The sequence below is a fragment of the Lepisma saccharinum genome, chromosome 16 (genome assembly GCF_977018435.1).
Source record: "Lepisma saccharinum chromosome 16, izLepSacc3.1, whole genome shotgun sequence".
Taxonomy (NCBI): domain Eukaryota; kingdom Metazoa; phylum Arthropoda; class Insecta; order Zygentoma; family Lepismatidae; genus Lepisma; species Lepisma saccharinum.
Window position 1 is genome coordinate 10,520,395 of NC_139244.1, and position 144,179 is coordinate 10,664,573.

Consider the following 144,179-nt stretch of genomic DNA (forward strand, 5'->3'; position numbering starts at 1 on the left):
AACGAAATTGAGAGAAAAAGACCATTCACCTTCCGTGGAACTAGGTATGTGATATTTCTGCATGATAACGGCAGGTCACATACGGCTTGGTAGGGAAATGTGCCTCATGCGGCCTATTTACCTGATCTGGTTCCTTCACACTACCACCTGTTCCGGTCTCTACAGCACCATCTAGTGGATTTCCACTTCAGAAACCTTCAAGAGCTGAAAAATGTCATTGCTGAGTTTATAGATTCTACACCACTGTCGATCTATCATCAGGGGATTCATCAGCGTGCAGAAAGGTGGCAAAAATGTATACATTCCAATGCTATAATTCCATTAAGCCTTGTTTCCATGATTATGAAAAACTAAATATGCTGACCAAGGCAGTAATTTATTTTATTAATAACGACGTTGGGATGATGTACGACTTAAGAGAGAGAGAAATGCGATATTTAAACACACGAGAGAAACAGGACATGACATAGAGTGGGATGAGGCTAAGCAGATAGGAAGGGAGAAGAGAATGCTAGTGAGAAAATGGAAGGAGTCCAAGGAAATAGAGAAGAAAGGTGAAGAAGACACAATGAACTAGAATGGGGGACTGAAGTTAAACGAAGAAGGTGTTAGAAAGAGCGGAAAGGACAAGAGAGAAAGAGGAGAGGAGAAGGAAGAAAAATGAAGGAAAAAGAGCGTGAGATATAAAGCCCAACCACATTCTATATGGAAGTAAATGTATTTAGCCTTTTAGGTGAAAGTACAATTGACAAGAGAAAGCCACCTGCTAGAAAGTTCCAGAACAACTTTCTCATAGTCTGGAGGGAGTAATGTTTGTGTGTATATAGTATAATACCCTGTTCTTGTATCTTGTTACTTTTGTACTTCATACAGAGTCTGAAGAAGACCTTGCTAGAAGGTTGAAACGTTACGTTTAGTTTATGTTTTTAATAAAATAAATTACTGCCTTGGTCAGCATATTTAGTTTTTCATTCCAATGCTGAATACAATTTAATACTTTTTTATGAATAAGCATTTAATTTCTTTAAAGCAGGCCAAGAATGAATTTATACACATACTATCTGATCAACAGTAAATGACTTGAACTAAAAATATATTTTTTTATCGGACAAACCAGTTATTTATTACTATTCATTACTACAAAACCTGTTTTGATATCTATATCCTTTTGAGATAAATACAATTACAATAAAAATAACCTGTGTCTAGCTTGTCCTTGAAGATAAGAGGTCAATTTCTTCAAGTGATGTTCTAATAATAGGTACAACGTGGGCGACAATGTACTTGATATTGCCGTAATTTAAATTGATGTGTTTTCTCACACGGCGGAAATTGAGACGCAGTTATCTGAAGTGATGAATCATTATAAGGAATAAATATGCAGATAGAGATTAGAAACACCTGCATTTTGGACGCCAGACTATGAACCTTATGTTGTAATGCATTCGTTAAGATGTTGAACAATGAACATTGTGGGGAACGTCTCTCTTTGGTATGATTAACATTATTCGTTGACACTGTCTCGCAGGAGTGGACACGAGGGAAACCATTGACCTTCCGAGATCCTTATTGACCCAAGTAAATATCTCCAATAGCAAAATCTCCACTTTTCATTTGTATTTCGCCATCTTTTTCGTCTCTGTTTCTTCCAAACGCAGAAACGTTATATTCATTTAACCATTATATGTTTATCTAAAATGTATCTGCCTCCAAATGTATACAATTCGACTTATTCAGTAAAATTCCAATTCTGTATGTGGAAATGTTCTATAGGTATTGAAAGCACACACTACCAATCAATCTCCACGAAACGTTTTATGTTACATAAAGTGAAAGAGGGAGAAGGTGTTTAAGGGATGACTTTCTCTCAATACACCCAAATGTCAACTTCATTTCTACCTTTCTTCTTCAGAATGGTTCAGAACTCAAGCTTTTTCTCTAGTCACGTTAAAATACAAAGGGCGTTCAATAAGTTTTGCACAGATGGTTATAATATGTTTATTAGTTGCAATATGATGATGAAATTTTAGGTGAACATACTTTGATCCTTTGGCTAGAAGACCATGTCACTCAATGTAGCCTCCATCTGCTGTGACGCATCTCATCCAACGTTCTTTCCATGCCTTGAATGCACTTTGGTAAAATTCAGATGGCTGACTTTTACACCATTGTTTCACACAAGAAATGAGGTCCTTGTTATTGTCGAATGTTTTTCCCCGCAGGTGGGCCTTCAGACAACCAAACAGGAAGAAATCCGAAGGAGCCAAGTCCGGACTATAGGAGGCTGAGGGACGACTTTCCATCCCATTTTCATGATTTTTTGCTGTCATCATGGCTGTGTGAGGCTTGGCATTGTCATGATGGAGTTACGACGTGCTCTCCAGACCAAGAGATCGGAGCTGCTATGCGCGACCTTTCTCCACAGATTCCGGGGATAGAGTATAGTTCAGTAAAGAGACAAAATTTGATGTGACGATATTATTGAGCCTACTTTCCCAGACCGGTCATATTTCCACATTGCTGGAAAACCTCTTAGCAATTTTACAAATTATGTCAGTGAAAAATAAATAATTGTATTGATTAATCATATCAATATCTACATATGACTAGCCCACGATTTTTTCCTTCATAATTTCTGTTCTTTGCTGAATAGTGCATTTGTTCAGAAGACCGCAGCTTTGCTAATGTGGCTAGGTAGGTTTTGCTGGCATTGTTCAAGTAAAACTTGTTTGGATGAGATGACAAGAACGAAATGACTCTCATTCCTCACCCGCGCTCAACCAAAACACCTGGAGCACTGCATGCGGTGTTGCCACAATATGAGGGCACAATTTGCCTTCCCAAGGGGCAAAACTTCCCTCTTTGGACCAATTTTTCCTTTCACCTAAGCAAACCATACAATAAAAAAATTATAAGTATTAGTATACCGCGTTTGTTACAACCTGTCTCGGTTCCCGCGCTAGGCGATCGCTGGCTTCTCTCCGTGCTGGGGAAAGTCAAAGCCAGGCAGCCAATTAAAATACGCAACGTCGGAACAGCTCCTACGTAAGCGCCTCTCTTTTGGCTTCCATTCGCTCCTCGCTGCCCAGCAGACGATTTTTTCCTCGTTTCTCATTGGCACCGAAACTGTCGAGCGCTCCCTAGCGCGGGAAACGGGACAGGTTCTACCAAACGGGGTATAGTAGCAGTAGCTGTAATAATAATAATTATTATTAGTGGTGGTAGTAGTGGTGATGGAAGCAGTAGTAGTACTAGTATTTCCGTCCGTGTGAATAAAAAATGTCAAATTTTTCACATACATGTCAGTTTCATCGCTTCCTGACCAGATGTCGCAGGTTTGGATCCTGGTCAGGAATCCATTTAAGCGTTAATCCTCATCGTTACTATTATCCGAAGGTGCAAAAAAGCGGTTGTTTTAACAGAAATATAATTAGATTCAGGCTATATTCGAGGTAGCAGAAAAAGGAACATAAAAAATGAAAATGTGGATATGAAACTGGAACTTAACAAACCGTAATAATGTAGTCAGAGGTCTTAAAATTTCCCTGAAATTGTGGTATTTTTCATCAAAATTCCCTTGTGGCTAAAATTTCGGTCCGAATTTCCCTGCAAAGGTGAAACTTCCCTTCATGTGGCAACACTGACTGCATGGGGGTGAAGCTTCAACCCTGACCCTGTTGTCCTTGAAGACCTTTAATTTCTCAGAAATAGAAACTTTAGAAGTTGACAATGACAGCTGCCATTCTCCAGGCACAATAATTATTTTCGACTTGACAAGAAATTAGAGTGAAGTATCACAATTACAATAATAATTATTATGTGTTTTGTCTGTCAGAAATACACAGGAAACAAATTGGGAGAATAGGTGATAATAAGTAGAATAAAAACTTCTTGCATATAAACTTGAAAAATCTTGCATGTAATTCCAACCACCGTGATTTACCTGAAAAACGTGGTATATAATCTCATGTCTCATGTTTTCCAAATGTATTGGGCTCATTACTTATGTTTGATTACATTTAAAATGTATTAATCGGCTAAATATGTATGCAAAAATACCAGAAAGTACGAATCCTTCCATTTAGTAGCTTCCGAGGTTTTGGCACCACGAGAGTGTTTCGACATAAACTCTTCTCTGAATTGATTTCTACATAAGCAGAGTTAAAGTATATAAATATATAAATATATACAGTAGAATTATAAATAATTTACATTCGTTAGTAGCGGGCAAATTTTATCGTTATTAGAAGGAATTCTACTATTTCTTGACTTATTAATACATTAAAAGAAACTTTGGTTTAAAGTTTGTTTTAAGTGCACTTTTTGCACAGATAGGCTAATCTGATTTGAACCTAGCGTTTAAAGTGTGTCACAAATTACTGTGCAATGTGCCTCCACCGGGAATGGAATCTACAGACCCCTGATTCCAAGGCGAAAGCGTTCTCCGCTTTTAATGAACTTTCCTTTCAATCATCGTGTATGTTTAAGGAAAAGTTGTTTATCGGCCGAGCGTTATTTCCTGAAATTGGTGTTCATTCTTCTATTGATCGATTTGGTTTATTTTACTTCTTCTTTTTCCTGCCAATTTTGGGTAATCGTGAAGATAAGGATAAAAATATATGCAGAAATTGATGAAGAAACATTCACAAAGAACACCCACCCTCAGGCCGGGATTCGAACCAAAGCCCCCCGGGCGTCGTAGTGCGCTGCACTAAAAAATATCCGAGTTTTCGATTAAAACATAAATTTTGCTGTGAATTATTTGAAACTCGTATACTATGTACCTTAAAGAGTGTATTATTCTTTGGAAAAAGGGAGTCAGCAAATAACAGCAATAAAATAAATAACGGACTAACCGAGAAAGAAACTTGAGGCAAAAAGAAGAAAAGACCAAACAGGAAATATCTGAAGAATTATTCTGCAGTCAGAGGCATAAGATGAAGACAGCTTGTGTCTAATGTGCCTCGAAACATTTCCATCTTCTAAGCCTGGTGAAAAGTCCTCCTCCGTAGCCGAACGGGTTAAGGCGTTCACTCGTCTTGAGATCGTTCGCTGCGGGACGGCGTAGGTTCGAATCCAGCTCTGGTCGGAATTTATTCGGCCTACGTATAGGGCCGGTGGCAACCCACCATCGTGAGGAAATTGGGGAGCTCCGAATGAGTGAGCGGTATCCCGGTCGAGAAGACCGAGAAGACCTACTATAACGGCTGGGGATACGTCGGGCTGACCCCCCGACTATTCCACTACTGGTCTATGATCTCCACGCTATACCAGGTGACGGAGGGAGACCAGCAGTCGGTAGGTAAGCCAAGACTCTCAAGGGCTGTCGCGCTATGGGTTATTATTATTAAGCTTGGTGAAAAATAGATACAATGCATTTTTTTTTCAGTACATGGGCTCATTTAAAATGCGGATACGTGTATACCCGTGTTCATTGTAAATCAGATAATCTTCAGACTCTGCACCAAGTACAAATGTAACAAGGTACAAAACAGGACGATATATATACACAAACATTACTCCCATCCAGACTATTTGAAAGTTGTTCTGGAACATTCTAGCAGGTGGCTTTCCCTTGTCAACTGTACTTTCACCTAAAAGGCTAAACATATTTTCTTCCATCTAGAATGTGGTTTGACTCTTTGATCTCTGGTCATTTCCTTGCACCAGCCTGGCACCTGCACTACACCTAGTGTGAAAGAGTGCAGCGAACTAGACGAGGGCTTATATGCCCCCACGTGGCCCCTCTATTCTAACTTGTTAGCTACGGGAGTACAGCTCGTCTTAAACAATTATACTGTTTACGAGCTACTAAAACGCTTCTTGTTAGAAAATTATACCGTTTACCAGCTAGTTATGCAAGCATGTGGCATAACAGAAAGCCCATAAGGCGAGAACCTGCTGCTCAGAAATCAGGGTTGAAATAAGTTTGTCAACCCTCTGACGTCTCGAAACTTGGTTTACATCCCACATCGGTAAAGAGTGGCTTAAGACTGGTGGTTCTACTGAACATTCGTTGACCAACAGTACAGAGGTTTTTAAAAGACATGTTTGGGCATGGGCGTCCGGAAGGGGGGTTAAGGGGGGCAAGGAAGGCCAAGCCCCCCCCCCTGGAAAATGAAGTCAACCAAAAATTATGTATTTCACACATATATTTTCATTTTAGCCACAATAATATGTGTTAATTATTGCATGAACACCATAAATTCAAATTTAAGCAATGTTTTTCTACGGAACAACATTATTTTGGGGGAAAATGTGCCTTGTTTGCCCCCCTGGAAAAATACCTTCCTTACCCCTTCCTGGAAAAAAATCCTGCGGACATCCATGTGTATGGGAGATTAGACTACTTCTCAAGGCCCTGAAATTATTTGTTTATTTATTTATTCAGAATTTCAGATAGTCTTATTTGGCCATTTTACACTGAAACAACACAAAGTAGAAACAAAAGATAAAAACAATAACAAGAAGGGATAGATTTACATGTTCTTGGTCAGTAATAAATAAAAATTACGTTCTCGAAGGAAAATATCTACATCCAGGGAAAGTTTGTTGTAGATTTCTGGCAGCCTGTAAAACAAGGAGCGTTGTAGAAGGGATAGCCTAGTGGTTGGGTTGTGGAAGAGTTGCAGGTTGCGCGTTTGCTTTTGGGGTACCCTAAGTGTGAATTCACTGATTAGGAGATCTGTCCTGATTTTGCCATTTATTACCTTGTATAAACATTTCATGTCAGCTAGATCACGACGAAAGGATGAAGAGTGGATATTCAGAGCAACCTGATTTGGATACATGTCGGAAAGAAGGTATTCTATGGCGAACAATGGCAAGAAAGGGACTGAGAACAGTATCTATTCTGGTAAGATTGGTTTTCGAGGCCATTGCCCAAATTGGGGAGCAGTATTCAAGGATGGGCGAGATGAAAGATTTAAAGAATAAGGCAAGAGATGATGGGTTTTGAACTTCACTAAACCTGTATAGAAGACCAAGAAGGCGTATGGCTTTTTTAGTGGTAGCTATAATATGATAATTAAAAGTGATTTTTTTTATCCATGATAATACCTAGGTCCTCTTGAGTGGAAACTTTTTAGATTGAATTGTTTTCAATAGTCAGGTGTGTCAGTCACAGACACCACTTTCTTCTTTTTAAGGGAAAAAGTAAGGAAAGAGCATTTCTGAGGGTTTAATATCTTGTACGAATATTTTTGTGACATATTAATATGTTACGTTAATTCATCCTTAATTAGCGCTTACGGTTAGGTTAGGTTAATAATACAATATAATGACCTAACCTAACCGAACCTTAATTAGCGCTTATCTTACGACTAAGGCTATTGGCTGTTATAATGCTGACATTTTAGCTCATGTGACTGACACACCTGACTATTTAGTTGATGTGACTGTTCGTAATTAGCATCGACGCATGTTCCGAATTGTTTGGTGTTTACTTTGCACACCGTGACGTCAGAGACCGCCAAAATTTCCATCATTTGCAATGGAGTTCCGACATTTCCGACACCGTCATTTGCGACACTAAGGCAAAAACTGTTGTTTTTTTCAGTCATAAGCGACACTGCTTGGATTTTCCCCTACGATTTCTAATTTGTTTACCAGAATTAGCGACTTTGCGTATGTGCAGCAGCAATAGCGTCTCTGAAGAAAATATTTCCCGAGGCTCAGCTCAGTGGTTGTAATTATCACTTTAACCAATGTTTGTGGCGGAAGGTGCAGGAGTTGGGACTGACAAACGATTACAAAACAGATCCAGACGCGCGGCTGTGTATAAGAATGTGTTCAGCTCTGGCTCACCTCCCTGTGGCTGACGTCGATGATGGATGAACAGTGGATGAACAACTCTGTTTTCGACATTTCCATGTGGAACTGCTTCCAACAGCGGCACAGGACTAACAATGCAGTCGAGGGATGGAACCATACAGTTAATGTATTGACGGAAAAGTCAAGTCCCAACGTGTATCAATTAGTGAAGACTTTAAGATTAGAAGCTGTGTACATCGACTACTTATGTGAGAGGAAAACCTTGAATCTTAAAAGGAATCGTAGACGACGTCAGTACATTACATTAGATGAGAGAATACAAAGATACAAATGCAATATTTCTCTTCCAACCGGTTTAGGCAAAATTGGATTCGGCGAAACGGGATATCCTCTTCGCCTCAAATGGCGGACAACTGCCAGATCTGACTGACGGGTACTGATAAACCATCAGGCGAAATGGAATGTGATCGCTATGAGAAACATCATATATTTTTTTTAATATTTAAGACGAAATATGCAAAACATAAGTAGTGTAAGTTAGTTGTTTCAAAGTAGTACTTAGTAGGTATGGTCTTTTTTTACCAATTGAATATCACTTTTTGACATACTTTGACAATTTTTTGTCGATGTTTTAGCGTTTAGCGATGTTTTAGTACAAATTTTCACTATACTCATTTTTCCCCCACTCGTACTTGGTAGGTATATCATGATGTTACGTGATACAACTTAACCTATCCTTTTTTTACGATTATTTAATTTTTTTACGATCCTAAGTGATATAACTTAACCTATCATTTTTTTTATTTATGCACTGTTTGAACGTTATTATTTGAGGATCATATTTTGTAGGTATTTTTTTTTTATCAATCGAATATAAGTTTTTGACATACTTTGACAATTTTTTGTCGATGTTATAGCGTTTAGCGATGTTTTAGTACAAATTTTCACTGCACTCATTTTTCCCCTACTCGTACTTGGTAGGTATATCACGATGTTACGTGATATAACTTAACCTATTTTTTTTTTACGATTTTTTTAATTTTCTTACGATCCTAAGTGATATAACTTAACCTATCATTTTTTTTATTTACGCACCGAACTAACCTACAAGGGGGACTCCGTTTGTTTTAATATTTCAGTATTATAAGGTTTTCACAAATTTTATATAACCTAAAATGTGTTGGATGTTGATTTTTAGTATGTGGCAATTTTTTATGAATTTTAAAACTGTTCCGTCACCCTCTCGTTCTTCACGTCGTGGACGAAGGACTTCTCTGCAATCAGGATGACGCTGCATAGAGTATCGGCAGGCAGCGCGTCGTGGAACTCGCAGACGATCTTGATGTTGGTGCGATCGTTGACCACAACCTTCTTCCTCTTAGATGTGTTGATGACGGTCATGGGTCTCCGGGCTTTGAATTCGCTGGGCGTGTAGTACATGTCCACGCTTCCCTCGGTCACGCGTTTGTAAGCCGTGTAAGCTTCGTAAAGTTTGAGGTAATCGTTTTTGGTCACGTCGAGGTTGTAATTCTCGCGCGGGAACACTTCGTTGCGTCCATTCTTCAGATAAACGTTCTTGATCTTGCAGTCGTCGAACTTGCTGGAATCTTTTTCCTGATTCTTGTCCCTCCCGGTCTGAAAAAGCACTACGACGAAATCTGGCATGTCGAACTGTATGTTGTTGAACTGCGTCGTTACGTCGAATTCCATGTGACTTCCCGACGCCATCTTCTGCACGCACTGGTAACCGTGAAAGTGAATCGACACCTGCGGACTTTTCAAGATCTCCGCTTTGTACTTGAGGGCGTAGTTCGTTTCGTATTCCACCACCGGCATTCTCAATTCCATGCTCCGGATGACGCATTTCGCTGCTTCGGGTAAAGTGTTGGCTATCGGCGTGGTGCCGTCCGGACCCAAAGTAGCGTATCGCATCAGTGCGTCGTTGTCGTTGGCTGCTCTTCGAAACGTAATCCTCAGTCCTCCCTTCCACATGATCTCCTTGTAATCCGAGAAGAAACCAGGCAGCAGACGCATGGGAAAGAGCACCGTGTGACTTTTCGTCGATATTTTGGTTCCGGCTTCGAATCCCCCGGCCTGGTAGTACGCTGCGTCCGTTTTGGATAATTTCAACGTTCCCACTGCCGTCGACGTGATGCCTGGATAATCTATTCTGTCGATGACAGTGTTGTGTTTCCTCACCTCCACCTGCGAGAACAGGTGGGGCACGAAGTTGTCCACGAGTATCAAGTTTGCTGCTGCGGGAAACGCGTCTCCGCTTTCTTTCTTCACCACGTCGAATTGAAGGTAGAGGTCCGCTCTGTGAGGATGAATAAACCCATCGCCTACGTCCACGTCGTATTCGATCTCCCTGTTTGCTTCGTTTAGATTAGCGAACGTGCGACGGTTGGGAGGGAAAGATTGCAATTCGTAACTTTCGATTTGCTCCATTTTACATGTATGGTTATTTATTATACGTTGATCTCCACGATGGCCGTCGTAGTGGCACCTGCGAAATCCACCACGTCTCCTTTCTCGTTCGTCACCACCAACTCTATGTCGTCTATGCGGTTGCGACATACTGGAAAATAGATCGGCGAAGAGGGCGTGTAGATGATCGGTTCCATGAACTCAGAACTTGGTTTGAAAGTGGCTATGATTCCCGTCTGCTTGTGACTTCCCAGTAATCCGTCCGAGGATTTCGTGATCATACCTTCGGCTACGTTGCAGTGTACGTTCAGAGTCTCTATGGCCAAGAATTTAGGAATGTTGGTTGCCACGTGCTTGATGCCGGCTTCGAGTTTGGTGTCGTTCTCGAAACCTAAAAGTTCTCCCATGGTGCCCAGGTCCACGGTCTCCGTCGCGGATAGGATTTCCACTCTGTGCGTGACCGAATTTTGAGAAAGGTATGTGCCTTTGGGTAATTGAGCTTGCAAAGTGGAAAGATTGTATTGTCCTGGCGTGACGACGATGTGTTCGCTTCCGACGCTAATTTTGTTGTTGTGCTGCGTGACGTTAGGTATGAGGTACATGCTGTAGAATGCACGCAGAGCTACGGATTTAGGATAGACGATGTCGTCGTGCAGCGTGAGTTTCAAGATTGAAGATTCGCTCGTGAGATGGAACACGCCCATCCTAGTGATGCTGTTTGAGGTTCCACAATGCTTTCTGGAAATCCTCGATCGTAGGGTTATTTATTTTAGAGAGAAACGCGAGCACGGAGAGGCAGAGATGACCGCAGTTCACGTCTCCGAAATTTTGAATGCGTTCGTCGTTGTAGTATATGGAGGTTTTGTTCGTTTTCAGATAATGAATTAAATTTGTAGGTGGAACACCTCCGAAAGAATCGAAAACGAATGCTTTATCATCATTTTTGTGGTAACATATCCAATGCGTGCCTGGATTTTCTTGACCGTCCAAGTTGACTACTCCGCATTCTCTTCTTTTGACGGTTGAAGGTAACGAGTCGGACATGAAAACTCCTCTGAAGTGTTTGATTTGTAACGGTTCGATCAGAGATTCAATGTCTCGGTTGGTGAGTGCTTCTGTTTCTTTTTTTTAAACTTTCTCATCACGCCCTTCCCTTTCTTCTCCATGGCCAGGTTGTGACGTTTCTGTTCTTCCAATTCCGCCTTGTTCTTCTTCGAGTCGATGACGGTTTTCGCGATGGCGGCACTTCCGCCGGCCAAACTTCCAACGGCCCCCAATGCTGCCAGGATGGCCGGGATGCTGAATATGAAACCTCCGACCTTTTGTTGTTTCCGCGAACGCTGCAATCTTTTCAATTGAGGTGTGCTGAGCAGCAATTTCATTCCATGTCCTTTCGACAAGCAAGAACGTTTCTTCTCACGTTGTTTCTTGGTGAGTAACCCATCGAGGGCACCTAGATTTTTAAGATTGGAGTATGGTATCTGGTACACGACACCCTTGGGCTTCATGTTGATGCTCTATGTGTTATTTTCACGGTATGTTATTTATATATATATTCTGAGATTTTTTTTGTGTAGTTTTTTTACGGTATGTTATTTATATATTTTCAAGGCCTCGCAGTCGTTACACAAATTCTATTACGTGCTTCGTTTTCTTGCCAAGAAGTTCCTTTGTCCCCTTGTATACGATTCGAGTTTTGTTCTCGATTAAAATAGATAGCTTCTCGTCGGATAACATGTTAGCGTATCGATCTGGTAAAAATAGACTGTATTGTGCGTTGAGCAACAGGCGTACCTTGGGACCATACTGGGTAGAAACGATTGAACCGGAAGTTATCGTGTAAGGTTTGTCGACTTCCAATTCCTGAATTTTTACATACTCGACTGACAAATTTAGCATTTGTTTTAATGCTTGGAGATCGCTCATTTTTTCAGTTGTCAGAGTGTTAGAGAGAAATTTAATTGCTTTTTTTTCACTATGTGTGTTATTTATATATACCAAAAATTATTTTTTTACGATGTGTGTTATTTATATATCAAGTTTTTTTTTACGGTATGTTATTTATATACCCCACCCCAATTTTTGTTTCGTGTTCATGGCGATGGTGGTACCCAGTGCGGCGACCCGTTCACCCAGCGATGCGTCTCTGCTCACGAACCTTTCGAAAGCTGCGTGCTCTAACTTTCTGTCTGCTTCGTGACGTGCGTCCAGATCCGTCTGCGTGGTGTTGTAGGCGATGTCGTGATCTTTGCATGCCGCGTCCAACGGATTCACACCCTTGTCTCCTCTCTCCAATCTTTTCTCGAGTTTGGTACCCGGCCCGCAGTACTGGTAGCCAGGTAAATGCATCTCGAAAGGTAACTTGTTGATGATGTCGTTCACGAGTCCCTTTCCTTCGGCCACGTTCCAAAATTTCGGAGGCAGCGTGTTGATGATTTTGATCAGGTAACCTATGCCCTTGTCGTCGTTCACGATGAAGTTGGAAAGTTTCGTGCTGATCATGTCCACGATGCCAACCTTCTCATTGTAGAAATTACGGTTGCCTGCATTCTCTTCGCCGGCTATCACCAACAATCGGTCCACGAGTTTCCTAACGTCGTCCACCCAAACGAATTCTTTGGGTAACGTGTTGTAGCGTTTGACGCCGCTGCCTGTTTTGACCTGGTTCCAAATCGGTTTGATGAGATTCCTGTACTTCTCGCCGCTGCTCGATTTCACCCTATTCTGCGAGGCATCGTTGTTCTGGTACAAGGCATCCGTCATGATCAGAATTTCCTTGTAACTTTGGTAATCTTCGTCGGTGTAATCTTTCGGCTGCTTTTTGGCGACGAGTTCCCACAGTCCCACCGTACCCGGATACCTGTTCCAACTATCCTTGTCGCCTAAATTGACTTTAATGTCGTTGCCTTCGAAGGTCACCTTCGATTTCCCAATCTTCCACACCACACCGCCGCCTTCGCTGGTTTCCATGCTGGGATACAATCCGAACACTTCATCCTTGTCGAATTTCCCCGTGCTCAGGTAGTCTCGTGCCAAAGGTCCCAACTCGATTTTATCCGAAGACGACGACGTGCTACCTATGGCTCGACGTCGTGCCGGTGCATCCTTCAGTTCGAACGGCGTCGAAGGAATGCTCGAAATAGGCGTGGGTACGGCGTAACTTTTAGCTGCGAGCGGTACGAGTTCATTAATCAAATTTTTATTTTGTTCCGTGACACTTTTAATTTCTTTACCTAGACCGCTGATGGCATCGATCACGGGTTGATCCTGACGTTTCTTCTCTTCGTAGAATCCGCGATTCTCGGATTTCCAACCTTTGAAGCGTTTCGCGAGGTATTTTCGCAACTTGAGATTTTCGTCTTCGATTTTTCGTTTCGTCATGACGTTATTTATATACGTCGTTTCTCACAACGTTGCAACGTTTAGAAAGTCGTTGATTTTGTTTCTGTATTTTCCGTCGTTGGGTTTCCTCGTCATGTCGATCGTCGCGAATCCGAAATCGTCACCGTTCCAGCAAGTAGAGCAGCAGCCTTCCGAAAATTGATTGTAGTTCATGTCTCCGCCTACGTAGTCATCGTACGCATGCTTGAGGTTGGTGTGATCTTGACGAAACAAACATATGAAATTGGCGTTGTCGCGCACTAACTGTTTTGGAATTTTGGAAAACGTTTGAGCTAGGTAAAAACAATCCATTCCTTTGTGACGACCTTGCGTGAAAAAGTTGCGAATTTCATTTTGATTTTCCAGGATGGCGTCGTCGAACACAACGACTGAATTTTCACGACAATCGTCGAGTGGTTTTATTTCCGAGGCAAACGTTGCAATGTCCAGACCATCGTACAGTTTCATCAGTTGCTGGTATTTGGATTGCTCCAAACTTTTCGAGAACACGTACAGGTGCCTGTTCTTCCAATCTAACCAATTCGGTGCGAGGAGAAAATTGTCCACGAGCAGTGTCGTTTTCCCACACCCCGAAGGACCTACGATCAGACAGCGGATGCTGTCGGGAAGCAACTCGCCGTTCTTTTTCTTCGTTTGACTTTCCGGATTCGGTAGACGCTTCACCACGTTCCACGTACTCACAAGATCACTTCGTTCGCGTCGATCCAACTCTTTTCCGGAAGTCCCAGCCATTTGACCAAAAGTTTGTCACCTTTCCTACGCAATACTTTCTCGATGAGGTACGTGTCGGGGTGTTTTGTTTTAGAGAGTTCCTCTTCGTAAAATCTTCCTTTCAAAATCTCGCCGCTACTATCTTTTATTATATACGTGTGTCGGTTTCTAGGTAGAACTCGAACCACCGTAAAGAGTTCCGTGCTCCAATTTTTTGTGAACCCCTTCTCGAAGGTGCGTTTGAATTTGCTGATCCTCACCTGGTCTCCAATTTTGTATTTAGCTTTTTTTGTCGTGGGTGTGTATTTTGGACAGTAAACTGTAGAAATTAAACGCTGCTCGTCGGACTTGGCAACGTCAGCTGGCTTCATGCCTATCGTTCTGTGTACCGTTTCATTATAGGTGTCGACGAGTTCCGGCAGGATGTCGACCCATTTGTAATTTCCCCGAAGCGTGAATCGTTTCCACATGTGTGTTTTCAAGGTTCGATTGAATCTTTCCACGATGCTGGCTTTGATGTGACTGAAGCTCGAATAATGTCGAATCTTGTGTTTTTGAATAAACTTTTGGAATACGGCGTTGTAAAATTCTTTACCGTTGTCCGTTTGCAGAAACCGTGGTCGTCTGCCGCCGCTTTCGCGAAAAATTAATTTGAATGCTTCCGTGACGCATGTTCCCGTTTTCGCCTTCAAAGGTAGAGCCCATGCGAATTTCGAAAATGTGTCTATGACGGTGAGGAGGTACTTGTTGCCCTTGTTCAATTTATGTACGTTTTTCAAATTGCCGCTACTCATCTCCACGAGGTCGCTTTGCCAGAGGTCGTCGATGCCCTTGGTTACCACAGCCAAACGTTCGTAGTTACGGCGCGCAGGTTTATGCAATTCTTCGACGATGGCTTGCCTAGACATTTTTTTTTAGAGATTACGTTTCAAGAGAAGCACAAGCGTGATGGGATTCAAAGAGGGTGGCACTTCGCTCGTGTTTTGAATGATCAGCTTATCGCCGGCACTCACGTCGAAAACGGTGAGATCTTCGTCTTCGTGTATTTCATATATGTTGCGCGTTTCGTTCCAACGTGCCAGAGGAATGTTTCCTGCTTTCTGGACACCACGATTCGATATCAAAGTCATGGTGGGAACGCTAGCTTTTCTACCGTGAGACCAGTACGAAAATTCGTTTATCTGAATCGTGCCATCGAGGAGAAACTTGTAGTACGGATGATAAGGATGCAACATGTACAGTTTGTTACCTTCGACGAACGTGGAGATTCTTTGTTGATTGGGTACGCTGTTGATTTCGATGACTTGCAGAGAATGCAGTTTAGCGAATTTAGTGTCGACGCCGAGCAGATTACTGTGAACTTGTCCGAGTTTATTTTCGATGGGCAGCAAATGCTCGACTATGGTATCCGTTACGGCAGAAAACGACGGTTTGATTTTCACTTCCACGTTCAACTGCTTGTAGTTTTCGTTGAGTTCTTGCAACTTGGCACCGAAAGAAGCCAGCGTCGATTCCTGCGTGGATTCCAGCACTCCAACTTGATCTCTGATGTTGACGACAATGTTCTGAAGGTTCTCGACTTGATTCAATTTCGAGCTCTTCTCGGTAAGATCGTTCACGATCCTTCGCATCTCTGTAAACTGCGTGTGAAGGTCGGCGACGCTCTGCGAAGTGGGCAGCGTCGACACCAGCGAACTAATTTCGTCTCGAATCTGTTCCACGTTCGCCGTTTCCGTTTCTAGTCGTTTCAGCATTCGAGATATGTTTCTTTTCAAAGCGTGCAATTCTTTGGAGGTGGGGAGATTGGCCACTTTACTCTCGAGATCGCTCAATGAACTTTTGATGTCGCTCGAATCGGATAGTGCCGTCACCGCCGTTTTCAATTTTTCCAAATCTTCGCTCGAAGGTACGCTCGTCCGTAACGATTCCAAGTCACCCTGTATGTTGTCGAGTACGTGATGAAAATGAGCGAGATTCGTTTCGACGTTCAAATTTTCTAAATATTCGATCTTCTGCTGAACCGCGCTCAACGTGTCTTGAATGCTCGTCAACGCTCTCGCTTCAGCGTGAATATTTTTAATTTCTTCGTTGATCAATTCCAAGGACGCCTGAAGCGTAGCGATGGTGGTTTGAATGTGTTCGAAATCTCGATAGGCCTCCAATTGAATTTTTATGTTCGCGACGCTTTTACCGATGACCTGCAGTTCGTCCGACGATGGTAGGTTCGTCATTGTATCTTCCAAAGTCTGCAACTTGGATTTAATTTCTTCCAACGTGCTGGTGAATTCTTCTTGTAATTTGGAAACGACGACATGCAAGCGTTCTACATCAATATCGTTCACGACGGTTTGAAGTTCAGAGAAATTCTTTTCTATTGCGGAAGTTCGTTCTTCGATTTCGAGTTTCAATTTTTCCAAATCTTCATTGTTCGATTGAAATTGCTGTAATTTGGTCAAATCATTTTGAAGCGAATCCACGCTCAACTGTATATTTTGAACGTTGTCGTAAGAAGGTACGTCGACATAATTTTTTATGAGCGTTTTCAGTTCGGAATCGATTTTCAGAATGGGGTCGAGACATTGCGTTTGGAGCGTAGCGATTTCCGACTCTAAACTTTTGTTTAAGGTCTCCTGCAAAGCGATCAAATCGGTCCTCAACTTCTTAACTCGAATGTCCAACATGAGAATCTCTTCTGCGTGGTCTACACGCTTGGTGTTGCCGAAAATGTCGTTAGGCATTTTTGGTTAACGGTTATTTATAATAGGATAGACGATTCGTAATTCTACGAAGAGAGGAATAAGTTTGTCGTAATCTCCGAGGAGTTCTATGTAAAAATAATCTCCTGCAGACACATCGTACGTAATGTTAGAAAGCATCTTGTCGTGCTTGATTCGAAAAATGTTCTTGCCGGTAGAAATTTTGATTTCGCCTGCGTTTTCCGGATTCACGGTGATTTGAAGTTTCCCGTCGATTGGAATTTCGTAGAAATGTAAATTGTTATTAAAAACATAAAACATCTTGCCCACATCGTCATTCAGTTTCGTCCAAATGCTGTTGAGGTGAATGATCAACAGACCGTTGAGTTTAGGTAACACGGAAGGTAAGACTTCATGATCTGGTATGGTTTCCATAATGATCTGTTTTTTGAAACCGAACAAATTCATAGGCATGCTGGTTATTTAAGGATACGGTCAAAGTTTTATTTTGTAATGAGAGTCAAAGTGTTTTTTTTTACTGAGTAAAAAAATGTTTTTTTTTGAGTTAGTGAAAATTGTTGTGTGTGGTGGTGAGTGCTAATTATTTGCACTGTGCGCAATTCTTATTTATTTCTAAACGACGATGTCCCCAAGGCAATGTGTGAATACCACACTCGAGGACGCACCTCTTATCGTCGTTGGGATCCAGGGCAATTTTTCTAACTTTGTTTGTGCTGATGATATGGTTGACGCTCTGGATTCTTTGTTCTATGCTTAGTATCGTCGATTGTGAGTAAAGGCAATCGATGTAATCGTGGAAGGTGAGTTTGTTCTCCACCGTATTCTTGCCCACACCTTTTGCTTTCTTCGTGACGCTACTCTCTGTTTTTATGGCATACATCTTCGAACGCAAACCCGCGAACTCGACAATAATGTCACCGTTACATTCATCTTTCAGTTTACCTAGGACTTTTTTGTTGAGGGATGGAATTCCAAATCTGTTAGGTTGAGGGTACGCAGAAGTATCGAAATACTCAAGCATGGAAGGATTTTTTATGTCTTCGTATAGGTTAGGTGTTTGTATGCTGTAAATGAAGCTGTCGGTGTCCGTGTACAAAAGTGATATTTTATCATTGTAGAAGGGTTTCATCACGTCGTAATGAAATTCGAACATGTAAAGTTTCGACAAGTCGAGAACCGTTGCGCCAACGTAAATTGGTTTTCTGAATTTCATCAATTTTATATGTAGATTGAAAAGTGCTAAATTCTCGTTGTAAATTTTTCTCGACTTAAATCTAGGATCGGCTATCCACTTCCGACATTTATTCTTATCGGAAATTAATTTCACGTCTACGTGCTTTCTAACATTCTCCATGGTCTTTCCGTACACCGCATTGTTCATTAATTTAAAGAAGTCCTTGTCTAAATCGGAAGTGGCAGCTGTTCTATGTTGTGTGTTAGTTTCTATGTAAGGTCTTAACCACGTGGAATGTTTAAACTTTAGTATTCGTCTAACATTTACTATCTGAACACCCTTCCCAATCAAAAACCGGAGATTCTTGTAGTGGACGACGTATCTCTGTTTAGGGTCCAATGTTAACAAAAGCTTGTCTTGAACCGAGTCGGGTGGACATTTGATTTCGGGAGTCGGAGGCAAATCCGAAAACGTGTCGTGCAGGTGGTCGGAGAATTGGAGATCTACCTCTGCGAAGAAACCACACTCGCTATCGTCGAAATGAATAATGTCTATCGAAGTGGGATCTAACCATTCGAATCCCCCGTAAGGAAGTTTCTGAACCATGGCATGTCCGTAGAGATTATTAACGTCAGCGTAGAAGATGTAATTCGATGCTCGATTTGAATCGTAATCTTCTTTCATGTGTACGTTATTAGCTTTTGCATGTCTCTGTACGCATTGCACCATTCCACCTCGTATCCCTCTTTCGATGAAAAGTAACATGTCAACGTCCGATATCAGTTCCAGCTTGACCTTTGTCTGGAATAACATTGCCGACCACGCTAATCCCGGTAGACTGTAGAAATACGCTGGATCTAATTTATAAATATTCGTTGCCGTTTTCCTGAACGCTTGAAAAACATCCGCGAGTATCGTCACGTCCAGTTTTAAGTATGCGTCGTGGTAGTCTCCGAGTGTCCTACATTCTAATTTCTCCCACATGAGTTGCGCGTGTTGGTATTCTTCTTCCGCGATTCCTTTCTCTCTGAGTCTGCTGTAAAATTCTCTTGGAAGTGGAAGAGCGTCGTCGTTAAATTTAGAACCATCACTAACATATTCGTAAGGATAAACTCCTTTACGTCTAACGAGTTCTATGTCTACGTTGGGAAAACTAGCTCTAGTTATTTTAAATTGATCGTCGGTGAGTTTGTTCGCTAAAGCATCCAGACTTGCAGAGAGAAATCTATACGAATCCAGAAAGCGCATCTCGATTGTATTTTTCGTTCCCGGAATCGACACTTGCTTGCTGAGACTAATGTAGCGTTCTTCATTCTCGGCCAAGACACCTATACGTTTCGGATCGTAGCCAAGATGTCTCACCAGGTGGTGAAAATCATATCCGCTTCCGTTGTGAAAGAATATGGGGATGAATTTAGGTTTCTGGATTTTAAGATTGCACGTGTTGCAAATTCCACCTATGTAGTTTCCTCTGAAATGATCGTGGTGGAATATTTTTTTGTTCTCATCAGTGAAACTTTGATCACATACCGGACACACCTCAGTGGAATTGTAATTTTGAAGTTCATTTTCAGTTAAAGGTGCCATCGGTTTTGATGTAAGCAGTACGCTACCAATTACCTCAACCTCCTCCACCATTTTTTCCAGGAAGTGTTCGATTACATTTGGCCCGCGGTATATATATGCTTCATTTATTTTATCACGTCGCACAACAACATAGCCGAAACTATTAGGTTGATGAAGCTGGTACGGCGTTGTGGAGGAAATTTCAGGATCCGGTTCGCAGTAGGAGAGTGGTTTCAGGAAAGACTCAAAATCTGCGACGATGATTGCGGGATGTTCCAACAATGCCTTGTGCATTTTGAATTCTTCGACTTCGTTTGTTTCGGGCATCAACATTCTAGCCGGTCTGTTGTCGCCGCAATAAATTTTATGTTCGGCAAGTTTCTCCAGAGCAATTTGACGTCCGGTGTATTTTCGATAATCGAGTTGTTTTTGATCGTCGAACGTGGTTAGGCATCTCGGGCAAACTTCGATGTTGTTTGCATGCTTGGTTGATTGACTTCTGACCAAACGTGATAGTGAACGAATTAGCGTATAGTGATGAACATCCTCGTTGGAAATTAGAAGGAGATTTATTACACAGGCATCGTCATCGTCGATATCGCTTATCCTGACGGGATGCACGAGATATTTATCTGACGTGAAGGAATATACATTAATAGCGATGCGTTTTCCTGTACAATTTTCGAACTTTGTTATATCCGACAATGTCACCGGGTATTCGATGCCAGACATTACACTTTGAAAGTCGGTCTCGTATTGTTTGTAATGAGAAACCTGTTCTGGATTATTTGACCAATGAACAGGATGCAGTGCGGCCAATATACACCAAAGGAAACACTTTTTATCGCTGTTCTGTATATTTAACACAGCCCTCTTGTGTTGAATGTTCGGTGGAAGAGGAACGTAGCTGGATGCGTGAAGAGGCGAGAATCGGTTCACGTAAACGCTTAACGTGTGAGGACTTCCACACAGAGACCATCCCGACCCTTTAGCCTCGAAATCGTCGTGTTTCTTAACCAGCTTGTTGGAAAGATCAGAATAAAATTCGTCCAAATTATCGACGTCCGCCAAATGAAGAGCCTGGTTTTTTGTTCGATGATAAAAAATACTTGTTGTACCATCGACTTTTTCGTATTCGGAAAATAGATCAACGTATACTTTTATGGAATTATTTTCCAATTTATTTTTTAGAATATTTATCACGGATGTTTTTGTTTCACGCAAGAAACTAAGAATATCCCGGCCTGGTTCCGAAGTAAAAAAGAAATCCTGGAGTTGGTCGTTGAATGCAGATCTAATTGGTTTGCGTTCATCAGATAATTTAACTTGTTTGGAAGTGGAAGCTTCCGTTTCTGAATTATCGATTTTCCTTTTCGATGTTCCTTGTTCGGTCGATGGTTTGCAAATTTTGAGATGTTTACTTAAATTTGTAATGCTGATCATTTTTCCGCATCGAGCACAGGGCTTAGAAGGTAACGAACGATTAATTCTCGAACCTGTTTCGCTACATCTTGCCCTGTGTACTGATAAATTGTTCCTTGAGATTAGCTTCCCACAAGTAACACATTCAGTTTTGTCATTTTTACGATTGAAACTGGTGGTGGATGCCATTGCTTTCTCCAAAATCACAGAAATCAAAAAGTCTAGTATATAGCGACACAATTTTCAGGTATGTTATTTTATATAGAATTTCTTGGAGTGATTACAAAACTCAAAAATTCAATCTACTGTAAATAGAATTTCAGGTATGTTATTTATATAGAATTTCTTGTGTGCGAATACAAAAACTCAAGAATTCAATCTACTGTAAATACAATTTTCAGGTATGTTATTTTATATAGAATTTCTTGGGGTAATTACAAAACTCAAAAAATGAATCTAGTGTGAATATAATTTTCAGGTATGTTATTTTATATATAATTTTCACGGGGCGTACAATATTGTCAACGGTATTATATTTGAGCACGTCGCTTGTCGCCTAAACACTACAGCTCACAGGTCGGGAAAATCTGGCATGAAAGCAGATAATACGCTTATGCCTTATTTATATAGAATTTTCTCGGGGGCGTACAATATTGTCAACGGTATCATATTTGAACACGTCGCTTGTCGCCTAAACACTACAGCTCACAGGTCGGGAAAATCTGACATGAAAGCAGATAATACGCTTATGCCTTATTTATATTGAATTTTCACGGGGCGTTCAATATTGTCAACGGTATCATATTAGAGCACATCGCTTGTCGCCTAAACACTACAGCTCACAGGTCGGGAAAATCTGACATGAAAGTAGATAATACGCTTATGCCTTATTTATATATAATTTTCTCGGGGCGTTCAATATTGTCAACGGTATCATATTTGAGCGCGTCGCTTGTCGCCTAAACACTACAGCTCACAGGTCGGGAAAATCTGGCATGAAAGCAGATAATACGCTTATGCCTTATTTATATAGAATTTTCACGGGGCGTACAATATTGTCAACGGTATTATATTAGAGCACGTCGCTTGTCGCCTAAACACTACAGCTCACAGGTCGGGAAAATCTGACATGAAAGCAGATAATACGCTTATGCCTTATTTATATAGAATTTTCTCGGGAGCGTACAATATTGTCAACGGTATCATATTTGAGCGCGTCGCTTGTCGCCTAAACACTACAGCTCACAGGTCGGGAAAATCTGACATGAAAGCAGATAATACGCTTATGCCTTATTTATATAGAATTTTCACGGGGCGTACAATATTGTCAACGGTATTATATTAGAGCACGTCGCTTGTCGCCTAAACACTACAGCTCACAGGTCGGGAAAATCTGACATGAAAGCAGATAATACGCTTATGCCTTATTTATATAGAATTTTCTCGGGGGCGTACAATATTGTCAACGGTATCATATTTGAACACGTCGCTTGTCGCCTAAACACTACAGCTCACAGGTCGGGAAAATCTGACATGAAAGCAGATAATACGCTTATGCCTTATTTATATAGAATTTTCACGGGGCGTTCAATATTGTCAACGGTATCATATTAGAGCACATCGCTTGTCGCCTAAACACTACAGCTCACAGGTCGGGAAAATCTGACATGAAAGTAGATAATACGCTTATGCCTTATTTATATATAATTTTCTCGGGGCGTTCAATATTGTCAACGGTATCATATTTGGGCGCGTCGCTTGTCGCCTAAACACTACAGCTCACAGGTCGGGAAAATCTGGCATGAAAGCAGATAATACGCTTATGCCTTATTTATATAGAATTTTCACGGGGCGTTCAATATTGTCAACGGTATCATATTAGAGCACATCGCTTGTCGCCTAAACACTACAGCTCACAGGTCGGGAAAATCTGACATGAAAGTAGATAATACGCTTATGCCTTATTTATATATAATTTTCTCGGGGCGTTCAATATTGTCAACGGTATCATATTTGAGCGCGTCGCTTGTCGCCTAAACACTACAGCTCACAGGTCGGGAAAATCTGACATGAAAGCAGATAATACGTTTATGCCTTATTTATATATAATTTTCATGGGGCGTTCAATATTTGTCAACGGTATTATATTTGAGCGCGTCGCTTGTCACCTAAACACTACAGCTCACAGGTCGGGAAAATCTGACATGAAAGCAGATAATACGTTTATGCCTTATTTATATATAATTTTCACGGGGGCGTTCAATATTGTTAAGAGCGTTAGTTTTTGTAGAGCTCTCTTTTTCCATCTTTCCTCTATACAGTAAAGTTGTAGAAGACACAATTAGCTAACCTAGCATACAACATACCTTCCTAATTAATATGGATATTGTCACACATTCCTCTTATTTTATACTGTTGTAAATGGAAAAGATTATGTACGGTAAATGTTTTGTACATTATAGGGAAAAAATGCAAAATATCCCCCAATTTTAATTCGATCCACCTCTGAATCGAATTTTTACATATTCTCACGCCACCACATATTGTCCTATTTGCTTCTTTTACTTGCCTTGCTTAATTAACTCTCGCTAATTAGCATTTTTTTGGAAGAAGTCAACTAGAACAACATATGGCGGTATGAGAAATATGCAAATCAAAGAACATTTTAGCAATATATGGGCCCTAGCAATTAGCTTCGTCGACTAAGAGTACTCCTTCAAACATCTTCAGCTAGATCGTATTACTACGCGAGGACGTTTAAAATTTTTGGGTGTTGAAAAAGTTTGACGCTACTTTTTATTTCTATTGTTTGCTAATAGATGGCGCTAATAGTACCCCCTCCCCTGCCCTCTCCCCTCTTCTCCTCTGCTGTATGACAAATAGCACAAACATAAAAATCAAGATTTTGGAGAGCAAAACATAAAATTTGCATGCATCTGATGTCGAACCAGGAACTTTTATCTTTCGGGGAGTTAACATTATTTTTTACTCAGTCGTCATATAACATGAACACACGCCAAGATTCACATGTGCTTTTATTATTTTGTGTTCGGTAAGTACAAGTATATTCTTACATAAATTATTGTTTAATTTAATAAATTGTAAACTCAAAACCTGCTAAACTAACACTCCTTCTGTGTTTCATTAAACTATTGAAAGCGAATGTTGCGTGCGCGCGGAAATAACACAGAAAAAAAAAACCGGATGGAAGCAATTTAAAATCACTGGGGCAAGGTCAGTATTACGAGAGCGTAAAAAACACGTGCTTCCATTCAACTTCGAAAAATAAGAATGAATGTGTAATAACACTGGTATTATTTGTAATCACAGTGCTTACTCATGTATTTTGTTTAATATTTTATTTCAAATTCACTGTCAGAAACTAGTGTTGTTAGTTTCTGCATGTAGGTTTATTTACTCTGTTGGTTGTCACTGTCAAGTTTTTAGTATTCGTACAGCATAAAAAGCTATAACCCCCCTCTCAAAATATATACATTGTATACGCCAAGATGCGCAATAGCCTGGCAACACATCATGAAAAAACATGCCAAGAAGACCCAGTGGGTTTATAAGTCAGTGCTGCCAATTCCTATTTGTAGGTTAGCTTAGCCAGTGAAAGATCATATAGTAGAATTTTTGTAGAGTGGGTGTTTGCGAGTTCCACAACGCGCTGCCTGCCGATACTCTATGCAGCGTCATCCTGATTGCAGAGAAGTCCTTCGTCCACGACGTGAAGAACGAGAGGGTGACGGAACAGTTTTAAAATTCATAAAAAATTGCCACATACTAAAAATCAACATCCAACACATTTTAGGTTATATAAAATTTGTGAAAACCTTATAATACTGAAATATTAAAACAAACAGAGTCCCCCTTGTAGGTTAGTTCGGTGCGTAAATAAAAAAAATGATAGGTTAAGTTATATCACTTAGGATCGTAAGAAAATTAAAAAAATCGTAAAAAAAAATAGGTTAAGTTATATCACGTAACATCGTGATATACCTACCAAGTACGAGTAGGGGAAAAATGAGTGCAGTGAAAATTTGTACTAAAACATCGCTAAACGCTATAACATCGACAAAAAATTGTCAAAGTATGTCAAAAACTTATATTCGATTGATAAAAAAAAAATACCTACAAAATATGATCCTCAAATAATAACGTTCAAACAGTGCATAAATAAAAAAAATGATAGGTTAAGTTATATCACTTAGGATCGTAAAAAAATTAAATAATCGTAAAAAAAGGATAGGTTAAGTTGTATCACGTAACATCATGATATACCTACCAAGTACGAGTGGGGGAAAAATGAGTATAGTGAAAATTTGTACTAAAACATCGCTAAACGCTAAAACATCGACAAAAAATTGTCAAAGTATGTCAAAAAGTGATATTCAATTGGTAAAAAAAGACCATACCTACTAAGTACTACTTTGAAACAACTAACTTACACTACTAACATACTTCCATAGTGTGTCTGGCCAACCCTTGGATCTGTGACAGGAACACACTGTTCGAAATTAATAGAAAAATTTTCAAGTGTGATCGAAATCGGAAAGTTTTGTTTTTACACGGAATATATTAATATCATGTTGACAGCAGATCAGAAAAGAAGAAAGAGAGGTTTCATTTACATGATAAGACAACGAAACAAAGGATGAAGAAGAAAATATGTGCAACCTGTGAGAAGCAATTTTGCAAGCAGCGGGAAAACAACCAGCGTATTGTCTAACAAACAAAGGAATCTATAATTTAATGAAGTAATTTTAACATATAAAGGTGCTGATGTGTCTTTTACCTTGAACTGAGCCATGTAAGAAACAACGAAAGACAACTAAAACAACTGTTTGACACGGAACTTGTTTCCCAGACTTGTTGAATCTTAGTTAAGTGACCTTGTGAATCGAGGAAAACAATGTTTCCTTATCTTTTCAACTTTTCTCGACGATCGTGATAAAAAAAATGGCGTGAGAATAGAAAATAGAAAATAAAATAAACTCCACCACTAGAAATACCTGACGCCTGACGCTATGAAACCTGGCACAATAACATAAATAAATAAATGAATAAATTCATTTGTTACTTCGCGTTTCTGCCACTTTTGGCCACTTGCGAAGATAACATAAATAAAGGAACAATGACAAACACAGAAACACATATGGACAGCACACAACACAACTCCCATAGAGGATTATATTGGCCATGGGTCCACACGCCAGACCCTCGTTAGTCTGCAAAATGCAGTCCAGGGTGTACTAAGTGAAAGTGAGGCTGACATTGCGCTTGTCCCATCATCATTCATTTTCATAGTTGCGAGTTAGCAATGCAAAAATAGCCGAAATGGAAAGAAAATAAATGCAAAATTGATAAACTGTTCTACACATCACACCTTATTCCTAGGGCAGAATTTTCCCAACAATATTCCTGAATAAAGTAACACTGGCCTTCACCCAACCCCTCATAAATAGAAGTTCATTTTCTCAGGCTTCTCTTTACTTAAAAAGTGTTTTGATGACTTCAGAAGTGATACAATCTATATGGTGACTGAAGGTGAGTTTGCTGTCTAAAATGAAAGAACGAACTTCTTACCTGAACCGGATAATCTGGTTGCATAGCATAGGACTGTCAAATTTGATTTCGGAGTAAATCTAATAACAACAGACTTTTTGGAATGCAACGCAACAAGTTATTTTGATTTTTTGCCTGCGTGATTTCGAGATTAATTCGTCGTATGAGAATCAGAGGAACGTAACTCGAAAAATATGGTTCCGAGTTTGTTTAAATAAACGTCTCCGAAGAACTCTATTTGGAATCAGATCGACTTATCTCCACTGCATATCCTTAGCAGTAAGGTGGAGTCACCTATCTCCAATTTAGTGACTCAGAGTCAGGCATATTCATAAGTAGGGAGCGGAAGTTAATGAAATGTCATATTTTTTCTGACATATCGGACACGATGCCCATTAAATATACACAATATTACACTTCGTCTAGAACCCAAAAAAGGTAATTTAAAAGTGCATTTTTTTTGTATTTTTTGCCTATTTTCAGGTACTATGTCATTTTCCACGATTTTCGGCATTTTCCCGTCATTTTTCTCAATATTCGGTGTATTGTCTTGTCAAATTTTGTCACTTTTTTCATTTTAGTAATATTCTTGAGTCTCTTCACCAAGTTGAACAGCTATATACGTATATCTCGCAGGATTGCAATTTACGAGCAAAAGAAATGCTGAACTGGGGACAGTCTTTGTTGTGTAAGGGGAAAGCACCAGGTGCCCGTCTGGGGCAAACTCAGATTTAAGATCAGATAAGGAGAGGCTGGAAATGCCCTGGCCAGACTGGCCTATTTTTTATACAATTTGTTAAATTTTTAAACAAAAATTGTCTTACGTGGATCGTGATAATTTCTTTCTCTTCACAGTGACACAGAAACACACCACACTACATCACCAGGCAAAGATGCGGGAAATTAAAGCATTTTACACCAATTCATTCAGTGTGTACGAATTTTTCATTAAAATGTTTTAAAATTATTCTGTTGTTTCCATTGGAAATCCGCGTTGCATATTTTAATTAAATGTGCATGTGGTATCATTTCGTGCCCTTTTTTTGAAAGCAAGATTGCATTCTGATTAATTTCCTTTTCATTTCAATTTTTAACCTGAAACTAACAAATTTAATGGTCATTTTTTGAATTTTTACGTCATTTTTTCCCATTTTTTAGGATATTCTATACGTCACTATATTTTTTAAGTCATCAACTTCCGCTCCCTATTCATAAGAATACTTTATTTCCTCTCTCCTATAAGGTTGATAAATTGTAGTTACGTCATTCTGGTTCTCATATGACAAAACTGTACACACGTTTCTAAACTTTAAGCCAATGTAGAAAAGGGATTGTTGATAATCGTTAATTTCTCTGTGAAGGTTACTTGGATTAACACACCGTGACGTATTGCAAATTTATCGAATCGCGTGGAATATTTCGTGACTTCATAGATTAATCGATCATGTCACTTCAGCCGAAAGACACGTTGAAACCAAGTGAAAGAGTGGAGGGAAACAAGTATATATCCATAGTCTCCTGTCGTGAGTCACTGCTCAAAGATTGGAAGAAGTGATTTTTGAAGGTCAAGGCGAACGTGAAATCTGCTTCACGACATCTGCTCATGGTTTAATGAAGAAAATACACCGATTGCGGCGAAATTCAAATTATACTGTTGACAATAATGACAAAATGTGGTTAGTACGCAACGTCAATTCTACATGTGGCCTCCCGGAGTGGTAATGATTCGCCCTGTAATAAAGAGGTCCCAGGTTCGATACCCGGTGGAGGCACATAGAGGTTCGAATCCGAATTTGGACAGTAAAACCAGTCCGGATTGGCCTACCTGTGCATAAAGTGAGCTTGAAACTCAACTTAGTGGTAACGGGTCGCGGGTTTGATCCCCGGCAGAGGCACGTGGATGACATATGCATTTATACAGGATGTTTTCTAGCATATAATTGAGTGATTGAATCAGGTTATCTTACGTTGCTTTGCTGGCTTTTTTGGCTAATCGCGACGATAAGGATGAGTGACGATGTGATGAAATTGATGAAGAGACACTCACAAAGAATTCCGAGGCCTGAATTCGAACTCGGGACCATTGGCATCGCAGCGCGCTGTGCTAACCACTCCGTTTTGAGACATATGCTCATCAGTGGGACCTATGCGTAATACACTTTGAAACTTGAAAGTTTGGGATAATTATTGCGATTTGTAATCTTGATAATAAATGTAATAAAACATGAAATATTGAAATGTACGAGGGGAAGTAAAAAAATATCCGCACTTTCACCATAACTGTCTTTAAGTTGGCCACACTGCAAGTGGAGCGGCCATGTTTACTCTACAACAACAACAACAAAAAATGGATCGATTAAAATAAAACCTCGACCACTTAATCACAAGAGTACCACCTTTTAGCACGCTAGCGCTGAAGACAGTGTGGCCAACCTAAAGAAAGCTATTTTGAAAGTGCGGATAATTTTTGGCATAGCCTCGTACATTATGCTTCTATTGGAACTGTGAACAAATACGAAGTGGTCACTTGGTGAACTATAGGGGGTGGTGGAACAGAGGAAATGACGTTACCACCAGAGGAGGCACAATATGCAATTAAAAGCTTCCTCACCGAGATATTATCTCTTCAAGAAACACATTGTTACATAACACTGTAATTGTGTACTAGCCTTTGTAATATTCAGTGATATGAAGTAACAAAGCTACAGGTAAACTACACGCTTCCAGTTGCATCAGAGTTCTTGCACAATTGCACAGATAAGTTCTTAATATCTTGGGTTTTCTTTTCTCTGCATGAATTGGTAAATGTTGCACATGATTATCAGTTAGTGGTGTTGGTAAGCTACTGTACTTGTGAATACAGTCTCTCGCAATGCTGACATATTTTGCAATTAAAAGGCCAGTTACGATGAAAACTAAAGCTGTACTTTAACAAGACATTTAGACTTGCTCTAATTATTATTGCATGTAAAAATTAAAGCTTCAGACTCCATTCTGGATGGGGAATGGCTGCATTATTTTATTTAATATTTTTACAAATAATTCTTAAGAAACAAAGTCAACAAATATTATCCACAACTCCATACAATTTTAGATTTCCAAATGTTCAATTTTCTCAAATCTCAGTACGGATATATAACAATGTAAATTCACAATAAAATATTAAATATTCTGGACCACAAGCATAATTTCTTGGCTTTTCCTTAACTTTCTTGACTGGTAGACATTCTGAAACATATTCATAATTGCTGGTAAGAATACCTCGTGCTTATATTTTGTGTACATTTCCTGTTAAGAACTTACATAAATTTAAATAATGTGTAATATTTCAAGGATCTTGGAGTAAGTGCTGACATAGTTAGCTTTATAGAATGCCTACATCATTAGAAGCACAAAAATTTACTTGGTAAATAATAATTGTCAATATGAACAACGTTCACTTACTTTATATGTGTTTTATGAGATTTGTGATATCAATTAAGCAGTTTAGCACTGCAAAACTCGTTAATGTACAAAAGATATTTCTGTCCTATTTAAATTGTTTAGAATCTTTTTATACTTTTAGAAAACTCTTGAAAAAGTGAAACATTTTATGTTAGAAGAGACAGAAATGATCACAAATTGGCCACAAAAATCTTGCCCCGAGATACTCGTATTATTTAAAATCTCCTTGCGAGATACGTCATATCCTTCAAGCATCAAAAGTGTTTCAATAACAACTTCCAAAGAATTTGTTAATGATGTTTTAAACTGCTTTTAGTTGCTGTGCTGTATTTTAATGTATATATTGTGTTGTATTCCATTTTATACTCTTCTGTCATATTTCTATTTTAAATTTGTAATAATTTAATAAAATAGTATATGATAAATAAAGCAATATACTGTGTTGTATTCCATTTTATACTCTTCTGTCATATTTATATTTTAAATTTGTAATAATTTAATAAAATAGTATATGATAAATAAAGCAATATACTGTGTTGTATTCCATTTTATACTCTTCTGTCATATTTATATTTTAAATTTGTAATAATTTAATAAAATAGTATATGATAAATAAAGCAATATACTGTGTTGTATTCCATTTTATACTCTTCTGTCATATTTATATTTTAAATTGTAATAATTTAACAAAATAGTCTATGATAAATAAAGAAATATACTGTGTTGTATTCCTCCTATAATCTATTGTCATATTTGTATTTTAAATTTGTAAATTTAATTTAATAGTACAGTCTATGATTAATAAAGGAAGAATAGACAATACAATCATCTCATAACTTCTAAAATTTGTTAACTATTTTCAAATCGTAACACCTAATTTACAAAATACAGCTAATGTTTTTAGTGTTTGAATTGAAAGAGAATTTCTTTCAGTAGACACTTCTTTCAACAAACAAAGCTTCAGTCAGTGTAGTGTTCCCCACGTCTAAGCGGGATGTAAGAGTGACACTTTCTCAAGAAACCCAAAATGTCAACCTCACTTCCACGTAGTACACCCTGTACTAAATTTTGCAGACTAACGAGGCTCTGGTGTCTGACCCATGGCTAGTATAAGCCTCAATGGGACTTGTGTGCTGTTTGTGTGTGTTCGTGACTGTTCAAAGTAAAATAAATCAAATCATTCATTCATTCCTATGGCTAAGACTTGGCAACACTGCCAAAGCTTGCTAAAACCATCAAACGTTTCACGCAGATACACAGCATTCATACGGAACGAATGGATTGGTATATAGATTAAAAACAACAAAACGAAAACCGGTGAAAAACTTCAGAACATTCAGCTGAAAGAGCTCTTATTCCTTAAACTGAGGAAAATTTGGTTTGATTTAGTTTATTTTGCTTCGCTTTTCTGCCTCTTTTGAAGATGATGATGAATGGCGAGATGGAATGATGAAAGAATTAGTAGCTATTTCTCTCAACAAGACGAAGCTGACTTTTAAATTATTTTCTTCTTTTAAACGATCTTTTCGATAAGCTTCAAGTAAGTGTAGCTAATCTGCCAAGACACGTAACGAAAAATAACAGGAAATCATCTTTCTACCATGTGCTATGACTTTCTGACGTAAAATAAAAGGTTTCACACGTTTCCAATCAGTATGGGAATGACATCACATGCAGTGTGTGCCAAGTCACGGTTCACGTAATCAATTGCGCACTTAGGTAGTTCATTCCGTCTTCTTTCGTATCTTTGTATACGTAGATATGCAACTAATATGTTGTCGATCAAAGAAATTATCCTCAACAAGCTTAAACAGGGAGCAAACTGCGTATATTTGAGGCTAGTTCCCCTGTAGAAAGTATTATAAATCGCTATTTGTCGCGTAGAAAAAGCTTGCTTCTTCTGTTTGTGGATTGGTGAGGGGAACTGGAATGGGTGCAAAATTACAGACTTTAGTTTAAGCCTATTTTATGAACGGATCTGACCCTACAGTTTAATGTTTGATCCGATCCACTGAAGTGTGGAGTTACGGATTACTGCAACAAGTCCTCACCGTGAACCGATAACTTTAATCGCTACGCTATTGGTTGTTCACGCAATACACAAAGCAACTTCGCTAACAACACGACCAGTTAAAACAAAGCACTTAGTTTCCTCTTTCCGGGTCATGTACATTTCAGTCTTATGCCCGGCGTACGGAAGGAAATTTAATTTAAAAAAATACAAATGTTCTACCAGCGTCGAATAACATGGGTACCTGAGGGAAACCCTGGGGGGTAAAGGCGGTCAGGGGCGTGATGCTGATCACATCACCCCCACTCACGACCGGATCAAGAAAGTGTGGGGCGTTACCCCCACAGCCCCTATACGCCTTAATGGCGTGGTGCTATGCACAGGGGAACACTTCTTCTTTACAAATGTTCTACATTTTGAGAGTCACATAATTTGAATTAAGAAAGCAGGTGTTTCAGTCGATCAAAGATAAATCACAGGGAAACATCATGGAAGTTACAAGTTTATGCACTGCACTCCCAAACTCAATAGTGATCTTTTTTAGACATTGCAAAAGAAGTGGGTTGTGCTAGATCAGAGACTGGAGTTAAATATCAGGAAAGTTTTGGGGCCACATTCGCTGATGATACTGTTCAGTGCCTGAAGATAGTTTTTGCTTTTAGGTTTATACCGATGAAAGTAATCACGGGTACTACAAAATGTTCCCCATTTTCATTTAAGATTTTGATTGTAAAGCAGGGGGTATGCAGAATAAAGTTACTGAACTCAAAACAACCCCAAATGAAACTTCTGCATCCATTTCAAGTTATGTTAAGGACATTATATTTCATATTATTTCATGTTACCTTCATTGATGAATATTTGTTTGCCATTCTAGGTTATATAGCAAATACTGAGAGAGTATTTTCATTAATGTCAGCACAATAGGCTGATAAGATAAATAAATTTATCATAGAGTCTATGAAAGCTTTGATTCTGGTTCAGTATAATTTCAAAGAGCTTCAGAGTTTCATGTATATTTTAACTAAACCTGATTTTTTTTTAGAGAGAAATTGGCTAATATGGAATTAAAAAGTTTATTGTTTAATAGTGATTACAAGTTTGAAAATTTTGTATTTGAGAAATCACTAAAAATCATTATTTTGAAACTGAAAATGTCCATTCTTACACTCTTTTCTAACATGTTCTAGTAATGTGTATTATTGTGAATGATTTGTATCCAACATATCTTGTTCTACATGTTGGGACGGCATGTCCTACTTTTCGCTTGTGACCTTACTCCTAGCATTCTAAAACTAACCAAAACCCACAAGCTTCCCACACATGCACATGTGGTATCTCTTGTTTACACGAAGATAGTCTCCAACGTTATCTTCTAGCCCATCAAACTTTCTCTCACAGACAGGTTCCAGGAGCATGCAAAATGCTATCATCAAGGGAGAAGCATTTCTTCACGCCGATCACGTTGTCCCTTATCAGAGCCTTAGTCCCTCCAATGTAAACACGATCCATCAAACCAGGTTCACGGCGACTCAAAGGCACTACTTACTCTTGACATTGACAGAAATGGCTTAATCAATTTAATTAAGAGGTTGTGTGGGAGCCTATCTGTTAATCCCGAGTGAGTGATTTGTCGTAATGCAAAATCATAGATATGTAACTTTTTTTCAATGTTAACAATGCCGCTCTTTGTACTTGGGACGAGATTTTTGTCACAGCTCTCGAATTGTCAAGTGGTTGATTTGAATGACAAGCCTGCGGGCATATAAAAGCTTAAGAGTATCTGGAAGACTCTTACAACTGCATTCTGTTTAGTCAAGTGCCTCCGAGCGTCATGTTTCTCTTGTTTGCTTTCGTCGCCTTTGGCGCCTGCTCATCTGTTCTCGCCATATGCACACCATTCACTCATTGTTCAGGTAAATTCATTAATAACTTTCTCTCCTTATTCCTACATTTGCTGTGTTTGCTCAGACGTTTCGACAAGTTAAAATAACCATAGAGTAAATCTACAGTTAAACTGACCGTCAGCCATGTAATTGATGATTCTGTGCACAGAGCTTCATCCAACGAAGATCAACATAACCTCGTATATATATATATCGGTAAACCCTGTTGTAGGTCATAGGCTAATGTATGCGAGGGGCACAGATTATGCTGCAAGCACATGTTGCATATCGTAGCACTGAAAATATGTGTAGTGAATATTCCCTACAAGTTAACATATCTTCATGAGTGTGTGTGTGTGTGTGTACACGTCAAGACAATGAAGCCTTGTTTCAGGGTCATTAATTTGTGGTCAGACAAACTATACTCTGTCCCGGGTATCTCTGTAGCGAGCGAACGATAACAAGTTTCTGCGCAAGTAGAGACTCGGTAGGGCTCGACCAATGAACTCGTGAGAGGGAACGGGATTGCGAAGTGGGGAAAAGCGACTGCAGCTTCAAGCTGTTTGCATAAGAGTGCACTGCTTCGCTCCGCCCACCTACTTCCTATCCTTCTGCGTGGCCTTACTCCAGAGATTCCCTGGACAGAATATAATCGAGAGTAAACTTCAAAGCGGAATCCGAACCACCTGGTACTGTACAATGTAGGCTCATTCAGGAAACGAACCTAGGACCATTTGATTACAAATATGATAAAATTAGTAATTTATGTTTGCAAAATAGAACTACAGTTCTAAGTTTTATTGAATTGGTGTTTTAAGTCCACTGTATGTACAGTAAGGCTAATCAGGACTGGACCTACAGTTTAAAGTGGGATCCGAACAACTATGTGCCCCCACCGGGTATCGAACTACAGTTTTAAGTTATTTATATTAATGAATATAGAAAGGAATAAGCTCGAGAATTAATTTCCTCAGACGAAACTATCACAAACATGTAGAATATTCGACCTAGAATTCTATGGCTTTGTGCCAATCGGTTAACAGTATTGCCTTGCAATAGACTAAGCAAGCCTCGCATTCGATTCTCGGTGTCGACTTTACATAGTATAAGGACCTAATGAATCTAGTCCCGTGTTTGTTGCAATACAATGCTAGCTGGAGAACTGATATATCATACAACACTAAAAGAACAGTTTTATATCGTTTCACCATATCCGTAGAAATAGCCAACATTACCTTTCCATTCCTATCCATTCTACTGCTATAATGTGTCCCTCTGCACTGTGCAATTTACTTCTGACTTCGTGTACACATATTTTCCACACTTTTCATGATATCCATTGCGCTGATATAAAGTGTTTCTCTCTTTTTCAGATAATTATGAGCTTCACTGTATTAACCTCAACAACTGTACCAAAACGCCATGTCGGATGAATGTAGACAAGCACATTCCATTCTCAGTTGAGTTCACAACAAGTAAGTACAAACTATTTTTTTTTAAAAAAAAACAACTGTTATATCATAGAAAAGTATGTGATAGTAATAAGCAGGGTAACAAAACCGGAATCTAAACAAAAAAATCAGCATATTCGTCTTTAATATAAGCTGAAAATGAAACTTTACTCCAATAAATAAGCATATTTTGATCCCGATTGTATGAATGAAACTTATAAGTTTTCTAACACATGATACTTAACCTATGTTACACATTGGAAACTTTCCAACTAGAAGTACAATAAGTTTGTAAAACAACAGTGAGTTTACTGTAACTAAATTGCTTTAAGAGGCTTCAGGCTAAGATTAAGAATTTTTCCCGCTGAGGGATGAGTACACAGAAATGTCTACAGATTCTCATTCCTTAAGCATTACTTTTATTTAACACCAGTTAAATTTGTTGAGTATAGTTGCAACAATCGGATTATTCTGATGCCAAAACCGACAGTGTGTTTTGTTGAGTTAGGTTTGTGCTTTTTTAACCTTCACTTTATTTTTGGATAGCTGCAGCATGGAAGAGATAACTACATAATGGGATACTTGGAACAGAAATAGGCGAAAGAAGCATTCATGATCTAACCCTAGTGTAACAAAATACTCCTTATGGTGTAAATGCTGAATTGGCTTTGTTCAGCGCCATATTTGCGGACTTGTTACACCATTAGGCTGTCGAACAAAGGCACGTACAGTGACGTCAATCGAGCAAACTTCTCTTTGCCGACGCGTGGGTGTTCTTTGTGAGTTGTTTTACGCAATGAGAGCTTGTAGAATTGAAACAAAAGGCCAAACAAGTCCTTAAAAACACGAAGGATTAAAGAAAAAATCAATTAAAATAGTCATGGGCAATTTGCAGAACAATACTCGTGGCTATAAAGATGGCAGCACTTGTCATGCCAACTGCAGAGCATGTATTTTAGAATGTTTGAATCGATAAGAAGTGTAATTTTAGAAATGCTCTACCTTGGAAAACTAATATGAGTTGTTCCTGTATTCCAGAAAGTGACTCAAACTCATACACCTCCAGTGGGGATCTAGAAGTTAATTATGTATTTGTACCAATCATTAGGGAGCCTTTAGCCTGTCACTATTTCAACGTTGGGTGTCCAGTGGAAGCCAATCAGCGTGTCCAGTACGAAAGGAACTTCAGTCTCGATTCTGAATTGAGTGACGCGGTAAGTACAACTGCTAGAAAGTCACCCTATAGTGTATACTGCCTCTGAAATGAGATTTCATCTGCTCTAGGGAGATAAAATTAGCACTCAATCCTGAATAGTTTCAGAAACATAATACTTGTTTCATTATTTGGAATAACTACTTCCAAAATTATGGTTGTCCATGTTCACAGACATGAGTTTTGTGAACAACATCAGGTCCGTTTGTTTTAATTACTAAATTTAGTAATGACTTCCATTTATTTTTATTATAGTTACGAAAAAACTCAATCAAGCGTGTTTTTAAATTCTAAAAATTATTATTTTCTGGTAGTTATTATGAAACTTTCATTGATCATGAATAGGAAATTCCCTCCATGCAATACTAAAGGATAAACATTATGCAAAAATACATTTAAATTAGAAATAACAATGCTACCTTTTTCTAGCAATTGAAAATTTTGCTCCCTTTGAATGCTACTCTTAGTTCCTTTACAATTAATGTACATTAACTATTGCCCTTTGCTTAACAAATACTAGACACATGCTCACTTTCTAGTAAATATGATAAGATTATTAATTTGGTTACTTCCTTTTAATTTAATCAAATATTTATGTTTCTAAAACTGCTCTTCAAACTCAATGTAGATGAGGTAAATAAAATATTGATAATTCGAATTCTATATCATATGAAGAAAATCAATAATAAGGATGTTCATCAGTATAGCATTGTTTCATGTCTAAATCTGAAAAGAAATTAAATATAGAACCACGCTCATCTTTAAACAATGTTTCGATTATACAGTATATATTTCATGAAACTATAAATTTTGAGAGTTGGAACACACATGTATTGGCACTAAAATATTGATGTCTCCCAAGACCATGTAAATTATTATATAAAATAATAATATAATAATTTATTTTATACTGTACTTACAGGACCGTTCAACATTACATTGGAAGCTATATGACCAACACAATCAAGAAGTTGCCTGTGCTTATATTGACGTTATAGTTAGTTAACTATGAAAATTACAAACCAATCACTGTGATGCTTCTTACGGTTAAGAGAAGTTTAGTTTTATCACAAGTGTACGCCAAGTACGAACGTATATACGAGATGCAACAGAAGAGTTTCCAGCGATTCAGGAAGTTATGTTAACTACGGTTTAGTGCGAGGTTCAGTGAAATTTTTTTAAAAAAGATTATGAATTAATTGCTTGTTCAGAGTATTACTGTAGTATACCATGAACATTTCTCATTTCGATAGTACAAGAGAATATTAAGACCTATTCTTCAACTCAGTGGTGATAGTGAATTTAATAATTATTTTCAATGGTGAAGTAGTGAAGAAAAGATACTCAAATTTTGCATTATTTTCTTAATGTCATTGTTAACTCAAGTAAATAAAAGTGTTATTTCTATATATGCATTTTATTACCATGACTTGTTCGAAATAAATATGAATGTATTATTTGTATTCTAAATATTTCATGGCATTTTTTGAATGTTTTGTGCTTTTTCTACCATATCGCCATGATTACACATGCGGAACAAGAATAGATATACTATTTATTATGCTAGCTAATATGATCACTAAGACACAGTGTGGTCTAAAAGAGGATAAGCAAGATACTGACAACGGAATACTCTCGGTTACTTCTTTGAGGTCACCTTGTACACTGGCTATAACTGAACGCAACTCAAACTGGCGGTTGACCTTGATGGCTATTTCTGTCCTCCAATCATTTTCGGGGGCGTGTGGTCCGATGGTTGTCAACAAACTCAGTTTCGAAGTAAAAGCTAAAGGTATCACATCGCTCTCCCGAAGCAACGTTGCCAAGCGTACGTAAGTGGTAGTGTCGTCGCCTTGTAATCAAGGGGTCCCGGGTTCGATACCCGGTGGAGGCACAAGTGGTTCGGATCCCACTTTAAACTGTAGGTCCAGTCCCGATTAGCCTTACTGTGCATAAAGTGGACTTAAAACACCAACTCAACAACAACAACATCTTTATATGGCTGTATCCGCCTGCATTTCCTTCCGGAAACCTCATCGTTCAGGACCGCGTGACCATCAACCCCCGCTGATTTCTGGTGCTGACAATACCGTTGCCCGAGAAAACTCTCTCTCTCTTTACAGTACGTTTAGCAACATGTAGTGTACCCAACGCTCATATGTTTCGTCCCGCGAACAACGTTCGGTACCTTGTGACTCGAAAATGCCCGATCTCAGTCGAAGAAACTTCAACTGATCGTTGATTCGTTGTTTCCCAGCCGCCAGTTGGAGTTGCGTTCAGTATAGTGACCAGAGAACAAAGCTGTTGTCTGAATCTCTGTAGGTGTGTTTCACCTACGTCACAAACTGTTGCATTGTGGGATCGAGCAGCCATGATTGAGGCCAGTTCTCGTAAGCATACGGAATTCAAGTGGGCGGGCGGGAGATACTAAAGCCCGCTTTGGACGAAAGCATTTTCCTTAACATTTATGCCATGACCAAAACGCTACCGTGTAAAGTGAGAAATCTTATGGCGTTTCAGATGCCATGGCATATTTCATGGCATTCCTCAAGGATAGGATCCGTCCTATTTCCGTAGCATAACCAATCAGAAGCGACCTCTAGGTCACGAGTGCAGTTGTAATGGCGGTCGCGTGAGATGTAAACAACGTATCACTTCACATTTTTAAAACACGATAATTATTCAACAGAGAGGAATTACGCTTCGTATTAAATGGTTTTAGGCAGAGAAGCATGGCGCTGATTAAATATATACTTTACAACGTTAAGTGTACACGTATGGAAGAATATTTTAGTTTTTTTCAATTGTAAACACCGCGCACTGGCCATATATGGTGAAACTCAATGTGCCTATCGTGCTGTATGTATCATACAATGTAATCACAATAGCTAACCGAAATGTTCCATAAAATGCTTTCGTGTAAAGTGCTATCTGCTATAAGATTTTTGCAAGCATTTACATAGCATTTATGCTAGCAAAAATGTCAAAGAAAATGCTTTCGTCTAAAGCAGGTGTAATACACACATTTGTGATTTAAAACAAGCGTGCAGTTGGTACAGATGTAACGAACGCTACGTGGTGGGTATATCCTTGCAAACAACAAACATGGCGGTTGTGCGCATCCTGACGTCACATGAAATCCACCTATAAAAGAATACTGGATTCGTGCTGTATCAAGATAATAGAACATGATGTCTCATCATGAATTCCATACAATAATTCATCCTCGTTGTAGTCAAAAGCCAAGCAAGATAAGCAAACCACGTAGTACAAATAAGACTTGAAATCCACACAAAACTCAATGTAAGCGTTAAGAGCATTTTGGAACAGATATGAAATGTTTTACATTTGAAAATTATTTCCATAAACGATCTTTTTTGTTAAAGCATGTTCTGATACGATAGAGTAATCAAAGAACATGAAATCTTATACGAGGCCAGGATTTACAACTTAGAAATGCAGAGTTTAATACAAGAGATAATGTTTGTCTCAATACGGAATAAACATAATATAATAATACTTAAACTGCTCCTTTTCTTAATGTTTCTTATTTTCAACCTCATGCTTTTACTATTATTGTAGACCATGTAGATTGATTACAACAGAGGCAGGTTTTTATGGAGATTAAGTGTACCACTTGTGTGTTTTTTTAAATATTGCTGCCAACGGAAATTGTTATATACTCCTGTGGGGATTGATGAAAATTGCTGAATTTTGAATTAACTTACACAAACCCGAAGCTAGATATTTTGGCGCGCTAGGCAGGATAGTGGTTTGCTCCCCCTCCCCCCACAACTATCAAGCACCCAGACGGATAAACCCACTAATGGGAAGAGCCGAATGCTTACTATTTAAGAATCTGACTTTCACTGTCTACACAGCATTAGGGTTCTTGTGAATCTTGGAGTTCCAGTGGATATGGCAAGTCAAGCTGAAAAACAATTCAAGCAAAGTGACAAACGAAAAATAAAAAGATCTAAAAGGAAACATTCGTGATAATGTATATATTTCGCGATTGTTTCATCGATAGATTATTTGCGTGAATATTAAGTAATATCATAAACACTGTATTTAAGGATGATGAATAAGAACATAAGTACATTTGTACACTCCTGTTCACATAACATGGCATATTTTACAAAGTTGAACAGTTGAAGTGTGTGCCAGTTTTTCTGAACAGGAGTGTACAAAAAATGCTCACATTAAAGATTGTTAGTAACTATTTCTTAATAGCTATTGCCTACAAGTTCCTAAGTACAGAACTACACACAATACTCTTATTTCAGCAAATAGCAACGATGATGGTTGACTGATAAAAAAAAACTCACAGATACTTTCAACGACGGTGTGTTGTGAGCTACTTGTAGAAATATTGGACGTGTATCTGGCCATTGCTGCACTTAGTAACAAACTATTATTGCTATTGAGATGAAGATTGGGACTACAGAAGAGAATGTGGTACTGAATATAAGGTTGCTTCTCTTGAGTGGCGTACCCAAGGGGGTTGGTGGGGGATAAAAAAACAACAACATTTGACGTAGTATTCTTTAAAAAGAGAACGTCAAAGGTAGGAAAGATACAAAATGAGGATTTACTATTTACGTAACGACCCCTTTCAAAACTCGTGGGCACGCCCCGATCGTATCGCCCCTACCCCATCTGCACAGTAAAACTTTACAGGGGAGGCAGAATGTTTAGATTTTAAAAAAAAACGTTAGAAAGTTAATGCAGAACATAGTTTATGACGTTCATGATACCATTACATATTAACAGTCAAAATATGTTGTCTGAAACTGGGGACCAGATGATTTCCTGTAGGAACCCCCCCCTGACCCCCCGCCCCCCTCCTTAACATGTCCACGGCATGTCGTCGCCTCTAAATGGAACCAAATTAGCACATAAGATGCTTGCTTAAACACACAAACACGTTATACAGTACAGCTTTGTGAGTAACTTTTCAGATGTTAGATTGAAGAAGCTTACTTCCTGGAGGCCTAAGAAGTGGCCAATGGCCTTGGACTTGCAAGCAGAGGGCATTTACCTGGAGGCTCCAGTTCAAACTTCCTGGAAATCGTTTCCTTGTTGTCCTGTTTTCCTGCAAGTAGCGTTGGTGGGAATCCCCCTGGCTTTCTTGAACGATGTCACCTCATGAACCTCGAGCGTCTTCAGTTTAGATTCTGCAATGATCTGGTTTGTATGCGTCTCGGCAGCTGTCCTTTGTGCTCCGGTACTGGCCAGTGGTAAGTTTAAATTTTCGATAATCCAATGGACATTTAACAATTCGTGCATATTTAAGTTTGTTAATAAGTTTAAATATTCAGTAATTAGTGCTTATTTTTAAGTTTAAATATTCAATCATTAAGTGTTCAATTAAGTTTGAATATTCAATAATAGTGCATATTTATGTTTAAATATTCGTCCCCGATGGCGCAGGGCTAGCGTCGTCGCCTTGTAATCAAAGGGTCCCGGATTCGATACTCGATGGAGGCACATAGTGGTTCGGATCTCACTTTAAACTGTAGGTCCAGTCCCGATTAGCCTTACTGTGCATAAAGTGGACTTAAAACATCAAATCAACCAAATCAATAATTAGTAGTCAATTGTGTTTGGATATTCAATAATTTATGTCCATTTACGTTTAAATATTCACTAATTCATGCATATTTAATTTTAAATGTTCTATAATTCATGCTTATTTAAGTTTGTAATTCAATACTTCGTGCTTATTTAACTTTGAACATACAAGAATTCATGCTATTTTATAAACGCGTGTAACAGTGGCAAGAAAAATTAATGATTATTTATCTTTGAATATTCAATAATTCATGCTATTTGTGTGGACGTGTGTACAGGAAATATTCAATAATGCACGCTTATCGAAGTTTAAACATGTAATAATTCATACTTAATTTTATCTTAAATACACTAGACTCTCGCTAATCCGGCCATTCCTTGCACATATGGGTGCCGGATTCGCGGAAGTGCCGGATTATTGAGAGGGTCGGAAATTACGTAATACTATGTAGTTTAAACACATAGGAACTATACAGGCTGTGCTTTACGTGTTTCCTTTTAGAAGCCATAGTAGGTATGTACTGAACTTTACTGTAAGAAAGTCACAATTTCAAATACTGTATGTATGTATAGCATTGTTTAACATTTTTAACTAACAACATTGTTGAACACGATAATTCATTGTTGTGCGCGTCATTTCTGCTTGAGTGACTACAGGCCGGATGTGGGCCGGACTACTGAGAGGGCGGACTATTGAGGGCCGGTATATTCAACAATTCATGCTATTTTATAATTATGCGGACCAGTGGTAAGTTTAAATATTCAAAATTTCATGCTTTGTAAGTTGAAACCAGCCATACTTGGTGCTATTCTTATAATTGTGTGGAATATATTTGAAGTCGCGATTCGAACAAAACTATACGTGAAGATACAGTGTAGCGCTAGAGTTAATTCAGATAAAGGTATTATAACATATTTCGCGCCACAATTCAGGTAATCTAAAGTATTCTAACGGTCCTACTCCTACACGGTCTACGTTCGTCAATTTCCGCTACCATCCTACAGCCGTAAAGAGAACAGCCATGGCCGTTTTCAAAGTAATTATCCCATAATTAATTTCAATGATTAATTTTTAAAGTACATAATTATGGTTCACGCAAATGTATAATAAAATATTCAAATTTAAATTGTACACATTTTTTTTATTATTAACAGACACACTGGTAAAATTTAATCCCGAGCCCGGTTAAAAATTGCGAAAGACCGTAAAAAAAAATCAGTTAATATACGTAAAAATCAGCACTAATGTTGGACATGCTAGGAGTTTTCTAATTTATAATTTTCAAATAGACGACCTTCATTTTTCGCAAACACGATTACACCGAAAAATGTTAATTCTTGTAAAAATGTTATGTATGTTCAGTGGCATGTTCTAAACTTATTTTCCATGCATTCGAAATCGCGAAAAAAACGCGAACTTTACTTAAAATGTTAATTGTGACCTTTTCCATTTAACACATTTTGTGCTAAAGAAACGAAAAATGCCGCGAAAATCCAAACATTCTTGTGTTTTAGGCTTAAAAAAAAGTGCACCATATTTACGCCTGCATAAAGCGCACGCTTTTCAAACTTTTATCCCCTGAAATCTGTGGTGTTTGTTGTACATAGAAAAATTCCGAAAGCTACATGAAACCACGTGTATATAGATGTTTCCCACGATTTTTCACCTTCTATAGGAAGGTTTTGCGTCACCGAGCAAAGTGGCGGAATTCTAGCGGGATATCAAGTGCCCACTTACCGTCACACGGAAGCTGTAGCGTCGGTATTTGTCGCGCGAGAAACAATGGAAAACAACTTCCTCAAAAATCTTGCTCTACAACTTAAAGAACTAATTTAAAAGCACAATGAAGATTTAATTTTAGGTATATTGAGCAGAAAACTGTACTAAAATAAAAACTCCAATTTTTTTGAGAGGGAGGGGAATGACACCTATATAAATATATTTCTTTTTTTATTTACAGATCATGGCTGGAATGGACTCAGAGGTAAGTACCCAAATTGTGCAATTTCTTTTGTTAATTCCTAGTTGACAAACAAAAAGGGACAGGTCCAAAAACTTTAAAATACAGTAAAATCTCGTTAACACGAACCCCCATAAGCCAGACTTCGCTTAATCCGGACAGGCAAAAGGCACAAAAAAGAGGGGAAAAAAAGCAGAATGCAAAGTTTTAAATGTGACTAGAAGTCAACAAGAGAACTTCCCAAAGAAAAGGCAGTCAACCACTGATGAAATTCTGTTTCCCGCAGACTTTGTACTGTACTGTATAGTGTATTTAGGCCTATGCCCTTTAAATACACAATAATAAACGTGTTTTGTTGCTATAAACGGAGTTTTAATGCACTTTGTACTGTTCTTTTAGGTTATTTCAGTTAATCCGGACTTTCGTTAAACCGGTCAACTTATCCCCCATTAGTCCGGATTAGCGAGGTTTTACTGTATGTATATTGTGGGGAAATAACAATAGTTTTGACGGCTGCTGAAACTTGTAAACACAGAGATGTATACACACATAGTTAAGAAGAAGTTACTTTAGAGGCATGTGTTTCAAGTAATGGATATAGCCAATCTCCTACCTTGAGTTTCCAATTAGTTATTAAAGATTTTAGAAATAATAGGTTACACGTCATTAACTAAAATGTTCACTCGTTGCAAGCTCAACGGCAGGGGGAAATAATGGCGCGAACCATGGAATCAAAATTTTGAGTGGGATTTTTCCATAAAACAATATAAAATTCAAAGGCACGGTTTAGACGAAAACATTTTACTTAACATTTACGCCAAGACCAAAATGCTAGCGTGTAAGTGAAAAATATTATGGCATTTCAGTTGCCATGGCATTTTCAAGGATACAACCTACTATTACCTTACTCTATGATAGAACCAGCTCTATTTCCGTAGCATAACCAATCAGAAGCGACGCCTAGATCACGAGCGCAGCTGTAATGGCGGCCGCGTGAGATGTAAACAATGTATCACTTCAAATTTTTAAAACACGATAACTATTCAACCAAGAGGAATGCGGTTTCCTATTAAATGGTTTTAGGTAGAGAAGAATGGCGCTGCTTAAATACATGCTTTACATCGTTTGCTGTACACGTATGGAAGAATATTTTAGTTGTTTCAATTGTAAACAACGTGAACTCACCATAACTCGACGGGCCTTTCGTGCTGTATATATTGTAACTGTAAAAGCTTACCGAAATGTTACATAAAATGCTTCCGCTTAAAGTACTGTCTGTTATAAGATTTTTGGAAGCATTTACATAGCATTTATGCTAGCAAGAATGTTAAAGGAAATACTTTCCTTTAAAGCCTAAAAAAAAAATACACTTTGGCACCATGCTGCAATATGTCCGATTAGGCGAGGAAGCATTGTAGTTGTAATCACCTGTCTTACAAAACTGTTTTCTTCCGCAGCAAAATACTTAGCTCAATATTCGGAAGGTGGAACACCAAAGGGATTCTTCTCTGTACCCAGAACCAAAGAAGAAGCAATAAGGACAGGGGAGTGGGTGGTTCACAAGACACCATTGGACGACGGGGACTATCTCGGCCATCCAATCTCTTTGCCCAATGACAACAGATTCTCCGTTCTACTTGATGACAATGGATACATATGTGGAGTCCAGATAGGTGTAAGTTAAATGCAATATATATATATGTAGCGTAGAGGTCTTGCAAATATTCAGAGTTAGTGTATCAGGACAGTCCTATTGATGTCAATGTTGAATTGGCGTTCTTCACATGGGCGTAACTTGATGGGGGCAAGGGGGGTGCTTTTTCCTAAACATTTTCAGGTTTATTAAAATTTTCACGTTAAGGATATTTTTATGAAGTCACACATGTATGTAACAGCATGCACGTTCGCAGGATTTCTTCTAGGGAGGGGCAAGCAAGGAAATTTTTTTCCGGGGGGACAAAGGAGAGATATTTTTTCCCATAATAGTGATCCCGCCTCAAAAAACACTGCTTCAGTCTGTAATTTTCATGTTCCTTCAACACCCTCTTAATAATTAACAAATTCTGTGACAAATGAAATTATGTGTGCAATATATACTTTTTACATGAACATTCGCTTTCCAAGGGGGCCGTGGTCCCCCCTTACACCCCTCTTAGACGTCCATGTGTAACAGGTATTTAGCAAAATAGTGTTGAAGGGATGGAAAACTTGAGATTTTGCCTCCCCCCCTCCCCGCAAGTTAGGCCCATGGGTGTCTGGGAAGGAGGGTCGAACGGGTCCGCCGACCCACTTGGAAATTAAGCTTGTTATTTTTATTGTTAATAACAAATGAAGTTCATTGAGTTAGTATTCGACCAGAATAACCAAAGTAAAACTTGTAATAGATCGAAAAGAAAGTTTAAAAACAGCCAAGTAACTGTTATATGAATCAATGAAGTGAATAAATGGTTCCACAGTTTTCAAAATTCTAAAAACCATAGTTTATCGTGAGAAGTCACAGAACATAGAATTCACGAGCAATAATGTTACCATAACTTTTGAAGCCTTTTCTTGAAAGAAGTGTGTAAAAGTTTATTACAAAGTACAATAATTATGAATTTCATTACACTAACTGAATGAAATGTTAAAAATAATGGAAATCAGTTGTGTCGGATAGACACCCATCTGGTGGATATATAGCAAAGTTATATAATAATAACATATAAATAATAATACAGTGTGTTTCATAATAGAGTAAGCAACTTTAGGAATTTATTTCGACTAAACTATATGGACTGCAACAATGATATTTGTTATGTATCAATCAGTAATACTTGAAGTTTCTATGAATGCCTACAAATGTCTTCAAATGGCTGTCAATGGCTACAAGTGTCTAGAAATGTTCTTGTGGCTTCCACCAGTTATACGACACACATCCAATCGAAATTCTAGTTCTTGCCATACTTTTCTCAAGAACTCCTCGTCCACCAAAGCAAGGGCGTTTCATATTCTCTCCTTTACCTGTTGCACCATCTGCAGAATAGGTGGCACATAGACTGACTTTTACAAAGCCCCAAATGCAGACGTCTAGGGGTGTAAGGTCTGGAGGCCTGCGAAAGTCGCCATTTTATTTAGCACTGCACCAGCGCCACAATGACTGTATTTACTAAAGTCTTGCGCATGAAAACAAAACTTGAAGATTCTCTCATTGTTGTGTTTCAGATATTTTTTTAACAGTAAACCTGATAAGTTGTGTGATACTCGCTGTAAGATAAGAAGGTTTATACTTCCAGACAAAACTTAATGTATATCATTTTAAAAATTGCACAACCACCTGTATTTCACGTCTCACTGACTTTCTTATTGCAGATATCGGTGAAGGAAGTGGACACTCCTGACAACCCGTATCACTTCGATCCAAAGGTGTTCCAGAGGGTTAATCGGTTTGAAGAGGAAATATACTTGGTTACTCTGTACACGGTTGATCCTGGTAAGTCAGAAAGATTGTCCTTGGTCACTTCTCGAATTCAATGGACTTGCAGCGTCTCTATGGTTGAGTTCTGGCTAAATAGTCAATAGGTAACTGTCGATATGGTGTGTTCAAGGGTGGGTGAGATATTAACACGTGGAAACTGCATTGGTGGTCGTTGATGGTAAAGATGTATTTCTCCCTTTCTATATATCTCCTTCTTTCCACGTCTTTTTCTTTCCTTTTCCTCAATCTGTCTGTCTCAACCTCTTTGTTTTATTCTGTCTTCGTCTCTTACACTGCCTGTTTCTATTTTTATTTCTTTTTCTGCTTGTCTATCTCGTTCTCTCATTCCCCTTTCTTATATTTCTTTGCTCCTGCTTCTCTTCCATTCTCTGTTTCAATGCATGTTTCTCTTTCCTTTTGCCTTCCTTCGTTCCTACCTCTTCATTCCTTCTCTTTCCTTTTCTCTTATTTCCCTGCTCTCCTCTTTCCACTTCCTCAGCTTCTGCCTTCCTTCTCCCTCTAGTTCATTCTCTTTTCCCTTTTCTTCTGCTCTCTCTTTTTTTTCCCTCTGCTTCTCTCTTTCATTTCCCTCCGTTTCCAACTTTCCTTTCCCTTTGTTCTTCTATTACTTGTTCCTGTTTTTCTTGGTGGCTTCCTGTAGCCCTATTTCTTCACCAGTTCTCTGAGTAAGCATTAGGATTCTATTTTAGTTCACTTTCCTTCCTCCTTTAGACTAATCGCGACGATCAGCATGAAATATAAAATGAAGGGACAATCACAAAAAGACACTCATGTCCAAGCCGGGAATCGAACCCAGAACCTTACTGAGCGAGATTCACAGTCGACTTCTCAATACACTTGACCACAGAGATGACTTTTTCTGATGTAAAGTACCAAGTTGAACAGCTCAAGAGTGAGGGAAACATTCCCAAATACCTTTTCATTTCAGGTCTGTTTCTTAGTTTTAACATTTGTCTTTCGCAGGTGTGATCAAAGTTGGTGGCAGATCCAGAAGGGACTTTGAGTCTCAAGGCACGGGAACGGACTTGTACATCCAGGAAGGCTCCTCGTATAACATCAGGAAGCTGTCTGCACCTCCCAAGGGAGATCCGCTTTTTACCAAAGGAAAATGCTTCCCAAAGATGGGTGAGTTATTGTATAATAAAGAGAAAAATTGAATGATGCTGTCAGTGCTCTAAAAACACTGCAGAGTGTATACCTATTTGCAATGCTAAGTTGGGGAGATAAATGAAATACGGAATTTTGAGAGTAGGGGGAGGGGAAAATGTTTATGGACATGGACGTTCGCAGGATTTTTTCCAGGGAGGAGCAAGCAAGGTATTTTTTTCCAGGTGGGGTCAAAGGACACATATTTTCCTCCAAAATAGTGATGCCCTCTTAAAAAACACTATTTCAGTCTGAAATTATCATGTTTCTTCAACGAATTTATAATAATTAACATAAATTACTGTGATTGAAATGAAACTATGTGTGAAATATATAATTTTTAGGTACGCATTCATTTTCCAGGGGGGGCGTGGCTCCCCTTGCCCCCTTCCTTCCGGACGCCCATGTCTATGGACTACCAGTGCGTAGTTAGAGATCGGTGAGTTTATAGAACTCTCCAGCCTAACTGTTGCCTATTTTGGGGAGAGCAGAGAAAGGAATTTAAAGTACTTGCCTTGACTTATTCTCGCCCAACAGGTCGGTAGGTGCCGGGGCTTGCCCCGAGTTGATATCTTCCTGGAGATGAGGCCTGCTCGAAAAATGTTTATTATCTCCAGAGAAGGTGGAAGGAAGGAGAAATAAAGAAGTGACAAGCTTAAATAAAAGAAAGAATAGCCGAGAGTGTGCGTGTGCGTGTGTGTGTGTCGCTTGGAAACGAACCTTCAGTAGTCAATTTAACCTTTCGAACCGAAGCGCACGACAAGCTGTACGTGTCGTTTGTTGTCTGCCGCTAGTCTCAAAGCTGCTTTGCGTTCCGAATATCCTTCTGGCAGAAATAGACTCTGCTGCGAACATTGTTACTCATTTTAATCACATTGTAAGAAGAGTTAAGGCACATTCATCTTGCGCATGTTGCTTCATATCGTTCCCTGTTAAAATTATAATGCATTTTCCGAACTAGTGCAGTTTCAAGCCATCGTGCACGCGCGTTGTCTGCAAGCAGCACACGATTCTCACCGAACAAACTAGCCTCCTGGCCCGTGCGTTTGGTGAATCTCGTTCTTTCACGCAAGGAAAGCGACTTTTGGGACAGCATAATGAACATCACGAAACGCACGGAAGCACTTATGGGACATCCAGTTACCATAACTCGTTTAACGCGTTAAACTTGTGCGACTATCAGGACGGTCCCTATCGTGCATCGTGTCTCCTTGATCTGTTGGTAGTGCACGAGACGTGAATGCTTATCTGAAGGAGCTCATGTCACTTCCGTGTCGTTTGTCGTATGTGACGTGTTGCTTCGGTTTGAAAACTCCAGAAGATTGATTGATTTGTTTATTTTACTTCGCTTTTTTGTGCCACTTTTGGCTAATTTGCAAAGATGGGGGTGAGTTATGACATCGTGAAACTGAAGTCCAGGCCAGGATTCGAACCCGGGACGTCTGGGGTCGTAGCGCGATGTACAAACCACTCCGCCACGGTGGACGGCGAATGCCTCCGAAGAGAAATGAAAGAAGCTTGAGGAATAGATGAAAGAAGTGATGGTGAAAATGAATAAGAAATACAAGTGAAAAATAAAGGAAAAACAACAGATTGAGAGAAAAATAAATCAAAACGGGGAAGGGGAGAGAATGATAGGACAAGGTTGAAAATTTTGCATGGAAGGTTAAGTAGTTAAAATGTGATGAAAAAAAATCAAGATTATCCACTAAATTGTTTTAGCAAGTAGGGGAGACCGGGGCACTTTGTCACAATTTTCACATTTTATTTTTTTGTGGCTCTCTCGTAATGCCGAAAATTATAATTTTTTACATGCAAATACTGAGTTATCTTGTGCACAGCATGTGTTCCTCTGTACAATGTAACTCATCCTGAACTGGACTTATTAACTCTTCTTTATGATCAATACAGTTGTGACAATGTACCGCATATGCGGGGTAAGTCGTCACAATATCTGGGGCAAGTTGTCACATGCTATTCTACTGGCAGTTTCATTAAATAGGTATATATTATTAATGCAACTCCTAGAAAAAGACTGGAAATGTTACTAGCACTAAATACTTAGCATGTAAAAGAAACGTAAAAGCTAATTAAATTAAATGGTAAATTATGCTAGTTAAACAGGAAATAAAGTAGGCGGGCCTGTATATTTTCTTCATCCCAAAAGATACATATATTGTTACATCAATCTTTGTAGGTAAACCAGAACTTTCATGAGAACAACACTAGCTTATAGAGTAGCTAATGAATCAAAACTACAAACTTAAAGGTTACAGAAAACTGTTTCAGTAAGAACATTTGCAAAAGATAGGGCCTACACTTCCAACACACGAAATTTGCCAATGGCATTTAACTTTCTTGTGATTTTAGAGTTAATGAATTGCAAAAGAATCCCTATTATAAACCTATGTATAGCTACAAAGGGAGTAAATATTATTACAAAGTTTAGTTTAGTCTTATCGTTTTCAAAATGTTTATCCTTTTGCTTCTATTAAGTTACCAGTCCTAGACGTCATCATCAGAATCACAGTTAATACACACGTAAAACAAGTTCTTCGTCCCGCACTTTTCGTGGGCCCATCCCTTACATCGAATGCACTGAATCCACTGCTCACTGCCTGTACTTGTCCTGTATGGATACCCACACACTAAACACAGCGTGTCGTCGTCCTCTGAGGAAGAATCGTAATCATCTTTGGACCTTGGTCGACATTGATTCTTAGATGGAGCTATTTTTTGTTCAAGATTCAGTCTTTTCTTTGCAGGAGTTTTGCCTTTGGCCTTGTTTCTTCTGGCAACAACACGGTTACGACGTTGCACAGTTGAGATTCCCGTCTCATCCATATTATAGATATCTGAGGGACGAAACTTGTGGCGTTCCATTATAAGCTTTAAATTGTTGAAGAATGCTTCGACGTTTGTTTTGTTGAATCTGGTTGTTCACGCAAGGCTGGTTGCTTGGGGAGTTTTTATAGCAAGGTCATCATGTCTTTTCAGAAATCCGGAAAACCAGTCTGCATAGTTGTAAGCCAAATCGCGAACCTCTTTCGTCGTGAGTCCAAAGTATTTATATGTCCGAAGCTTGTTTTAGGTATGATACTAGTAATTCTTCCTCATGTTCCGCAAATACTCTGTTACATGTTGAGTAACCCAATGTGAATGAGCATTGCCCGGACTGTAGTTCACCATCTGTAACAAGTGCACAAAATCTCGCCAATTTTCTGTAGTGGACATGACATTATTTGGCAGCTTTATGTATTGATACGGGGTTGTCGTTTCTTTTCAAGGTTCTTGCTGCAGCCAATAGGTCTCCTATGGGCGGGGCATGCCTCTCAGTCTTTCTCTTCTATGTTCTCGCCATCTGCGAAGAAAGAGAACCCCTTATTAAAAGAGGAATACACCACTTGTATCATGACTAACACAGAGTGGGGCACATTGTCACAGTGACAACATGCCCCGTCTTATTTGTGACAACTTACCCACGCGTCGTCGTTCCTCTTTTTAAAAAATATCTGTACCGAACAATAAGATTAATCGCATTCAGAGTACCACATTATGAAGCTCTATTTCTAACCTACATAACACACACGAAAATACTTACCACTCACACTTTCACAAACACACAGTAGGAAAATTCCAGGACTCAAAAAATTTACACTGAAGCACTGAAAACAGACAAAGCTCAAATGACTAAACAATTATAGTTGGGAGTACCATCTAGTGGGTAAAAGAGAAAGCAACGCCAGCTCGCTGACGTTTAGGCTTTTCTCAGAATTGCTACTGTGACAACGTGCCCCTTGTGACAATGTGCCCCGGTCCCCCCTACTACAGGAAGCGTTGTTCAAAATAGAAGACGATAACTTAATACCAGGGTGAATAAAATCATGATCTGTATTTAAAAAATCATCTTTGTTGATTTTGTAAATTTAAATCTGATTTTTTATATACATCGATTTTTTATTTTTTAAAAAAACACGCTTAAAATTGCTTGTATGTTTTTTTTCACCGTACACATAGTGTAGAATAATAAATACATAATTCGTTGTAGAAAACGAATGTGTAAAATACATGAACAGTTTGATTAAAGCAAATTAAAAAGTATACCTTAATATACATGTTTCTGTTTCTGATACTTTATCTATTGTGGAAATATTGTTGAATGTGTTAATGAAACTAATAATAATTTCAGTAACTTTTTTCCAGTAAAAATAAAACATTCTAGATGTACTCTATAATTGTAACTTAAAATACTAACTTAAATATTTCTATAGTTCTTGCAGCTGAATTTTGGATACTTTTTTAATGATAGTTTGAAAAATATCAGTTACCATGTTTATTTACAGTTTAATGACAATGACACTATTTATGGTTTAACATGATTAGTATTTTGTATATTTTTATGCACAAAATGTTTGCTAATTTTGCCTATAAAAATTATTGAATTTTAAATCAAGAGTGTGTTTGCATTTCCTATCGTATGAGCTTCACACGATCAGTACATATGTATTTTGTTTCCTTTCGTAGAGCCAAATAAACACTATTAAATGATTGCGAGATTAATGTACTATCACCAAAAGTGATTCTGATATCTGCAAAATCCTTATGTACATTATTCTATAAATTATTTATTTAGAGTGATTTAAATCGGTGATTTTTTTAAAAAATCATCTGATTTACATCATCACACCTTGCTTAATACTGACTATCTTCATGACAATAATGTGTTTCAACTTTTTTTCCAGGGACCCACTATCATTACAACATGACCCGTAACTTACGATGCGAGGAAATGTACCCTATATTCCTGTTACATGACAACAATAAGTTGACAGGCTTTGGATTTCAGACGTTCGGAACAGTCAATCCAAGGGGAAGGCAATGGTTTGAGTATAACTCCGGAGTTACCTTTGATGTGAGTAGTCAAGTCTTCCATTTATCAGTGTTTATTTTTTCCGGGTAGAAAGGTTCCGGTACTTTTCAAGTTGATATATTACTATTATTATCATAAGAACTTCAGAAATGATCACCTATAAAAAGGTGGCAGCACCATGTACTGTTCCTTATCGCTAGAAAATAACTGGTTGTATTACGCGTGTCAACGTGCAGAGCAGGAAGCCGCCCTGCAAGATGACATGTGTAATCACCCGGATTTTGATGACACAAAAATCTTTGAAAAATGACCTTTAAAATGACAACAAAATCCTGTAAAATGACCTAAAATCTTTGAAAAATGACCCAAAAATTCGTACAAAACTCAATCTGCTTATTGAAAATAGTATATATATTCCAAGACAAACAATTTAACAATTGCTTCTTCACCTTGGTGTGTTGTGCGGACTGTGAATAAGAAACTCGACAATGTTGCATTTCGCAATTTTCAGACAGGCTTTGTTGCGCTGGTAGTTAAACACAGAGCAAGTACAGCAAGATCACATTCAGACAAAACAGAAATTGTTGAACTTCTTATGTTTCAGCATGCAATGACAATTTTTTTTAAAAAAAAAATGACGCAAATTTTTTTAAAAAATGGTAAAAAATTACCAAAAAAATTACATTTCTTCAACCTGAGGAGGGTGTTCAGGATTTATGTACTAGTTAGAAATATCTACGTTGCACCAGTTAAAAGATGAAATGTCATCAAAATCCGGGCTCTGGACAAAAGTTTTGTTTTCTGAAGGAGCTTGTATTGTAAGTGTTGGTATTACTACGGAACGAATTTTGAGGTACTAAAAAAGAGAGATTTAGGTTTTACAGACTCCATTTGTGGACTTTTAGGCGCTTATAATAAATTAATACGCATAATAATTATATGAAATAACTGGTTTTAGATGCAATCTACAGAAAAGTTACTATTTCTAGTGCAATGAATATTATACTTTGATTATAAAAAGTATACAATTTGTCACCACCCTATGCTTTTCAATATTCCCCGTGGTAAAGTTCTTCCAGTGGTCCGCGAATAGGCGCTTGTACAGTCACGGACATTTCTGGATTGTAACAATCCCATTAACTTCCAATGCGATTGTTAGAACCAATGGAGAACCTTCTCTCCAGGCTGGAAGATGACGAAATTTGCACACACGTTGGCATTCCTTCCTGTTGCATTGCTTCCTTTGCAGCTCGGATTCGCTCAAGGTTCAAGCGTCTCACACCTTGGTGGTGAAAATTAAGGGTCGTTCATAATAAAAGTTATTTTTAAAGTTAAGTGAATGGTTTAAAAGGCGATTCTCAAGTCAAAATAGGGCTTTTAGGCATTTATCGAAGTTTATAGTTCATTTAGGCATTTATAGGAATTTATAGTTCATTTAGGCATTTTACGTCCTATAGAATTTCATTAGAGGGGTGCTGTGTGCATGAAACGCAAAGATCTCTAAATAGCATATGTCTAGGACGTAGCAAAAAGAATAGGTATGGGCCTAGAAGTTCGTTTCCTAGTTATTGCATAGCAGCTTCCTAGAAGAGGGGTAGAATACACTACTTAATATTTAGTAATTACCATTTATACCCTTCTTTTAAAAGTTGTTTAAAGACAAAATAATATTTTTAAGGAAGAAGTGCATCTACCACTTTGGTTTTCTACTTCCATTTCACAATTTTGATTTTTCTAAAATTTCGGGAAGGGGACGTGACCCCTACCCATCAGCCCTACTCCCCCTGCGTGCTCAAGTGCGTGTAATGCACCCATTATATAAATTTACCTTTCTGTTTACCGTACATCGCTCAGAGACTTCCCGTTAATAACTATTTCCGCCAAATAACGAAATGTAAAGTTTTTTCATTGAGTTAGACCATTGAGATTTCATGGATGAGTGACAAAGTGAGGAATTATTACAAGGGAAGGGAGGCATGGTCTCTTTTATTGAGTATCTTCAGTTATATTTCTACCATATTTTCTTAAATTTGACGTTGCATTATGAAGCCTCGATCCAAAAATTGTACTAACTTCCATCTGCTCAGGACCCTGCCGCCTGTTGCATAAATTTAGAACTATGAATAAAATAATAGTTTATTGCTAGTGTAAAATGGCACCGTGGTTTAACTGTTGCAACGTGTTTTCTGATACGCTTGTATGCACTGGTGCAAGAATTAGGGGAGGTGATGGGGCTACAGCCCCTCCCGAAATTTTGAAAAAAAAATATTTTCAAAGAAAAGCAGCGAAGAACAAGGAACTCGTGGAAAATCAAAGTTATAAATGCTAATTCCTCGACTACCGACAACTTTCAAAACGAATTTGAATTGATTTGACTGGAGTTTTTTGTCCACTTCATGCACATAGAGGCTAATCGGGACTGGACCCACAGTTTTGAATCTGAACCACAATGTGAATCCACCGGATACAAGGCAAGACCGTTACCACTACGCCAACAGGAGACCTGTTAATTGATTTGGCTTATTATACCTCGCTTTTCATTCACTTTTGGCTCATCGCGAAGATGAGGATGAGTAATGATACAATTTAATTGATGAAGAAACACTCACAGAGAACAATGCCCAGGTCGGGATTCGAAACCCGGTTGAATTCAAATGTATTAAATTGTGTGTGCATTATTCTCAAATAATCTATTGCTCTTCTAAATTCACCATTAAATAAGAACTTATAACGAAAAAACATAATGAATATCTATTTTTCTTTACTTTGTAACACCGAGCCAACTACATTATGTTATAAGTGTAACAAAATGTGCATAAGGCTTAAAACTGAAGCCTCCCCCGAAATCATACGAATATCTAATTTAAATGTTATTTTTATTGTTAATAACGGAAATCAAGTTATAACCACAGTAAACACTGCATTACATTGAAAAAAGTTTAGTGTATAATAGAGGAACCAGGTTATAGTTTTATATTCTACCATTTAATAATAATAATAAATGGATCCACACCTTCCAAAACTTATAGTTTTCTTTGAGAGAGGTCACAGAATATAAACTTTATGAGTATAATTTAGCACCAACTGTTAAAGCCTTCTTTTGAACGATTGTTTGTGTAAAAGTTAATAACAAAATACAATAACTATGATTTTAAACACACTAATTGTACAAAATATAAGAATAATGATGGGAAACAATTGTGTTACATATTCAGTGATACGGTGGATCGAGTAGCAACGTATCTCCATTTATGTAATAATAACAATACATTTGGATTGAAATTGGTATATTTAAATAACTAATAATAGTTATCATTGTATAATAACAATAATTATTATTGTCATTATTATTTGTACTAATCATATTGTATCTATGGTCTGACCCCCTCTACTGGTGACGCACGTGCTGATAAGAGATGAGTCCCCCTCGCCCCGAAATAAAGTTCTGGCTACGGACCTGGTCACAGATACACAAAGTTCTCACATAATTCAGTTAGTGCAACAGATTCCCAACTTACAATACCTTTTTCCCAATTTTTTTAGGACATACTGTACGAGTATCCGGATTGTTTGGGGCAGATTGCTGGAAAAGCTGGTTACGTCACCATGCATGTATACTTCAAGGATGATCCATGGAACATTAGATGTCAGCAGGGAAAATTCAACAGGAATTAGTCGAAGAGTGATTTTCTATCAGGCAATGGAGGAAGGTGTACCAAAAACAATTGAGCAAAATTGTCCACTTTATTTATATTGTACATCTTTGTTCGTAATTCTAAATGCATGAACTCACTACATCTCAAACGCTAATGAAGTCAAGCACTGCCTTGAAGATAAATAAATGTTTTGTTTGTATATACTGAATTTTCTTTCCGTTGATTTTAGCCTTGTATTTGTCAGTGTCAGGTGAGAGGCACATCCAGTTGCTAATACGTCGAGAAAATGGGTTGCTTAACAACCCTAAACAGGGCCTCCTAAAATAAGAAAATACACATTATTAGAATTGTAATTGTGTAAATAATTCATGTAAATTCGTTAGGTGGGCTAAGTTTCGTGTTTGAGAAACAGCTGGATGTGCCATGCACCAAATCTTTTTCTGTCATGCACAGGTTAAAAACCTTGGTTTTTGCTCTGTCAGTTCTCATCTACAGGGTGGGAAATAACCTTTTGCTAGGGGTCCACAGTAAAAAGTAACAACAATTAAGAAATTATGGTAATACCAAATGTTTAGTACAACAATTGTGGTTACAAAAACAAAATTAAAAGTTAGTATGTCCGCCGTTTGCTTCTCTCACAGCACGAAGACGATCAGGGTAGGAGCTCAGAAGATTCGCAAACAGTCCGTATTCCATTCCATGTCACGGAGGACTTGTTCCAGATGTGCAAGGAGTGTTGGCCGGGAATAGCGGTCCGGTCAGCGTTCCACTATCAGCAAGGACTCAACTTCGTCCTTGAGAATAGCCCCAAAATGCTCCGCTGCATTCAGGTCCGGTGATGCACCCGGCCATTCAGAACTGCTGAAGAAGTCAATGCCACTTCGCCAAAGAAGGTCTTGGTTTTAGCATTTGCCTTGAAGCAAGGTGCTTTGTCGTGAACTAACTTTTAATTTTATTTTGGTAACCACAATTGTCGTAGTAAACATTAGGTATTACCATAAGTTCTTAATTGTTGTTACTTTTTCCTGCAGACCCCTAGCAAAAGGTTATTTCCTACCCTGTAGATTGCCTTATTTGCATTCTTAGAAGAAAGTTTTAATTTGTGGATGAAGCCATGATTTTGAAATTTAGACCAAGAAAAATAAATTTGGATAGTTGTATATTTTTATCCCTTTGATTTTTTTTGTTTGCCATGGGCGGCCCAAGGTTTTTTCTTGGTGGGGGCACAGAATATACTGTAAGCATATAAGATGTAACATTGGAAATATAATGAACATATTTTTCTAGATGTTAAACATAGCTTACGCGTATAAAGGGTGTATCATTTAAGTTGATAACACGAAATATCTTACGAACAAAGCGTGTTCGAAAGAAATGTTTCAAATAAACATTAATTGACTTTAAGGGAAAAGAGAATGCCATTGTGTATGTTTTAGTAAGGGGGCATTTTGAAGGCCATTTGAAGGTCACTCATTTTTTAAAAATAGAAACCTACCATTTTTGTATATTTTTTATTTCTCTCACAAAAATAAACAACTTTTGTAGAAATCATTTTCCCATTCATCGTGTAGTTTCACATAATATGTCTGACAAGTAAAAATTGTTACAGAAATTCATACTATTTCATAAGCTAGAAAAAATTTCCCCTCCCCTGCATGTTAGACACTCTATGTTGCAGCGTAACAATGGAAAGCAACAATCTCTGAAAGCAAGTGAATGTTTATAAGCAAGCAGTGTTAACAACAGTGTATGAAAGCAGAAGTGTGTTGCTGCTTTCCAAAGATTTTCCAAGTGCTTATCAAAATACACTTCGAACCTACTCATATTTCACTGGATAGCATGACCTTAAACTTTAACATTCTCTACGGGGGAGGGGAAGTTTGTTCAGGATCTCAAAATTGCAGACTATGCATTTCTCGTGATCTACTTCAGCATAAAATAAATGAAGGGGATCAAAAAATGCAATCAAAACTTGTCTGAATTTCAAAATAATGGCTCTTAATACACAACAGAACTAATAGGAGAAGAATTGTTATGAATTCTTGATAAGAAAAAACATGTTTACTTTTATTTGTTAATGTTACTTGCAAATGAAAAAGTGAGGGAAACCAGGAGAGACAAAATCTAACTTACATAGCAGAAGAAGTGGATGTTTAGAATAGCAGCCAGTGTTGCCACAATCTGAGGACATAATTTCCCTTTCCAAGTGGCAAAATTTCCCTATTTCGACTACTTTTTCCCTTCACCTAAACAAATATAATAATAATTATTATTATTATTATCAGCAGTGGTAGTAGTAGTAGCAGCAGCAGTAGTAAAATTTCCGTTGGTCCATGTTCGTATGAATAAAAAGTGTTACACAAATTTTTCACATACATGTCAGCTTAATCGCTTTCTGGTCAGATGTCCCAGGTTTCAATCATGGGGAGGAATCCATTAAATCGTTAATTCTCATCGTTATAATTATGCGAAGACACAGAAAAGCGACGTACAATAAACTTAAGAGAAATATAAATAGATATAGGCTTATATTCAAGGGAGCAGAAATAAGAAGGATCAGAAAAAAATAAAAATGTGAATATAAAACTGGAACTTAACATAAACTGTAATAATGCAAAGTCAGAAGTCTTAAAATTTCCCTGAAATTGTGACATTTTTCATCGAAATTCCCTTTTCCCTTTGGTTAAAATTTCGGTCCGAATTTCCCTGCAAAAGGGAAATTTCCCTTTATGATGTGGCAACACTGATAGCAGCAAGTCTCCTAAGTATTGAGCAGCGTGTCAAATGTGTACGTGTATTTTCAATTACCAATCAGGCCATTCGGTTTAGCTTGAGCTCTGGCCTTCAGTTGCGCAGAAGCCTGGTGCGACGATGCAAGATTTTCACGGAGAGCAGAGTTGCTAACTGCCTTAACAATTACCTATATCCATAATCTGACTTCAGAGCTTATTGGTAGGCGTGTTCGGTACTTGCTGCATTTATGTATGTATATACTTATAAAAAGCGACAGTTTGAGAAGGTGATAGTTTAGGGAAAAGAATGACAAGAGGATTATTTTTTGTCGGTGATTAAACCCCTCGGCGAAAGAGGCATCGTCCTTCTCATCCTCTTCCTCTCGGGGGGGGGGGGAGGGGGGAGGCAGATCGTGTTACCACGAATAAGGTGATTGCCGACCTGTGTTGCTTAGGGTGTTTTATTCAACGGAAGCTGAGGTGAATATTGCAGAAAACAAAGTGATTCATAGTCAGAGTAGAGAAATTATCTTAACGTGCATGAGTTTATGAAGAAAGGAGCTCACAGTAGTCTTGTGTTGAACATGAAACAAGTGCAAAAGCGTTTTTCCGCAGCTACTGATATGTCAGTAAGTACTATGAAACGAATATGATCGCTACAAAGTAACTGGGAAGGGACTAGTAACGCCTAAGAAACCACGCAGAAGAAAGACATTTACAAGTGGTGGACGAATTTGACAAGTGTATTATTCGTAGAGCAATCGACGAATTTCACGATCGTGAAGGACAGCGTGCTACTCTAGATTCGTAAGTATCTTTTTTAATGAGACAACAGCATATAGCTTTGCCAGTTTTTTTGTCTAGTAGAATTGTAACTTCCGCGTATTGCAACACTGCTCCTATGAGTCACGTGGCGTCTTCTGCAGACGACAAACCTTTCCCTCTTTGCTCATGCCAGAGCTGAGGCTAAACCGAATGCGCTGTAGCTGAAGTTCAGCAACGAATGCTGCATGAATCTGGACCTCTAGCACTTAAATGTGACGCTATCTCAAGAATCCGCAAGTTATTTGATGCAACCGGAAGTGTTTTAGACCTTAAAAACCTGGTAAGCCAAGGACAGATAGAATTGAAGCCAATTACGTCTCGAAACTTGAATTGATTTAAATGGAGCTCAAATTTATAATTATCTGGAAAAGAATTAGATTTTCATTGTAATGTCTAAGTTACTATCTTCAGAAAATTAAAAGTTGCCAATATTATAAATATGTTCTCATTGTTAAACGTAATTGATGATCAAAAGGTGTCTTGATTCGTGGCCACTCTGTATATACGGGTTCTCTTTCCGATTAGGATCAATGGCTTGTCTGCTGTATCACTGTATTACAACACAAAACATTCTGCTCTCAATACGACAACAATGCAGGAGTTAACAATGTCTTGGGTGGAAAGTAGGTTTTGAAATTGGGGTGTGGATGAAAATTAAGGTGTGCACAAGCACCCATTCGCCCCCGCTTGCGCCGCCCCTGGAAGAGACAACAAGAGTGCTTCCTATACTCTGTCCTAACGATCTGTGGAGCAAGCGAACGAAAACAAGTCCTCTGCGCAAGAGAGGGCTCGGCCAAAGAACGCGTGAGAGGGGAAGTGAGTGCATGGAGGGGAAAACGCTGCTTTGCTCCGCCCACTCGCTTTCTCCCCCTCCCTTCTGTTATGCGCGGTCTTGCTCCGCAGATTCCAAATACACAGTGTACTTGGGTGTGAGGTTGACTTTTGGGTTCCTTCTCAGAGATAAGCTCTTGTACAGTGGAATGCATAAGTGATACCAACCAAATTATCCATCACCATGTTTATTATCGTTGCTTTATGCAATGAGAGCTTCGAAATTTGAAGCAAAATACAAAACTAGACATTTGATTGATTGATTTGGTGTTTTAAGTCCACTTAAAGGCTACTCAGGACTGTACCCACAGTTTAAAGTGGGATCCCAACCACTATGTGCCTCGACCGGGAATCGAACCCTGAACCCCTTGATTACGTGGCGACGGCGCTGCGCCATCGGGGAGGCCCACCAAACTAGATTCTGGCAACTTCACCAGCATACGTAAAAATCAATACTTAAAAACACATAGGATGCAAGAGAAAAAGTAATAAAACTAGTCAGGGATAATTTGCCAAACAATATTTGTGAATCTCACTGTACCCCGAAGAAGGAATTGGTTTGGTTAGATTTGCTTTATTTTACTTCGCTTTTTGTGCCACTTTTGACTAATTTGCGAAGATGGGGATGTGTGATGATAAAATTGATGACTAGACACTCACAAACATCCATGCTCAGGCCAGGATTCGAACCCAGGACCCCTGGCGTTGTAGCGCGATATGCTAACCACTCCGCCACGGGGCCGGCCCGAAGAAAGATAAAGGCACAATAGAGGTAAAGTTGAAGTCTTGATTCGAACGCCAGGTTTGTATCTTTGACACAGCTCGAGAGGAAGCCGACTTGACGCATATCTGTTTCGAGCGATGCAGGACCAACTACGCATGCTAGAGACCTGGACCGCAAGATGGAGGATCCACCCAAATCCCGGCAAGAGCGTTGCAGTAATCTACAGGGCGAGACGACCGCAGCAGCTGAGACGCCTCACCTTGCTAGGTGAGCACATCCAACACCAAGAGAGCGCAGTATACCTCGGGCTGACACTGGACCGCCGGCTGACCGCCAGACACGTCGATGACATCTGCCGGCGAGCCGGAGCACGACTTGCAGCACTGTATCCCATCCTCCGAGCGCTTACATTGTCAGTGGAGTCGAGGCTACATATCTACAAGACATGCGTGCGCCCACTGCTGCCCTACGCCATTCCAGTCTGGCAACAACTTTCCGTAAGCTGCAGGTCATGCAAAACCGGGCTGCAAGACTCGTCGGAGGCCACGACCGAAGGACCAGGATAGTGCAGATACATGAAGACCTGAACCTGGAGATGCTGCAAACCCAGACAGGTAAAATCACACTCACCTTCTGGCGCTAATTGGCGGCACACCAGAACCCAGCTGTCCGCAGCCTAGGCACCACACCGATCCTGCGATGGAAACATCGAACCCCTCGCCCTCACGATCCCAGGAACGAAGCCAGGCTCCAGTAACCTAAGTCCAAACCTCCACTCCCATACTGCCACCACTATGTATTTTCCATTTATCTCCTGTGCTACGCCTCCTTTCCATGTATTTTCCATGTATTTTTCTCCACTTACCTTCACTAGTCATGAATATCATATAAACCTGTACCCTCATTATGTATGTCCATGTATTTCCTATGTATTGTTCTAAGCTTATTCTACCATGTATCTCCTCCATATACCCTGTATCCTGTACCTTGTATCCTGCATAGCAGCTAACGCCAACACAACACTTGAAGCCGTACTGCCATACCAATCCTCTAAGGAGGAAACACACACGACAGGCTAAACAAAAAACAGCCTCCCGGAGGGGACAATAATCCCCTCCAAAAACCTCACCCGCTCCAGCAAATAAAGGGGCAAATCAATCCATCTCCCACACCCTGTAGCAGTTGCAGGGAGTGCCACTAACACAAAAATCCACTCAAAACTCTCATCTTCACACAAAACTCAAACACAAAAGCAAAGTCAGGTCCCAAGGGACGAAACTTAAAACAACAAAACCACAATGAATGATGATGATGATGAGTCCGCGCCTGTTTCTCTGAGAAGCGCTGTTGTCCTTTTACCTGCAGTCATTAGACATCCATTCATTCACTGCGACGTTATACTCCCAAGGTCTCCAAATGTACATAAAGAAAATAGCACAACACAGTAACACAACCTAGCAACAATAACGCAACTGCAACCTCACGTTAAGAAATCTCTAAAGAAATTGAATTGACAACGTCTCATTTACTCCACGTGGACTTGACAAGAGGTGTCAGTTCCTAAAACGGACGCTATGGAGTCCATTAGTGGTGACGTCACAAGCAGACGACGAGCTGGAACTGAGTCTACACAACGAGAGAACATGTTTTCTTCGTATCCAATTCAATGCTATTTTCCTTCGGAAGGGGTAGCTTTAATTATTGTGACAGCAGTTATGAAACAAAACTATGATCCGTATCGTACATCAGTGTAAGGATGAGATTTCGGAGAATACGTCTATATATCACACATACCTTACAGAGGATAAGGTAAAAAATAACAGGAGTAAGAGAATCATGCATTTTCAAAACATTCCACCTCCGAGCACAGCCGAAGCCGACCCGAAGTTCACCCGATCTGAAGTCAGCCACGCTTCCGCTATGGATGGTGGGAAACCAGCAGCCTCAAGCGATGGAATCGACGACGCCCATTGGCTAAGATTTCTTTTGTAGCATTCGCTTTACTCGATTTCCTACTCCATTTATTCTTTACATTTTTATCTGTAAGGTATATGTTATACAGGGTGTTCCAAAATGAATATCGGGGTTTCAATGAAGTGTATCTTCTATTACATATACATTACAGAAATGAAACATACCTTAAAAGGAAGGATAACTCAAACAGTTTTTGTTTCTACTTCGCAGGTGATGTTTCGTAACTCTGCCGCAGCACGGCGCTAGTAGTAAAGATGGAGATGACTCCTGACCGTAAAGCCTTCTGTGTCTTGGAATTCACAAGGTGTAACTCAGCAATTGGAGTGCAATGTGCTTTTCGGTGGAAATATGAATGTGATCGCCCATCGGATAACAACATCCGAAGATGGTACAACCAATTTAAGAATACGGGATGCATGTGCAAAGGGAAGAGCTCCGGAAGACCACGTCTACCAGATGAGCAAGTGGAACAGGCCAGAGCAAGTTTCGGTCGGAGTCACAGGAAATCTGTAAGGCGAGCGAGTCGAGAACTGTCAATTCCGTCCACGACTGTTTGGAGACGAAAGATTTGATTTGATTTGATTTAGTTTATTTTACTTCGCGTTTTGTGCCTCTTGGCTAATTTGCGAAGATGGGATGAGTGATGAAATGATGAAATTGATGAATGGACATTCACAAACAACCAAGCCCGACCGGGATTCGAACCCGGGACCCTTTGGAGACGAAAGAGACTGCACATCTACATCTGTTACAGGCCCTAAAGCCTGAAGATAATGTTACCCGTGACAACTTCTGCGAAAATGTACTGTACATGGAAGATGATTTTCATACACGTGATCTTTAGTGATGAAGCCTCATTTCATCTTAGTGGACGACTGAATACACATAATGTGCGTATTTGGGGGTCTGAAAATCCACATCAAACAGTGCAGCACATGAGGGTTCGGCAAAAGTGAATGTCTTTTGTGCTCTATCCAAAGAACAAGTGTATGGACCTTTCTTCTTTGTGGAAAACACTATCACTGGTACTGCTTATTTGGACATGCTCCAGCAATGGTTCTACCCTCAACTGGATCGTGAGCAAAAAAATAACATCATCTGGAAACAAGACGGCGCCCCCCCCCCCCCCTCACTTTCATCGTGAAGTACGTAATTGGTTGAATGCTGTTTTTCCCCCAACGATGGATCGGTCGTCATTGTGAGGATGACGTGGCCCCCAAGATCTCCCGACCTCACCCCCTGCGATTTCTTTTTGTGGGGGTATGTAAAGGATAGTGTATACGTGCCCCCGCTACCTGCCGACCTCCCTGAATTGCGACGCAGGATTGATGCAGCTGTGGAGTCTGTTACACCAGACATGCTAGCTTCAGTGTGGGAAGAAATTGCCTACATACCAGATGTGTGCCGTGTCACAAGGGGATCCCACATTGAACACTTGTAACATATGTCAAAAAACTGTTTAAGTTACCCTCCTTTTTAAGGTATGTTTAATTTCTGTATTGTGTATGTAATAGAATATACACTTAATTAAAACCCCAATATTCATTTTGGAACACCCTGTCTATAGACGTATTCTCTGAAATCTCTTCTTTACATTGATGTACGATGCACATCACAATTTATTTTTTAACTGCTGTCACAATAATTAAAGCGACCCCTTCCAAAGGAAAATAGCATTGAATTGGAGACGAAGAAAACACGTTCTCTCGTTGTGTAGACTCAGTCTCAGCGCGTCGTCTGCTGTGACGTCACACTATTGGACTCCATTGGTGGGAAAGGTTTGAGGGAAGGATATACTGGGTTCCACGCGGACGTGACGGTCGGTTTACTCCTGTAAAAGAGGGAACTGACCTTTCAAGTAAAGTGGCGTTCGAATCAGGACTTCAACTTTAAACTGAATTGGAATTATACGAGAAATAAATCTTTATTGGACAGCACAACAAATCTCTTAGTCATCTTGCAAGAAAAATGACTTTGCGATGTGCATAACTGTCGCCAAACTTGTTTACCCGAAATTATTCGTTATCTTTCAAGTATTCGCTTGACATCCCGGAAACAGTTATCTTGCTGTCATGCTTTCTTTACGTGAAAATCCGTTCACCGTGAATAGCGCAACGTATGTGGCGATCTTCAGTATATAAGTTGGCTACTTGTGTTGAAAAGACCGTGTCTTACATTGAAGCAGTGCAATGTTCCGGCTGGTTTGCGTTTTGACGGCTGTTCTGTGGAACCCTGTGTGGACCATTGGTAAGTTTGGGTTGATATTCATTTGTTTCTAAGTAACGGAAGGAAATGTTCTATTCTGCACGATAGATGACATTGCTCGACGATAAGGTAAAACAATATTATACACATTTTTTTCGATATTCCAGATCTACATTACTAATTGACAAGAAGTGGATCGATTTGTATTAATTATCGTCCCATAATCATATACAGGGTGGACCATTTAAGTTGATAATACGAAATATCTCACAAACGAACTATTTCAGATAGAAATATGTGAAATTTAATTTTAAAGGGAAAACGAACGAATGTCATTATGTATGCTTGTAAGACTCACAATTGTAAAATTTTTGAAAGGGAAACTTAATATATTTTGTTTCCCTTTACAAAAATAATCAACTATTGTAGAAACCATTGTGCGTGTAGCACAGCGTTCACAGCTATTTGACAAGTAAAAAGTAGTAACAGAAATTCATACCATTTCACAAGTACCGAAATTTTTAGTCTCAAAACGGAAATAAATTAAATATGCAATATTATCAACGTTGTACAAAAGAAATTATTATACAAATTTTCAACTTTTAATAGAAATAGAATTGTCTAACATACATTAATAATTGTAATAAACATTTTACTCATATTGTGAGAATCTGCGAGACTGTTATAACAGTCAACGAAACTTAGACTTGACAAGGCTGGAAGTAGATACATGACGTCATCAATCAATGTACGGCGTACCTTGAGTGTGCAGTCCTTTTCCAAGTACTGCCGTCGTTCTATTGGTCACATGTACATGCACCCACCGTATTTCTTAAAATGGGTTAAACATTTACCACTAAGAGCATGCGAAACACATTCCGCCAGACTCTTCCCTCCGTGTCAGTGTTGCCAACTTAGCTCTTTTGGGGCCAGATATGGCTATTTCGTGCACTCGTTTGGCTGTGACCTGGGGCGTCTGCCTTCATGTCCCGCCATCACTGGCTCCGGCCCACATAGACCAACTTTTGCCATGAGTATGCATTTTGCACGTGACGTGATATTGTTATATTGGCTGCGTTGCCCCCCCCCCCCCCACCACCTCTTACCTTCCCAGCTACTTCTTTATAGCGCCGTGGAGATGACATAATATTGTTATACGGGAATCCTTTATTTTCGATTCCATACAAGCATCATGGAAGAATTATTGAGATAGGTGATGCCGCCGGAAAACTTAAATCTAGCTCCTTGAAAGTCAGCTTAAACTCAATTCAATGTGCAATTTAGCTCCTTTATGAGCATCAGGTTTGGCAACACTGCCAGGGTGGCCGTAGGAGGCAAGGAGAAATGCATTGATCTCATGGAAGTATTATTTGATTTGTTCTCTTGGAAATATCAAACTTCCGATGGCATAGAAAAATATATCAACGGAAAGAGGGCCGTTTGATGAAACTTTTCCATGGGATTCTGAAAATTCTCACTCATCATATTTTTCAAGTATCTCGTCTAGCTTAATAATGGACATAAAAAATCGCTTCCACTTGCAACATGGGGAGAAATTCATACTCTTGCTTACGCCCAGATTTTTTTAGTATCTTTTTAAGTGAACGTTTTGCTCTTGCAGGCTTATCGGGACTGGACATAGAGTTTAAAGTGGGATCCGATCCACTGTGCAGTGTGCCTCAACCAGCGACAGAACCCGGGACCTTTGACTTGCAAAAGCCACTACACTATCGGAGAAGCCCTCTTTGCAACGTAAATTTAATTTATTTCTTTTGTGGGGAAATAAAAATGTCGTTCCTTATGAAATAGTATGAATATAAGTTACCACGTTTTACTTGTAAAATAGCTGAGAAATTACGCGCTCAATAGAAAATTGGTTTGTACAAAACTTGTTTTTGTATGAGGAAAACAAAATAGGTTTCCCTTTAAAAGCAAAGGGACCTTGAAAATCCCCCCCCCCCCCTCTAGTAAAACACATGATGACATTTGCTTTACCCCCTTAAAGTCAATTTTTTTTTTGATGCATTTATTTCTAAAACGTTCCTTTTGTGATATATTTTGCAAACTTAAATGGTCCACCCTGTATAATTGAAGGTGCAACGTAAAATTACAAGAATAGAAATACCAACCAGGGAAAGAATTTTCCCTTTCTATATCTTCTGAAACATTTGTTATTACTGAGAAATGGTTTATCTTGATTTCAAATTAATTTTACATTAAATTGATGGTTTGGAACAAAATGTAGTGATTCTGTTTTGTTTCTGTAAAGTCACATCAAAATTATACAAGAAAGTATTGGTGCTCTATTAATTTAATATTAGTGTTGCTGCTATCCTATATAGAAAATATATTACGGTCAAAATTGTCTTTCTCTAAAAAAGAAAATATTTTCAATGGAAGTGAACGTTAGCGAGATAATTCTGTCACTGAATTTTATTCTTCCTCCAGACGTAGATGTCTACAAAAACGATTCTGTGTATGATTAAATAATAGCTTCATTGTTTATGTGTAAGTATAATCAAAAGTTGTGTGTTTGTATACCCATGTGATAATAGTGCATGTTAATTTTTTTAAAAAATAAGTTTTCTACAGAGCATTCCCTGACATTCGCTACGAGCTTCGGCGGCAAACTGCCCGGCATCAGCGCTTGTCTTTCCCGGTGAACGGGCCAGCGACAGTCGCTAGAGTCGGCTATTAAAATTATAGTTTTCGTATTGACTACAGAAGGTGTTGAAAATGATGTTCCTCTGCTGCAACACATTCCTGGCATCTCCGAAGGAAATTGTCACTTACACGTGCAAGTTCGTCTACTGTAATTCTCCCGATTTCTAGTACAATATTCTCTTTTAACTCACGGATGGTGTGCGGATTGTCTTTGTATACTTTATTTCCCCATTTTTCTTTCCAGTTTTATTCAGAACTGACCCTGTTACTCTAAACGTTTTTACGAGGTTTAATATAAGCGTCTTGTCGCGAAACCGTTAAACACGTATTTTTTCGTTTTCCGATTCGATGTGTATTTCTCACGATATGTGACCGTTCCGGGACTTTTGGACCACCCGGTATAAGTCCATCCTTCCCTGCTTTTTACATCTCCGAACACAGTGACGTGGCTGCAGTGTTGCCAGTAGAATAGTAATGATACTTACAACTAAATGTGATGAAAAGTAAGAGTTACTGTGGGGTAAGATATTTTGACAGACTAAATCATGGTTGCGATATTTCGCAGTATATACAAAGTTTATTAAGATTCATGGATTCATTTTTTTTCCTAAGAACCTACATTAAAATTCTACCAGACAGTTGGTAGCAAACAATACAGTGGCAACACTGGGGGAGGAGAAGGTAACAACAGTTGAGAGTAGCTAATTTTTAAGGGATTGGAATCATGGGGGGCTGGCCTTCACCAGATCATTAAAAATTAACAAATTTTGGTTACGTTCGGTCCGAGGCTTAGCCTTAGTGGAACGATGAAAGAAAGTGGTTATCTTCACCGGCAGGAGTGTGACTGTTGCAGACAGACTGAAGGTCGTGTGACCAACACGGTTTGACCTTCAGCATAAGGAAAACCTGTCCAAGGAAACGCGAAACGTATCCTGAGCAACCTTGGAATCGGTCAACAGCACGAGTCATTTCGCAAAATTAAACGTCATGGTCAGAAAACACAGTCTATGGCATTTACGCATAGCTGTATCCCTCTATAGCCGTAATTTATGCAGCAAAATATGGTGAAATATGTAGTTCAATATGTACGTATCATGGGCACCTACGAGCATATTTATTGCTATTCTCCCACACGTTATACAATTGTGCTGGAACTAAGTATACTTGACAATAAACAGTATCAATAAAAGGGATTTTTACGAACATCTACGCATCTTAAACTAAGAAAGGGCATCACTCTTATGGAAGCCTTTGTACTAGAGGTTCTAGGTTCGATTCCTGGGTAAGGCATGAACTTGTTTCCTGGTGTGTACAGGTGCGTTGCCGCTAAGGAGCTCTAGGTCTCCGGGAAATTATCTTAGTCCCCTTCTTGCCCACCTGAATAGCGGTAAAGTACGAACCGCGCGCATAGATAAAGGGATAAGAAATGCTGAGGGACAGAAATAAAGACAGAAAATTATCACAGAAGCAGAGGATGAAAGAAAGGTGGACCGAAAGCTAGAAGGAGGAATGGAGATAAAAACAGAGAAAGCGAGAGATACAGTAAAAGAAAATGAAACAGAATGAAAGGGAGACATGGGAAGGAAGAGAGAAATAATGAAGGAACGACAGAATGGCGTGCAAAGAAAGAAAGAGAGAAAACTAAATGAAAGAGAGAGAGTAAGAAAAACAGATGCGAAAATTAGTAAAGAAAGGGTAAGAAGAAGGCATAAAAAGAAAGAGAAAAATAGTCAGAGAAATCAAGGTAAGAAAGAGATACGTGGAAATAGAGAAACAACAAAAGAGAGAAAGAAGGAAAGAGACGTGAAAAGAAATAAAGGGAGAAATGGTAAAAGACATGAAGAGACAAATGGAAATATACTCTATGTGATCAAAAATATCCGGACACTCACTGGAATTAGGGCGTGAAGTTCGAAGCATCCTCCATCGGATGCACTGGCAATCAATACCGTGTGGGGCCACCCTTGGCCTTGATGACAGCCTCTACTCTCGCAGGCATACTGGCAATCAGGTGGCGAAAGGTATCTTTGGGAATGGATGCCCATTCTTCGCGGAGTGCCGAGATGAGAAGAGCAGTGGATGTTGGTCCTCATGGTCTGGCAGGAAGTCGGCGTACCAAAACATCCCAGAGATGTTCAATGGGATTCAAATCGGAGCTTTGCGCAGGCCAGGCCGTAAGTGGGACGTTGTTCTCTTGAAACCACTGTCCCACACGGCCCGCAGTGTGGACGGGCGCATCGTCGTGTTGAAACACGCAATCATCATCCGCGAACTGTTCTTCGATGGTAGGCAGCATGAACGTTTGTAAAATGTCAACGTAATGATGTGCCGTGACAGTACCGTGCAAAGAAACGAGGGGACCAAGCCCCTATCAGGAAAAACATGCCCACACTGTCACCCCACCTCTACCGAATTTCACTGTCGGCACAACACAGGATGCTAAATGTTGTTCATGAGGCATTCGCCACACCCATACACGACCATCGGATCGCCACATGGTATAACGTGAGTCGTCACTCCACATGACGGATTTCCACTGTTCTAGTGACCAGTTGCGCCTCTCCTTACACCATGCGAGCTGACACTTCGCGTTTCGTTGGGTGATGTGGGGCTTATGGTCAGCCGCTCGTCCATGGTAACGCGTCGTCGTACCTCACGTCGCACAGTCATGCTGCTAGGATTACATCCTGCCCTGGTTTGGAATTCCTGTGTGATGGTGGCGATCGCTGATTGCCGGTTCTCTCGTACTACCCTATTCAACACTCGGCGGTCTCTGTCTGTCAACATGGGCGCTCGGCCAGAACGTCTTGCGGTTGTACACGTCCCATTATGTTTCCACTTTACTATCACATTGGCGACAGTGGACTTCGGGATGTTTAGGAGGATGGATATCTCGCGCACTGACTTGTTACTCCTGTGGCACCCAATCACTTCACCACGTTCGAAGTCTGTACGTTCCTTCGACCGACCCATTCTGCTGTCTCGTGCACTATGCTGCTTGCAGTGGTCCCTTGCTTGCCTCACCTCGCTGTAGATGGCACCACAGAGTGGCCTACTATGCGCAACACACATTTTGACTGGTGTCCGGATAGTTTTGATCACATAGAGTAGAAACAGTAAATAGAAGGAAGAGAGTGGGGAAAGAGAGATGTTGAAAAAAGAAATATTAAATGATAGGGAGGCAGTAAGAAAGAGAAACGTTAATGGAAGGAGAGAGAGAACAGTAAGAAATATAGACGCGTGAAAAGAATGAGAAAAATAGGAATAGAGATAAAAGAATCTTGGTATCTGCAGAGGCCGAAGCAGACCTTATTTATTCTTTCATGCATTTACTCAAAGTTTATGTTGTTTGACCTCTTACAAAAAATTATACTCTGGAACCATTTAGTTTTGGATTAAATAGTAGGAAAAGAAAACAGAAAGCTTCGATTGCAGAAACGGCCCACGCCCCGCCCCCCAAATACACACACACACACCCTCTCTCTCTATATCTACCATATAATATATATAGGGTTTCCCAGTTAAAAGTAGACCGGTTCCGATCAACAGTTACATGCCGAGAATCATGAAAAGAGATGAAGTGTATGTACCGATGACCTTGAGTACCTACCACGGTTCAGGTTACAATTGACTATTCCATTTATTTTAACCGATTGGAGGCACATACTGGTTCGGATCCCACTTTAAACTGTAGGTCCAGTCCCGATTAGCCATACTGTGCTAAAAGTGGACTTAAAACACCAACTCAATCAATCAATCAATCCATTAATTTTACTGGTGCAATATAGCCGTCATTTGCCTCATAGATGTCAAAGGATGTCCTTGATCCTGGCTACTTTTAACTGGGACACGTAGTGTGTGTGTATATATAATTATATATATATATATATATATATATATATATATATATATATATATATATATATATATAATCTGGAGGTCGAATTTTGAACCCTCCCCCCAATGGAAAACGTCCCTGCGTCACTGTCCAGAAGTGGCAGAAAAGCGAAGTAAAATAAACAAAATCAATTGATAATCGAAAAGCCTGCCTTTATCTTCCGTTATAGTCACTTTCACATCTACTAAAAGAAATTAGTTTATTGGAAATAAGGTAGAATTAAAATTTCCAAACTACTTTCTAATTTCAATCCAAAGATGGCGGCGATTGGGTTCCAAAATCGGGGGAGGGGGCAAAGTGCCAAAACTGGGGGGGGGGGGGGGAAAGACAGTATATTTCCCTTTGAAGATAAGGTTTTGCATAGTGGCTAACAGTGGGGGTGGGGGCAACTACCCCCCTTGCCCCCCCCTAATCGCCGCTACTGGGAAGGACCATACTACATCAACAAAGTGCCAATATCATACTGCTGCTTCAAATCCAAAATGATGTGTTGGTGAAAGGTGACATGAAATATGTCGAATGGTGATTCATAATATTCATAGGTTTGGAGAAAGTAAAATATACTTCTAGTCCCAACGTTATTATTAGGTTGTTTGTGTGCATGTACGTCAACAGGATTTTATCCAGGGAGGAACAAGTAAGGTACCAGGCAGATGGGGCAAAGGAGGCACATTTTTCCCGGTAATAGTGATGCCCCCTAAAAAAAACACTGTTTCAGTCTGAAATTATCATGTTCCTTCAACGCACTTATAATAATTAACATAAATTAACGTGACTGAAATGAAATTATGTGTGAAATATATAATTTTTAGGTGGGCACTTATTTTCCAGAGGGGGGCGTGCCCCCCACTTCTGGACTTCTCTAGTATTCTATGTTGTCCTCAGGTTACAGTAACCCCTGATAGCAGCAAATGGATGGAATGGTGAAATTTCCTGTGATGGTCATGTCATGGTATTCCTAATTCAATACTTGGTGATAGTTAATTGTTTAAGAATCTCTAAGTTCTTGACAATAAGTTTATCCAAATTTATGAGCTTCTTATTCGCACAATATTAATTATTGTTTTTATTTCCATTTCAGGTCCAAACTGGAATGGACTAAGAGGTAAGTTGTCACTTATCTTTCACTGGGACTATTTTTAGTAACATCTATGGCTGTTCTGCATTTGTAGCTTGGTAGCGAGTCACGTCTCCCGCAGCTACCAATCAACAAGCGTCAAGATGACGTCATCTCAACCCAGCACCTATCGCTAACCTTTTTCTCACTCTCTTCACTGTTGCACTGTGGGATAAAATTCGAAAAAGGTGGTCATCATCAAATAACTCGAGACAGAATTGAAAAATCGTGACAATAATTGTTACTCGGGGGTTTTTGGGGTCGCTGATTACGAATCTGACAATATTTTCCCCAAAAACAAAATGGCGGATCCAATATGGCGGCCAAAAATTCACAAATATTGATAAATATTAACGAAAATCGTTACCCGGGGGTTTTCGGGACCGCCGATTACGAATCTGACAATATTTTCCCCAAAAACAAAATGGCGGATCCAATATGGCGGCCAAAAATTCACAAATGTTGATAAATATTAATGAAAATCGTTACCCGGGGGTTTTCGGGACCGCTGATTACGAATCTGACAATATTTTTTCGAAAAACAAAATGGCGGATCTAATATGGCGGCCGAAAATTCATAAATATTGATAAATATTAACGAAAATCGTTACCCGGGAGTTTTCGGGACCGCTGATTACGAATCTGACAATATTTTTCCCAAAAACAAAATGGCGGATCCAATATGGCGGTCGAAAATTCATCAATATTGACAAATATTAACGAAAATCGTTACTCGTGGGTTTTAAAAGTGTATAAATTTAAAAATATTTTTTTAAAAACAATTTTTATTGCAGTATACAGTTTCTACCGTGAAAATTTATTTAAGCGAAAGGTTTTATTACATATATATATAATTTTAAAATTACAAAGGAATGTTTTTTAATTTTTATTACTAAATGATTTAAAGTAAAGAAATTATTAATACATTTAATCGCTTTCAATTTCGTAATTGCTGCCATCTCCAACATCTGATGACTCTACTTCACTTTCGGTGTCGGTATCGGTATCATTAATTATCATTTGATGTGCTTCTAGTGACAGTGATCTTTTATTTTTTGGGAGGATTTTCCGAACACTTGAAACATATGGATCGGAGCTAAGTAATAATCGATGAAATAAATCGCTCATTGTCGCTTCTCGGCTATGTTTTCTGGAGAAATCTTGTCTATATTTTTTTATTAGCTTGTTACTCGCTTCTTGCGCTTCCTCAGATAATTATAATCAAAATTAATATTTATCAATATTTGTGAATTTTTGGCCGCCATATTGGATCCGCCATTTTGTTTTTCGGAAAAATATTGTCAGATTCGTAATCAGCGGTCCCGAAAACCCCCGGGTAACAATTTCCGTTAATATTTATCAACATTTGTGAATTTTTGGCCGCCATATTGGATCCGCCATTTTGTTTTTGGGAAAAATATTGTCAGATTCGTAATCAGCGACCTCAAAAACCTCCGAGTATCCATTTTCAACAACATTCATTAATATCTAACCGATTTTCCACCCACGTACGTTCTCTTTATATTTTGTTTATGACTGCACATTGTTTAAACAATTAGTCTTAATACTAGGGTAGCAGGTTGTAGCAGCCAATTCTTTGAAATATCGAAAGTTAAGGGTTCAACAAACATTTTCCAGTGAGAATCATCGATCGAGTGAAGTCGAGTGGTTAACTTTTTGCTCAATGTTTATAAAAATGTTCTCAATAAAATGAAAAAAACATGAGTGTCTTTAATTATTAATAACTAATTTACAGTTAATTATGAATAAACTTGGATTTAATTATCGTATTACACATACCTTGCAGAAAAGAATCCGAAACAATTTATACTAATATCATATATTATGCCGATAATAGCGCACTATTTCTCCGGCACTTTATATACACGCTGTATTTTTGTTAGACGCGTCCGCTTGCACGTTGAACTTTGAAATGACCTGACTCACTGCTGAGTGGCATCACACACTTGACAACCGGTTTTCCTTGTGTTTTGGGGTTCCAACTAACGGTCGGTACACAAGGCAACGTTAAACTGGGACTTTCGATTTTTCCCCAATGGCCAGCTTTTTTCGATTCTATCCCACTGTGTGTTGGTAGGTTCGCTGACTGGACTAGCACAGACGGCTGGAGATGTTTGGGTCTTATCTAGCATTACCCTTGCTCATGTAGCTATTGGTGACGAAAGAAAATTAATGACGCTATTTTCAAAGCCACATTTCAGCTTTTTTGTCTTCTGTCCACTTTATCTTCAATGGAACCGGACCTATAATTTAAAGTGGGATAAGCAGGGCAAGAAATGGACCGGAACCGTGTTCCGGTTCATAAAAATCTAGAATTTCCAGTTGCGTCTCGCCAGTATCGACAACGAACCGTTCCGGTTCACTGCATTTTTCTTTCCATTGTGAACTAAACTGTTAATACTCTTAAATACGTATTATAGGGTTCATATAAGTTTTTCCCTATACGTGGAGATGAGTTGTTGCCGCGGGGGATCTTAGCAGAGTATGGTGGCGTCTATGTTGTGGCTTGTGGCTTTCGTTTTCATTTTTTATTTGTTAATTGTTATTATTTGTCATGTCTTGTCGATTCTGACCCAACAGTCAAATTTAGTCAGTCAAACAATAAATCAAAACCCACATCATACACGAAATAAAAATACGGAAACATCTATCACTTGCACAAATCGGTTTTCAAATAAGTACAATTCAGACAGAGCATTGAGGATATGTACATTTAATTCATCTTTCTCCTTTTGCGCGAGCGAGACTACCATTCACGATTTCCGCCTCTTTAAATTTTAAAAAAGTGAAGAAAATTCCAGAAAAATCATGTCAAATGTTATTTGGTACTGTTCGACGTTTATGTATATATTTTAATCTCAACTATTATTAATTGTAATAAACATCCCATCACTTCACTAAACGCACGGCCACGAAAATAGGGCAGAATTGCGCTGGTACCACATAGTGAAAAGCAAAGCGAGAGCTGGACATAAGTTGCTGGTTCCCGCGCACTATGTGGCAACGTCAATCGGACTGTGTTGCATAGTTCGACCTATCTCTGGGGCACTTCCTGACTCTCAGCTTGTATCACATGGATTACAAACACCAACTGTACAACGAGATCTTTCAGGCAGTGTCCGAAACGTACAAGACCGTACTTGAAGCGAGCATCCTCCGTCTTCAAGTCGTGGACTGGAAGTGAAAGTCTTTCGAATTGCACTTCGACTGCAGCGCCACATACGACCAGTAGATAAAACTGAGGACTCGTTGTTTTCCCCGCGTTTTAAACACTTCTCTTTCACCATAGAAATCGCATAGCATTTTCAAATGTTCTTACACATACATTTCACCACATTAGAAGAACTTTAACCAACAACTTGCTGGCCATAATATATATTTAAACTGTGTTGCTGGCTTTCTACCTCCGTGATTTTAAACAAATGAACAAAGAGTGCGGAAATCACGTGACCTAGTCTACAACGATCTGTGCTGCGAGCTGTGCACTTGTGTACTTCTGGGTTCAGTCGTTATTTCGTCGCTATAGTAACCAGAGATTTAAAGAAAATACACACCCATATTTACGAAAATGAAGTGTTCCGTTTCGTGAGAAGCTTCATTTCGAGCTGTTGAGATAAGTGACTCTGAAAAGTGCCTCACTGGGCATCGATCCCAACGACTGCTAATAACAAAAGGTATAAGCATTAACTAATACTAGCATCCCCGCAAAAAATACAAAATATGTTAACTGCGTATTGATTTCAGAACAACACATTTGAAACATAGCAAATATTCATAAGAGATAAGGCGAGATGATGAATATTTCATGGCAGAAAGTTGCTGAAATTACACCCTTCTTTGAGAATAAAAAATGTAAATTTGCGGTGAAAAATGGTAAATTTGCAATCTTCTTTCAACTGTCGAAGGGTGCTAGAATAAGGTGAACTTGCTGATTCGAATGACTGACATCTAGCGTGTGGAAATAAGGTCTGATCTAAGTTCGGAATTCTTCTCTCGAACTTTTCCCTGCATAAACCTGAAGTCTACTCAATCTCTATCTAATAAAAATGTAACCTGGCGGAGAGGATAAAACCCGAGCGTGGTGCTGACCACATCACGCTAACAAAACAAACCAATATAGGGTCTCAATATTATCCTAGGTGCTTTCATAACAGTGCAATTAGCATAGGGGAACATCAGGTCTCACTGATGTCGTAATGTTAACATCGTCGCATTGTAATCAAGAGGTCACGGGTTCGATGCCCGGTAGAGGTACATGCCACAGTGATTCGTATCCAACTTTAAACTGTAGGTCCAGTCCAGATTAGCCTATATGTGCATAAAGTGGACTTAAAATAACAATTCAAACAAACGGAGCCGTGTCAGAGTGGTTAGCACATCGCTACGAAGCCAGGGGTTACGGGTTCGAATCCTGGCCTGGGCATGGATGTTTGTGAGTGTCCATTCATCAGTTTCATCCAGGGTGGATACAAGTCATAATTTCTATTTAAAAAATCATTTTTGATGATTTTTAAAAATTGAAATTGATTTTTATTGTTTTTCCCTTTAAATAACACGCTTAAAATTGCTTGTATGATTATGTTATGTTACTGCATGGCTGAATGCACCGGGTATTGTAAACCTTGTTCGCCGATGTGATAAGTGTCTCAACAGAAACGGTGCTGATGTAGAAAATAGCTTAGAGTTGTCTCTTTCAGTTGTATACAATAAAAACTCTCACAATGTCCTGGTATTCTTTTATACCCAAAGGAAAGTTATTTTCCGAATGACCCTCGTAGATATATGTTATTATAAAAAGGCTTTTTATAGTAAACGGCCCTGTAAAATATTTGAACAGTTTGATTGAAGTAAATAAAAAATAATATGTAAATATACATTTTTCTGTTTCTGATACTGTGTGTGTATGAACGTCTATGGGAATGTTTGAAGAGTGTGTTAATGAAACTATGATAATTTCAGCAAATTTTATTGCAGCCAAAATAAAACGTTTTGGATGTATTCTATAATTCTACAAAATATTTTAAGTTATAGTCCTTGCAGCAGAATTTTGGCAATTTTTTTAATGATAGTTTCCAACGTATGAGCTGCCATGTTTATTTACAGTTTAATGATAATGACACTACTGGTTTAACGTGATTAGTATTTTGTATATTTTTCTCCACAAAGTGTTTGCTATTTTTGCCTTTAAAAGTTATTGAAATTTTAAATCAAGAGAAATTTAAGTATGTTTGCAGGTTACATTGATTTTCGTATGAGGGGCTAGTCCGATGGCGCAGTGGTAGCGTCGTCACCCTGTAATCAAGGGGTTCCGGGTTCGATACCCGGTGCAGGCTCATAGTGGTTCGGATCCCACTTTAAACTGTAGGTCTAGTCCAAATCAATCTTTTCGTGTAAGCTTCACCCCATCAGAATATACTGGGTGAGTCTGTTAAAAGAGGTCCCGTGGAAAATGTGCTCCTTGCATGTAGGCAACCCTGGTACACCGAAGAGAAGAGCGGGGTAGAGAACAGTCCAGGATATCGGTGCCAAGCAGTTTAGACAACTTGACATAAACGTAAATGAATTAAACATCTCTTCTGTAAATAGCGTACAGTGTGACAACAACCTACCTAGAGGAGGTGCTGGAGGGCCTCCCCCATGGCGCAGTGGTAGCGTTGTAATCAAGGGGTCCCGGGTTCGATACCCGGTGGAGGAACAAGTGGTTTCTTTTCAATCCCCCTCTATGTCATGTTGTCGAAAGTGCTTGGCACCGATATCCTGGACTGTTCTCTACCCCGCTCTTCTCTTCGGTGTACCAGGGTTGCCTACATGCAAGGAGCACATTTTCCACAGGACCTCTTTTAACAGACTCACCCAGTATATGTTGTTTCCGTTTTCCTAATAAACACCATTAAATGATTACGCGATTAATGTGCTTTGACCAAAAATGATTCCGATATGTACAAAATCCTTGTGTACATAATTATATAAATTATTTATTTAAGTCTTTATTTAAAGCGTGATTTAAATCAACCAACCTTGATTTCATCATATCATCACTCATCCTCATCTTCGCAAATTAGCCAAGAGTGGCACAAGAAGCGAAGTAAAATAGAGCAAATCAATCAATCGAACATACGGGGACACGTTACCTTTATCTTCACCCCAACCGATAGATTCTTCCTGCTCTGTGCCTTTTGTTTTGTGACTGCGCCACTTGTCTTCTCTTCCAGCCAGGTTCGTTCCGAATTACTCAGAACAGGATCCAGAAGGCTTCTACGCTATACCCAGGACCATAGAAGAAGCAACAGAGGCAGCTGGATGGACCATTTACCTCACCGCCCCTGACGACGGGGATTATCTTGGGCGTCCATTAACCTTTATGGACGACACGAGGTTCGCTGTTCTACTGGACGACAATGGTTATGTATGTGGCGTTCAGATAGGGGTAAGTTACACATATTCTTTGGTGTACGAATTCAAATCAGGGTTGTTCAAGGTTCAGGAATCCATAAATTCTAATGGGTTCTAATGGGACCGGAATGTTTTTTCTCGCACAATTTAAATTCGGTCCAAGTTGCTTATTGTTTCATTCAAAAAATGTTCCTGGACCGAATTTAAAATCATACCGAAAAAAGGTTCATGGACGGAATTTAAATGTAGATAAAAAGGTTCTTTACGGTCCAGAACCGATTTAGTTTCCTGATTTTCTCTCCTGGACCGGAATTAAATTTATTTAAAATCCCTGGACCTTTAACAACTCTGGTTAAAACCCAACTTAAATATAGGTTACTTTCTTTGAGGGACAAGTTAAGTGAAGCAGGTATAAAAGAGTTAAGATAAAAAAGGTTAAGCTACCTCAGTGTTACAAGTAACAGTTACTTTTTAGGAATTCTAACTGTAACTAAACTGTTACTTTCTTGTAATAAAAGTCTGTTCATAGTCTGAAGAAAACCTTGACACAGGATTAAAAAGGTTGAGTCTAAAATTATTTTATTATGAGCACAAGTGACGTAACTCCATTCAAGATAGTTTTCAGAAAAAGGAACATTTAAATAACTTACTATGTTTAACTGTTGGAGCATAAACACACTGGTGCCTCTACGAGCAAGAATTTGAAACTTAAAATATACTTACTTCTAGCACTGAAACAGTTCTACTCGTAGGTTATACCTGTAACTCCATTTCCACGAAAAGTGAAGTTATGCTCTCAATCCCTCATATAATACAAACCGCCGTGGTCAGCATCTTCAGTGTATTTTCTTTATTAGAAATAGTTCATTTTCCGTCCAGATTTTTTAATTTTATTTCGGCGGAAAGTGGGTAACATTTCTCGTTCAAACGTTTGAAGTTTTTGTTTGAATTGCTGTTTTAAGTCCACTTTTTGCACAGATAGGCTAATGGGGACTGGACCTACAGTTTAATCCCGGGTTCGAAACCCGGTGGAGGCAAAGTGGTTCGAATTGCACTTTAAACAAGTCATGTCGTCTCGGTCATGAAAAACAAATAATGTCACTCGGAACATGATTCTATGCTGAGCGCCTGTGAAAATGTGGGATAGGTATACATTTCATTTGTTCGGGTGTTCGTAGCGTCGAAACGAAACGTGTGCAAACAAAAGTTTTTCACTTTGGCGTACTGTATATTCTGTGAACGTTTATCAGAGGTGTACGGCCAAATCCTGTATATTTGTGTGCCTTACTGTATTTATAGGGACTGGGTGATCTGAAATAGATGGTCTGATATCTTAGTGATATGTTCTGATATTCTTTCCAGATCCCTGTGGCGGAGGTAGATACAACAGACAACCCGTACAACTTCAATAAAGATATATTCCAGAAGGTGACAAGACTTGGTGAAGAAATCTACCTGGTGACTCTGTACACTGTCGATCCGAGTAAGTCCTTCCAAGCACTCTTCAATGTACGTGGGTTGGCTATTTAGTAGTGGCAACTATTAATTTACAAATGATGCAGAAGAGATACCTCTGTGAAACGTTTACAGTCCTTCGATGTAGTCACCAGCATTGTGTACACCCGTTGTGCAAGCCGTAGTACTTCTGTAGAAGTGCCTATTCTGTTGATGGTTTGAATGGAGAAGAATCTCTTCAACAGTTCGAAAGCTCCATCTTAGGTAACAAATCCAAGTCACAGGGGCTGGTAGAGCATCTGGCAGCCCCATCGATCTAGCAAAGCAACCACACGTTGCGTGTGCTACATGCGCCCGAGCATTGTCTTGCAAAATGATGGGAGGATTTAGCAGTGTGTGCCCCTCTTCTTTCGAAACGCAGGTAGCAGGTTATGTTCCAAAAATGAACAGTAATACTGCGCATTAACGGTCCTGGAGGTACGGAAAGAATCTGACACAACTTTATACCGCCAAATCCAACGATACTCTATTGCTCTCGTCACTGCGCATGCGCCTAGTGGTGGAAGGAACAGTCCATTTACTCAGAGGTAGCTTAGGTATCAATCTAACATGTGGTATAAGCGAGAAGCACCGGTTCCGTTTCATGGCGTATATACAGCAGTGTTGCCACTATTGAATTTCCAACTCATGTATATTGTGTGTGTATGTGTGCAGGGTGAATCAGAAGTAATGGTACCGCCGTAGTCGATATGGGTCCATAAGTGAACCGTTTGAGAGAATTGTCACGATTCACCACTGATGTGTTTGCTTGTCTCATGCTAATCTGCGAAGCTCTTCTTGCATGGGAATGAAAATGATAGAAGACATTGAGAGAGTTATGAAGGAAGCGATATCGAGAGAAGGAGAAATGAAAGAGAAAAAGAGAGGGAGAGAGAGAGTCATTAATAAAAGGAAAGAGAGAGAGAAAAGGGGATGGAGAGTAATGACAGAGGCAATATGAAAAGAGATAGAGAAATAAAGGAAGGGATAGTGAAAACAGAGAGGTGTAAAAACTAAAAGAGACAGGAATTCAAGAAATGATAGCGAGAGAGAGAGAGGGGGGGGGAGGGAGAAATGAAGAAAGATAGAGAGAAATTAAAGAAGAAATGTCAAATGACAGTAATACTGATTCATGTGATGTTTTAAGCCCACTTTATGCACAGTGACTAATCGGGACTGGACCTACAGTTTAAAGTGGGATCCAAACCAACATGTGCCTCCACCAGGTATCGAACCCAGGACCCCTTGATTACAAAGCGACGACGCTACCATTGCGCCATCGGAGGGGAGCCCAAAAGGCATTAGGAGATACAAGAGTTACAAAAGAGGAATACAAGTGAAAGAGAGAAAAAATAATTTAAAGAAGCAATATCAGAAGGGAGAGAAAGAGAAAGAATTAATATAGAGAGAAATGAAAGTGAGAGACAGGAAAAAAACACCAAGGAGAAAACTCGACAGAAAAAGATAGATAAAAATATAAAATTATGGAATAGGTAAGAAGAAACAGATTCTCTAAAACTAAGAAGAAAGGCAAATCTCTAGAATAAACAGAGAACATGGGAAGAGCAAATGGAAGAAAAGTGATACATATTTTTAAAAAATTACCATTTTCAATGCTGGAGTGTCGATGATCATTTTGACCTGCTGTCGTCCCTGAACAAACACAAACAAAAACCCATGCCTAGCCAGGGATTCAGAGTATACAGGGTGGGCCAAAAGGCCCTTACCGCCCCTTGTAAAAATCGTTTTAGTGGAAATTGATGAATAACAACCGTGTGTGACCACATTAGGCCTAGGGGGAAGTCATAAGGTGGGGGTGCCCTTGACGGCGGCCATCTTGAAAGCCGCCATCTTGGATACAAGTCCAGTTTTGTAAATGGGAAGGTAGGCATGCGATACATGATTTTAGGCTTGAATTTGATAAGGAAAACAATGGTGAAGTCGTAATGTTGAAATCTTCATTTGTTAAAAAGTTACAGGCATTCAAATGTTGGAATCACACTTTTACATATGGTGCTCTACGTGAGCGCCCTCCAGCGCCACGCACGTGTGTAGTCGTTCACCCCAATTGTCCATGACCCTGCTAAGTGTGTCAGGTAAAATATCAGCACAGGCTGCAAAGATCCTTTCTTCCAGGTGAGCAACATTCCTGATCTCCTCGACGTATACCTTGGCCTTTAAATGACCCCACAAATAAAAATCCAATGGAGTCAGATCGGGTGAACGTGCCGGCCACTCAATGGGACCACGACGCCCGATCCACCGTCCAGGAAATTGTTCATGCAGATAATCACGGACGTTTAATCCATAATGGGGAGGTGCACCATCCTGTTGGAAAAATAAGGGAAATGTGCCATCCTCGGACAACACGGACGGCAGGATGAGATCACGCAACATTGCCAAATAATGATCAGCATTAAGGTTACCAGGAATGACGAATGGACCAATTAGTTTGGTACCCCATAGGCCGCACCACACCATAATTTTACCAGCTCCTACCAATTTACAGGGGTCAACCCAGTGAGGATTGATAGCGGACCAATAGCGACAGTTTTGTTTGTTGACCTCTCCTTGCACATAAAAATTCGCTTCGTCGGAAAATAGGATTTTTGAGGCGAATGTGAGATCTGCTTCAAGTTGGGCAACTGCCCAGTCACAGAATTCCAGGCGTCGATCTGGGTCGTCTTCTGATAAATAATGTTGAAGTTTCAATTTGTACGGATGCCAATTGTTTTTCTTTAGGATGCGTCTGAAGGATGTACGGCTGACACCACATGCCGCTGAGAGGCGACGAGTACTGCGGTGTGGTGATGTTGCAACAGATGCCAACACTGCTATGGTTGTGCCTTCGTCTGTTGCAGTATTGGGTCTTCCAGACCTGGGTTTGTCCGCTACTGAACCAGTATCCATGAATTTCTGGAAGAGGTTGGCAACACTCACATGAGACACAGGATGTCGATCTGGGTGCCGTTCATTAAATTCAGCTGCTACAACCCTTGCACTCCTTCCACCCCATGCCCTTATTAACTCTTTCCTCTCCTCTGTGGTTAGTGGCATGATTTAGGCACCTGCAACAAATAAAAAATGAAGGTGTGATTCCAACATTTGAATGCCTGTAACTTTTTAACAAATGAAGATTTCAACATTACGACTTCACCATTGTTTTCCTTATCAAATTCTAGCCTATAATCATGTATCGCATGCCTACCTTCCCATTTACAAAACTGGACTTGTATCCAAGATGGCGGCTTTCAAGATGGCCGCCGTCAAGGGCACCCCCACCTTATGACTTCCCCCTAGGCCTAATGTGGTCACACATGGTTGTTATTCATCAATTTCCACTAAAACGATTTTTACAAGGGGTGGTAAGGGACTTTTGGCCCACCCTGTAGTTCTCGACACGCTCCGCTACGGAGAAGGTGCATATTACCTCCATAATACAGTCGTTTCTCGTGTTGCATTTAATTTACATGAACGCACGAAATGGTATCAAAAGAGTGTAATTTTCAGCCTTGTTATTACGTCGAAATACAGACAATTACTGTCGTTTTGTTTGAAGTCTTAATTATATCTTCCACAGGTGTCATCAGGTCTGGAGGAAGATCGGAAGAAGACTTTCAAGTGCAAGGCACGGGAACAGCCTTGTACATCCAGGAAGGTTCCTCGGACAACATCCGGAAGCTGTCTGCACCTCCCGAGGGAGACCCTCTCTACACTTTAGAGGGATGCGTCCCGATGATGGGTGAGCGTTATCCATAACACTTGTAAAATTGAACACCATAACATTTATGCCGAACTCCGGGAGGAGTGGTTAGCATAGAGCGCTACGATGCATGGGGTCCCGGGTTCAAATCCCGACCCGGCGTTCTTTGTGAGTTCTCTTTCATCTATTTAATCACTCATCCTCATCGTCGCGATTAGCCAAAAGTGGCAGAAAAAAATTAAACGTAAATATGTATAAACATGAACACAACAACACTTGTAAACCTGTACAGAATAAAGTTTTAAACCTGAACACCACAACACTTAATAACCTGAGCACAATAACACTTACTAATCTGAACACCACAACCTTATTAACCTGAGCACAATAACACTTAATAATCTGAACACCACAACACTTATTAACCTGAGCACAATAACACCTACTAATCTGAACACCACAACACTTATTAACCTGAGCACAATAACACTTACTAAACTGAACACCACAACACCTATTGTCCTGAGCACAATAACACTTACTAATCTGAACACCACAACACCTATTGACCTGAGCACAATAACACTTAATAATCTGAACACCACAACACTTATTAACCTGAGCACAATAACACCTACTAATCTGAACACCACAACACTTATTAACCTGAGCACAATAACACTTACTAATCTCAACACCACAACACTAAATGACCTGAGCACAATAACACTTACTAATCTGAACACCGCAACACCTATTAACATGAGCACAATAACATCTACTAATGTGAATACCACAAAACATATGGCCTACTTGTACGTATATACCTACACGCATGTTATAAAAGCATAAAATGATTAAGTTAACTTATGTAATTGGATATTTATCTTTGTTGAAGGTCAAAAAATATATTTAATATGTATTCTACAATTGAGAGTCCATTTTCCTAGAACTTTCGTTTACTTAAACCTTGTGGCGCTCACTGAGTGAACATGACGGCATAGCTCAAGACACACACACACACATGCATAATAAATAGCATTACTAATAACAAATATTGATGAACTTTCCCTTGTTATTCCCAGGAACTCATTACTACTACAACATGACCAGGAACTTGAGGTGTGAAGATTTCTTCCCCATATTCTTGCTACACGACAACAATGAGATGATCGGTTTCGGCTTTCAGACTTTTGGAACGGTTACCCCAAGGGGAAGGCAATGGTTCGAGAATATCCCGGTAGCCGCTATACAGGTGAACAGTCCTTTTCTTACAACTGTTTGTACTTCTCATATTAACTAAGTAAATTCAGTAGAGACACCAAAAGATTAATTTGGAAAGTTGATACACAATACTGTATGTGGTAATAAGAATGGCAATTCCAGGTTGTTAGTCATTCTTCTAAAAGCCGAAGGGGATATGGGGGCAGCTGCCTTTTTGTCGGGGCATGGCCCCTTGATCCCCCTATGAGAGTCACCACTTAGTCTATACTAGGGGAACATTATTGTTAGATTGATTAAATTGCTGTTTTAAGTCGTCTTGATGCACAGAAAGGCTAATCGGGACTGGACCTACAGTTTTAAAGGTGAATCCGAACAACTGCTGTGTCATGTGTCTCCATCGGGAATCGAACCGGAACCCCTGGCGTCGTGGCGTGCTGTGCTAACCATTCCGCCACGGAGGTCGGCAATCGACATTATTAACACCAGCATTATCTATTTCTATTTCGGTTATTTGACGTCGCTTTTCTACATCTAAGATAATTGCGACAAATAAAAAGTCAATGGTGAACTGATATTAGATGCAACACCCATTTCCTTGTGGGAGATTTGAACCCAAGATTCCTGACTTTATAGAAAATTTTATCTCGGTATGTGTAATAATTTCAGAGTTGTAACTAGATGTCGCTGATTGACAGGATTGTCACATACTTTAGTTTGATAGTTCCTTCGGCCCGACCCTGTGGCCGAGTGGTTAGCACATCGCGCTGCGACGCCAAGGGTCCCGGGTTCGAATCCCGGCCGGGCTTGGTTGTTTGTGAATGTCCATTCATCAATTTCATCATTTCATCACTCATACCCATCTTCGCAAATTAGCCAAGAGGCACAAAACGCGAAGTAAAATAAACTAAATCAATAACAATAACAATTGATAGTTCCTTCGGTGCTGGTTAGCGATTCTAAGTCAGAGATTCCTGTGCAGAAATGTGCGCAGTAAGCTTCCACGCATGCGCTCAAGGATCGAAAAGCATCGAGTGGGAGACGTTTACTTCACTTAAACTCGCACTGAAGCTACGATGAGATGGCGCCATATATTCTCCAAAACCTAGTCCTACTTAATGTTTATTGAATTTTAGAGCATTGTCTTATGTTGAACCTATGCTGGTATACATGGTGTGTGAAGATGACAGTTTATTTTTCGTCTTTCAGGCAGCGTTGTACGAATACCCAGAATGCTTGACACAGCTCCTTGAAGAGTTAGGTCTCGTATCTCTCCACGTGTATTTCAAAGATGACCCGTGGAATATTAGATGTCCCAGTAGGCGTCATGTTCAACTGAACAGGGGCATGCAATATGGGATAGGCATGAGAGGAAAATAACATTGTAAAGAAACAAGTCATTGTTTATGAAAAATAAAAACATCATAACTTCGTGACGTCATTTTGTATGTAGACAACATTGCATTGCTGCACGTCCAACGAGTGTCTTTTTCAAGTCTTCTCTTAAAAAATGCACTTGCAAAGAGCAGATTTGTAGAAGGCATTCGTTTTGATGTACAATTGAGAAGAAAGGCATACCATAGCGTGAGTTGATTTTATTTTCCCCACAACTCTGAAAAATTGTTGAAGGAACAATGTTGGATTTCATATTACCTGTAGTTGCTATAAATATATATCTGAACGAAGTATTTGGAAAATAAAATATTACTTCAAAGAACAACCGGTATGTATTATTTGCTCTCTTTTATGTATAGGTTTCCATTCACCGATTTCATCTAATCGCTATGCATCTTCATCGTCGCGATTACCCTGAAAAGCAGAAAGGTTACGTGAAATAACATTATAAATAACGAAGAGTTGTGCACATGTTAGGGTAATTAAATTCTTCACTTTGTCTGGAGACTTATGCGTTCTCACCTCACAACTAGCTTAGCTGTTTGTTTGAATAAAAATAATAACATTAAGGAAAATACTTCATGACAAAGTGCAGTCTATTTCTGGTTAATTGTGTCGAGTTATCTGATATCATGCAAGTGTTTGCACATGTAAATGCAAAAAAGGCGATTATGTTGCATGGATAGTAAACAACTGTCAGCACGTAATTTGTATGACTCATTCTCTTTGTGAGTATTTCTCTTTTAGTTCCTTCAGATGAAATTGTTTTTGTAAAGTTTTGCAATGGGAAACATGAAAGATCACAGATACTGGCTTTTTGGGGTAGGAGAAGTTTTTTTTGTTGTTTTTTTCAAAACATTTCTAGAGTACTTTAGGTCCTTCCAAAATACAGAATCATTAAGTCAGTATTATTTTAACTCGATAATGATAAATAAGTAACTCCCTATTGTAAATTGTGCATAACTTTTTTATTTGTTATTTGATTTGCATGACATTTGGATATGCCGTTTCTTACAATGGTACAATATGTATGCCATCAGGGCCCGTAAACGAATAGGGATGTTTGCGATAGTACGTTCGTGAGAACTTCATGAATTCACTCCTCTAAAGCATCAACATTTTGTGGTTTGGTGCGATAGACTTGATATTTGGCCATCCCCAACGAAAGAAGTCGCAGTGTGTTAGGTCTGGACTCCTAGCTGGCAATTCATGCGGGCCACGGCGACACAACCAACGTCCAGGATATTGGGTCTCCAACCAATCCCTAACAGGAATTGCAAAATGAGGTGGGGCCCCATCTTGCATGAAGATAAGGTCATTATGATTGTATGCTTCATAGCGTGATGTCAGCTGAGCCCGTTCATGCACGGTTAGACATTGAGCCATGGTCCGCCACTAATACCTGCAATGACATGAAACAATTGTCATGTAAACAATTGTACCATTGTAAGGAACAACATATGCAAATTTCATGCAAATCAAATAACAAATAAAGAAGTTATGCACAATTTACAATAGGGAGTTACTTCTCAGCCACCGTGTAAATCACCTAGGCCAGCGGTTCCCAAACGTTTTCGTTTCACGGCGGCCTTAGTATTTCAAGATTTTTTTCTGCGGCTCCCAAGTCAGAATGTAGGCCTAACACTTGCAACGAACGCTAAGTTAGTGAGGTTAGATTGTTTGCCTGAAGTTAAAAAAGTAAACACATATTTCAAATTCAGAAACATTTTGTGTGTAGAAAGTGCTACATTAGCACATGTTTGGAACAATCATATCATTTCATTGAAAATATTGGAAGATTTCGCGGCTTCCCTGCAAACCAGCCACACTTTGGGAAACACTGAACTAGGCTCTTCTCTAAAACGATTACGAGTACTTTCTTATGAACACTGGTTGACAGAAAATTATTGTTCCTTAATATTATATTGGTATCTAACATAGGGTGTATCATAGTATTTTTGCGCTCATATCAGATCCTTTTAAGAAGAGCTTTCTTTATCTCTATCTTCTCTGGTTCTGTCTTTCCTCATTTTCCTTCTCTGTTCGTTTCTCTTTCATTCTTTCTTCATGTTTGTCTTTCGTCTTCTCTCTTTCTTCTATGTTCACTTCATTCTTCCTTTGTGTCTGTTTTCCTTTCCCTCTCACACAATTTTCCGTTGTGCGTCTTTTTCTTTGTTTCTACTTTTCTCTTCCTTATGCCGTTTTCTTCTTTCTTCTCTTGTTTTCCTCTTTCGCTCTTTTTGTCTTTTTCATCCGTTGTTTCCCTCCTCTTTCTAGTCATTTTTCTCATTCTTCCTCTGCTTCTCTGTTTACCCTTTTTTTCCATTCCTCTTTCTTCAGCCGTTCCTCTATTTGTTTCTTTATCTTTTCTTCTGATATTTCTTTCTTTCTCTATTTTTCTTTCACTCTTTCTTTCTCTACTTGCCCCCCTATTTCTGTTTCTTTCTTTCTCTATTTTTCTTTCACTCTTTCGTTCTCTACTTGTCTCCCTCTTTGTGTTTCTTTCTTTCTCTATTTTTATTTCACTCTTTCTTTCTCTACTTGTCTCCCTCTTTCTGTTTCTTTCTTTATCTATTTTTCTTTCACTCTTTCATTCTCTACTTGTCTCCCTCTTTCTGTTTCTTTATCTCTATTTTTCTTTCACTCTTTCTTTCTCTATATTTTTCACTCTTTCTTTCTCTATTTTTCTTTCACTCTTCCTTTCTCTACTTGTCTCCCTCTTTCTGTTTCTTTCTATCTCTGGGCCTCCCCGATGGCGCAGTGGTAGCGTCGCCGCCTTGTAATGAAGGGGTCCCGGGTTCGATACCCGGTGGAGGCACAAGTGGTTCGGATCCCACTTTAAACTGTAGGTCCAGTCCCGATTAGCCTTACTGTGCATAAAGTGGACTTAAAACACCAACTCAACTCAACTCAACTTTCTATCTCTATTTTTCTTTCACTCTTTCTTTCTATATTATTCTTTCACTCTTTCTTTCTCTACTTGTCTCCCTCTTTCTGTTTCTTTCTCTCTCTATTTTCTTTCACTCTTTCTTTCTCTATATTTCTTTCACTCTTTCTTTCTCTATTTTTCTTTCACTCTTTCTTTCTCTACTTGTCTCCCTCTTTCTCTTTCTTTCTTTCTCTATTTCTCTTTCACTCTTTCTTTCTCTATTTTTTTCACTCTTTCTTTCTCTATTTTTCTTTCACTCTTCCTTTCTCTACTTGTCTCCCTCTTTCTGTTTCTTTCTTTCTCCATTTTTCTTTCACTCTTTCTTTCTCTATTTTTCTTTCACTCATTCTTTCTCTATTTTTCTTTCACTCTTTCTTTCTCTACTTGTCTCCCTCTTTCTGTTTCTATCTTTCTCTATTTTTCTTTCACTCTTTCTTTCTCTACTTGTCCCCCTCTTTCTGTTTCATTCTTTCCTTATTCCCTATTATTTCCCTTCCATATTTCTCTTGCTTCCTTCCTCTATTTCCCTACTGTCGCCTCCCCGATGGCGCAGTGGTTGCGTCGTCGCCTTGTAATCAAGGGGTCCCGGGTTCGATACCCGGTGGAGGTACAAGTGGTTCGGATCCCACTTTAAACTGTAGGTCCAGTCCCGATTAGCCTTACTGTGCATAAAGTGGACTTAAAACACCAAATCAACCATCAACCAATCTATTTCCCTACTGCTCTTTCATCTTTTCTACCGCTCTCGCTCTCTTCCTATATCCTTGTGTGTTGAGGTGGTCTCACCATGTGGATGGTTTAGTCAAAACAATTTCACTGCAAGACAGACCCCACCCTTGCCCATATTTGACGACCATTATGTTTCCAAAGAAAACACCAATTATGTCAATCTCGAGGATGCGAAATATACAGGAAGCGGAAGTTGACCTTGTAAAACGTGTTTCCTCACCGACCTTAGATTGATAAAAAACATCCTGTTCAAATAATTACACGTGTTCGAGTGTTATTTATCCGGATATATCAAAAAAAAATATGGAAAGAGATAAAGGAAAAAACGAAAACAGAAGAGCACGAGAGAAAGCAGAGAAAGAAGCAAGAAGTAAATGTTGAGACACAATAAGAACAGAAGGAATTAAAAATATTAAAGAGATTAAAATAATTCAAATGCACAGAAAATTTGTTTCAATTAACAAAATGAGTTTGGTAAAGCCTTTTGGTAACCGTAAACAAAAAAATTGGGTAACCTTTATAAAATTTAGTTATCCTGACTAAATCTTTTAGTAACGCTAAACAAATATGCAAGTTCTGGTGAACTATCATTTCTTGTTGCATATTTAAACAAATGTTTGATTACGAGAAACTATTTGTTACTTATTCCAAACAAATTCTTTTCTCTGTGTACAAGAAATGAATGAGTTAATACTATAAGCAAGCAATTTTTCAATATTGCAAGGGGGTCATGTAGCCTCACTAACCCCTTCTGTGAAGGCGCATGGTACAGTCACAGACACGTCTGGTTTGTAACAAACCCATTAATGGCATCGTTACAACCCAGAAGTGTACGTGTGAAAATAAAGTTTGATATTACAACCAAATTTATAATTAAATAAGGATATCCACGTCAATAATATACTGTAATGTTGAAAGTTTACTTTGGTTATTAATAAACTGTAGTTAAATACCCAAGCCCTGCAATAACCTAAGAGTTGCTCTACGTTTATGCAAGTCGAATATAGTTTGAAGCGAACTTTGTATCCGGTTTAAAATTAAACAACTCTTGCACCATTGATAAGCATTATATTGTTAAATGAGAAATTAAAGTACATGCACTTCTCAGGAACTGCGCACTAATTTGTAGTACTGTCGAGTTTGACAAAATTATCTTACATTTTTCTAAAGATAGAATATAGCAGTCAAATTGTTTTAAAAAAAGCACATGCATCATTAATGCCACGTGCTTACCCTCTCATTATTTGTGATAAAAAGTGTCTATATATATGCTTTCGCCGTCCTATATTTTGTACAAGATGATAACAGTGTTTACAATTCAATCTATCGACCTTGAAAATATATGCTTCGGCTATTGTTTGAACGTTAGTACGTGGTTGAAAGTCCACATGTCTATCCCTCAATGACACATGTCCACTGCTCTAATCTCTAAGTTCTATTAAGTGCAAACGGACTCAGAACGTGGGCGAGTTTAGTATGAATGTATAAGTCCATTCTTAGAGCAGAGGGTTTATTTAGGGGTGTTTTCCCCACAGGGGGGGCGTAGAAAAAATTGTATTCGGAATAGATCCAGATTTCTAATTATACGTTTTGAGATCCACAGAAACGAGTGCAAACCAAGGTGGACTGATTTAAATAGTGATTTAAACCAGGTGATTTAAAAAAAAATCACTGATTGAAATCACCTTAAAGAAATAATTCATAGAATAATGCATAATCACTTTTGGTGAAAGTACACTAATCTCGTAATCATTTAATGGTGTTTATTAGGTTCTAAGAAAGGAAATGTAGGATGTAATACACCACGTATCTAAACTGTAAACACCCTTAAATTTAGCTTCATTTAAAATTCAATAACTTTTATATGGAAAAAAACAGCAAAACTTTTGATCAAAATACTAATCATAGTAAATAGTGTCATTATCATTAAACTGTAAATAAATATGGCAGCTGATATTTTGCAAACTATCACTAAAAAATCGCTAAAATTCAGCTGCAAAGACTATAAAAATATGTTAAATTACAATTATATAGTACATCCACAATGTTTTATATTCACTGGAAGAAAAGTTACTGAAATTATTATACAGGGTGTTCACAAATCATCTTTACAACTTCAAATCTAAATAAATAATGGAACGAGGTATCTCAGTTCTGTTTCCTTCATTTAAAAGCGAAACTCTCAAAGTTTTTTTTTTTACCACCTCAATGCATCTCTATGTGTGGCCTCCTTGTTGCCCGTAGGATATCAAAAAGGGGCCAATGATTTGATTGTGCATAAGACCACACCACACATGAACCTTTGGGCTTTGACGGTCGATTTTTCTAACCTCGCGAGGCTTTTCAGACCCGCCAAATTCGACAGTTATGCCTATTCAATCATTTATGAGAAAAGGAAACACACTGTGCCTTCTCCTGTGGAGTAGTCATTTTGTGGAAATGTGACCTCACATCTTTCCTACTTACTCAATGTACCTGAAAAAAGAGTAAAGAAAACTTTAAGAGTTTCTCTTTTACATTAAGGCAACAGAACTGAGATACCTCGTTCCATTATTTAGCAGGGGCGTGCCGTGACCTTTCGTGATAGGCAAGCGATGGGTTAATTCTTCGTTTTGGTTAATTATAACAATTTCAAATATAATATAAGCCTACACACATCCCTATCTACAATAATGTGCATAATGGTGAAGTATCGGGCTTGAGTGTGTGAAGTGCATACATACCGTAAAATCAAATCTTCGCTGCAGGTTTATAAAGAAGAAAAAGCCTCTCGATATAAACTTGTAAATTTCAACCATGAAGAAAATAGTGATTTACTTGATATTTGAGGGCAACTGTAAATTAAATTACGTTCTTTTTTAACCCTAAAAATAATAAGCATCCTATTAGCATAAAGTTTCGATCTTAAATAAACGGACGGGATTCGGTTTCTTACTTGGCTAGAATTATGAATCATGACTTGTCTTCAGTTGGATGCACGCGCAGATGTGATTCTGGGAACGTTCGTGTCTTTGCACTGCATTATAAAAATTGCTCAAGTCACTGTAGCTTGTTCCTAAATTTGTATTGAACAAAACACATGGCCAACAAAATAATTTATTAAAATCATTGCTACCACATAATATTGTTGTACTGAGATGTTTTAAACTGCCTAATGAAAACTTTCCCATCTTTCTTAGTTGGTTTGGTTGTGAACAGTTCAGGACACGGTCGCTCGACTCAGAATCACAAGCTCCAACTTTACACCATATGTTCTCGAACTGAATGGTTTTGAAAGAAGGTCCCTAATCAAGGCCTTACCTGCAGCACTGCAAATTGATGACTCTTCTGGTATGTCAACCCTGGCGGAAATTTTCAATGAACTTTTACACCAGGTACAAAAACACGACACAAAGAACAGAAAAGAACAGCACAATATCACAGTAAAAAACAACACGCAACAGCAGCACCCACGCTTCTAAATTAACCTTCCTTTTCACCCTAACCTGCAGTGTTACATACCCTCCATATTTCCGAGTAACCGACCACATGACGAATATGTTCAAGTACCGGCTGTGATTTCATTTCTTATAAATAGCATACGACTTGTGATCACTGCCTAACTTCATAATGTAATTTGTTAATTACTATAGAGTATCAAACATGAAAATCATACCGCGTTAGGTGGTGCTACAGATGCACAGAAAATTCTGGAAGTTAGCAACACTTGTGGCCGTGTGGACGAATTCTTTCCACCACCCTTGCCAAAGACAGATGCGGTCTTGGTGTTGCTTGCCCTCGGTCTTTTTTCCTCGTAAACGGGGATGGACAGTGTCCATGCAAGAACTGCATAAGTCACTCGAAAAGCGGGGAGAAAGGCGAGCAGTCCTCTTCTTCTAAACGCGGCCAATCGTGCCGCATCGCCCAACGTCGTCAAGGGTGTAGCCGGTTTATGTTTCAAGCCAAAAGAACAGAAAATAGAGGACATGAAAATTCTGCAATGTAAATATCATAGGGTAAATAAATTCCATTCTAATGTGTATAGAGGCATTGAAAAACACGAACTTTAAATATCAAAAGTGTTTTAAAAAACAACGCATGCGGCGCTTGCCCCGCCTTTCCTTACCGCACGCTTCTGTTATTTAGTTATTTAGATTTGAAGTTGTAAATATAATTTGTGGACACCCTGTAGTTTCATTAACACACACAACAAAAATTTCAATAATAGGCTCATACGTACAGTATTAGAAACAGAAAAATGTGTTTTTATACATAATTTTTATTTGTTTTAATTAAACTGTTCAAATCATTTACAGAGCCATTTATTGGAGAAAACCTTTCTATGAAAAAAAAAATCTATTTGTATGGTGGCAAAATGAAACGACATCTAAGTGGAGAAGGTTACACAATTACTAAACTGCACAATCTACATTCACCCCCTGATATTATTAGAATAGTTAATATAACAAGACTTCGTTGAGTAGGTCGTGTAGCACGCATGGGAAACCTAGTGGAAGAAGCGTGCGGTAAAGGAACGCCACTTGCGTTACTTTTTTAAAACAATTTTGATATCTTAATTTCATGTTTTTCAATGCCTTTATACACCTTGGAATGTAATTTATCTACTTTAACATATTTACATATGTAGACCTTTAATTTCCTATCGCACTGGTTGGTAACATAAAGCGGCTGCACCCTTCACGAGGCGCAGCTGATCCGCGTTAGTATGGGCGTCGGCAAAGGGGGGGGGGGGGTCGACCCATCCCCCTGGAAATTTCCATCTACCGTTTTTCAACTTATGGCAATTTATAATCGAAGCACTTTATTTCACCTCATTTTGCATCATTGTTTAAAAATGGTCCTGAGACGTCGAATTTGGTACGAAACTTTCATAATTAGCAACAATGAAACTGTTAATTTGTAACTTTGAAACGTTTTGAAGTTTCTTATACTACTGTGCTTGCTGCTGCTGCTGCTACTAATGTTAGAAGTAACAATTATGTAATCTTGGTTGTAACAAGTACTATATTATTCATATAATAAACTTATTGGATGCTAAAATAAACTAAACTAAACCTACTACTGCTACTACTACTACTAGTAGTAGTAGTAGTAGTAATAATAATAATAGTAATAACAATAACAATTTAAAATAGCGATAATGCAACAATTTAAAAAAAATGAACACTTCTTTGACAAACTTCTGTATATGACACTGGTCTGTATCACAATATTTTCTTAGGGGAGGGGGTGTCCTCGACATCTTTGATTCGACCCCCCCCCCTAGGAAAATTTCTGGCGACGCCCATGCACGTTAGAAGGAAGAGGAATGCTCGCCTTTCTCCCCGCCTTTCAGTGACATGCAGATCTTGCATGGCCACTGTCCTTCCTTCTTAACGAAAAAAGATCTCGACAGCTAGCGGTCCCCGGCCTGTTTCGTCTTTGGCAAGGGTGTTGGAAACACCTCGTCCACGCTGGCCACAAATGTTGCTAACTTCCAGAATTTTCTATGCACCAGTTAACTCGGTACGATTATTTACGTGTGAAACCTAACTGTAATGAACAAATTACCTTATGAAGTTAGCCAATGAGTACCGGTCGTATGGCATTTATAAGAAATAAAATCACCAGCCAATACTTGGAGCCTTGGACATATCCGTCATGTGATCAGTAACTCCGAAATATAGAGGGTATGTAACACTGCAAACAGGGTGAGGAAGAGAGGGCGTGGGAGCTGAGAGACTGCGGTTACGTGTTTTCGTTACTGTGGCCATCGTCCTGTGTTATTATATTCTTTCGTGTGGTGTTTTTTGCTGCCTTGTGTTAAGGTATGGTCTATATTGAAAATAACCACCAGGGTTGACAAACGAGACGAGAAATTGATTTGGACTAGATTGGGGATCTTCTTTGAAAACCATTCAGTTCAAGAACTTATACCGAAAAGTTGGAGGTGGTGATCATGAGAGACCGTCCCACTTTAAACTGTAGGTCCAGTCTCTCATGATTTGGTTGGTTGGTTGATTTGGTGTTTTAAGTCCACTTTATGCACAGTAAGGCTAATCGGGACTATGCATAACCAAAACAAGTAAGAAAAACGGGAAAGTTTTCATTAAGTAGTTCATTCCCAAAGTCACACTCGTGCAGTGACGTACAAAAGGGGGATTGGTGGGTGTCATAACCCCTCCTTTAGCACAATATTCCTTAAAAAAAGAAGGCTAAAGGCAGGAAAAATACGACAAAATACACAATGTAGGGGCCGGGTTAGCGAGGGGAGCAAGAGCCCCCCTTTACAATATAAGTCCCCTCCCCTCCAATTTCCTCAATACCTTCCTAAATTTTTTCACCAACGTCCAATTTTTTGTAATTTTGGCTCCAAATTTACTCTGACCCCCCTTATACTACACTTGAAAATGTTATAATTAGCCGAAATGAAAAAAACTGATCCATCGCTTGCCTATCATGAAAATTCACGGCACGCCTAGTGGTAAGAGACATGTGCGAAGGCGAAGGTGAACAATTTCCCCTCAATCGCCTGTAGTGTGATGTACGAAAATTACGTAGGCAAAAAGCCACGGCGTGTCATTAAAATGCATCTATTGTTCTCACGGAGACAACAATACTACAGTATTAGATCAAGCAAATGGAAGCGTTAACCTGTACAATAATCTACTCTGTGGCAGACTTCGGAATACATGATAATACTTATTCGTTGATATTGTTGTTAAAGCCATTCACAATGTTATCTTCGCATGCATAACATAGAGATTGAAAAAGTCTCGTCTAGAAGATCAAAGGCTTCTATCTAAATCTCTTTGTTTTTGATATAACATAAAAACAAGTTTTTGATGAGGCACAGAATGTTTTTTCGAACTCTGCCCACTCCACTATGTTAAGTGGATTAGCATAAACAATAAATGACTCACTGACATAATCAAATCTTCATTTGCAGTAACAAAAAGGCTTTCCATCACTCTAGAAAATGACGTTACGATAATAAGTTAATTGTTGCTTTCCTACATTGTTTACGCGAATCAACTTAGTCAAAACAGACAAATCTATCAGACATTTATTATTTTCTTGATAACTGTATGTTTAAATATCCAACCAGGTATATAAGACATTGAAAAGTATGATTAATTAATAAGAAGTGATTCATTAGAGAAAAAGAACAATATATACTGGTAAAAAATAGAAATAGGAGGCAGTGGCATACATTGCGTGGTTAATGGAGATTGTACAGTGGGATCCATGAGTATAACCGTGCAAATTGTCCATGGCTATTTTCATTAATTTTTCTCTTACATCCTACGTGATTTTAAGCGATGAAGAAGTTGTCAACAGCTTGCTTTGAGTTTTGTTTTTATTCTTGAAGCTGTTATTGGATCAAATAAAATACACGAACATGGTGATGGACAATTTGCAAGGTAATATTCATGGATCCCACCAGTGGCGTGCGGTGCTAAATCAGGCAGGGGAACAGGTGACCTGCACTTGCCCCCCCCCCAAAACCTTCCATGCCTGTCGTAATATAATGCAGTAGACAAAGTAAAATTCAACCCTTACTGAAATGAAGTAAATAAATATACGATACATATGTTACAAATTGTCAGAAGTGACATATATGAAGCACGTTAAAATTATGACAATAACATTGTTAAAGCAAATATGATATAATGTAAAGAAAACATTAAAAACAAAATTGTAGATGCACAACAAAGAAAAAAATAATGAAAGCAATTTATTAGTGATCAGAGGAAATAAATGTTTGGTCGAATCCTGTTTCATCTCTCTATTTGTATATTACGTTGACATTTTTTGTATAGTTGAGTATTCTTGTAATTCAAACGTCCTCAATGAAATGATTACATTCAGATGGCCGAGTTTTTTCATGACGTCCGCTAGATTTGTAGAAATTGTGATAAAACCCGAACTGTTCCAAACTCTCTTCTCAGGAACAAACAAGGCCAATAATAATTTGCCGCTGGAAGAGTATCCAGTTAATCATTTTACAGAGTTGTAGTAACTTGAGGCACCTACCCAGGGGGGGGCTTAGGGGGCTCGAGCCCCCCGAATGTTTTCGGTTTACGCTAGATAAAATGAGATTTCTTTGTTTCTTGTGGTGTGAAATAAAATAATGTGACGTTAATTTAAGGAGAAATAATTATCGAGGCAAGACGGAGAATGTTCTACGTATAACCCTATTATTGTAAATAGCAGGTATTCAAGGTGGGCATCAGGGGCTCGAGCCCCCCCCCCCCTCCTTTCAGGATATTTTTCTGTTTACACTAGATAAAATTACGTAGGTTTTTGGCTTCTTGAATAATGTGATGATAATTCGAGATAAATAATTATCGTGACAAGACGGAGAATGTTCTATAATCCTGTTATTGTTAATAGCGCGTATCCAAGGTGGGGATCAGGCGGCTCGAGGGGACCCCCCCCCACCAGGATTTTTTTTCCAGTTTACACTACATAAAATTAGGTTTTTGTCTTCTTGAATGATGTGACGATAATTTAAGGAGAGAAATACTTATCAAGGCAAGACGGAGAATGTTCTATAATCCTGTTTTTGATAATATTGCACGTAAACTTTTCTTGCTCTTTCGGTGTTGTCGCAGCGAACTTAACACTATGTAGAGACTTGTCAGCATTTGGAAGCTGCACAACAAAGGTAGCGCCACACGTAGGGCGATTCGTTGTAATTTTTAATCTGTGGAAGGCACGAGAGGGAACGTTATTGAATAAGAGAAGGAGTCGAACTACTGGCAATATTAACGAATAGTTTTTATATACCCTCATTATATAGAATATAATGAAGGTATAAATACGCGGCTTCAATTTCGCGGTTGATCTGTACAACAGAATCTGTTAATAAGACTTCATAGGTAAGTGTGGCAATTCATGCAGTCGATGAGTGATCAGTCAGTGTCCATTGGTTGCTTTATAAGATCTAGTGATTCGAAAATGAAAAGGACTAAATACCATAAAGTAACAAAGCCTACTACTAGTTCTAGTTCGGGTCCAAAGCTGAAGACATTGGCGACAACGGAACTTCCGGAGCATAAGAGCCGCAAACATAACATGGGAGGACAAGACACATTAGTGGTGTTCAGGCTCAAATCAGAGTGAAATATTCGAGAACTGTCAGCGTCCAGTTTACAGCCCATAGTTTGAATTTCGTGTTGTCGAGTGGATTGTGCATCCCGTGCATGTGTAACAGCTTCGTAAAAACACTTCTGATACATAGATGTTTTGATACCTGATGAGAAGAAATGGACAAACACACATTCTGAGATGGTTCCGTTACAGCATGGAAACAGAGGAGTTGATAGGTAGAAAGTGTTCCGATTTCACGTTCTGATGAAAATGACAGCCTTAAACAGTGGCAACGATTTAGGGGATAGTTGCTCCCCATTTTTAGCCTGCACTATCACACTATGGCCTCTTAATGCTAAGCCTTGTCTACCCCCCGTTTTGGCACCCAATTGTCACCACTGGCCTTAAACATACAATTGTGAGGTTTTATCTATAGCCCTTTAAAAAATGGTGTTCAGCCCCCCCCCCCCCCTACCTTCCGAAAGGAATTCCTGGATACGTGCTTGAGTAAGTTGTTTGAAAATGCCTTGTGGTATGATTTCGTTTTAGTCTTTAATCCAGTTAGGATATTATTGGTTTGATGTCTTTTCTGTAAAGTCCAATGAACTAAAAGCTATCGTCTTCGTCTTCAGGCGGTCGATCATACAACATTCGCAACCCTACGCTCGCAACATTCGCTTTCTTGTCCTGCCGCTGCGTGCCTCTTGGCTTGGGGCTGGTGGAACAGATGGATGCGAGCTGTTCCCTCGGAAGCTATTTTGCAGCGTTTAGCCAAAGCATTTAGCAGACGCTTAGACTATAGAACATTTTCCAGTTCGTTATGAATGACAGACGCAATTTTGCAATGAAATAAGGAAAATATGGACTTACTACACTCAAAACTATCACTACGACGCAATTAAACTTTAGCACATAGCAAGAATTCGAAGGAAAAGAAATTCGCTATGTCTCTCGCAGGGAACAGCTAGAGAGTTCAGCTTCCGTGGTGAGGATCGTTTATTATTATTATTATTATTATTTATTATTTCCATAGGGTTACAATTAAGCCATACAACATTTCATTTTGAACAAAATTAATACAAATAGTGACTTGATGCCCTATATAGTAAAAAAAATATGCAAAAGATACATCTAAGGAAAATGTGATGAATTTTCATTAGTATATATAGTGTTCTATAGTAGCAATGAAATAAAGAAAGTTTGAGAGTTATACACATTTAGAAGAAAAGAAAGTGTAAAGGTGTGTGGGTTTGGATATGGGTGTGTATGGAATTGCTGTTCGAAGTACAGGGATGAAAATTTTCATATATATATGTGTGTGGGTGGGGGATGGTGAGGGGGGGTCGGAAATACTCGGCATCAGGCCGTAGAGGGATGAACGACGAGGGTAGGTGAAGTAACAAACGGCCGGTCACGGTGAATGTTTTTCTTCGGCGTTACTTTTGGAAATGTTGATTTCGGGAGAAAGAAGTGTTCTTATTATGTTAATATAGATAATTTAAATAGCTTCAATGGGCGATAAGTAGGAGGGAACAGCCTGTTCCCTCTGTTCCATGGAGCGACCGCCACTGGATCCCACTGTACCATACACACAGAAAAATAGGGTTATGATTATGTAAGAAGTTATTTGAAACGCTATAAACTCCTTCCTGTTACCCTCTCTCATGAAATAAGCAAGTTAGAGGAGTTGACAAGTTGTTTTATTGTGCTGTATCACAATATTAAGGAATTTTAATTGTTGATGGTCCTTTCCACATCTACCCCTTCAACGTCTATTTTGTGCGCCCCCTAGCCTATATTCTAAGATAACCTAGTGGCAAATTCTCTCTTGGCAGGCAATTAAGATAACTCTGCATTTGGTTGGACCAGTGTGCGAAATCACTGCAGATTGGTGGGGGGAAGCAGGTAGACACCCCATCCCCACGCATACATATAATGTCATTAAATATGTCAATTGTTATATCAAATTATATTATAAAATATATAATATATTATATCTACTGTCCATTTAAAATTCGATTGCAAATTGAAGATTTTAATATACTACTAATGCTATAACACCATTAAGCCTTGTTTCCATGATATGAAAAACTCAATATGCTGACCAAGGCAGTAATTTATTTTATTATAAAACATAAACTAAACGTAAGATTTCAACCTTCTAGCAAGGTCTTCTTCAGACTCTGCACCAAGTACAAATGTAACAAGGTACAAAAGCAGGACGATATATATATACACAAACATTACTCCCCTCCGGACTATTAGAAAGTTGTTCTGGAACATTCTAGCAGGTGGCTTTCCCTTGTCAACTGTACTTTCACTTAAATGGCTAAACACAATTACTTCCATCTAGAATCTGGTTGGACTCTTCATCTCACGCTCTTTTTCCTTCATTCTTCTTCCTTCTTCTCTCCTCTTTCTCTCTTGTCCTTTCCACTCTTTCTAACACCTTCTTCAATTCTTTGTTTAACTTCAGTCCCCCATTCCAGTTCATTGTGTCGTCTTCACCTTTATTCTCTATTTCCGGCCTCTTTCTAATAGGCTGGAGGGGAGCAATGTATGTGTGTGTGTGTGTGTGTGTGTGTGTGTGTGTGTGTGTGTGTGTGTGTGTGTGTGTATATATATATATATATATATATATATATATATATATATATATATATGTATGTATGTATGTATGTATAGCTATCGTCCTGTTTTGTACCTTGTTACATTTGTACTTGGTGCAGAGTCTGAAGAAGACCTTCCTAGAAGATTGAAACGTTACGTTTAGTTTATGTTTTATAATAAAATAAATTACTGCCTTGGTCAGCATATTGACTTTTTCATACTAATGCTATGAACATTAACAATGATTTGCCTGACTAATGGTTAGGGGCAAAAATTAAGAGACATTAAGAAGATAATACTCTCCTGTATAAAATTCACATGTAAATGCTATTGTGTGTTTTATTTATATATTTATATGCTTTGCGGTAGCTGACGAAAGGAGAAGAGAAATAACAAGTCGGAATAATTTCGGTGTACCTGGGATTGCTGAGTTCAGTGTCCTTAGAGATGATGCTCTCTTTTGTCCATTCTTTGAGTGTGTTTACTATATTACTCCAGTAAAGTATATTCGACCCCCAAACTAATTGTTTATTTTTGTTGTTAGATCAAAAATTCTCCCCACACGGAAAAGTTTGGTGGGCGGAAATTTCAGGACAAGATCGTTGGTGGGGTGGATTTCCCCCCTGTCCCCCCGCGATTTCGCACCTTGCATTCAATTGGACACCTTGTGTCAGAAAGTACAATGCACATACCCCCTAACTAATCCAGTATGCGCTGGTTGAAGCTAATGCGGATAACACAACCGTTACAAGGAATCGAACCTTGGACGCACAAATTATTGCCAGGGCCACAGCATCATGTGCTTGTGATAAACTCGAGGCTCTGTTGCAGCTTCTACATTTGCTATGCTTTTCATAATCATTGACGACATTCAGATAATTGATGTCTCCTCTCAAGTGTAAATAGGTCAAACAATGACAGATAAGAATGTTTATGTGTCACAGCTAATTCGCCAGAACTACCAAAGTCCTCAGCAGTGTTGGAAGGGTATTCCAATATGATCTTGAACGTAGTTTCATTCTGAACTGCTCGTAGGAAGTGGAAATTACTTGCAGTCCATCGAGTACTGATAAGCTATCGCTAATTTTGTGAATATCACTCCATACTGACCACGAGAACGTTTCAGTACAACGTAGAAAGTGCTGAAATACGTTAAGATGTTGTTCTTCGTGGTGTTCGTGTGTTGCTTGGTGGCTGTGGTGCGTGGTACACCGTTTACTGAATGTGGTGAGTTCTGCTCGTGTTCTCATGCTCTTATGCTCTCAACTCATGCTTATCTCGTATTTGTGTAATGCTGAAAAGTTTGCTGTTACTCACACTATTCCACTTTGTAAACAAGTACATGAGTAATACCCATTTGCAAATGTTCATTTTTTACATGTATGAGGTGGAGTTGAACTCTTGATGACATGTTTTTGAATGAAGCAGCCCTTGGATGAAAAAAAAACTACATTAAACTAAAGTTAGTGCTAGAGCCAACCTCTGGGTAGGATTGTAGGAGGGAGACTGGCAGTCGGGAGATCGGCATATTATAGAGCTACAGCCAACTTTTGCACTGTAGCGACAGGCAGAAGAAGTTTATGAATGGCTACCAATTTATTGCATGATACAACAGCAAGATAGATTGGTGATTTTCTTTTAAAAAAATCACTGATTTAAATTACTTTAAATAAATATTTTTTTGAATAATGTACGTACATAAGAATTTTGTAGATATCACTTTTGGTGAATTAATCTCGTAATCATATAATGGTGTTTGTTAGGCTCTAAGAAAGGAAAAGAAAGGAGACAAAATATATGTACTAATGGAGTGACGCTCATACGAAAGGAAATGTAAACTTTAAACACACTTAAATTCCTCTTGATATAAAATTCAATATTTTTATAAACAGAAGTACCAATCATTTTGTGTATAATAATATACAAAATACTAATCTTGCTAAACAGTATTATTAAACTGTAAATAAACATGACAGCTGATAGTTTGGAAACTATCATTTAAAAAATGCCAAAATTCGGTTCCAAGGACTACATTTTTTTTAAAGTTACAGTTACGTAGTACATCCAGAAGGTTTTATTTTCACTAGAAGAAAAGTTACCGAAATTATTAAAGTTTTCTTAACACACTCAACAAACATTTACATAGTAGGTTCATGTATACAGTATCAGAAACAGAAAAATGTACAGTATATTTACATATAATTTTTTATTTGCTTTAATCAAACTGTTCAAATACTTTCCAGGGATATTTACCAGAAAAAGCCTTTCTATAAAGAAAACATATACACTATCTGTATGTATGGTGCCAAAAACCATATAAGCAATTTTAAGCATTTATTTAAATCAAAATAATCGATTTAAATTAAAAAAAATCATCAAAAATGATTTTCAGATTAGCCTACTCACCACTGTTCACTTTTCGAAAAGTTGTAAAAAGTACTAGAAATAAATTCATTTTTTTATATAACGAAAATAATAACAAAGCGTATGAGGGGTAGCCTACCTAAAATAAGACAACATCCGTTTTTGAAGAATAACAAGTATATTTTTTGTTGTTTTCATCATAACAAGGGAAATGCCGAGGTATCTATCACTTGCAACAAACGTACATTTTCGTTCAATTCTGTAACAAATATTTCCATTGAATTATTAAATGAAGGGTTGGGAGTAAAACATGGTAAGTGACAAAATGCAGGCTTCGAGATATTGAAAGTTGATGTTTTAAAAAAAATTGAGTTACAAATTAAAATAAATTTCTAAACTATTTACATAAAATGCGATTCACTTGTATGTTTACTATCATACAAACAAGATATTTCATACTAATTAATTTTTCTGTGGTGTTACATGCGATTTGTTTGAGGGATGTTGAAGGAATTGTTGTAGTTACCATGCTTTACATGCAATGATACTATCAAAATGAGTGATCAGAAACAGCTATATTCAAGCTGATCTCTGATGTCAGTTCAATAATTTTTTTACATTAGACCTTTTACAGCAACCATAACCATTTGTAATACAAAAATGAAAGCCTTTAATAATTTTATTCAATAAACAATAACGTGAGCTACTTGTTGTAACAATTTTCTGTCTTGTCTATGACTGAAATGTACACAATTACAAAAGTATATTTCTTCCTTTTATTGCAGGAGTATTTAAAAAAATAAGTTATGAATGGTTGGGATTAAAAATAACGTTCTTATCTCTATATGGAGATCAATTTTCGTATCTTCTTTTATATGAACAGTTCTTCAGCTTCACATATCTACCTCACACACAGAAATCAAGGCTCTATTTATTACCTCAACATTCGATTCACAAACGCATCTCTTGATACAAAAGAGAAAAATATCTGTGTTACGTAGACTATCCAAATTGTGCACAATGGCAATTTCGTGATTCAATAAGCAATTTATACATAAGGTTGATTTCTCTACGTATTTTAAAGGCAACGCTTATACCCCTTGTAGCTCTCTGTAATATTTTATTTAACTTTACATATTTGTAAAGAATGATATCAAATGTCTATAGGGCTTATGTTTTTAAAATATTTCACTGAAATTTGGCTCTTATGGATTAAAATCGTTATAATTTCGAACCAACAAGAACACACATTAGCAATTAAATATCAACAATAAAATAATTTGCTTTCATCAAAGTCACAAATATCATAAATACGAAAGTTAATTAAATTTCAAATAGATAATTAGGTCAACCATGAAAATATAACTTTTAAAATGAGCATTACAGATTTATGAAAGAAATATTTGATAAAAACTAAACAGTTCCAAACCATTAATACTATTCAGAGAATCTGATCACATGTTCCTCAAGTGCAATAAATTTTTGACGTTGCATATAAAGGGTATCTTAAAGCCTTAAATGCGCATACCAAATTGAAAATGAAACTAATTTCTGTGTGAATACAGTTATTTATATCTAATAGAAGAAAAGTACGTATGTGTTTCTCTACTAGACTGCAGTTCACATCCAGGTACGAGAGTAAAATTACAATAATTTCGAAACTGCCATCACGAGCACTGCTGCATGTAAACAATGGTATCTACAGTAGATACAACATTTTACATGAAATAGAATATTTGTTGCCATGCTCAGTTTTAATCTCAAGTGCATCGGTAACCTCTTCATTCTCCACATTCTTTTTCGGTACATATTCCGGATATTTTTCGGAATCATATACACTTTCTAACTCGTTCTTATCTTCGCTTTGGTGTAAATACTCGGGAACTATCAGAGACACGTTGCAATTCATCAACCGCAGTTTCGCCGCCATCTTTGCTACTTACCATACTTCACACGAAGCAACTTGTAGATACCATAACTTCCAACACGTTTGGTTCTGTCATCTGTTGACGAAACGAAACACTACGAGTACGATTCGACTTGATTTACGATGGACTACACAATGTACTTTCCAACTCAATAGTGACCAAAATGTCACTTATCATGTTTCACTCCCGAACTCTTCAAATGTAAACTCCAAGTACAAGGATCATTTCATGCTTTAAATGTCGCAATTACAATGACAACTCTTCTAACATTGTGGAACATACATTATATTTAGCTCATCAGCCTCGGAAAATGTCCAATTATAACACCATTAAGCCTTGTTTCCATGATTATGAAAAAATAAATATGCTGACCAAGGCAGTAATTTATTTTATTAAAAACATAAACTAAACGTAACGTTTCAACCTTCTAGCAAGGTCTTCTTCAGACTCTGTATCAAGTACAAAAGTAACAAGATACAAAAACAGGGCATTATATATACACAAAACATTACTCCCTCCAGACTATTAGAAAGTTGTTCTGGAACTTTCTAGCTGGTGGCTTTCACTTGTCAACTGTACTTTCTCCTAAAAGGCTAAACATATTTACTTCCATATAGAATGTGGTTGGGCTTTATATCTCACGCTTTTTTTCCTTCATTTTCTTTCTTCTCCTCTCCTCTTTCTCTCTTGTCCTTTCCACTCTTTCTAACTGCTTCTTCCATTCTTTGTTTAACTTCAGTCCCCCATTCCAGTTCATTGTGTCTTCTTCACCTTTCTTCTCTATTTCCTTGGCCTCTTTCCATTTTCTCACTAGCATTCTCTTCTCCCTTCCTATCTGCTTAGCCTCATCCCACTGTATGTCATGTCCTGTTTCTCTCGTGTGTTTAAATTTCGCATTTCTCTCTCTCTTAAGTCGTACATCATAACTTACAGGAAGGGAGGGAGAACCATCTTAGGAATAGCGAAGAATGCAAACAAGAAAAAGTAAAACAGAGAAGAGGAAGAAGGGATTATCTACGAAGTAAAATGTAAAGAATGTCAGAGTGTGTACATAGGAGAAACGAAAAAGAGACTCAAAGATAGGTTGAAACAACATAGGGATGATGTACGACTTAAGAGAGAGAGAGAGAAATGCAATATTTAAACACACGAGAGAAACAGGACATAACATACAGTGGGATGAGGCTAAGCAGATAGGAAGGGAGAAGAGAATGCTAGTGAGAAAATGGAAGGAAGCCAAGGAAATAGAGAAGAAAGGTGAAGAAGACACAATGAACTGAAATGGGGGACTGAAGTTAAACAAAGAATGGAAGAAGCAGTTAGAAAGTGTGGAAAGGACAAGAGAGAAAGAGGAGAGGAGAAGGAAGAAAATGAAGGAAAAAAAAAGCATGAGATATAAAGCCCAACCACATTCTATATGGAAGTAAATATGTTTAGCCTTTTAGGAGAAAGTACAGTTGACAAGGGAAAACCACCTGCTAGAATGTTCCAGAACAACTTTCTATTAGTCTGGAGGGAGTAATGTTTTGTGTATATATAATGCCCTGTTTTTGTATCTTTTTACTTTTGTACTTGATACAGAGTCTGAAGAAGACCTTGCTAGAAGGTTGAAACGTTACGTTTAGTTTATGTTTCTAATAAAATAAGTTACTGCCTTGGTCAGCATATTTATTTTTTCATTATATTTAGCTATCAGCTTATTATAAAGAAATATTTAACAATATTTTAGTTGTTGCTGTTGCCTAAAAGTGTTATAATTAATATTTTTTCTGTAACTGCTCAGAAAGCATGGAATGCGCTACCAGACAATATTAAATCTACAATAAATAACAATAGTTTAAAAATAAAACTAAACTAAGAGTAACAGAACAGCGACACATACTAGAGGTAAACTGACAACTCAACAAACGACTATATTGCAACTATGTAAATGTACCATTTCTACATTATTTTCACTAAAAAATAGTTTTGTGTTAACTTGCATGTTTATTTCATCTTTAAATTTCTTTATTCATACTCTTTCCTAAATCTCTGCAATTTTTAAAATTATAATTAGTATTATGAATTATAATAGGTATTATTGTAACGAATATGTCCTTAAATGCAAGATATGTGAATTCGTTATTTTCTCTTTAGTTCTTCGTCATTGTATCTTTTTGTCTATCACTTAGAGCCTAAAGGGGTATTATTATTATGTAACTTTAATGAAAATGTTCATAGTGCACATGAGCGTACGTAGAATTTTTTCTCCGGAGGGGCTGGTATTGTAAAGGCTGATAATACAGAGTTGTGTCCTGGGGGAGGAGGGTTCACTATAAAGTAGTTCGTAATTGCAATTTTGACCCTTCGTTTTAAAAGTTGTTTGAAGACAAAAATTGTTAACGGAATCATTTTAAGGTGGAGCTTGCATTTACCACCTTGGTTGGCCCAGAGTTTTTTTACTGCTTTTATTTGAAAACTTTTATTTTCTCAAAATTTCGGGATGGGCTGTAGCCCCATCGCCTGAGTACGACGATGGTAGGGAATGAAAATATACAGCAATGAAAATTTTCTAGTGTCATTATTTTCATAATACAATCCTTGAAAATGAGGAATGTATATATTTGTATTATTTTAACGTGTATTATAGTTTCATAATTGTTACTATTATTAATTATAACAATAAATTATGTACACGAACACTACACCTTCTAGCGCTTCCCCCAAAACAGAAATTTAATTACTGAAAATAATTTATGTGTAATGTAATGCAACAACCGTTAGTTTTTCGTCCTGATTACACATAGACAAGGAAGAGTGGAGTGAAATTATTTGATTGTGTACGTTTATATGAATGTACACTATTTAATTGTTTCATTTCAGATATGACAGGGACATTGATATCAGTAGATATCGAAGGTTGTGAATCGCTTCCATGTTATTTCCAGCCAGGTTCGAGAAGAAATGTATCATTTACGTTTAAACCAGGTACCTAACATTTTCTAAGGCTCTTCTATTTATTTGTAAATAAAGCATTTGCGATATACGACCCAGCCCTTGTAAATGTAGTAATGAATATATCAACAAATTTCTCTAGATAAATTCAGAGCTGGACTGGTAGGCCTTCCCGATGGTGCAGTGGTAGCGTCGTCGCCTTGTAATCAAGGGTTCCCGGGTGGAGGCACACTCTGGTTCGGATCCCACTTTAAACTGTAGGCCCAGTCGCGATTAACCTTACTGTGCATAACGTGGACTTTTTGAAACATTAACTCAACAAAAAAAGAGCTGGAGCGGTTTGAAATAATCGAAAAGTTGTCAGGATTTTATAAGTAGGCTAAATAAGTTGCAATAAGTTGACTGAAGAAATGGTTATAAGGTCTTCAATTTCAGCTACCATCCAAAAACAATGTTAGAACTTATCTTTAAAATTTACAGCATTCTACCGTTAAAATTTAAGAAGCTACCTGTTGGTTGAAAGGTTTGGATGTAATAAATGGTAAGTGACATTTTGCTCATTTCCGAGTTCATTAAGAAAAAAGGTTGTTGTAAGCTATACTGTAGATAAATTGTTTTCGTGTTGTGTTTATCAATTTCACGAGGCTTCACTGAGCCCAATGCAAATTGTACGACATGGCAATTTCACTCGAAAATTGAAGGATAGCACATTCTACTTTGTAACTCAAAAATTACCAAAATGTCACCATGTTTTACACCCGAACCCTTCAATTGATAAAAACTTGAATTTTTTATTTAAATTTGAATATTGCATCGTGCACAAAGATAGATAATGATTATAAATTGCAGTTGAGTGCACCATAAATATACATCTTCAAAACTTTAACATTAAATTACATTAATAAGATTAACTATGTAATTACCATTATTACTTTGAAAACTGTCATGGTTATTTTACGGTAGTTGGATGTCAGCGGAAATTGACGGTCTTGGACCGTAATTGTTACAGTCAACGTTTTACAGTGTATCGTAAAAAATGACCATGATAATGTTATTTTTTTATGCTTCTGCTTTTGGAAACTAAAGAAAAACTAAGAAACTAAACTCCAAAGAGGAAAACCCTCTCACGCCAACACTTGCACATTTTTTCCAACAGTACTTTCAACAGAACACAATTTGTAACGTGAGACAAATAAGCTGTATTACCTATTTTTTCTTGAATTTCTTCTGTAAATCGTACCGTTAGAACAAATAAAACGCAACTATGATATTTTACGATTAACCTTGAACATGACATCACTAAATTTTCAACATATACGTATATCCCACTTCAAGACTAAACTTGGTTTTGACCGCTACCGTACCAAATTTTGTGCGGGGCACATTTTACAAATGTAATGAAGTAATAAGATATCCAATTAGATAGAAAACTTGGAGCATATATATGTTTTAAGTCGGTATTTATATATGTATTTAATGGTATTTATATTCTCTTAATAGCGCCACATTTGTGAAATCATTATCTTACTTCCCGCAACCCTATGCACGTGTTTTCATTGTGATACACAGCGATGGATCAAAAGTTAAGAATCCGTATTGGGAGCTTCAGAAGATATGACGTGCTTTCAGTCATCAATAATTTCCTGCGGGAAACCTGTTGGGAATTTATCATGACGTAATCTCTCTCTGTAGCAGCCATTTTGTGCAAATCACTCCAGTTACTACGCACTTCAAGATGCATATTCATAGTGAAATCCCTGGTGAAGCAGGACTCAAGGTTATCACTGATGGCGCCAAGCAGATAGATAAATGTGCAAGGGGGATTATATTTATCGTCTCCGAGTTGCATTGTTAAGTAATAAGTTATGTATTAGTGTCAGTTTGCCCTTGCACACAGACAACTTTCAATTTCGTTATATTGGTATTGGCCATTGCAACTTCTATCTTTTCGTATATCTTTCAATTATGAAAAAGTATAAAACAGCCTTTATGCACTATCACACAACAGCGATATATTTTACATATTCTAACAGGACATGAAAACAAATTGAAGAATACGGGAGTGGGAGGCAATGCCGGTCAGTGGGAAATGTCGCTCAGGTAGTTTTCTCGAAAACAGTTGAAGGCAGCTGGCTCGGACAGGTCCTGCCTCCTACATTTAGATACGCTTAAGGTTTAACTGATCCGTTGTTGCTCGCCATTTCTTTGTGTGTAGTGAAAAAAGCAAGAACTCATTTTCCGTTCAGAGAAAGTTTCCTATAATTTTTGCGAACATATAAAGTTGTGATAAGTGTACTTTCAATCATGTAATTAGGAAGGTATTAGAAACCAGGTAGTATGAAAGGTATAGGATTCATTCCATGCATGTGTCTTTATCAGTAGAACAAACTTCTGCTCAATAAAATCACCAAAATTTAGATGTACTTTTGCAGGTAATGACAGTCTGAGTGACCGGCATTTCCCACATTGCCTGGTAAACGAAAATGTAAATCACAATTACTTTATCACAATGTATGAATGCAAATGTTACTAAGATGTCCTTTCAGTCAATAAAAGTAATCTTTAGTTGTTAAAACTGTTAATTATGTTATTATTTATACGTATATTCAATGTATTTCATATGAGCATTGAAGTGACTGCCATTATGCACATGTGTGGGGAATGCCTGTCTGTCACTATTTTGTATTTCAATTAAGAAATAGAAGCATGGCATGGGGTGCACAAAAATAGATACGTACTCTAATCTATTAAATGTGTATTTTTCAAGACTATCTGACAGCTAGCTTTTGCCTTAGGTGACCGCCATTCCCTGCCCCTTCCTCTCCCTTCTCCCTTACTGGACGTCTGGCAACCCTAAGTAACCATAGATTAGGTGTTTTATTACACCAACTGTACTGGATGCTAATAGAAAGTTTTACAGAGTATACAAGATACTTAAAAATAACTCCTGAATCTTATTCTTTCAGCCGAGAGATCCGAATCAATGAACCCTGGAGCCCTTATAACAATAGAGAACATCCCATTCTATCCAACAGTTGAACCAATAGACGCGTGTCAGTCGATGAGTCCATCCTGCCCGCTCCCTGACGAACAAGACGTGGTTTACGAAGCTAGTATGCAGATCCCGACTGCTATTCCTAAAGTAAGTAAACAATAAATTATTTGTGTGTACACAACTACCAAGCACGTATCTAGAAATATATTTCTGTGGCTCCGAACCTAGTGTCTCAGAATTGATAAAAATAACAATGATGATAATACAGGGCTTTATAAATGATCTTCCCGATTTCAAAGTTTGATATCTCACGTTTATTTAATCACAATGACATGCAAATTATTTTAAATGAAAGAAAAACTCAAAAAGTTTTTTTTTTACAAACATACGTGTTATGTTCCACGTCAAAGGTGCTCAACATGAGTGCCTTTTGTAATTCGGCACATATCAAGCCGATTGTCAAATTCTTGCCACACTCTTCCCAACATCTCAGAGTCAATGGACGCAACTGCTTCTTTAATGCGTACTCGAAGTTCAGGTAAGTTGTTAGGTAGGGGAGGCTCATACACTTGGTTTTTAACATAACCCCACAAAAAAGTCACAGGGGGTGATATCTAGCGAAGGGAGTGGGGGGGAGCAAGGAAGCAGAACCTGATCCTCACGACTAGCTCGTCCTATCCATTGATTTGGTAACTTTCTGTTGAGTTCCCTCCTGACATCCCGGTGCCAATGTGGGGGTGCCCCATCCTGCTGCAAAATAAAATTTTCCATGTCCTCTTCCAGCTGCGGGAAGAGCCATGTCTGCAGCATGTGAAGGTAGGAAAGTCCGTTTGCAGTGTCCTCCTCGAAGAACATAGGGCCATAGGCCAAATGGTCTATACCACTTCCGAATTGAGTGACCGCTTGGTGGATCTAACCCGAACTTCGTCCTAAAACTTCGCTGGACACAAAAAACTGACTGTTGTACATGAAATTCCAGGACACAAGATGCTCTCCTGTCTTCGTTTTCAGCCATCTTGAATTATTGTCGCCCTAGCAGCAGAATGCTGAACTAAACATCAGCTTTGCCAGACACTAAAACGTTTTGAGTTTTTCTTTCATTTCAAATCATTTGCATGTCATTGTGACTAAATAAACGTGAGATATTATACTTTGAAATCGGGAAGATCATTTAGAATAGCCCTGTATGATGTATAAATTAATAATTTAATATGATTTGTAGGTCTATTGATATTAATTTTTTATATTATATTGTTATTATAACATGAGCCCGACCCTGTGGCCGAGTGGTTAGCACATCGCGCTGCGACGCCAATGGTCCCGGGTTCGAATCCCGGTCGGGCTTGGTTGTTTGTGAATGTCCATTCATCAATTTCATCATTTCATCACTCATCCCCATCTTCGCAAATTAGCCAAGAGGCACAAAACGCGAAGTAAAATAAACTAAATCAAATCAAACATGAATATGTCAAAAGACGTTATAAGAATAGAGATATAACAGCACTTATTCATTATCCAGATTAGGTGTATTGATCGCAAAATTTTATATAAAATCAATGTCAAAATGATAAAGAATTGAACATTTATTGAATAACAAAAAAGGATGTTAGATTCAGTGAACGAAAAGTAAATTCTGATTAATATTTTATGCACATTATTATATTTAGTAGTGTGCATAAATCTTCTTTGGCATTGTCTTTCAAAGCCGAATGGTCCCAATATAATTTTTGCGTTCCAGTAACTTCTGCGGAAATGAATAACAGCCGATTATACAAAAAATGCTGAACGAATGTTTTCATTATTTAATTTTAGTACTTGGTATGTCTCTCTCGGGGGGTCTGGACCCCTTGAACCCCCTTAAATACTTAATTGACTACTGCCAACTATTTCTAGTGATTATGATATATATGATGAAGTATATACCCAACGTCACACTACATTATATGTGCTTATCGAACACTTCGACTAATGTTCCTTTCACACCAAGTAAAAAAAAAACTGGGGTTTTAATGGACAACTTCGATAGTTGTTAACAATGATCACTTTGTCTATAGTCTATCCCGGGAATCTCTGGAGCAAGTGAACAAAATAACACTTATCGAAGTTGCAAGCATATATGTACACAGTGTGTCCATTAAAACTCCATGGTTTTGTACTTGATAGCTTGCACTTGGCATCAAAGGAACGCAACATGGTGAAACTTTTACAAACTATTTTATAATCTGACAAACACATGTGTGATTTTGCTTGTAAATGTATTAACTGCCTCGGGCAGTGTGTTTGGGTAATGCTAACTGGAAATGAAACAGACTTAAATTAACTTCAACTGCAATCTAGTTATAGGTCTGTGCACTGAAGATATACAATTCAATTATTACTCAAGGAGCATGACAGTGTATACTTTACGTCACCCTAACAGAACAATTATTTTAAATTTCTTTATTTCTTTTCTTCCACAGTTTCCTGGAAATTTGAAATGGAACCTTTCTGATGGTAGTTCGCAAGTTGTATGCTTCATGCAGTCTATAGTGATATCTGATTCTGGATTGGACTAACAGTTACATATCTGCCATAAATTTTAACTCCCAACAGTCACCAAAACCCTTCAATGGAAAAATAATACTATTTACTAAGTTATTAATCAGCCTCTCTTATTACAAAAAAAAACATAATTGTAACAATCAAGGTTCATCTATGATGGAAAAGCAATTTTTCAAGTGGTTGTGCTATATAGATATGTGTGTGGTTCTTATCACTTGATTATGTTAAGTCCTATAATATACAATCAAGATTGTATAGAGTTTTTAATAGGTATATATCACTAATCATCATTACACTAGTAATTCATTACATGCTGATAACTGTTTAAAAGAGTTTTTCCTCAAATCCTGTACATATGTATATTTAGTAGCCAAAAACAAATGTTCTTGCCCTTGTACAAAAGTATGCGGGATGTCAAAATTTATTGCAAAGGGGAACATTGGATTTTTGAATCTTTAGTGAGTACTCAAGTTAGTGGTCATTGTTAATGAACTTCTCATGGTTCAATATTTGATTTTTTTTTCATTTTTGCATACCCAACATCACAGCAAGGTAATAAGTATGACTCAAAAACTCTTCTTATTAACAGACTGGGAACTAACATTTAGCCTAATAATCACCCATGTCATTGTTGCTTCGTCAGAAAAATAAATCATCTAATATCACAATTTAAGTAATGTTTTTCTTTATCCCTAATATAATAGCGTGCAAATTAATCCGAACAAGATGCATACATTTCCAGGTATACAATAATCTTAAAATACGTTGCAGTTTTAAGCTTTAGTTTCACTTTTTTAAAAAAATAACTGCACACTCTCTCTCGATAATGCCCTGTGCTATGAACAACAATCCATTTTTACTCAATAGTTCATTCTTGAAGACCTAAAGTGGAGTCTATTGTTGAAGTATTTTGTTATCGTCGACAGACGAAGAGTCAGTTGTGTTGCAAGTTATGTGCCAAAGCTTGTAGGCCATTGAAAAAACAGTCGCTTACAAAAAAATTGTGTAAAATGCGTGTAACGTGGGCAAAACGTCATCGGGACTGGACCGTGAGTGACTGGAAGAAAGTGCTTTTTTCGGACGAATGCCATTTTGAAGTGTATGGTCTCAAGGTTTCTTTCGTTCGTAAAGGAAAATGTGAAAAACGTTCATCAGAACACATGCAACAAACTCGAAAACAACCCCCGCAAATAATGTTCTGCGGTTGTTTCACAACTGAAGGGCCTGGACCAATAGTTGCTGTTAAGGGGATGATGAACAGTGATAAATATATTGACATACTGCGACGACAAGTCATACCTCATCTCAAGAAATATTTTCCTGCTGGTGATGGTGTTTTCCAACAGGACCTAACAAAATGTCATACCTCTCGAAAAGTCAATGAGTTCTTTGATAATAACAATGTACAAGTACTCTCCTGGCCAGGAAACTCACCTGACTTAAATCCAATTGAAAATTGCAAAAGAAGGATGTCAAAAGTGGATTGTTCAACCAAGGAGAAAATGCTTTGTGCCCTTGTTAACGTGTGGTACCATGATGAAGAAATTAAAAATATTTGTGCAAATTTAGTATCATCCATGCATCAACGTGTCAATGATGTGATTACAAACAAGGAAGGTCGCATAAAGTACTAAGGGTATTTCTAAATACATGTATAGTTATGTATATTTCAGCAATTGCATTAAATGACAAAATGTGTATCTTGTTCGGATTAATTTGCACGCTACTGTGCCATACTTTTATATTATCTATGTACAGTCACATACGAGTACACTTCTGGGTTGAAACAATCTCATTGACTCCCAATGGAATCGTTTTGATCGGCGAGAAAGAATTTCCTCATAGATGCTGAACCCCGAAGGAAAGGCCATCTTTCCAGGTGGTTCCCAGCTCGGGCTGCAAGTCGCAAAACTTCAGAAGAACCTCTCGCGGCCCGGAGGTTGAGAAACGCTGGACTAGGACACCTGACATACTGTATATTCAATAACCACCATTCCTGAACAAGGAGGTGTACGTTTTGTTCAGGTTATTTGGTTCTCAGCTGTTACCTTGCACCATCTATTAGTGCACATCTAGTGAAAAAGTGTGAAAGTGGAACAGCATTCATTAATCATGGGTATCAACAATTAGTGGCGGATCGTAACAATACTCTCATACATTCGCCACTTTCCCTTAAACATTTGCTGCCACATGTTGATTGCGACTTATTAGCTTATCCTACTGTGTATTTTCACAACCAGCACTTAGCTATTATTATTTTTTTACGTAATATGAATGAGAAACCCAATCCAAAATATTAAGATGTCCGAAAGATATTTCTTCAACTTTGCCCCAAAATTACTCTGGTGCCAGCGTTTTCTTCTCCCCGATTGTTCTGTAAACTTGAATGGGTTCTATCAAAAGAATAACATTGGATAAAGAATGGAGTTTGCCACGTGCACCTTTGAGATGGACAAGTTGTTGACTTTTCATAGAAATCTCTGAGAGAACGTCCTAGAGATGCGTCCTTTCTATATTATTCTCTTTGGATTCCTTGCGGTACCTGTGAATACTACTCCATTTCAAGACTGCGGTAAGTTATCAACTCTACAGGAAATGCTACTTGGTGTTTCAACTTTGGTTTAAGAAATATACATAAGGCAAGTTACGTGAAAATCTGAAAAGACTAACAGTTCCAGGTTATATAAAATATCGGAAGTACTGAAACTTGGTTGATTTGGTGTTTTAAAAGTCCAACTTTATGCACAGTATGGCTAATCGGGACTGGACCTATAGTTTAAAGTAGGATCCGAACCATTATGTGCCTCCATCGGGTATCGAACCCGGGGAAGTACTGAAAGTATACTGTAAATAATACTATTTACTATTTTAGATTTGTATTGAAGTATGTTCATTTATAGAGCGAAATCATGGTGTGAAAAAAAGTAAGCTCATGTTCAAAAAAATATAAATTCGCTCGGGTTCTCATATAAAAGTCAATGGCTAGTAAAGAGATGAGAATTTTCTTTGCAGTAATGGTTGAATATTATCATAAATTGTCACTTCAATAAATAAAATAACGCATACTGATATGAGAACCAGCTTTATAGTTAAAAACAGTGCCACATAATTATGGGCCGCATTTCTAGGTATAGATATTCCATGCAAAATATTACATAAATATGTAAAATCACCGAAATATTAAAAAAATATGTAAGTGTATTGTAATACAGTAATATAATATTTACTTAGTTTTCGGTCTTTTCCTTCATTCCTGTGCTACTGTTAGATTCCTGACAGCAAAATAAGTATGACGATACTAAATTAATTTTTAGTATTGTTGTTTAAGAAATATTTTAAACATAATGAAATTGTAATCTGCTAAATTATAGTTTCTGAAAAATTCATGATGATGATAAATTCACAGTTTTCGATAGTAGTAGCCATTAAATTAAGAATATAGCCTTATCAAATAAAAAAAATAAATGAAAATAATTATATTTTTAATATTTGTCCCATAAATATATACTGTAGAGTACAACAAATGCGAAGAACGGCTAGCTATAGCAACTTGGCGATGTATGCTGACAGCACCAAACCTGACCGGCCTAACCTAATCACTTATGCATCTAATAGGAGAAATAAACATGAGTAGGTTAGGTAGGTTAGGTTGAGTGCTGTTAGCGTAGCTTGCACAGCACAGAATATGTACGTGACGTCATAACATTGCTGACAGTATATTTTACAAGTTGCTAAAGCTGTCGCCAGCAGCTCGTGCAAAAGCGTGCCCTATTTTCCTAATTTCAAACTTTCCTACAGGTGGCGTACACGACTTGGTAAGCGTCGAACTGGGCGACTGTGACACTTCACCTTGCAATATCACAATCGGCAACGGAACTGAAGTGCAAGTCACGTTCTTCACAAGTAAGTAATACCACAACGGATAGCCCACTTTTGCGCAAACAATTCATTATTAACTAAAGGAAAAGCAAGATATAGTCAATTCACTATTCAGGAAGTTTCATAACAGGGTCATTCCGTTACCATTTCGACTAACCCTTGTCGCTTCAGCATTATTAAAAATATTAATAACTTAACAACTTATTTCTATATCCTTCAAGTGTTCAAAATCGTGTTTAGATCTGGCGGCCATATTCAATCAGTCGCGTGCTGTGATTTTAGAGTTTTCAGGCATTTATAAAAATCGCTGTTCTGTTCTCCAATTCCAAATGTCATGATTTAAACACTATTTTCTTCATAAATAAATGGTCATTCATCTTGTTATTTAACATTTTGATTCTAGATTAGTATGTAGTTTCCATGCTGTGCTACAATGAGTCCGATGAATATTTTTGCATAATTTCTCATCTTTGGGGCACAAAATAACCAAGAAGGGGACAAAACACTTTAACAGGATTGAGGCTTTGTAACCCTCAAATGGGGGATAGAGGAAACATTTGAAATTTGCACCACAGTGAGACCTATAGAGGCTCAAGATAATTTTAAAATTTGGTGAAAGTGTATTTCCGAATAAGAAATATATTTAAGATTAAATTTAACAAAATTAGCCCCTTTACAATACTCTATATGACACACATGGAATTAGGAAATGAAGAAATTGGAAAACAAGAGATAATTATGAATACATTGAAAAAGTACACTTGATCAGATGCTCATGTAAATACATTTATTTGTGTAGGTCTTCAAACTTTTCACTATGTAACAACTTTATTCCATTAAAATCACAAAATGTCAAAACTCTCTGCTTGTATATAAATGGTGGTCATTCATCTGAGTTTGTAGTACTTGGAATTCCAAATTGGAAAATGTATAATCTATTTCCTGGCCACATGATAATGATTCCTAGCCAAGTTTAAACTTTTATTTCTTAAGCACACCTTCTCAACATCTATCTTTAAAGTTAAGGTGCTGGTAAAAATACAAAACACCAAATAGCTTAATAATAAAACAATATTCTTCTTTACCGCTTCAGGAAGGTCAACGAAGAGATTCCAGACTGCCATGTCCATGATTGTTGGGGAAGTTCAGCTTCCCATCAGGCCCTTCAACAATGACGGGTGCCAGAATTTGATTGGCTCCTCGTGTCCGATTGTGAAAAACCGACTGGAGATTTACAGGGTAGCCGTTCCTCCTAGCAGGATCCGATTACAGGTAAACGTGATCATTGATCAGATATAGCAAGTTTAGAACTTTTAGGGTCGATTCCAAGAAGGCAAGTACCAATCAATATGGGAACTTGCATTGTCAATCGTGTTCATTTATCTAGGTGTAAGGGTTGACCCTTTTCAAAGACACTCAAATATCAACCTTCCTTCCACGCAGTACATCCTGAACTGCATTTTGCAGACCAGTGAGGCTCTGACGTCTACCGTAGACTCTCAGCCAGAGGCGCAACCACGAATTTTGTCTGGGGGGGGGAAGTACCAGGATAAACGTAATAATAATAATAATGCCATTATTATTATTATTATTATTATTATTACTAGTGGTAGTAGTAGTAGTATCAAAAACGTTATCCTCATAAATTACGCAAAGAGGGGGTAGAAGTCGATACTAAAACATTTGTTCGAAACAAACTATTTGAAATATTTTTTCAACACCGTCAATTTCACATTAGCTAATAATGGAAAACAAGCACACACACTGTATTTTTGAATGGCAGAAGTGAATGATAAATGCATTCAGAAGATAATTCTTCTTGTACATATAACATGTATACTTTTTTTACATGTGTTTTACACATATGCAACATGGAGCAACATAAAAAATATGCAACATGCTAACATTAATTGTGTATGTATTCAAAGTTTATTCAATACATATATACAACACATATTATTTAAATAGAATTACAGAAAACAATTAGGCTACATTTTTAGATCCAATTTTTGCAAATGAAAACAATATTGATTTAATAGGGCACAAATATTTTCAGTGGACGCCATGGCATTCTCTCTTTTACAACTTTTTTTCATTTAGATCGCTCGGTATCCATGGCCGACTTCCGCCACCCCCTAGCTACGGCTCTGAACCTGACGATACCGAGATAAGCAGGCTTTGCGAATGAAGCGAGCAAGAAAATTTTGCGAAATGTATTTTAATATGCTTAAGATCTCTGTGCCCCCCACCCCCTGCAGGTGCCCTTGGCCGTCAGTGTTTGCCCCCCCCCCCTTGTGGTTGCGCCACTGCTCTCAGCTTGTGTTTTGTCATTGCTATATGTTTGTGCTTTTCCCTTCAACCATCTCACCTTATCACCATTCATCCTCATCTTCGCGATTACCCAAAAGTGCAGGAAGGGGGAGTAAAATAAAACCAATCAAGCAATATTCATTAATCTTCTCTGCAGCTCACCGAAACACGTGGGAGAGTGAAAAAAAATGTGACTGAAATATTCGCTCCGCGGGTCATACTTTTCATCGCTATTTCTTCCCCGTAGTGCTCTTTGGCATTTACTAGCATTTGATATTAATGTCCTGTGTTTTTCTTCCAGTATGTTAATGTTATCATTGTATTCCCCTGCTATTGATTTCCAAATAATTCAATCATTAAATTTCGGTTTCTCATGTAATCGATCCTCTTCCTGGTTATTCTTGTAATCTGGAATTCTGGGTACCCAGAATTCACGGCTACACTCTGGAATTCTGGGTACCCAGAATTCTTCTGGCAGCGCCTGACTGGCTGAAGTTTCCGGCATCAATGAGGACATCTATACTCTGTCTCGGAAATCTCTCTGTAGCGAGCGAACGAGAACAAGTCTGTGCGCAAGTAGTGACTCGAGAGGGCTTTACCAATGGACACGTGAGAGGGAACGGGATTGCGTGGAGGGGGAAAAGCGACTGCAGTTACCAGCCTTTGCAGCAGAGTGTACTGTTTCGCTCCGCCCTCTCGCTGTGCCCCCATTTCTGCCGTTATGCGCGGCCTTGCTCCAGAGATTCCGGGGATAGAGTATACCTGAATATACTGTGCAAATATAACTTGAAATGGACACATAGAGTAAACAATATGAGCTATTTTACAAACATGTTCATCAAAGCAAAAGCACCAAGAAAACTGCATACTGGTTCATGGAAATATGATTATCTTTTTTCTGCAGGTTGGAGGTACTTTAAAACTAAAGGCGTTCAGTGAGACCGAAGACCTTCTTCTCTGCATCAAGATTCCTGTTAGGCTAGTCAGGACTGAAAGTATAGTTACATGAAGTTTAGTTTGGGATTGACAAACTTACTTCAAATTGTCAATGAACTTGGTGGAAAAACACATATGATGTCAAGTGTCAACAACAAGGACATATTATTTCACCAGCAATTATATGTTGTAAATAAAGTTATCTTGTTCGTTTAAAGAAAAGGCCATTTTTAGCGTGATCAGTAAACATTTGAATCCGACTTTAGAACATCATGTTTTCTAAACAAGAAATCACTCATATCTGTCTAGTATTGCAGAAAGATGTGCATGCATTGTTTGCTTATTTTTAACTTACTCTACTGTTCACAACTGACGTACGCAGGATTATTTTTTTATTATTTTCGGAGGAGGGCTGGAATTGTAAAGGTGAATAGTACATAGCTGATTTCTAGGGGGACAATATATACAATAAAATATTTCGTATATTCCATTCTCAAAAATGGCAATTTGGGGCTCATTTAACAGATGGTTTGCAGAGTTCCTCACTGGTTTTATATGTAAATGTTGATTTTCTCAAAATTTCGGAGGGGGCTGTAGCACCACCAGCTCTCCCTCTGCGTACGCCAGTGATAAAAGTCATACCACTCAACGCAGCTGCTATATTGAAGTTGTGGTACCTTACATTATGAGCTAAAGAGCTGCGACCAATATGTATTCATGGGCAAAATAGTTCCGGAATTAACACCCGGGAAAGGTATTTCTCAGAAGCAGGGTGGATAAGAACCATGACTTTTATTTTTAAAAAATCATTTTTCATGATTTTTTAAAAAAATTAAGTCAGATTTTTGATTTTAAAAAAAAGATGCTTAAAATTGATTGCATGGTTTTTGGCATCATACATATAGAAATATGTTTTTCATAGAAAGGCTTTTTCTAATAAACGGCCCTATAAAATATTTGAACAGTTTTATTAAAGCAAATAAAAAATATATGTAAATATACATTATTTTGTTTCTGATACTGTATGTATGAACCTACTATGGAAATGTTTGTTGAGTGTGTTAATGTAACTATAGCTAATAATTTCAATAACTTAACTTTCAATGAAAATAAAACATTCTGAATGTACTCTATAATTGCAACTTAAAATATGCTTATAGTGTTTGTAGCTGAATTTTAACATTTTTTAATGATAGTTTGCAAAATTAATTTACATGATAATAACGCTATTGACGGTTTAACATGATTAGTAATTTGTATATTTTTCTACACAGAATGTTGCTATTTTCTTCCATAATAATTATTGAATTTTCATTCAAAAGAAATGTAAGTGTGTTTACAGTTCATATATTATTTCCTTTTGTATGAGCTTCACACTATCAGTACATATAATTTGTTTCCTTTCTTCTTATTTCTTAGAGCCTAATATACATTAAATAATTACAAGATTAATATACTTTCATGAAAAGTGATTCTGTTATCTACAAAATCCTCATGTACATTATTCTATAATTTAAAGTGATTTAAATCAGCAATTTTTAAAAAAATCACCTGATCTAAATCGCGATTGCAGTGGATGGAGAATAAGTTTTTACTCTTACTAAAGAGAAAAGGCAATTACATTCATACGTTAACTGAGATCTGCTTCAGACTGCGAATAGTGTTCTTCAGATGAGATGCATTGAACAAAACCGGAAACTTCATTTTTGGAGTACGTTCCTCTGGTTCTCGAAGTGTGAATTCGTTTCATTTTTTTCTCTGATAACGGACGAGTGTAATTTCAGATATATAAAGATTTCCAATAAGAACATTGTTCATCGCCTTGCAATTGTCTATTCTGTTGGGTCATGAATGCTCTGTTTCGTTTACAATTGAACCGTGTACTGACGGCTTTACAGACAATACTCCCCGCGAATTGTGTGCCTGTCATCTGCCTGAACCGTTATGGAAGTATTGGTGACATTTCACAACGGACAGAAGCCCCATGGCTATACATTTCCCTTTCAGAAATTTCTAATTTCGACCAATCGCAGTGTTATTTATATATCTATACGTGTCGTACTTTTCAAGCGGTGTTCAGAGTGTATCAACCTCTGTACATGGATAACGGCTATTCAAGTACAATATATCCAGTGCTGATTTCCTGAACCATGATGTACGTTGTTTCCAGTTTGATGGCTTCTGTGAAGAGTTTGTACTTCTTGGCTTGTCTGGTCGCAGTTACGGCGAAAGAAGCAGGAATCAAAGATTGTGGTAAGTTACAAGAACACAGTGCTGCCAACTTATTTGCGCCAGAGGGGCTAGAACTCCCTCAATAATTTGCCTTTTATATTTTATTTTAGAATAAAGTCCTCGCGCATATTTCTAAAAATTGTCATCGTGATTACTTAGTTACTGACTGAGTTCTGACAAAATATGTCAATAAATTTGTGACATGTCCAATGTTACATGGCTCAGTGTCCTATATTACTTACACTATCCGTGGTCACGTAACCAGGATCAGTAGCGTACGCAGGATTTCATCAAAAGGGGGGGGGGGTATTTCTAAAGCTTTTCCCGAAATTCACATTACCATTGTTTTATTATGCGTACTTTAATTAAATAATAACCATAATTAATTAATAATACTTATAATTTATTAATTAGTTGAATTACTGCTAATACCACTATCACTATTAAGTAGTAGAGATCTACATAAATATAGTATTTATGAAAGGAATAGAACGAAATTACTTTCTAGTCATTCGATTTTTGACAAATTCTAGGAGCATTTTTTTTTTTTGTTTCTTTGATACGAAATAATTGTCTAGTCAACGAGGTGAGACATTTTAAGTGCGAAGAAAATCCATAAAAACAAGAAAATATATTAAAATAAATTGAAATAATCAAAGTACGGAACTCATCGATGGAGCTGAGGTGGTCTGGTCGGTAGGGCGTCTGACAACCACGTGGGAGATCAGGGTTCGATTCCCGAAATTGGTTGGATTTTTTTAGCTCTTGTCCCCGATAAGTCACATCTGCAATATCTCGCTGTTCTTACCAACAAAACATTTTGCAATAATAACACAGGTCTGCGATGAAAAAATGGTTTCAACTTGAATGGCTGATTCCTATATATTATTTTTGCGCTAATTACGGGCAATTAGTAAAAACATTCCATCACGCATAGGCGGAGTTCTGGAGGAGCCGGGGGGCGCTTGCCTTCCCAACTTAAAAAATACTAAAAAATAACACATGATTCATTTCAGTTACTACAGTTTTGTTATGAAGCCATACCGCAAATCTTGACGTTTGGCATGATGGCATGGTAATTGCGCCGCAATAGCGGGTCTTAGACGATTTGATTGATGTGTACAGTTTGAAGAAAGAAAAACGTAAAATGACTTTGTGTTGAGTCAACAGTTACTGCTGAGGCATCAAAAGAACTTTTCAATTTAATTTTTCTAAAATTTCTGAAGCTTACTGTTGTACCGTAACTTTTTTAAAAGTAATACGAGTATTGTATCAAAAATTGAAGACTAAAATTGGTAAACGCTGTAAGTGCCACAAGAATTCAAACAGTGGCTGGTAGCCCTCTAAGTAGTTCAAAGGGCGTGTAAAAAGGCACTAGTGTGAACGTTCGTACGGGCTGATGTGCTGAACGATGCGATTTCCAAACACTTTCGCTTTTGGCACTTACAACGTTTACCACTTTTAGTCCTCAATTAATGAAATGCAAAATGCAATAATCGTACTGTTTTGCTTCCTTTAAAACTGACAACCAATATACTAATTAATATTTGTTTACTTAAGCAAGGAAATTTAACATTTTCAAATCTAAAAGGCCTAGAACTGGGTGTTTTTAAGTTGTTGTTTTTTAATTTTCGGGGTCTTATAAGGGGTCTCCGGACCCCTTATAAGCTATGAGATATTCAACAACCCTCAGGTACATCATATCATTCTCCCAGAGTCTGCCCCCCCCCCCCAAAGTAAAAGCTCAAACTCCGCCCATGCCATCACGTACTTATACGCAAAACGCGATTTTTTATATTTGACACCCCACGTATCGCCTTCTACGGTAAGTGAGCAGTTAGTAGCATCTTAAAATAAGCTGTTCCTCATAACTTTTGAATGATCTACTGTCAAACGTCCAGTTCTCCCCTGAGGGCAGGTTTTCCCCGACGCATCATCCAAAAATCTCCGTTCAACCACTCCTCCACTGCGTTCCACGAATCATGGTGTTCTTGCCCCACAACCATAGTAATGAATGTTATTTTTGCTCTTACAACATACAAGGGTTCAATCTGAAAAATAGGAAGGAAATCTCATATCCAAACCTACCCTCTGCAATGCGTCCAGTGCCTCATGGACCCGAGATTCCGGTTCCTTCACTTCTAGAAATTCTAGAAACCCCGGCAGATTCTGAGGGCAAGTGTGAAGACTAGGTGATGACTTCCTCGACGGCTCAACTCTTCACCCAAATGGAGTTAAACGACTTGGCCAGAGATTTGGCTTATCCAAAGAGCCAGCAGAGCTCCTTGGATCCAGATTGAAGCAAAGGAACTTGTTTGCCCCCGGAACTGTCAGCGACTAACAGGATGAAAGGTTCTACCAGGACATCAAAGAGATGGAGCGACGGTTTCAGGACAGCTGGAGCATTACCATGATGGCGGACTACTGCTGGACGCTTCATAGGGACTGTCGCAGATGACTTACAAAAGAAAAAGCTCTCGAAGAAGCTTTGAAGGAATGAAAAAACGGTATTACAAGGACTTGAAACTCAAAATTTGCAGGTATAACTCTCGATATTTTATTTTTTAGGTCAATTAAATATGGTCCAAATACATGTCTTTACCAATTTATCTTAATGTTTAACTCCATTTTGTGAAAAATCCTTACGTGATGGAGAAAAACGGGGATCATTTTCCGATTCAGCACACCTAAAAACATTGAAATCAGTTATTGCGGTTAAGACAATTTTCAAAATTCTCAAAACGCAAGCCTGTGTAATTAACGTTATTGTCGTTTGAGAACAGAAATTTAAACGTGCCAGTGTAAATAATGGGAAGGTGGACTGGTGGACCCGCTTACAACGAACCAAGAACTTCCTTTAGTTAATGCTCACTGTTCACACACACACACACACACACTAAAAAAAAAACATGTTCATTGAACATTGATGCAGCTGAGATACAAAACAACTTTTTTTCTCTTTTAAATCAAAGGTGCCCTCATATTTTATTTTCAAGAATTTGTGTTTATTTTTTTTTTTTTGGGCCTCCCCGATGGCGCAGTGGTAGTGTCGTCGCCTTGTAATCAAGAGGTCCCGGGTTCCATACCCGGTGGAGGCACAAGTGGTTCGGATCCCACTTTAAACTGTAGGTCCAGTCCCGATTAGCCTTACTGTGCATAAAGTGGACTTAAAAAACACCAAATCAATTGTGTTTATTTTTTGCAAGACGCCTGTGTTTGGAATGCTGTGCTTTTCTCCATGTTGCATGGGAATAACAATTCAAATTATTATTATTATTATTATTAGTAGTAGTAGTAGTAGAAGTAGTAATAGTAATATTATTGTCCCAGATCTTTGACTGTGATAAATTGGCCATTTATAATTTTCTTCACAACATTTTTCATAATATTTCAAAAGCTCAAGGGGGGATTAAACCCCGTTGCCCACCTTTCGCACGCCACTAACCAGGATGAATACCGATAGGCAGGAAAAAGTTTCAAAAATAGGCAGACGAAGGCAACAAAACATTCTAAATAGGCGCTAAAAGCGATTAACATCGACATATCTTTCATCATTTTCCCAGATTGGGCAATCTAAAGCAGTTATCTTTTCGAAGTAGGAACTTATGTCTAAAATAGGCAAATACAGCCACTATAAAATTCGTGTTTTCCTCTCAGAAATTGACTGAAACGGTTATTTAAATGTAATACATTTTCTGACCAAAGAACAAAAAAGGCATTTTAGGGCAAATCTTCAGTCTACTTATGACCTAGTATTGCATAAAATTATGAAACTAATAGCCTAGTTCGGCTCACCTAGAGTTGCCAGATTTCTAAAATAAAATAAAAACAGGACATACTGATTATATAGGCATGGATATAGTTAAATTTATAAAATTTCTAAACATTACAAAATCAATTGCTGTTTAAAGCATTCTTAATCCATAATTTTTAATATTTTGATTATATTAATGTTTGAGTGAACTCTTGGCGTCCTTTAAGAGGACAATTTTTTCCAATGCATTACTATAAAATTCAGAACATGACTTATTCCCATTCACTTATTATTTATGTTGCTAAATACGGGACAAATGGGAGTCCCGAGAAACTTTTCCGGGATACCGGGACATTTCTTTAGAAAAGGGGACAATCCCGTATATACGAGACGTCTGGCAACAATAAGCTCACCAAATGTACAGACGTTGGTACCACTGCAAGAATATATAGCATAATGACAGTGTAAAGAAATTATTCTTCTCTTTCACGTGTCGATGAAAATACCATTATATTGTTAATCAAACACCAGTGGCATTTTTTGTAAAGTTATCTTGCAATCTATTGTTACTGCTCGGAAATATAACCTCCAGTGGCGTGACGTGACCAGAGGGGAAAATGACAGCTTGCTCTGCGACGACATTCATGAGCGTTTCTACATTCTAATTTCTTCATATAGGAGAAGTATTTATTTTACACGAGAGCGCTGAACTAAGCTTATATTACATTTCTTGGATCTGAAGTGAAAGAAAGTAATAATTATTTTCCCACAAATGATGCGTGCGTCACTTCAGATCCAAGAAATGTTAATATAAGCTTAGTTCAGCGCTCTCGTGTAAAATAAATGCTTCTCCTATATGAAGAAATTAGAATGTAGAAATGCTCATGAATGTCGTTGCAGAGCAAGCTCTCCTTTTTCCACAATTGACGCATGCGTTCACGAGACGTGACGTGACGTTCTTGTAACTGGAATCAACTCTAGTAAAGAACCCATTATTGACCAGTGCCAGCGGCTTCAACTACAGTTCAAAAATCATGAATTGCACAAGCATATAATAGCTCACTTTATACTAATCATACTTACACATTACTCAGCCTTTATCTCTAACAATTTACAATATGTAAACCTTGATTGTTTTGGAAATAAGAACAACCAGGGTACAAATTTTATATGATTTTTAATACCAATGTAAACGTTATGAAACAAAAATAATTAAATAAAATAGTACACAGTAACAGAAATTCTGAGGAAATTACGTCCTGGTATATTGCTTAAAAGCACCAGGGAATAAGCGTATACCCCCTGAATGTATGCGGGTGGAGGAGGGCTTCTGTACAAAGAGAGTAGGGGGGGGGCATTCCTCGCAATCCAATCACACTACGCACCTCCCCCTCCATTAATTCAATGTAAACATATGACGTCCAGCAACGAAATTCATTTCAATCTAATTTTTCTCTTTCAATCCTAGGTTCCACCAGTGTTTTGATGGATGTGAAAGTTTCGAATTGCAACTCCATACCGTGCAGTGTGCGTAGAGGCCAGATCTTGAAGGCCGAAGTGATATTTCGACCGGGTAAGTGTGTAGCAGGGTGTCGTATTTGTGAAAGAGCGTTCTCTTATTCAAGGTGTGGACTGAAAAGCGAGCAGCGGTACTGTAGCATTGTAAGGAAAAAAGGAGGGAGTGGTATCTCAGAACTGAAGAAAACTACAAACATGTACTTTGGTGTACCGAAAGGTACATAAAGTATCAGCTTAAATCTAGAAAAAATTCTCGATTGGTTCGATTGTCTGTTCATGTCAACAATCGAATCATACCATATCTGTTGATTACTCGGAAAATACTACAGATACTGATAGGTTACTGGGTGATAGTACGGTGTTCTTTGTGAGCGTCCGTTCAACAATTTCATGATCGCAATGACCCAAAAATTGCAGAAAAGCGACGCTAAATAATAAAATTGAAATAAATCAAAACCTAATTAATTATGATAAGATTGAGTGATTTGCTTTATGTTACTTCGCTTCTTGTGCCACTCTTTGGCTAATTTGCGAAGATGTGGATGAGTGATGATATGACGAAATTGATGAATGGACACTCGCAAACATCCATGCCACAGCCAGGATTCGAACCCAGGACCCCTGGCGTCGTAGCACGATGTGATAACCACTTCGCCACAATAAGAAATCATCCTCATTAATCATTCATTAAATATATGTAACCAGTAAACATCAAGGTTAGTCAATCAGTACACAAGGAGTATATTGTATTATGTTTGTAGTTAGTATAAATTGAAACAAACTCATTTATTTTTATTGATCTACAATAGTTATTATTGTACACTAATAATGTCAACCATGACAATTGTTATTATTTCTACTATTAAAAGTTTTACATATGGCCTCATTCCTCCCTCCCTCGGTAACGCCCATGGGTTCAAGAGGAGTAAGAGTGACGTAAAATAAGAAAAATATAATTACAGTAAAACCTCGTTAATCCGGACTAATGGGGGGATAAGTTGACCGGTTTAACGAAAGTCCGGATTAACTGAAATAACCTAAAAAAACAGTAGAGAGTGCATTAAAACTCCGTTTATAGCAACAAAACACGTTTATTATTGTGTATTTAAAGGGCATAGCCTAAATACACTATACAGTACAGTACAATGTCTGCAGGGAACAGAATTTCATCAATGGTTAACTGCCTTTCTTTGGGGAGTTCTCTTGTTGACTTCTAGCCACATTTAAAACCTTGCATTCTGCATTTTTTCTTTTGCCTTTTGCCTGTCCGGATTAAGCGAAGTCCGGCTTATCGGGGTTCGGATTAACGAGGTTTTACTGTATTACTGTCAATTTTTAATCAAAACTAAATTAAACATTATTGAGTCTATATCAACTGTTTTCATTGTTTCAGCTGGATTCGTAACTGAAATTTATCCTCGGATAACGGCAATCATAGGAACTGCGGAAATACCGTTTCCTCCCAACCAGGCTGTAGGATGCAACAATTTGGTGACCGGCAAATGCCCCCTGAGTCCAGGGGAGGTAGCTGTGTATTCTACTCAGACGGAAGTTAAAAAGGAATACCCAAAGGTAATATACAACTTTATGAATCTTAATTTATGTAATTTTATGTAAAATATATATAATGCTTAGAATCATGATCCATAGGCTACATATATTAAAAGTTTGTTTCTTGTTCGATTCAAAATAGTACGTTTAGACTTTTTCTTCTTATATACTCGCTATAAAATCCTTATACTTCAATTTTTTGCTCTGTGATATTGATTCTCTATTTTCTTGGAGGTTAACTTAAGATTAAACTGAGCTTAATTGACATTAATACGCTTTGTATTAATTTCGTCAAAACAAATAGATTTAAGAACATGAATATGTAACATTGTGAAAAAAACTGCATGGAGAAAGTAGCGAAAACATTTTAAAATTGAAGATCTTTCTTTAGCTATACTGGAAATTTTGAACTTGTATCCCCCAAAAATCTCCGTCCAAAAATTTTCGAAATGTAGCTGAATAATTAGATGCCAGAGAAATAATTTCTTTCAAACAAATCTCACTAATCCAAGAGTATTGTGTTTAGCTAAAAGTGAACATTCAACCTTTGTGATTTCGTATGCCTTTTGTTGCAAAAATAAATAATAAACGTTTGGCATGTACGATGGTGCCTACATGTATTGGTTAATTAATATGATATGTATCTATATTGTGAAGAGTACAAGGGGGACATCATAAAAAACATAATTTCCAAGCCATCCATCGGAACTCCGTCAGTCGTAACAAATAACATTCCACTGTAAGATCAGCAGTGACGTAGGAAACGCACAACATTCGTAATTAACTGCCGGGTCAGACGGCTGAAATAAACAAGTAAGCAGCCGCCGATACGTAAAGATTAATAAGCAATACGTCACGCCGCCAAAGTCAAATAAGAACCTAAATGGGTTTCGAAAAGGGATAGTTGCTAAGAATCCAGGAACCACGAGCGTCGTAGGACACAGGGCAACCGCCGAGCATCACCATCGTTGCTGGGCCTTATCCAGCCTGCCGCCCCGACCGCTTGCCGTCTCCTTCCCCCACGCTTCACGGGACCAACGCTCGCTCATCATCCTTCACGCCGCGATTTCCACAGGAGCTTCCAGACCCAATCGCAGCCTGAGAATCACACCAGCTGATCACGCCGAGGCCATTCCATTTAACACCAGTCGACGGGCCGGAGTCCATCGACCGGCTGCTCCAGACGACCCACGATGCCCGATCGCCAGCGCCTGGTTAGCCCTGCGCCTCGCCGGAACGATCATCGCCTGCCTGTCGAGGAAGCTGGTCGAATCTGCGGATCCATCCCCGACAGACTCTTCAGACTGCCTGACCGAGAGGTGCGTTGTCTTTCGGCTGAACATCCCTTGCTTCTCTCCAAACCTTGATGGAGATTGTAGCGGGACCGATGTACCATCTAACGCTCTATATCGTCTGACTACAAGCAAGTGCTCACCAATAGATCCCTGTCAGTAAACCAAAACCCGGTGAACGCATCAATATATATGCTAAAATATAATGTTGAAATTACATAGAATATGAACACAGCAAGAAGATTTATATAAATTATCACACATAACAAAGATTAATAGTTTGTTTTATGTCCATTTAATGCAAAGATAGACTTAACTGTATCTACAGTTTAAAGTAGGTTCCGAACCACTATGTGCATTTACCGAGGACCGAACTCGGGATCCCTTGATTACAAAGCCACAGTGTTACCACTCCACATTTAGAGGCTCTATTCATAGTTAAAGCATAGCACCGTTTTTCTTATTTCCTATCTAGAAAAGGGATGATCGTAGTGGAAATGTTCGAAAATTTAAGAGAGTTAATTTGCTCGCACTGTCAACGTGGAATTTTATATCGATCATTGACTCAAAAGTGATGAAATGTAACATATCGGCACCTACTAATATGGCTCTTAAAATTACACTTTTTATTTGTTTGGCAGTGTGAGTAATGGAAACATTAATTTATTGAACTTTTTTTTTGTAGCTTCGTTTGAAAGTCCGATGGGAACTTCTAGATCAAAATCATCAGAGACTACTCTGCACAGAAGTGCCTGTGAAAGTGATATAATAGTGATAAGAAAAATGTAAAAACATATTAATAAAATAGTAAAACAATTGGACAATTGTGCAAATTATATTGCATGAACTTAAAAGAGTTTGGCTCAAAGATAGAAGTTTGTTATTTAACCAATAAAACGATAAAATTATTCTTGGATATTTTAACTAGCTTTGAACAAAATAAAAATTCTATGATATGTTTCTTGGATGTAAAAACTTAGGCTAATCTTGAGAAAATTAAGAAATGCATAATCACGAAAAACGATTTTAAACTTTACACATACTGAATTAGTTATCGGAAGCATTATTGAGAAATATAATTACACCAAGAGCTTTATTAAGCTTGTAAATAACACATTTTATATGTTGTTCACTATGTTGAAAGCAATTGAATAGGAATTTCAAAGCACACAATCACGTTCCTCTTGTTGTCCACAAGGAGCCATTGAACATTCAGATCCATCTGGAAAATGCAAATAAACACATTTTTAATTTGAACACCTGCCGTTATAAATTACAATGTATTTCTGTTGGATATGGTCGCATTATTGTCACATTTGGTTAATCACACGATGGGGATGAGTGATGATATGACGAAATTCGACCACTTGACGTCCTCGGCCGCCGAGCAGGCATATTAAAATTAGTAATTACAAAAATGTCATTATGGTATATTTAATGGAAACGTGTATAATTATTACATAGTTATCTTCAAAATTCAGTATTTGCTATTGTTGAGATACACGGTTTTACATACGATACAGGCGTTACATTTTGAAATAAATTGCAGGTATTAATAATCATGAACTTTGGAAACAATAGCTCACCCAAGTATGTACAGTGATGCACACTTCTGGGTTGTAATGATTCCATTGAAAGTTAATATGATTGTTACAACCAACAAGTGTCCGTGACTGTACAAGTTATAAACATTTTACATCGTCAAAAAGGAAGACGTATAAATATCACAAACCAATTTGTTTTAAATCCACTTCTATGCATGTAAAAGCAAATCGAATCCTGAGCATAAAGGTTAAAGAGGGAAGCATAAGACTGAAACTTTCCTCAGTCTGGAATCGAACACGGAACTTCAGAAACCAATAAAAACAAAGAGATGAACGAGGAATGTATAATTAGATTTGATATATGAAACAAGTATGCACATAAATATAAATTTAACTTAAATTACTATCAACGTGAAAAATTCATACACAATTAAATTCGTGGATAGCAATATCCTCGGATCGGAAATTAAGAATTCAAATCTGTAAGACAAAATTACGGATTTAACGCCACTATCACTTACCAGTGGATACTGTGGAAGAATCGGAAGTGTCTCTTTGTAAGTGGCTTTGTCCCCCGGAGCCAAAGGGCACTTCCCTGTAATCAGCTTGTCGCACACGTTTTGAGCAACTCCAACAAAAGGAACCAGAAAATCGGAAAACTTCGCTATCACCCTTGGTGTGATCCATTCAATGTCTTTCTCTGGAAATTAGAGTAGTATCATCTTAAAGTATCATTAGAGTGTTTAATGGTAATTGTAGCTATTATTAAGAATTACGTTCGTACAGGGTGACCATGAAATAAATTCCTGACTGTGTTATAGCCGAGTAAGAACATGTAAGACTCTCAATTTGTCATGGTACGAATAAACGAATTCCATGTCGTAGTGTGTATATATAGTGTAAGTTTGTGACTGTTTATGACATTCCAGAGTTTGGGTATTTTATTTACGAACATTTTAGGAGTGGTAACACTGATTCTCGTTTTTGAGCTTCCATGCTCAAGGACAGTAGCGGCGATTTGGTGCTAAAAATAGGAGGGGGCAAGGACATTTTACTTTCTCTTAGTAGACAAGCAAGACTTAGCAAGAGGCCATAGTGGGGGCAAAACGTGGAGGGCAACTGCTTCCCTCGCCCGCCACTGCTTAAAGAGCACCCGGTTTAGTAAAAACTGTTAACCACTGAAGCTCATGATCAAGTACTGTTTTCATCTATTTATTTATTAAACGAAATACGACATGTAGGCTATATACGAATGTACGGTATTTATTACAAGTACAATATTAGTTAGCATTGCAATCCACAACAATGATATTCGAAAACCGCAGTTTTTTAATGAAATTTTTACATACTGATCTAACATAATCCACTCCCTGACTAATGTAAGTGCATCGCAACTTATACATAACTAGTGTATGGTCCAGTGGTTGCGATTGGGTAACTGGGGGGGGGGGAAGGACAGTTTACTTTCCCTTGGTAGATAAGGTTTAGCATAGTGCGGGAACAAAAGTGGCAAAAAGTGGGGGCAACTGCCCCCCACGCCTCCCTAATCGCCGCAACTGAGTGTACCCAAATCTATTGTGTGAGTGCCAGTACTGAAAGTTCCGTACCAGTTATTTTTGTGTTCACAATATGTAGCTAAGGTTGATATTCTCGTTCATAAGGTTACATTTTGTCATGATGTTGTGTCTTTTAGTTGTTGCTTAGCATACTGATCTCCCAACATTTAACCAGTTACTATAAAACCATTGAACCACTTACAGGCAAATCTCACAATACATTTTATTTCAATATTGCATGAAATATAATATTTCGCTTACGTGCAATAAATGAAATCTCCACGCTGACATCTTTTCCTCTAAAAAATCTACATGGCGGGAGTTCACAACCGCTCACGCTCAGCTGCAATGGCGGTGTCGAATTATCTGCAAGATTTTGTTATCACTTTTAAACACGTGTTGCTATCAAAACATACATATGAATTTCTTTCTCACAAAAGCATAGTTACCAGTTACTCATGATTGTGACAGCAGGAGCCTGTGAAATTTCCAACAGAGAACAGTAAGTTTCATATCTTGAACATAGGTGGCAGCTGTGTTCAAGATCTACTTTTTATCAACAATAGTGGTACTTGTGATAAAATAATGATTATACTTGCAGAGGGAATTGCACGTAATATAGTAATACTTTCTCCCTGTACAAAAATGTCTTCTATCTTTAGAAACATTTCATTTTTTCGGTAAGAATTAACAATATAGAGAAAGTCAGTAATTCACTTCCAACTTCTTATACTCACTTCTTATGCACTTCTGGTGACGAATCTGAAGTTACGATATGGGGGTCGCGTGTTAAAATTGTACATTTACGTGTAGAAGTTGTAAAATAACGTTGTTATTTACCGCGATAATTCTCCATATGGCGTGTTCCGTAGTGATGAAACATTGTTCGTCGGTTACGTGCTACAAAACTAGGAATTGCTTTTGAAAGTGATCATTGGCCCACAAATCATTCACGGATAACCATTTCAGGTAAGGTTAGGTTAGGTTAGGTTTAGTTAGGTTAGGCAAGCATAGTTATAATATTTCGTTCGTAAAACTACGCATATACTCCACCGCTCATTTCAGGAAACATGGCATGTTCCTTGAAACATTGTTCGTCGGTTACGTGCTACAAAACTAGGAATTCCTTATTGAAAGTGATCATTGACACACAAACCATTCACGGAAGGTTAGGTTAGGTTCAATTAGGTTAGGCAAGTATAGTTATAACATTTCGTTCGTAAAACTTATAACATTTCGTTCGTAAAACTACGCATATACACCTATATAAAAAAAATTAAATTGGCTTTTTTTTCAAATTTCCAGACGTGACCCCTGTTTTTTTTACAACAGATTTGTGATTAGGAGGCCCAAATTAGTTAGTATACCGAAAATTAACAAAATTGGAGACTTTCTCTATATTGTCAATTAGCTCCATTTTTCTTAGGATAATTCAACATGGTACATTCTTTCAATTGATGTGTATAAATATATTAACAGATTGGATAATGAATTCAGTTATAATAAAAATGGTAACGTAAGTACTCTCAGAAATGTTATAAACACTGCTTCATTCTCTTGCCGTTTGCCCATATGAAAACGATAAGCATTGAACTGGTATGTTCCTTCACACAGGGGTGATGAAGATTAGTAGCCCAGTCAAGTTTGCTGCCCCTTTTTGACACTTTTTGACCATGAAAATAGGCGGCTGGGTAAAATTGCGCTGGTGCCACATGTGGGAACAGCAAAGCGAGACAAAAATCGCTGGTTCCTGCGCACTGTGTGGCAACGTCAACCGGGCTGTGGTGCCTAGTTTTGGGTGACCAGTTTTTCTGAAAACGAAAAGCAGGGCATCCATGGAAAGGGTTGAGGAGGGCCTTTGGATAAAATTGGATTGCTTTGGTGCTTTAAGTCCACTTTATGCACAGTAAGGCTAATCGGGACTGAACCTACAGTTTAAAGTGGGATCCGAACCAGTATGTGCCTCCAGTATGTGCCTCGAACCCGGGACTCCTTGATTACAAGGCAACGACGCCTTTGGATAGAAAAAAATCGTGCTACCTTCATGTCTACTTGCATATTACAGCTTTCTTTAATGTGTTTTCTTCTCTTATATAGGGTGGTCTTTCATTAAGAGTGATATTTTTTAAAATTTGAAAAAAAATAATAAACCAATCAACGTATCGAAGTAAATTGTGCTTTATTTTGAAGCATAGACATTGCAGTTACGTTCTGAACAAAATATCGTTCAAATGTCCACCACGGCTTTGAACACACTGACGCACACGATGGCTCCAATTGTTAATCACTCTGTCCAACATCAGTGGCGTTATGTCTGCGATAGCCTGACGAATGTTCGCCTCCAAATGTTCCAAAGTTCGTGGCTTGTCAGCATATACCTGGGCTTTGGTGTAGCGCCAAAGAAAAAAAATCCATGGGTGTTAAATCACACGACCGTGGCGGCCAATTCACACATCCACGTCTTGAGATGATCCGGTCGCCAAACTTCTCCCTCAGCAAATCGAGCGTAGCATCAGCTGTGTGGCACGTAGCGCTATCCTGCTGGAACCACATGTTTTCAATATCTATGGTCTCAAGTTCTGGCCACAGTAATTCGCGTAACATGGATCTGTAGCGGTTGCCATTGACGGTAACGGTTCTTCTCCCATCATCTCGAAAGAAAAAAGGTCCAATGACGCCGCCACGCCATAAACCGCACCACACAGTGAGTTTTTCTGAATGCAATGGCACCTCATGGATCACTTGTGGGTTCCTCTCGCTCCAATAACGACAATTTTACGTATTGACGAATCCACTAAGACAACAATGCGCCTCGTCTGAGATTATTTTTCCACTGAAATCAGGATCAGTGGAGCCATCGTGTGCGTCAGTGTGTTCAAAGCCGTGGTGGACATTTGAACGATATTTTGTTCAGAACATAACAGCAATGTCTAAGCTTCAAAATAAAGCATAATTTACTTTGATACGTTGAGTGGTTTATTTTTTATTTTTTTTCCAATTTTAAAAAGTATCACTCTTAATGAAAGACCCTTTACATTTTCCTTTTATTCTCCGCCTTTCGTTCCTCTTTTGGCATTACTTTTTCATTTTACAGATTAGCCTTTCTATGTCTCTCGCTCTTTATGTTCTTTTTCTTTATTATTCTTAGTTTCTCCCCTCCCCTCCCCCCTCTCTCTCACTTTCTTCCATGTCTTAGAGATTTTTGGATGCACTGTTGATATTATTATTTATTGTTATAAATAAACTAACACTCATTATTATTTCTTTTCATATTCATATTCATGCTGAAAAAATTCCCCGATCCCGTAAAAGATCAACACATTGTGAAACAACATTAAAATATTATTAATCAATACTCAATCTCCTTCCCTATCTGTAGTATATTCCTCCATAATCACTTCATCAATATATCAAACCATTTTTAATTCTTTGAAGTGCCCCTGCATATACTTTTAGTCATCACTTGAACCTCGCACATCATATCATGTATGAACAAATCGAATGCAATATCTGTTTCTAAGTAGTAAGTATAAACTTGAGAGTAGGTCTAATGCCACGAGCGAAGCGAGGATGAATATACACTGGCTGACAAAAAAAGTGAAGCACCCAGAAGGAGTGGTCGAAGATTGCCCCATTTCGGTATACATGCATACCATTGATGTGTGAGTAAATGATTAGATGTACAAGGATCTGTAATGTGTAGAACGCCCACCAGAGGGCATTTGTGACGTCACCTCCTGTTGCTGATAAGGGGGGACCAGTCACCTGCTTTGAGTCAGACAGTGTAGCACGAAGTTCAGAGAGGGAAACGAAACACCGGCGATGCCTCGAAGACGCATTAGACAGCCGATCCAGCAATTGACAGCATTTGACAGAGGCCGCATTGTGGGACTGCATGAGGCAGGTTGCTCGTATCGGGCAATTTCCAGGCATGTGGGCCATTCAGATGTCACAGTGGCCCGATGTTGGAATCAATGGGTACAGGAGGGCACCCATGCACGTCGTGCAGGTTCAGGTCGACCATGAAACACCACCCCGAGGGAGGACCGTCATATGGCGCTCCAAGCAGTGCGGGATCCCACAACTTCGGCACCCGTCATCCAAGAACATGTACTGGACACTCTACAACATCCTGTGAGTTCCCGCACAGTGTCTTGACGACTCGCATCCGCCGGATTCGGGTCCTACCGCCCCATGCGCCGGTTGCCGTTGACACCACAACACCGATGCCTGCCGTTGGTGTGGTGCAGTGCTCGGGAGGCATGGACAGAGGACGAATGGCATTGCATCATGTTCAGTGATGAGTCCCACTTCTCCATGACCTCCGATGACCATCGTGTGCAGGTGTGGTGGCGTCGAGGGCAGAGGTCCTGCCTACATTGTGGAGAGACACACAGATGTGACTCCTGGCATCATGGTGTGGGGAGCCATTGGATATGCGTTCAGGTCACCTCTAATAGTCCTTTGGCAGACTTTGACAGCACAGCAATATGTCACAGACATTCTGCGTCCACACATCCTACCCCTTATGGCACAGCACCCTGGGACAGTGTTCCAACAAGATAATGCACGCCCACACACAGCCCATGTGTCTATGGACTGCCTAGAGCATGTTGAGGTCCTCCCGTGGCCAGCACGATCCCCGGACCTCTCCATCATTGAACATGTGTGGGATGACATTGGACGGGGACTCCGTCCTAGTGCCAACCTGCGGGATCTGGAGGGACAGCTGCAACACGCGTGGACGAACGTGCCTTAGGAGAGAATCCAAAGGCTGTTTGACACTAGTCCGAACCGCATAAGGGCGTGCATTGTGGCCAGAGGGGGTGCAACACCCTACTGACCTTGAGCCACCATTCCACCTGTAACTGCCAACGGCCTTGACTCTTGCATCCTATATTGTAATCAGTTCAATAAAGGTACATGGACCTTCAGCATATGTAGTTTCATTCACGTCCAACCACTCCTTCTGGGTGCTTAACTTTTTTTGTCAGCCAGTGTATTTAGATGTATGACTATTTCTTTGCGTGCATGATATTGTATAAACATATGAACGTGTGTGTGTGTGTGTGTACATGTATGTATGCCACCAATTTATAGAAAAGTTTCTGTATTTATGAAAGTGAGGACTTTATTGAGGTAAACAATTTGCAAGACATTTCGCAGGACACGGTTGAAAAAAGGACATATTTGGTTTCTTGGGGTGTCGTCGCAGACAGCAGGACTTAAAAAAAAGGAACTCTCCGGCGATAATCAGGACGTCTGGTAATCCTAGCGTAGTTCGAGCGTCAGACTAGCCTCTCTCCGGGGTACTTTTTGTCATCCCTGACCTTTCGAGCAAATACTGCCAGTTTGTATCACGTGGATTACAAATACAAGCTCTACAACGAGATCTTTCATTAGGGTTACAAAACATACTCCTTTTAAGAGTATTATACTCTTTTAGAGGTTCATATACTCTATACTCTTTTCAATTTGCACAAATCCCCAAATATACTCTTTTCCTTGCAATTTAATTTCATTCATTATTTTACGCGTAAAAATGCGTTAAAATCCACAGAAAGAAAAGAAACAATGATGGGTAAGTGGAGGTCAGTGTACAAAGATTTAGTACAGACTGGGTCAATTTTAAAAGTGATTGTGCCTCTTATAAAATTCTTGTTTACTTTGCCTGGTACAAATGTTGATTGTGTGTTATTAAAACTTATTGGCGAGAGGAAAAAGTACACTCCTTGTGTGAACACTCGAACAAGTAATGAAAGTGAAATTCAATGTGGACATGACCTGCGAAGAGTTTGGACTGGCAATAAAGGACGACTTAAACATACTCAAGAAAGCAAAATCATCCCAGAAGTATGGATAATAACCATTGGTGAGTTAGTATTTGTAATTAGCTAATTACATTAGACCCATAAGTAATTTGAATCTCTAGAGTGTAGGCCTATTTTATAGGGGCTATAAAAGAAGCAATAACAAATAGTCACCCTTATTTTCGTTTTCTTTTTATGGCTTGTGCATGCGCACCTTCAACCTATAGACTATACTCTTTTTGGTCAACAAATATCTGGTCTCCCTACTTTCATTCTCTTAAACCTCCGAACGCACGGGGTTGTGTTCCGACGTGACAACAGCGCGAACTTCTGCCACCCGCCTAATTTTATAGCCGTGCGTTTAGGTATAATGCAGATGCATCCTATTGTCTGGATGGTAAAGAAATTGTGTCAACGAAATAGACGTTGCACGTAAGAATGTCGGCGTTCAAGTTCAGAAGATTCAACAAATATCTGTCTGCTGCTTTGATTCGTTAAGTACGTACCACGTGACCATACACCACACTGTACGTCGCTCCAGAACTGAGTGCAAATGGTGTAGGCACCAAATACACCACGTGACACCAAATCAACAAAGTAGATTCGGTCGGTATTGCACTTTGTAACCATCTACACACATCAGAGCAACGAACTAGACAGTCCTAAAGTATATAGTATTTAATGTGTGTGTTATTAATTTATATCATATTTCTTCACCCATGTATGTGAAAATGTAGAGATAAACTTACATGGATTGCCATGATTTAAACCAAATATCTCAAGTTCCATTAAAGCAGCACGTTTTACATGACCTAATTTAGATCGTGTTACTAATTTCCTTTAACAACTCGTAGTCAATCGGTCTTTTTTATAATAATGTGTTACAACATATTACACTTCGAATAAAAGTATAACCTAATCATTATTGTGCAATAATATATTTCATTAATATTTTAGAACACTTGTTCTCGACATTAGCATAGATTATGATTGCGCAATCGTTATTTCAAATATTAAACGTGTAATGTAATGAGGTATGGTAATAAAT

General features: G+C 38.4%; 5 protein-coding genes across 5 annotated transcripts in view; 4 read left to right on the forward strand and 1 right to left on the reverse strand.

The window, feature by feature from the left end:
• Nucleotides 1-33,981: 33,981 nt before the first annotated feature.
• LOC145999884 (uncharacterized) lies at nt 33,982-38,172 on the forward strand. The gene is made up of 4 exons (XM_083137155.1): nt 33,982-34,131; nt 35,475-35,576; nt 36,591-36,766; nt 37,688-38,172. The coding sequence occupies exons 1-4, from the start codon at nt 34,050-34,052 to the stop codon at nt 37,769-37,771; spliced, it is 444 nt and encodes a 147-aa protein (XP_082993281.1). The 5' UTR covers nt 33,982-34,049; the 3' UTR covers nt 37,772-38,172.
• Nucleotides 38,173-41,905: 3,733 nt separating this feature from the next.
• LOC145999885 (uncharacterized) lies at nt 41,906-57,618 on the forward strand. The gene is made up of 7 exons (XM_083137156.1): nt 41,906-42,005; nt 44,301-44,324; nt 45,758-45,975; nt 47,649-47,769; nt 48,739-48,900; nt 53,664-53,833; nt 57,335-57,618. Exons 1-7 carry the CDS (start codon nt 41,948-41,950, stop codon nt 57,464-57,466), a joined length of 885 nt encoding a protein of 294 aa, XP_082993282.1. The 5' UTR covers nt 41,906-41,947; the 3' UTR covers nt 57,467-57,618.
• Nucleotides 57,619-66,441: 8,823 nt separating this feature from the next.
• Nucleotides 66,442-88,969, forward strand: LOC145999886 (uncharacterized). Its single transcript, XM_083137157.1, has 7 exons — nt 66,442-66,780; nt 74,382-74,405; nt 80,651-80,865; nt 82,194-82,314; nt 85,906-86,067; nt 87,114-87,283; nt 88,459-88,969. The coding sequence occupies exons 1-7, from the start codon at nt 66,723-66,725 to the stop codon at nt 88,627-88,629; spliced, it is 921 nt and encodes a 306-aa protein (XP_082993283.1). The 5' UTR covers nt 66,442-66,722; the 3' UTR covers nt 88,630-88,969.
• Nucleotides 88,970-104,959: 15,990 nt separating this feature from the next.
• Npc2f (Niemann-Pick type C-2f) lies at nt 104,960-117,422 on the forward strand. Its single transcript, XM_083137158.1, has 4 exons — nt 104,960-105,214; nt 111,142-111,246; nt 114,180-114,355; nt 116,668-117,422. Exons 1-4 carry the CDS (start codon nt 105,145-105,147, stop codon nt 116,761-116,763), a joined length of 447 nt encoding a protein of 148 aa, XP_082993284.1. The 5' UTR covers nt 104,960-105,144; the 3' UTR covers nt 116,764-117,422.
• A 17,873-nt stretch (nt 117,423-135,295) lies between these two features.
• LOC145999888 (NPC intracellular cholesterol transporter 2-like) overlaps nt 135,296-144,179 on the reverse strand; it is a 9,643-nt gene continuing 759 nt past the window's right edge. The window contains exons 2-4 of the mRNA XM_083137159.1: nt 137,583-137,687; nt 136,287-136,465; nt 135,296-135,443 (exon numbers count right to left, since the gene is read on the reverse strand). Coding sequence (XP_082993285.1) covers nt 135,354-135,443; nt 136,287-136,465; nt 137,583-137,687 — 374 coding nt within the window. The 3' untranslated portion in view covers nt 135,296-135,353. The remainder of the gene's footprint in view (nt 135,444-136,286; nt 136,466-137,582; nt 137,688-144,179) is intronic.

Bases quoted from the DNA above. Each gene is read 5' to 3' on its own strand.
- LOC145999885 (XM_083137156.1), top strand. From the start codon at position 41,948: ATGATCTGGTTTGTATGCGTCTCGGCAGCTGTCCTTTGTGCTCCGGTA. The intron at 45,976-47,648 runs GTAAGTTAAATG...TTCTTATTGCAG, and splicing joins TATGTGGAGTCCAGATAGGT to ATATCGGTGAAGGAAGTGGA. The intron at 48,901-53,663 runs GTGAGTTATTGT...CTTTTTTTCCAG, and splicing joins AAAATGCTTCCCAAAGATGG to GGACCCACTATCATTACAAC.
- LOC145999884 (XM_083137155.1), top strand. From the start codon at position 34,050: ATGTTTCTCTTGTTTGCTTTCGTCGCCTTTGGCGCCTGCTCATCTGTT. The intron at 34,132-35,474 runs GTAAATTCATTA...TCTCTTTTTCAG, and splicing joins ACCATTCACTCATTGTTCAG to ATAATTATGAGCTTCACTGT. The intron at 35,577-36,590 runs GTAAGTACAAAC...CCTGTATTCCAG, and splicing joins CTCAGTTGAGTTCACAACAA to AAAGTGACTCAAACTCATAC.
- LOC145999886 (XM_083137157.1), top strand. From the start codon at position 66,723: ATGTTCCGGCTGGTTTGCGTTTTGACGGCTGTTCTGTGGAACCCTGTG. The intron at 82,315-85,905 runs GTAAGTCCTTCC...TATCTTCCACAG, and splicing joins TCTGTACACTGTCGATCCGA to GTGTCATCAGGTCTGGAGGA. The intron at 86,068-87,113 runs GTGAGCGTTATC...TGTTATTCCCAG, and splicing joins GGGATGCGTCCCGATGATGG to GAACTCATTACTACTACAAC.
- Npc2f (XM_083137158.1), top strand. From the start codon at position 105,145: ATGTTGTTCTTCGTGGTGTTCGTGTGTTGCTTGGTGGCTGTGGTGCGT. The intron at 105,215-111,141 runs GTGAGTTCTGCT...GTTTCATTTCAG, and splicing joins TACACCGTTTACTGAATGTG to ATATGACAGGGACATTGATA. The intron at 111,247-114,179 runs GTACCTAACATT...TTATTCTTTCAG, and splicing joins ATCATTTACGTTTAAACCAG to CCGAGAGATCCGAATCAATG.